Source organism: Gymnoscopelus microlampas, assembly GCF_963454915.1.
Source record: "Gymnoscopelus microlampas genome assembly, chromosome: 11".
NCBI lineage: Eukaryota > Metazoa > Chordata > Actinopteri > Myctophiformes > Myctophidae > Gymnoscopelus > Gymnoscopelus microlampas.
Genome location: NC_139948.1, coordinates 2,404,787 through 2,548,965, shown reverse-complemented (window position 1 = coordinate 2,548,965; position 144,179 = coordinate 2,404,787). Strand labels below are relative to the sequence as shown.

The 144,179-nt window shown below is 42.6% G+C and overlaps 10 protein-coding genes and 1 pseudogene across 11 annotated transcripts in view; 2 read left to right on the top strand and 9 right to left on the bottom strand.

Annotated features, from left to right (window-relative positions):
* The window catches only part of spns1 (SPNS lysolipid transporter 1, lysophospholipid), a 37,073-nt gene extending 19,867 nt beyond the window's left edge, over positions 1 to 17,206 (bottom strand). Inside the window, exons 1-5 of the mRNA XM_084072194.1 lie at positions 16,997 to 17,206; positions 11,070 to 11,273; positions 6,028 to 6,093; positions 5,411 to 5,547; positions 2,976 to 3,127 (exon numbers count right to left, since the gene is read on the bottom strand). Coding sequence (XP_083928320.1) covers positions 2,976 to 3,127; positions 5,411 to 5,547; positions 6,028 to 6,093; positions 11,070 to 11,262 — 548 coding nt within the window. The 5' untranslated portion in view covers positions 11,263 to 11,273; positions 16,997 to 17,206. The remainder of the gene's footprint in view (positions 1 to 2,975; positions 3,128 to 5,410; positions 5,548 to 6,027; positions 6,094 to 11,069; positions 11,274 to 16,996) is intronic.
* Positions 17,207 to 24,142: 6,936 nt separating this feature from the next.
* Positions 24,143 to 50,636, bottom strand: nfatc2ip (nuclear factor of activated T cells 2 interacting protein). Its single transcript, XM_084072204.1, has 10 exons — positions 50,596 to 50,636; positions 47,851 to 48,204; positions 46,891 to 47,019; positions 44,493 to 44,553; positions 43,572 to 43,689; positions 42,170 to 42,259; positions 28,464 to 28,665; positions 25,718 to 25,862; positions 25,410 to 25,525; positions 24,143 to 24,871 (listed from the first exon to the last, which is right to left on the bottom strand). Exons 2-10 carry the CDS (start codon positions 48,202 to 48,204, stop codon positions 24,704 to 24,706), a joined length of 1,383 nt encoding a protein of 460 aa, XP_083928330.1. The 5' UTR covers positions 50,596 to 50,636; the 3' UTR covers positions 24,143 to 24,703.
* LOC311055692 (type II inositol 1,4,5-trisphosphate 5-phosphatase-like) lies at positions 33,161 to 35,899 on the bottom strand (the record flags this gene model as incomplete). Its single annotated transcript, XM_084071958.1, has 2 exons — positions 33,161 to 35,237; positions 35,436 to 35,899. 2 exons carry the CDS (start codon positions 35,897 to 35,899, stop codon positions 33,161 to 33,163), a joined length of 2,541 nt encoding a protein of 846 aa, XP_083928084.1.
* Positions 50,637 to 59,359: 8,723 nt separating the features above from the next.
* On the bottom strand, positions 59,360 to 60,223 carry LOC311055794 (beta-1,4-galactosyltransferase 1-like; the record flags this gene model as incomplete). Its single annotated transcript, XM_084072063.1, has 1 exon — positions 59,360 to 60,223. One exon carries the CDS (start codon positions 60,221 to 60,223, stop codon positions 59,360 to 59,362), a length of 864 nt encoding a protein of 287 aa, XP_083928189.1.
* A 7,103-nt stretch (positions 60,224 to 67,326) lies between these two features.
* Positions 67,327 to 68,955, bottom strand: LOC311055793 (E3 ubiquitin-protein ligase arih1-like; the record flags this gene model as incomplete). Its single annotated transcript, XM_084072062.1, has 1 exon — positions 67,327 to 68,955. The coding sequence occupies one exon, from the start codon at positions 68,953 to 68,955 to the stop codon at positions 67,327 to 67,329; it is 1,629 nt and encodes a 542-aa protein (XP_083928188.1).
* Positions 68,956 to 77,850: 8,895 nt separating this feature from the next.
* Positions 77,851 to 79,467, bottom strand: LOC311055792 (E3 ubiquitin-protein ligase arih1-like; the record flags this gene model as incomplete). Its single annotated transcript, XM_084072061.1, has 1 exon — positions 77,851 to 79,467. The coding sequence occupies one exon, from the start codon at positions 79,465 to 79,467 to the stop codon at positions 77,851 to 77,853; it is 1,617 nt and encodes a 538-aa protein (XP_083928187.1).
* Positions 79,468 to 81,486: 2,019 nt separating this feature from the next.
* Positions 81,487 to 83,127, bottom strand: LOC311055791 (E3 ubiquitin-protein ligase arih1-like; the record flags this gene model as incomplete). The annotated part of the gene is made up of 1 exon (XM_084072060.1): positions 81,487 to 83,127. One exon carries the CDS (start codon positions 83,125 to 83,127, stop codon positions 81,487 to 81,489), a length of 1,641 nt encoding a protein of 546 aa, XP_083928186.1.
* Positions 83,128 to 85,248: 2,121 nt separating this feature from the next.
* LOC311055790 (E3 ubiquitin-protein ligase arih1-like) lies at positions 85,249 to 86,907 on the bottom strand (the record flags this gene model as incomplete). The annotated part of the gene is made up of 1 exon (XM_084072059.1): positions 85,249 to 86,907. The coding sequence occupies one exon, from the start codon at positions 86,905 to 86,907 to the stop codon at positions 85,249 to 85,251; it is 1,659 nt and encodes a 552-aa protein (XP_083928185.1).
* A 5,984-nt stretch (positions 86,908 to 92,891) lies between these two features.
* sgf29 (SAGA complex associated factor 29) lies at positions 92,892 to 116,941 on the bottom strand. Its single transcript, XM_084072209.1, has 10 exons — positions 116,927 to 116,941; positions 115,607 to 115,686; positions 112,061 to 112,136; positions 109,603 to 109,675; positions 108,690 to 108,754; positions 107,684 to 107,813; positions 99,517 to 99,663; positions 95,184 to 95,219; positions 94,601 to 94,763; positions 92,892 to 94,100 (listed from the first exon to the last, which is right to left on the bottom strand). Exons 2-10 carry the CDS (start codon positions 115,670 to 115,672, stop codon positions 93,984 to 93,986), a joined length of 873 nt encoding a protein of 290 aa, XP_083928335.1. The 5' UTR covers positions 115,673 to 115,686; positions 116,927 to 116,941; the 3' UTR covers positions 92,892 to 93,983.
* LOC311055691 (tripartite motif-containing protein 16-like) lies at positions 100,936 to 104,205 on the top strand (annotated as a pseudogene). The gene is made up of 3 exons: positions 100,936 to 100,950; positions 102,479 to 103,433; positions 103,545 to 104,205. The product of its transcript is annotated as a tripartite motif-containing protein 16-like (transcript).
* A 21,736-nt stretch (positions 116,942 to 138,677) lies between the features above and the next one.
* Positions 138,678 to 141,577, top strand: nupr1b (nuclear protein 1b). Its single transcript, XM_084072218.1, has 4 exons — positions 138,678 to 138,859; positions 139,755 to 139,900; positions 140,453 to 140,515; positions 141,111 to 141,577. Exons 1-3 carry the CDS (start codon positions 138,760 to 138,762, stop codon positions 140,507 to 140,509), a joined length of 303 nt encoding a protein of 100 aa, XP_083928344.1. The 5' UTR covers positions 138,678 to 138,759; the 3' UTR covers positions 140,510 to 140,515; positions 141,111 to 141,577.
* The last annotated feature ends 2,602 nt before the right edge of the window (positions 141,578 to 144,179 follow it).

Below are 144,179 nucleotides of genomic sequence, written 5' to 3'. Positions count from 1 at the left end.
TGGGGGTCCCCGGACCCCACTTTGAGAACCAATGATCTAGATGGTGACACACAGTACGACCTCCACCAGCAGAAAGTTGTTATCTTCATGTGTGCACACATTGTGTTGATGAAGAGCTTCTTTAGCAATGTAACTGATAACTGCAGTCTGGCTGATGCTAAAATACATTATACAAACATCTGTACACAATGGAGTATTGACATGAGTTTATGCTCACACACACACACACACACACACACACACACACACTTTAAATTTCGTCCAATGACCCCAAACCACTAAAGGGGTCTGCTGTAGAGTTCTCAGCGGGACTCAAAAGTAAGGCCCGGCCCTAACTGGGCCCTACTGGGCCGGCCCGAGGCTCGGCCCGACCCAAACAATTACCATACTTTAAGGCCCGAAAACCAGAAAAACACCGAAAAGGTGTCAGTATGTGCTTAATGTCCTCAAAGTCACGCATCCAACAAGCTTTGAACTGAGCAGATTGGACCTTCTGTTCCAGATATAATGGCCAAAACATCTTGAAAACGGCCACTTTCGTCGATTTTCGATCGCCGATTTTCGATTGGGTTTTGGCCATGGTCATGTTTTTCTTTAATAACACGGCGACAAACTAGATACCTGAGTAAAGTTCACTTTGAGCTGCATCCAACACATTTACAGCCATTTACGTCGGCCTTAACGTTAGGCCGCTAGGGGCAGTTGAAATGTCTTTTTTTGGGTGTAATAGATATATTTTTATTTTCTTTTTTTTTCTTCACGGAACCCGAGGGTCGGCCCCGGCCCGACTAATTAGCATAGATTTTGGGCCCCGGCCACAACGTGTCGCAGCGTGACTCTTTTGGGACAGCTTGTAGATCTGCTATTTTTCAGTGCACTGCGAGATGGGCATTCGAGGATAAATCGGGCACGATAGACAACATATTGTCACGGCAGACTAGAGTTCTCAAATTCTGCCCAAAACCGACCCTACCCTACCCGACGTTTTCGGGCAGAATTTGAGAAATCTAGTCTGCCGTGACAATATGTTGTGTCTATCGTTCCCAATAGGCTCTATGCACAGCAGCCATTTTGGAGAGAAATTGGGCCTCTTCTTACTTCCTTCACAGGTGTTACCAATGATACTAATGAAGGCTCTGTTCCATTCTGGTCAAACAGAGGCAGGGTGCTGATATTGTGCATGTTGGCTCACTGGAAACACTAGTGGGTCTCAAAGTGTGGTCCAGGGACCCTCATGGTTCCTTGAGGGGGTGTAACTCCAAACACCAAACACCAAATGGACCCTCCCGGGTCCATTTGTACACTCTCAGAGTTATGAGGGTCCTTGAAATGCAAAAGTTTGAGAACCACTGTGCTACACTAAGGCCTTGGCTACACGTACATGGATCTTTTACTAAACGGATATTTTAGTCCTCCGTTTTTAAAAAGAATCCCTGGCCACATGACAAAGATAAACAAAAATCCCTGTCCACACATAGACGCAGAAACGCATCGATCAGCTGCATGTTTCAATTTTATATCAGATTTTATATTTACATTTATTTTATAATTATATATATGAGGGGCCAAATACAAATACATTTGTAATCACATGTTAAGGCCCAATACTGCAATATCTGCATTATTTTAATAGCATACGTGAACAGCATACGTGAACATAAACGAAAACAACATTATTAGGGCGCAGCTGCAGCGCAAACAGTAGCCATGGTTCACATGACGCTGTCGAGTCTCTGGTTTATAGTGGTGTTCGTTTTTTTTTTACATTGCCAACACTCACATGTACATAAGCGTTCAGATTTCAAATATAAAGTGCTTACCCCTGAGCCACGGATGTTACAAGGCAATCCGGACCGTGATAAGTACCCGTATCTCCCGTATTGTTCAATAAAAAGTATTTTAATCCCATCGCCGGCCATTTTCTTTTTCTGTTATTTTATTTTGGTAATGTATCAGAGTGCAATACACCTTCCAACCATTGGTGTCGCATGGTTGAAAGCATCAGAGAAAATTTGGAGAAAATGGCCGACGATCGGATTAAAATGCTTTTTATTGAACAATACGGGAGATACGGGTACTTATCGCGGTCCGGATCGCCTTGTAACGTCCGTGGCTCAGGGGTAAGCACTTTATATTTGAAATCTGAACGTTTATGTACATGTGAGAGTTGGCAATGTAAAAACATCGAACACCACTATAAAGCAGGGACTCTCGGCACCGGGGCGATTGTGTTTTAGGACGACAGACCCCACATTCAATCTGTGTGCGCGCCGTGTGTTCTACTTGGCGCAGAGAAAGAGGGTTTTCGTCACACAGTGAATGAGCTACTTTTCCCACCACTGTCTTATTATTAAGTATGACATTATTTAGCCATAAATGAGCGTGCCTTGTTTCATAGACTGTAAGTGTTGCTCTCTCTCTCTCTCTTCATTTATTATAATGACCATGAGCGGTCCGGTGTTTATGTATTATTGTATTATTTATTATTATAATGACCATGTGCGAATGCGCGATGACGTCATCGTTTCTCAAAATCTCCGGATTACATGTCCACACAGATCCACTGAAACGCATGTTTTGGAAAACCTTCACTTATTTATCCGTTTACAAAAATATCCGTTTTAGCAGCCAAAAACACCGTTTGCGTGTGGCTGAAAGGCCCAAACGCACACAAAAATGTGCGTTTAGAAAAAGATCCATGTACGTGTAGCCAAGGCCTAAATGGAACAGAGCCCTCATTAGAATCATTGGTAACACCTGTGAAGGAAGTAAGGAAGGGGCCCAATTTTGTCCAATATGGCTGCTGTGCATAGAGCCTATTTATCCTTGAATGCCCATCTCGCAGTGCACTGAAAATAGCAGATCTACACGCTGTACCAAAAGAGTCACGCTGCGACACCTTGTGTGTAGCTTTGCAGATCAGGTATTTTGTAGCGCATTGGCAGTCAAACAGGGGTCAAACAGGTGAGTCTCACCTGCCGACTGGAATGGCGAAATAGAAGATGGACAGCATGCGCGTCCTCTTCTCCTTGACGTAGAGGTCAGCGATGATGGTGGGAGCGATGGTGGAGTAGCTGGCCTCGCCCACTCCCACCAGACCTCGTGTCACCAGCAGGACCCAGAAATGCTGAGAGAAAACACACACACACAAACATTTTAATGATGTATTTATGTCAACATAGGAGTAAGTACAGAGACACAACTATTACACGGTGCTGTGAAAAGGTAGTCAGCAAATCCCGGACAAATACACCAACACCGCTCAGGGGTGTAAGTATTAACGACATGTTCGACTACAACATCTTTGACTATTATTAATAGAAGAGACAGCACAGAATTTTGCAAGCCGTTTAGCTGCTTTTTTTGGCATCCCAAGTTGTTGGAAGCCTTCTGTAGACATGTCCTGAACCGCACACGCACGCACGCACACACACACACACACACACACACACACACACACACACACACACACACACACACACACACACACACACACACACACACACACACACACACACACACACACACACACACACACACACACACACACACACACACACACACACACACACGACTGTCTGAGCACTATGGCTGACCGATAGAACATTACAAATATTACAATATCGACAATTACACAGCAGCTAGGTTAGAGTGAGGTTATGGGTTAGGAGGCTTAGTTATAAGCCTAACCCGTGGTTATAACTCTGAGAGGGTACAAAATGAAACCAAATTGACCCGAAATAGGTCCATTTGGTGCCACTTGTACCCTCTCAGAGTTACTGACCTACCACAGTCTATAGGCTCTATTCACAGCAGCCATATTGTAAGACATTCACAGGTGTTACCAATGATACTAATGAAGCCTCTGTTCCATTCTGGTCAGACGGAGTCAGGGTGCTGATATTGTGCATGTTGGCTCACTGGAAACACTCCCAAATGGCCCTTTACGGGTGTGTAACTCTGTGTACAAATGGAACCAAATGGACCCTTACGGGTCCATTTGGTTCCATTTGTACACTCTCAGAGCTATGGGGGTCGTGGAAACCACTGTGCTACACTAAATGGAACAGAGCCTTCATTAGTATCACTGGTAACACCTGTGAAGGAAGTGATAATATGGCTGCTGTGCATAGAGCCTATTAGGGTAGGCTCTATGCACACGTTGATTAACAGTGGCCTATAGTAACGGTAAACAATGCAGAATGATTTTTGGATTGCGGAGGAGGGCTGAAAGCGATCTACTGTAATTGCACAGCCATGATTCCAATAACCAGGATAAAGCATGACCTCGAGTCTGTCTTATTGCTTAATTAGTGTTTAGGCTTTTAGCAGCTGCCCGTTTAGCAGACACTCTCCCGAACCACTTACTCAGAAGGAATATTAGAATTCTAAACAAAACGTTAAGAACAAATATGAAATTAAGATGTGTGAATAACACAGACTAAAAGTATGTTTTGGTTAAAATAAGTGTTAAATATCTCTATATTCAGATAATCATTGCGTGTTCAGTAACGGGGTAAAGTCTGCATTCCGACATCCCACTACTCCGACTAGTGGCTTCCGCGTGCGGTTAGGGTTAGGTATAGGGTTAGTTAACGTCGGAAAGGCGACATGTAACCTTCAGTAACAGTGTTTGTATGTGGCTGCGTTTGCAGAACCCACGGCGAACACACACGGCCGGACCTGCACGCGTCGCGGACACACACACACACACAGACACACACACACACACAGGATTAGAACATTGCACGTCTGAATCTGTGTGCTTGTGGCATGACGATGATCTCCAAAGTGTCCTCCCTCTCATGAAACGCAGTGTGTGTGTGTGTGTGTGTGTGTGTGTGTGTGTGTGTGGACACGGGCCGTAAATGAAAGTCCTTTATACGTTTGCAGCGTTCTCTGTCGCAGTTTCATCCCATAGCTCGGGGCGCTATAACCATGGCTCCCATAGTCCAAACTCCGAATAGTTAAACAGAGTTTCGGAAAAAAGGCTATTAAACAGCTTGAATTTGGGAAAGGGTGAAGAATATGTTGCACGTTGTCTGCACATGGTAGTGATCAATGCCCATGTGCAAGTTCAGATATTGTGGTGAACGCAGCGAGGAGGCAAACCCGGTCAGACAGACGGAGGTTTACTAAGTTATAGGAGGATGTTCTTATTAATATTAATAATATTCTGATCTGAGTAAACAAGTCTCTCCAGCTCATTGGTATCCTGAGCTGAAAATAAATGTTGAGGTCAGGATACCAACTTTGTCCAATCAGAGGTGAGAACCCCTGCTTCAGCTTCAATTTCAGTGTTTCATTTATTTTAATTTGGAGAGAAAAAAGGGACAATAAAAGAAGCACACGTATAGAAAAGGATGCCCGGCCTCAACAGCAGCTTTGAGAGGCGGCGCTCCCCTCTCACCTCTTGGGGTGTGTAGGAGCTGGCCAGGGTCACCAGCGACCACATGGTGATGCCCACGCTCATGATGACCTTCCTGTTGTACCGGTCACCCAGGTAGCCGAACAATGGAGCCAGGAACATGTAGCTGCAGATGAACACTGTGGGAACACATGTACTGTATGAGAATGACTAAAAAAACATGACAATTTGAACCCATTCAATCCGGGGATGCATCTCTTGCATTTTTAGATTTCTTTGGGCCATTAAAAAATAGCATATATATGAGCTTGCACATTTTTTTTTTAACGTGAAAATGTGTGCAAATCTTTGAATGTATGTTATTAAAGAGAACATTTGTTAACTCAAATCTTTGCTTCTAGGGGGTCGCTGGAACAACATATTTTAGAAATGTTCGCTTTAAAAAAATATATATTTAAAAATGTGCACAAATGTTCACGATTAAAAATCATAACATATCTACAAGCTCGTAGGCTATGAGCTTGTAGATCTGCTATTTTTGAATAGCCAAAATAAATCTAAAAATGACCCCGGTCTAAATGGGTTAAACAAAAATGATTAAATATTTTTCAGCAAAGCCGGTTGCCATGTCAGAAATGAATGGGATATGCATGTCACACCTGTTTGGAGCAAGCCGGACTTCTCGTCGTTAATCTGAAAATACTGCTCAATGTCTGGGAGAACGCCTGGTGGAGGGAGAAAGGGACATAGAGGAGACAGAGAATTGATTCAATTGCATTTATATGATGATTGCTCATATCTTGAATAGGCTCTATTCACAGCAGCCATATTATGAAGTAGGGGTGTGCCGATACACTAATTTCACGAAACGATACGATACGATATTTGGCTCACAACTTCGATACGATTTCGATACGATACGATACGCACTTTTTTTATTATGAAAATAAATGGGGGAGAAAAAAAGGAAATGCAAACAAATAATTCTGTTTTTGCATTATTCAGACATGCAAACTTGTAGCTTTTCAGCCGTTTTGAATCCAAATAGGGCAATAGTGTGACACCTGACCCGAAAAAAAACAACATGTTGTCACCCTTTTCACCTCGGGGCTGTTTACATGCCCGATTATTTTGATTGGTGTAAAAAAAAAATATATATATATATATATATATATATTTTTTTTTTCAAAACGATATTTTTTTCCCCAAAACGATACATATCGTCGCGAAAACGTATCGCGATATATCGCGGGACGATATATCGGCACACCCCTATTATGAAGACATTCACAGGTGTTACCAATGATACTAATGAAGGCTCTGTTCCATTTAGTGTAGCACAGTGGTTTCCAATGTATGTACACTCTCAGAGTTACCCACCCGTAAGGGGCCATTTGGAAGCCCATGAGGGTCCCTGGACCCCAACTGTAGACCCACTGGTGTAACAGAGTGTTTCCAGTGGGCCAACATGCACAATATCAGCACCCTGACTCTGTTTGACCAGAATGGAACAGAGCCTTCATTAGTATCATTGGTAACACCTGTGAATGTCTTCACAATATGGCTGCTGTGAATAGAGCCTATTATACATGTGCACTTCGGACCAGTAGTTCTCGACCTGTGGGTCGGGTCCCCCAGGGGTATTTTAGGGGGGTCCCCAGATAACAATGAAGTGACATTTTAAGACCCCTTTTCATACAACAAGTAAGACGCGCGAACGCGGGAAGCGAACGCAAAAAAATTAAAAATAAGAATGAAAAAAATGTTTTAAAAAAAAGTAACCAAAAAAAAAACTTTGAATGTTTTTGAACAATTCAACAAAGTGTTTGAAGTGCCTGTTTCACCCACTTCCGGGGGGCGGAGCCAAAATCCGAGCCCGAAGTATTTGTTCGTAGACCCCCACTTAGAAAAAGTTTCGGAGCGATTCGGGCACTTTTCATTTCAATGGGGAGTTTTTAGGAGCCTTCTCCGGGGCGTGGCTTCCGGGTGAAGGGGCGGGCTTAAGCGCAACCTTGACAGGTGTGTTCAGTTTTCAAAGAACTTTCATTTGATGTATGGTACGTCTATATTGGACATTTACTTGGCTGCACACCGGCAGTGCACACAATAGTGCACACAGACAGACACACAGATACACAAGCCGAGCACGGTGTCATAGTAAGCTCCACTTGCGCGAAGGCGCGCCTCCTTCCGCTGCGTTCGCAAAAATAAATGTAAAAGAAAGAAAAGAAAAAAAGACCATATATAGCATCAAAAGTGATCAACAAACATTTCCCAAATAATATTAGAACGAGGATTTTTTTTTTAAATAGCAGATCTACAAGCGTTGTGAGCTTGTAGATCTGCTATAAAAAATTAAAAAAAATCCTGCTATTTTCACAATATTATTTTCATTCATTCATTCAAGATGTATTTATTCTCGAAATTACACTGAGTAATTAAACTCATTTGCAGTGTCGTCGAGTAATACAATATGGTGCAAATTCAACAACGTCACAGTTTAAAAATGCATTACATCTGGGAATTGGAAAAGAAAAAGGCATACAGTACATTTAAAATGTTACGTCTCAACTCCTACAATTCCAAGTGCTTTTCAGGGTGAAGGTCCCCAGTTCAAATACGATTATTTTGGGGGGGGTCACGGCCTGAAAAGGTTGGAAGCCACCGACTTAGACAAAGGGCCGTTCCCCACCGAGAACAATAACTATAATGATAACGGTGAATATCATTTTAAATAAATCACTCTAACTCAAGCAGATGGTTGAGTCCACATCTCAACTATAACGACTAGAGTGGCGAGCAATATCGTGGGAATCACTTTCAGAGGGATTATAGATGAACGATAGATCACAGCGAGTGTCGCGCTACGAGCTTGTAGATCTGCTATTTTTTTGAAAAATCTTGAACATTTGTAACACAACTCAAATCTTTGCTTCTGGGGGGTCTCTGGAACAAAATATTTTAAGATGGGGGTCCGCGGCCAAATACATAACATTTTGGGTGGTCCTTGACATGAAAAAGTTTGAGAAACACTGATATAGAAACACAAGTTTTCAAAAATAGCAGATCTACAAGCTCATAGCGTGGCACCGAGTGCCGCGCTATGAGCTTGTAGATCTGCTATTTTTGAATGGCCAAATAAATCTTAAAATGACACAGATGTGTCCCCGGTCTCAATGGATTAACTAACTGGAAAGTGACTTTGTTTAAACTTTAATTCTAATGTTCTACATACAGTACAGCCAACCAGTTGAAGAAATCGCGGATTGAGGCTTTAACCTGCTTCTGAACATTCTAGAGACTGAGAACTTGAAGCCATGTCGTTATCTTTAAAAGCGATCATTCATGGTGTACTGTGTGTGGACGGCCCTTAATTGATTACATCCCCCCCCGATGTAATCAGGGGGGATGATTATCAGGGGGCGCTCCTGTTTGTCGTCTAGTCTAGTATGTGCAGCAATTGAGGAGACATTCTGGTACAAATATACCTTATGTTATTATTATTATGTATTAATTATTACTATTAGTATTACTACTACTATGTGTGTTCAGACTATGTGAACGTCATAGAGTCAAGATGTCATGGCACAGGCCTGTTATCTATTGTTTTGGGTACAGCGTGGTCTCGTGACACGAGCAACTTCCTCTCTTATCTCTGTAAATAAACTAGGCTCTCTCCCTTATAGTATGAAGTGTCTCAGACAACTCCACAACAGATGCAAAATGACATTAGCTTTCAGTAGGGCTGACCCAAATAACTCGAATATTCGAAGCTTCGTTCGATGGGACAAGATTCAAACTTTTTTTTTTAAATCGAGTAATCAGCCGTTTTTTAAATTTGATTATTTTTTGTACAAAAATGTACAAATGCAAAATATAAGGTGCTTACCCGCTTGCCCCAAATGTTAACTAGGTGTCCGGAGTATTTGTGCAATGTATTATATTTATATGTATATTTTTCAATAAAGAAGTGTTTTAATCCCGTCTGTGGACGAACGCCATTTCCCCCCCTCGTTTAATACCTGTGTACATTGAGTGTAATTCCGGCTTTCACCGGATGTGCCCCGTCACTACCGCCAACAGAATCGGTCACAGACGGGATTTAAACACTTCTTAATTGAAAAATATGGACTAATATATTGCACAAATACTCCGGACACCTAGTTAACATTTGAGGCAAGCGGGTAAGCACCTTATATTTTGCATTTGTACATGTTTGGAGAAATACGGGCTTTACTGGTGACATTCCAAGGCGAACTCGGGGGGTGGTCGCTAAGACTCTCATAGATACGAAAATAAAAGTCACGACTCGATAAAATACATTTACTACGACTTTTGTGACTGACAAATAAATCCTCTCGAATCTCCAATTGACAAACATAGAAAGTGTTCCGCTGCTCATTTTAATGCAAAAGAACCTGAGCATACGATTAATGTCAATTACTGCTGGTCCTTCCATGTCAACAAATAATTAGAGCCTACCCATTACGTGGCGTAATTCCCTTTCGATTTAAAACTCCAGTGTCTTCCATTATTCCTGGGATTTCATCTTTTGGAAACCTTCCTTCCATAACTTCACAGTGGTAAATCTGTGCTACTTTAAGTCATAAATGAATGAGAGGGGGAACGGAACACAACATAATTGCAAACTGGTGTTGCATGCCGTAAATAGCAGATCTACAAGCTCACAACGCGTCCTATTTGTGACGCAATGTGAGCTTGTAGATCTGCTATTTACTGCGCACGACACCAACACACAACTAGTATAGCTGACTTGGGTGTCGGGTAACATCCGCTATCGGGTCGTGGAGCAGCATTCTACTACAGCTGATCTTTATGACAGATCGCTATGGATGGATGCTTTGTAGTTTGGAGATCATTTTGACTAGCAAGAAGAATATGTGGCTAATATTGAGCCACTTGTTTGGCTTTTATCCAACTAAGACAAGTAGCATATCCAATCCAACCTAGCAATGCATGTAAAATTTATCAATTTAGCTGGCTGCAGACTGCAGAGATAGGGCAACAGCGCAGGCCGGCGCAGCCTCGCGCTTATGGAAGATTAGCGACCCGACTCAACCCCCCCCCCGCCCGGCCGTCGATTATCCTAAGTTTGATCGTTTTTTGGCCTAAAACTTCGATTTTTAAAATCATAATCGAAGGTCAGCCCTAGCTTTCAGATCAGCTCTTATAGGCAAGTAATACATTTGTCTAAAATGTTCTGCGCTTAATGTGAAACACTTTTTGAACACGTTAGGGCTTGTGGTTAAATATAATAAAGTTGACTTTGTGTATTTCATATTTACTTGTAAGTTAAATGTTCCGAAATAGAAACTTTATCAAATGAAGGTTTTTCGAATTGACAAAATATATGGGTCAAGACCGTCGGTATTCGGTGGTCTAGCCTAGGACAGTGGTTTTCAAACTCTTTCATGTCAAGGACCCCCAAACTGATATGTATTTGGCCGCGGACCCCCATCTCAAAATATTTAGTTCCAGGGACCCCCCAGAAGTAAAGATTGGAGTTACAAGTGTTCGCTTAAAAAAATAAATAAAGTTGAAGTGGTTATAATGATGGTGACACTATATCAACTCATTTTGCTGGGGTGACCCCCTGGTACCCCTCCAAGGACCCCCTGGGGGTCCCCCGGACCGAACTTTGAGAACCAATGGTCTAGGACGGGCTGTAATCACGGTGTACCTGCCACGGTGAAGCGGTCCATGTAGTTGAGCAGGTTGATGTAACAGAGGATGCTGACGGTGAGCGCCGCTCTCACGTTGGTCACGCCGCTGGCTGGCTCCTCCTCCTCCCGCTCCTCGTGCTCCGCCCCCTCCGCGTCGCTCTCGTCCGACAGGAAGGGCGCCGAGTCCGACGCTGGGTCCCCCACGGACATGATGGCCGGCGCTGAGAGGGGGGAACAAGTGCAAAGAAGGTTATTTAGGACGTTTTTGCGGCACGAGCATAAAAAAAATTACTGGATGCCACAGTCGTCAAGTTAACCCGTTAAAAAACGGGAACGCATCCGTGTAACCACTCTTTAACCACTATTTTATACTTTGGGCTGTTGAAAAATAGCAGATAGACAAGCTCGTAGCGCGGCACTCGGTGCCGCGCTACGAGCTTGTAGATCTGCTATTTTTAGAAAAATCGTGAAAATGTGTGCAAATCTTTGAATTTATTTATTTTTTTAAAGCGAACATTTGTAACTCAAATCTTTGCTTCTGGGGGGTCCCTGGAACAACATATTTTGAGATGGGGTCCGCGGCCCAAACACACATGGTTTTTGGGGGTTCTTGACATGAAAAAGTTTGAGAACCACTGATATATATAGCAACATAAGTAATAATAAAAAAAAAGACGGTTAGGATTTAGAAGACATTTGTAGAATCCCCAGAAGCAAAGATTTGAGTTAAAAAATCACAAAACAGAATGATAAATGATCCAAGGGCTTGAGGACAGAAGGAGCAGCATTCCCATTAATGACATCTCCATAGTCCAACACAGAAAGAAAGACTGCTCCTTTTCCCACATTTTCTATTGAGACATTTAGATCGTGTCAAAAAGGTCATGTCCCATCTAGACACAGGATCTGACACGAATTCTGACCTGATGGTCAACATTTAGTTTATCCCCTGAACAAGGCCAGCTCCATAAGCTCGAAAAACAAATATGTCAGGACTTGCGCAGGAAACCGGGTTCAAATCCGGGGTAGAAGAGGAAAGTTGTCCATTTTTGTTTTAGTTAATGTCGTATCTAACCATTCATTACACATATCCTGTCTGTAGCCGATTGCCCAGGAAGGAACAATGATTACTTTGATTAGTTTAGTTCAATTGAATACAAAAGACTTGCCCTGAGTGATCAAGACAAGACAGAGGGTGTCGATGCCTCTGAACCGAGGAACAAATTGGTTTATCAGAACGACTGTTGTGACTCTCACCTGGACTCTCTATAATGGCCAGGAACTCTGAACTGATTGCATTTCAGCTGAGCCCACACAGACAATCATGGAAATACCATGTTCTCATGTTATGATACACTTTTAACAATTCCTGGGTTATAATGTATTAATATCATAGTCATTTCATATTCCATAAGCACAGGACCCGATAGACGACATTAACTATAATATAACCCTTACCTTCTCTGAAAAAGGTCCCCTCTACTTATCAAAAAAGTCCTATTAGTAGCAGTAGGCATGGATTAAAGCAAAACTAAAATCTCAAGACTGAAAAAAAAAGATCACGAACACACACACACACACACACACACACACACACACACACACACACACACACACACACACACACACACACACACACACACACACACACACACACACACACACACACACACACACACACACACACACACACACACACACACACACAGTTCCCTAAACAATTAACACATTCCAGTATGTGATTGTTCCTGCTGTTCTACATACTGCCAACCAGGTGAAGAAATCACAGATGGAGGCTTTTAACCTTGGCTTTTATATGAAATATTCCAGACTGTTAAGATTTTGATGGAAGATGGTTTGAACACATTGCTAGTTTGACCACTTCAAATGCTCCAATCTTAAAATAATAACATAATAAATACCGTAGTTACAAGCTCTCAATGCGTTGCAGCTTGTAGATCGGCTATTTTCGCAGCGCAACATGCTTCCATAGAAGTGATGCATGGCTGCCATGGAATCCAAATGACCTTTAATGAACTTTAATCCATGAGTAGGTTAGCCTGGTTCCAAACCATAGACCCCGCCCACTCTCTTGAGTGGACCCGCCCCTCTTGGTGTTGAAAAATGTGAGCCTAGGACTTTATTCGATACGAAAAGTACCGTCCAATGAGAGTCGGAGGTGGGGGTGGGTCTTAACGACAAGCCAGTCGGCGAATACCTGCTAAAACAAGCTGTGCGATGACGACGTCAGATGTAGGCGGATCCGTGGAGCTCTTGCGATTGGTTTAGTGAAATTCGAATCCCCTCCCCCTTGTGATCGCCGACACTGCAGCCCATTTCAGACTGAAACTCCACGCCTTCAGGCTGATAATAGGCTCTATGCACAGCAGCCATATTGGAAAGAAATTGGGCCGCTTCTTACTTCCTTCACAGGTGTTACCAATGATACTAATGAAGGCTCTGTTCCATTCTGGTCAGGGTGCTGACAATGTGCATGTTGGCTCACTAGAAACACTCCATTTTGGTTCCCAAATGGACCCTTATGGTGGGTGTGTAACTCTGAGAGTGTATAAATGGAACCAAACGCACCCGTAAGGGTCCATTTGGTTCCATTTGTACACTCTCAGAGTTATGGGGGTACTTGGAAATAAGACAACCACTATGCCACACTAAATGGAACTGAGCCTTAATTAGTATTATATATTGGTAACACCTGTGAAGGAAGTAAGGAAGGGGCCCAATTCATTCCCAATATGGCTGCTGTGCATAGAGCCTATCAGGCTAGTATGTCAGGTCATGTCAGTGTGCTGACAGGGCAAATTCACTAGAGTTTTTAGGGAACAGGAGATAATGGAGGTGGAACTAAGACGGCAGTCAGGAAGGGGAAGTAATGACAGCCTCTCTGAAATGTGTTGACTTAGTGAAACTATCTATAGGTCATGTGGCCACTGGACTGTGGACTTATGGAGAAATCTAATAATTACACCTATGCTGATGTCTCTGTATGTTTTTACTTTTGGACAGGGGGAAAAAAAATATTTATAATTGTCTCTAAGCCATATTTTAGACTTTGTCACGCAATGGTGTCACGCAAAAATACCGACATTAACCGATCTACAAGCTCACAACACGTCACTCACGATGCAACGGTTTGTGGGCTTGTAGTAATTATCGACAGAGGCACATCTACATTAAGCTCACAGCGCGTCAACGTGTTATGATGAACTTGTAGATCAGCCGTTTTCAATTATATTTTATGAATGACTAGATGGACTAACTGTTGCAGTTAACTGCACGCACACACACACACACACACACACACACACACACACACACACACACACACACACACACACAATCTTATCCATCTTTCTGTTTCTATCATGAGAATACTTCCTGGTTTAGTGAACAACACTAAGTCAGAATGATGTGGAATACAGTGCACGTTCCAAGTAAAAAATTCAAACACTGCCGAATAACCTTGATCCTTCTCCCAGCATAGTTTAATGCACCAATATACATTATGTTTTGTATAGAGAAACAAAAAGAACACAAAGTTCTGCTTGTGGTGATAGGCTGACCGTATATAAGCTGACCGTAGGGGACTGAGGCACTCTGTCTTCAGGTGAAACAAAATACATTTATTGAGCAAGGCAACAGCTGAAAACTGAAGATGGAGTGTCTCAGTGCCTTATTCTTTAAGCCCATTAAGACCTGGAACGCATCTGTGTCACTTTAGATTTCTTTGGCTATTCAAAAATAGCAGATATGCAAGCTCATAGCGCTATGAGCTTGTAGATCTGCCATTTTAGAAAAATCATGATTTTTTTTTTTCCCACAACTGTTTTTTTTAAGAATTGCCTCAGATCAAGGTTAAGGTCTGCCTCTCCACAAGCAGAACGTTGGGTTCTGTTGCTTCTATGCAGTGGTGTAAACTAACAAAGTACTTAAAGGACGACTTCACCACTTTTCAACATATCTTCATATAATAGGTCCTCACTAATGCTCATGATAAAATGGTACAATTTTTTTCTAATCAGTCTGTGTCTCAGAGGAGGGCTGTAGACAGTTCAGAAACCCGTCTACCAGTGACATCATCGATGGGGAATCCAAGCTAATAGAAACTGCAGGCTTTGTATTCCTGGAAAGTTGCAATGCAATAATAGATCCCATTGTTCTCGCCTTAATAAAAATCGGAATATTTTTTTTTAAATCTTTTGGGAAAAAAAAAATCCTGCCTAACGATGATGTCACTGGTAGACGGGTTTCTGGACTGTCCACAGCCCTCCTATGAGACACAGACCAAGTAGAAAAAAATGGTATCATTTTATCATGAGCATTAGTGAGGACCTATTACATGAAGTGGTGAAGTCGTTGAAAAGTGGTGAAGTCGTCCTTTAACCCATTTAGACCCGAGACCGATTCTAAAAACGCCTTCTAAATCCTGACCTGAGCTATAGGGGTCAACCGAGTCTATAGCAGCCTGTACTTCCATTTGTACACTCTCAGAGTTAGACCTAATAAGGGGTCCATTTGCACACTCTCAGAGTTACAGACCTGTAAGGGTCCATTTGGTTCCATTTGTACACTCTCAGAGTTACAGACCTATAAAGGGTCTATTTGGAAAACCGCCAAGGACCCCTGAGGGTCCCTGGACCTCACTTTGAGAACCTCTGCTCTACAGACTATGATGACAATGAATGGTTCCAGGTGGTCCCCAGCTAAATGATGGAGAGTTGGTAACCAAATGGACCCCTTATAGATCTTTAACTCTTGAGAGCGTAAAATGAAACCACTACTACGGGTCCATTTGATTTCATTTTATGCTCTCAAGAGTTAAATTATTGTTAAACATCTGCAATACTAAATTAAAGAATTGTTATTTTGATCAACGTTTGCCTGTTATCTCTCCTATGGTACCAACATCAATACAGCATGGAATTGTGGACAAAATCGTATCCAACAATAACAAAATATTCTAAGTCTTGGGACTGAGAGGTTAAATTTCATCAAATGGTGGTCCGTGGCTCAAATTCCGCATAAATAATGGACCTTGATATGAAAAGGGTTGAAAACCACTGTTCTATTTGACTCTATATTCATTGACATGTGAAGCTGATTGAACTGGTTGAATGAAAAGGTGTTTTATAGCTACTAATAAACTTGAATTATGATCATGGGTTGTCTCTGTGTTTTTTTTGTTTGGTGCATCTGGCTTGCATTTACAGCTGGTGTTAGTGTAATATTACGAACCTTATATTACTATTATTATTACAGTAACGTTAGAAAGCAAAGGAGTGCAGCCCCGACTTTTACTACCTAGTACATATTTTTTACCATAGAAAAAAATATAATATTAATATATTATTAATAATATTATGTTATCTTTTTACAACCTAATACATATAATTGACCATAACAAAAACCTAATAATTATTATTATTGTAAAAATAATAATGATATGTATATGTTGCTTTTGAAGGAAAACCTAATAGGAATTGTTAAAAAATATACTCAAAAGCTAAAATTATGATATTATTAATATTATAACGTTACCATTTTACCACGTAATACATATAATTGACCATAGAAAAACATAATGTAACAAAAATAACAATAATAATACTACAGTATTATTTATTATTAATATTAGAATGTTATCTTTTTACTAATACACATAATTGACCATAGAAAAACATAATAATAATAATAATAATAATAATAATAATAATAATAATAATATAGTATTATTATTAATGATGTTATCTTTTTACTGCCTAATAATGACAATAATAATAATAATAATTATATTAATAATAATAATAATATTAATAATAATAGTAATGTGTATATTTTGTATGTTGCTTTTGACGGAAACCCGAACAGGAATTGTTGATAAATATCCTGTAAAGAATAGAATAAGATATGTATGCATGTTGTTTACCTTCAGAGAGGATGAGTCAGGTACTGATGTGTTGTTCCTGTCACAAGTCGCTCTTGCTCTGTTAAAAAGCTCTATTAAAACCTCAGGTCGTCCATTACATTAAAACCTTCGTGATAAAAAATAATAAGAGTAATAATGACGACGTGTTGCCGTTTTTTTTTTTATCACAACAACAACAACAGCAACGCACTTTGTGTGTTCATTCTTCTCGCCGCCATGATGGATCTAAAAAAAAACTTCCGCGTCGTCGCATCTCACGTGACTTTTGGGACGAAGGGCTGCCCTCTGCGGGTGTTACGCCGAGATCGGTGACCTGACGAATTCGGTGCCTCCGGCGGAGGTCGCCGTTATATGCCTGATGATGATTCCCTTTACAGGAAAATCAGTTATTGTTTTTTTTTTTTCAGTGGAAATGAAACCAGTGGTGGACAAAGTACTCAAATGTTTTACTTAAGTAAAAGTATCAACACTGCAATGTAGAAGTAAAAGTCCTGAATCAAAAATTGACTTGAGTAAAGGTACAAAAGTATTGGCATCAAAATGTATTTAAAGTACCAAAAGTAAAAGTAGTAATTATGCAGAATGTCCCATTTCACAAGTTAAAAAAAAAAATCTTTTGAAAAAATGTTATGGCCACGCAAGTAATAGGCTCTATGCACAGCAGCAATATTATCACTTCCTTCACAAGTGTTACCAATGATACTAATGAAGGCTCTGTTCCATTTAGTGTAGCACAGTGGTTTCCACGACCCCCATAACTCTGAGAGTGTACAAATGGAACCAAATGGACCCATTTGTACACTCTCAGAGTTACACACCCGTAAGGGGCCATTTGGAAGCCCATGAGGGTCCCTGGACTGGACCCCAACTGTAGACCCACTGGTGTAACAGAGTGTTTCCAGTGAGCCAACATGCACAATATCAGTAGCCTGGTAAACCCTCCCTCCGGAAATCTCATTTCCATTTGATCTGAATCAAATGGAAATTAGATTTCCGGAGGGAGGGTTTACCAGGCTACAATATCAGCACCCTGACTCTGTTTGACCAGAATGGAACAGAGCCTTCATTAGTATCATTGCACCTGTGAATGTCTTCATAATATGGCTGCTGTGAATAGAGCCTATAACAAAAAAATTACACAGCATCGGCCGGGCCCAGTCAGGCCCAGTTTTGCAGTAAGACTGGGTCTACAAGTATGCATTGTAGTGATTTCTACTGTTTCTAATGTTATTAATCACCCTGTAACTCACCCACTTGGAGCTGCTTTTAAGCCTTATAGATGCATGTTCAATGCAAAGCATGGATTATTACCAAGTGCAAGGATTGTTATAAATAAATGCTGATTAGGCTTATCAGATATCGTCGCCTAGCTAAACTAATGGCCTTAGTCATTTTTTTAAAAGTTTTTCAGGAAAAATAAAAAACTGATCCAAAACAAAACTATATGATATTTCTTAATCATTTCACCCAAAATGTTTATAACAAATTATGACTATTTAAATAGAAATCTGTCAGCTATATAGGATTAAATCTGATTTAGGCCAAAAAAAAATACAAAATTGCCTAAATCAGTAAATAATTTGGCTTAAGTCACAAAACCATGTGACTTGGGCCAGAAAAAAGGCCTATTTTGGCCTAAGTCACACTAGGGAGTTAGGCCATTATATTAAAAGGGGAGTGAAAAGCATGACCCTTTTCAATTAGGAGATGGGCGATTTTACCAGAGGAGGCCAGTGTCATGAGGAGCTGACTTAGGCAAAAATATAATTTTCCTCAAAAAATGACTTAGGCCATTAGTTTAGCAAGGTGACGATATAATAGCAGCTGTTATCTTCTTTTTTGGCGGTGGTCGTGGTCCCATCCAGTGGAGTAAAGTAACTAAGTACATTTACTCAAGTACTGTACTTAAGTAGATTCTGAGGTACTTTTACTTTACTGGAGTATTTCCAATTGTCTATACTTTTACTTTTACTCCACTACATCTCAGAGGCACATATTGTACTTTTACTCCACTACAATTATTTGAAAACTTTAGTTACTTGTTACTTTTGCAGATATACATTACATTATAAAACATACCATTAACCACTTTAGCCCTATTTTATACCTAGGCTATTTGAAAATAGCAGATCTACAAGCTCACAACGCGTCACATCTCGATGCGATGTGTTGTGAGCTTGTAGATCGGCTATTTTCAAACATTTTAGTACTTTTACTTTTGTTACATTAAATACATTTTGATACCAATACTTTTGCACTTTTACTCAAGTACATTTTGAATTCCAGCCTTTTACTTGTAACAGAGTACTGCTACATTGCAGTATTGATACTTCAAGTTAAGTAAAACATTTGAGTACTTTCTCCACCACTGGTCCCATCTTCAATGACATGAGTCAGGAGTAGACTGAATCTAGACCAACATTTCCTTGAGTTTTATGCTGTGCTATATGACGTGCAGTTTGAATACTAATGAAGTAGGCCTACTCACTTCAGTGAGCTGCCATTCAAATGTGTGAATACCTTTGCCAGCAGGCTCTATGCACAGAAGCCATATTATCACTTCCTTCCCAGGTGTTACCAATGATACTAATGAAGGCTCTGTTCCATTTAGTCTAGCACAGTGGTTTCCACGACCCCCATAACTCTGAAAGAGTACAAATGGAACCAAATGGTCCCGTAAGGTCCATTTGGTTCCATGTGTACACTCTCAGTTACACACCTGTAAGGGGCCATCTGGAAGCCCATAAGGGTCCCTGGACCCCAACTGTAGACCCACTGGTGTAACAGAGTGTTTCCAGTGAGCCAACATGCACAATATCAGTACCCTGACTCTGCTTGACCAGAATGGAACAGAGCCTTCATTAGTATTATTGGTAACACCTGTAAATGTCTTCATAATATGGCTGCTGTGAATAGACGGGTTTCCGAGCGACGTCATCACAGAGCAGAATGCGCAATCTGCGCATGCCTGGGGGTGGAAGGCGCGTTCGAAAATACAGCCCTGAGCGGCAGTGAGCGCACTGGCCAATACAAACTAATAGGCGAGTGTGCTCCGGTGCGTAATTTCCAAACGCATAGGCTTCCCCCCGCAGCTGCGCGGTCATATTCCTCTCAATGTTTACTAACAGGAAACCTGTCTATAGAGGCTATGGCCAGACATGATAAGCCTTCACCTCAGAGTCAGACTAGGCCTGTGGTTCTCAAACCTTTCCATGTCAAGGACCCCCAAAATGATATGGCCGCAGACCTCCATCTCAAAATATGTTGTTCCAGGGACCCCCCAGAAGCACAGATATGAGTTAAAAATGTTCACTTAAAAAAAAATATATGTATTCAAAGATTTGCACACATTTTCAAGATTTTTCAAAAAATAGCAGATCTACAAGCTCATAGTGGGGGGGGGGGGTGATATACCGTATGTCACTGTATGCATTCCTACGGGTTGAGGGCGGCCACCTGTCAGCAGGGAGGAGTTGGACGAAGGCTCTTCTACGTCCACCTGGTGGGGGCTCCCCAGTGGCAGGCGAGTCAATAGGATACAACAGCAGTGTCAACACACAAAATGTGTGTGTGGGGAGAATTAATTGGCCTAACGACTAAATTGGGGAGGAATAAGGGGTAAAAAAAAGCTACATTATAATAAAAAACTGAGTGTAGACACCCGTAAGGGGCCATTTGGAACCCCCTTAAGGACCCAAATTTTAGTCCCACTGGTGTAGCAGTGTTTCCAGTGAGTCGACATTCATAATATCAGCACCCTGACTCTGTTTGACCAGAATGGAACAGAGCCTTCATTAGTATCATTGGTAACACCTGTGAATGTCTTCACAATATGGCTGCTGTGCATAGAGCCTATTAACCACTTTCACTTTCCAAAAATATGGAGATACATGGTTTCTGCCTGACAGAGATGATGCGTTGGTAGGAGTTCATGTAGTAGAGGACCTAGCCAAGATATGTATGCACTTAATTTAGGAGAGAATATCTCAACTGTTCTTGGCTAATATGACCCCGGGGAACAATTTAGGAACGTTGACTGATAAAGAAAAACATCACATGGATGCAACTGGGACGTATCATCAGTGTTGTAGCCTGGGGTCATAGGGTGTTTCGGGTCTCGCAACATACAACATACACCCTCGCCCAAGTGACCCAGCCAGGGTTGATCAAGCCCCGACTTACGTCCCCGTAGCACCCACGGTCAGTCCTATAGGGCAAGACAGGGCAGTCCGCTTCTCCGGAAGTACTCTGCCGGGACTCGGGGGAGGCTCTGGCACGTGGAGGGACTAGGCTCTGTGGGTGGCCTCCTGGCCGGGCTCCTCCTTCGTCTCACCAGGTCCAGGACCTGAGCGCTGTACCAGATCCTCTGCACCATGACTAATTCTCTATCCGGGACGAAATACCTGAAAATGACCACGCCCTTTTTAAAATGACCATAACCGGTGCATTACTTCCAACATGGCTCCATCTGCTAAACCGTTAACGCTACAGATTTACTGAGGTGCTCAAAATGTTCAGAATACTTATGTTTAGGGACATACAACAACAGACAAGTGTAATATTTCTAATTTGATATTTTATGACAGAATAGCTAAAAAAAACACCCAAAAAACACCCAACATATTACAGTCCAGGGCTATAGGAATATTCTGTGTGAATCAGTCTAAAAGCACCTAAATGTAACCCAGGGCATGCTCTAATGATTTAGCAAGGGTACCTGAGCCAGCAATGGCTCATCATTGTGGACAAATCCAATATGGCCACCACCAGAAAAAGGTTTTGGCTAAAACCTTTGAACCTGATGAGCTATAAACGCAAACTTGGTGTCTAAATCATGTTTTTTGACAATTAGAAACATGTTGGAATGCTTATCTTTATGGCTGGGTGTGGCTGGACCTCTATTTTGCATATTCCAAAGAAATATTGGTCTTGAAAATGTGTTTTACTTACTTTAATATTTGTCATTTTTTGGCAAACTTGGTGTCTACTTTATGCTTTGAGAAACACATTATATGATTGAATCCATCTAGAGCCCCACTGAACATTTTTTGGTCTATTAGACGTCTAAAATACGTCTAAGGGGTAGGCTAAAACAGGGTTATAATTGGTCTACTGGTGAAAGTTTTTTAGCGGTCTAGGCTTAGCCTAGACGTTGATTAGCTGTTTTTTAAACGTCTATTTATAGACCGTCTATATTATAGACGTTGAAATGACGTCTATAATATAGACGGTCTATAAATAGACGTTTAAAAAACATCTAATCAACGTCTAGGCTAAGCCTAGACCGCTAAAAAACTTTCACCAGTAGACCAATTATAACCCTGTTTTAGACGGACGTCTAATAGACGACTATTGCTCAGTGGGGCACTCTGACTTGCACATCAATGCTCAGCATAAATGCAATACTATCGTAATAGTCAAAGGTGTATGGAATTTGAACAATACATTTAAATTAGAATCAGAAAAGTTAATTCCTAAACAAAAAATGGTTGCTAGGAATTTGTCTCGGTGTTACTACAGCAACAGAACAGCACTGCAATAACGGTACTGCACCACACACACACACACACACACACACACACACACAAGCTTTACTGGCATCTGCAAGATGGATCCAGTAAGGTTCCCAGGTTCTGATATGCTAAATCAGTGCAGCTTGGGTGGGAGGAAGGTTCTCAAGAGACCTGGTACCATTTGACCAACATCACCCTTTCCTGACTATGGGAAAAGGAGTGCAGGTATCTCAAAGAAACCCTGGGCACCCTCCCCTTGGAGCCTGAAAAGATCAACTCCAATGGCCATGTCCAAAGATTGGAGTGTATGGTCATCATCATATACAGCAAGAGCCGTGGTGGCCACAGCAGAGTAGATGAATCTTGACAGTGGCTTTTCTCAGTCCCTCAAGAACATTCCTCCCACCCAAGCTGCACTGATTCAGCATGTAAACACTGCTGAAGACCATCTTCTATTGGAATCAGACAACCTCCGTCCAACAAAATATCACAGATTCAAATTGGTTGGGCTGGTACTGGGACTCCATGACTAAGACTTGTGAACCTTACTGGACCTATCTTGCAGGTGCCAGTAAAGCTGTTGCTGTTGTAACACCATAATGTGATATAAACATATTGTAAACAATTCTATACACCTTTGACTAGTACGATATCCTACTAGTCAATGGTGTATAGAATAGTAATACTATATAGTATTACATTTTATGCTGAGCATTGTTGAACATACTGTATTAGCTGTAGCTGTATCATTAGGAATGAGTTCTACTGTTAAATCATTCTATTGTTTCAACAAAATTACATTGTAAGATGCATTGGTTGTTTCATAACATAATGGCCATATTTGTGATAATCAAATTAGTGTCCTCTAGATCGATTAAATCATAAGGATAAGCATTCAAACATGTTTCTAATTGTCAAAAAACGTGTGGTTCAAACGTTATAGTCAAAAACGTTGTCAGATGGCGGCCATATTGGATTTGGCCACTATGATGACCCTGAAGCCCCTGGCTCGGGCACCCTTGCTAAATCATTAGAGCATGCCCTGGGTTATGTCTGGGACAAATGTGGTGCTTTTAGATTGATTCGTGCAAAAATATCGCATATGGCCCTGGACTGTATGTTTTTTGTGGTTTCTTTTAGCTGTTCTGTCATAAAATATCAATTTAGAAATGTTACACTTTACTATGTTTCCCTAAACAAGTATTCTGAACACTTTTAGCATCTCAGTAAATCTGCAGCTCCAACAGTTTAGCAGATAGACACATGTTGGAAGCAGTGCACCGGTTATGGTCATTTCAAAAAGGGTGTGGTCATTTTCAGGTATTTCGTCCCGGATAGAGAATTAGTCAACGTTCCTAAATTGTTCCCTGGGGTCATATTAGCCTAGAACAGTTGAGATATTCTCTCCTAAATTAAGTGCATACATATCTTAGCCAGGTCCTAGACTAATGCTAAATTATGTTTCCCCGTGAGAGCCGTCTCCCTCCTGTTGCGCCACCACAGCAAGCTTTACACTCTTTAACAAGTCACTATTTTCATTGCAACCACAACATTATCAACAAGCCACGTGACATTTAAACATTACGATATCGCATTACAGCGCTTAATTACAAAAGAACAACAAGCCACAGACTGCCAAGAACTGTTTATTAAAATAATAACAAAACGCAAAAGAAAAGAAAAGAAAAGAAAAGAAAAAAAAACGTTTATAATAATTAATTCATTCAGTGCCAAGTAAATAAATAAAGATTCGCCTATAGTATTTGGGAAATGTTCTGTATCTCGGCTCCTGTGTTGCTGTGATGATGTAACTTTGGCGAGACATTCTATTTTCAACAACGTATAACAAGCAAACGGGAGGTCGTTTTTTTTTTTTTTTTTTTGCGGAAGCACAGTGAAACCCTCCGTGATTAGCAACCATCAGGGGATCAATCATACTGGAGATACATATTCTGTGACTTGACTACTTGAAAAGGTAAGAAAATAGTTAAAAATGCAAAGCCCCTGGAAGTTAATGTGTTAAAGGCCGTTGAAAACGGCATGTCTCGTCAAAAATGCAGGGGGGGGGAAAAAGGAACGCGTGTACACGTCTTTGGCACTCTGGGCCTTGGGGAATAAATGGACGTAGTACACGTCAATGGCACTGAATGAGTTAAAAAGTAAGTGCAACAGTTACAACGGTACAGTTAAATGTTCACGCCCACACGTCGATGACGTCACCGTCCTCCATGTCCAGCTGGGAGGGGGTCTGGCTGTGTCGGATGGTGGTGCCGTCGAAGCAGAAGACCACCTTGGGCTGTCGCTTGGCGCCGGCGTACGTGCTGGACAGGTACTGGCGGAGCACCGAGCCCAGGGCTGCGTCCTGACCAAACACACGGGAACGGAGGTAAAGTTATGTCCCACAAACCTAAAGCGGTGCTTCTCAAAAATGTTTCCTTGTGAAGGACCCGTAAAACCCATTAAAGGGATATTTCACTTTAATTTTTTTATTGAGTCATTTTATAGTCTACTCGGGCTTTTGGGAGCACCCCAGACAGTTTTTAGGTTGCTTGATTCAGTATTTAGATATTTGATATTCATTTTATCAGACACTTCCTATACAAACGTGTAACTTCAAACTCCATTTTAACCATGTTAAGATTCATCGGAAATGGATGGGAAGGGAACTGGTTGGAATAACGTGTTCCTTCGACACGCTACGTCCTACCGGGGAAACTCCCCCCTGTCAAGTGACAAGAAGGTCAGTTGGCTCTCATGCATTGAAGGAGGCATGAGCATGGCCCTGGGCTCCCTAGGCTGGTGGGGGGAGTGTAGCGCCCAGGATCACTTAGAAAATTGGCACCGGGTGAAAAAGGGTTACCTAATTGTGGGATAAAACATTTTAGTATTAAAAAACATACTCTGTGTATGGAGTAGGTCTGCGCTGCACTCCTCTCCTTGTTCTGGATTCTGATGCTTATGGTCCCGTCGTCGTTCTCGTCCGCCTCTTCCTTCTCCTCTTCGATGATCACACAGTCTGGGACACGGGGGGTGAAAACAAGGCAAGATGAGGATGAGCTGTGAAGCCTCAATTAGTCTACTACAGTATACTGTCTGTTAATGGGGTTAAATAGTCAATGCCTAATCCCTGTCACTTGCATCATCCCATAAAGACGTGAGGCCCGGGAGTCCGTCCGTTGACTCACGGCGTGCGTTGTATGCGACCCACCTATGATGTCAGCGATGCCGAGGCCGAGCTCATTGGCTGTGGAGTCAGTGGGCAGTTCGCTCTCCTTCATGAGCAAAAGGATCCGGGAGGGCGGGAGTTTGATCTTGACGGACAGCTCTTCCACTGCCTTGCTTAGCGGCGCAGACTGAAAACGTAAAAAGAGAGTGTCAATGAGCTACAGTACAAAGCCTGTCGTATATATATTAGGGCTGTCAGAACAAATTTCTCTATTCGAAAATAATTCGAATGAGAAAATAAATGTATTCGAATGTATTATTATTATTTTTTATTTTAATATATTTTTTGTTTTTTTATTTCCTGAACTACCAATGCGAAAACAAATGCTTTCATCATGTCACGCATGATCAACATCATAACATTTGAGTGCATGCACTCATTGCACTGCACACAGAGAGTTAAGAACGTAGTCTCTGCCATACCACTAGATGTGTCTATGTTGTGCATGCTCGGCGAGCACCTGAGTGTGTGCGTGTGTGTGTCTGTGTGCGTGTGCGTGTGTGTGTCTGACTGGTCACGCTGAGACACACCACGTTGGTCCAGAAGCCCTTAAAGTTTCCCCCCATAAACTTCACTTGAAAGTTACATTTAAGAAACTTTCATAATTATGACAACAGCGAAGGTTTTTATGTAACATTGTTGTTTGTAATGTAGAGGACTCCTCTACATTACAAACGAGTCAACGACAATCATTGTTACTTAAAAAAATGTCGCTTTAAGAGGAGTTCAGCTCTGCTTTTCTCTGTCCGTGTGCGACATGCAGTTATTGACGGAGCAGAGCTGTAGCTCCGCCCCAGCCGATCTGCAAGACCACAACAAACCTAAATTAAAGCCATAACCTCTAACTAATATAGTTGGTTTCACCATTTTGTTTAGACTGTTATGTTGTATGTGTGCACGTGGGTGTTTATTATTGTACAACTATACATGATTTTATATAATTATATATTATATAAAATATTCAAATATATTCAAATATTAAAAACAATAAAGCATTGAAATTCAAATGGGATTCATTATAGAGAACTGACAGCCCTAATATATCTGCTGTAAGTTAGTGAGGAAAACGCACACAATTTCCTCTATAACGTTGCTGTCGGGCAGAAACCTACCATCTCCACACTCTTAATTCTTTGTGTTTTTGTGTAAATTAACGCCCTACTTGATCATACTACAGCGTCACACAAAAGTGTCAAAAGTAGCAGATCTACAAGCTCGAAACGCGTCGCGAGGCACACGTGCTACTTTTGCCATTTTTTTAATTTGAATCTAATCTAATACGCTCTATGCACAGCAGCCATATTGTAAAGAAATTGGGCCTCTTCTTACTTCCTTCACAGGTGTTACCAATGATACTAATGAAGGCTCTGTTCCATTCTGGTCAGGGTGCTGAGATCGTGCATGTTGGCTAGAAACACTCCATTTTGGTTCCCAAATGGCCCCTTATGGTGGGTGTGTAACTCTGAGAGTTATGGGGGTCCTTGAAAATAAGACAACCACTATGCCACACTGTAAATGGAACAGAGCCTTAATTAGTATCATTGGTAACACCTGTGAAGGAAGTAAGAAGGGGGCCAATTCATTCCCAATATGGCTGCTGTGCCTAGAGCCTATTTGAAAGTAACAGTTTTGGACATATGAGGTTTCCACCCGACAGAGACGAGACGATATGATGAAGTTGGATGGATAGACAGACAGACAAATCATGATTTCAAAAAAGGTAATTCCAGTGGTGGAAAAAGTACTCAAATGTTTAAAAAATATCAATACTGCAATGTAAAGTAAAAGTCCGGAATTCAAAATTTACTTGAGTAAAAGTACAAAAGTATTGGTATCAAAATATACTTAAAAGTACAAAGGTAAAAGTACTCATTATGCAGAATGTCCCAGTTCACACGTTTTTAGATGTATAAACATCTTTTGCAAATAGCAGATCTACAAGCTTGTAGATCGGCTATTTTCAAATGGCCAAAATATATATGAAGTGGTTAGTGTATGTTTTGTAATAATAATCTAAGTAACTAGTAACTAAAGTTTTCAAATAATTGTAGTGGAGTAAAAGTATAATATTTGTCTCTGAGATGTAGTGCGTACAGTACTTACTTAAGTAGATGTACTTAGTTACTTAACACCACTGGTTAGGGCTAGGGTCAGGGTTAGGGATAGTTTTTGTGAAAGTTAAATGTTAGGGTTTAGGTGCAACCTGGGCGACACACCAATGAAAGAGGGAGTGCCCAGTGACAACGCACAGAAATGTGTGTTGGCATTACAACTGCATTGGGGAGAAAACAATGAAACAATAGCCTCTATGCACAGCAGCCATATTGGGAATGAATTGGGCCCCTTCTTACTTCCTTCACGGGTGTTACCAATGATACTAATTAAGAATCTCTGTTCCATTTAGTGTGGCATAGTGGTTGTCTTATTTTCAAGGACCCCCATAACTCTCAGAGTTACACACCCACTATAAGGGGCCATTTGGGAACCAAAATGGAGTGTTTCTAGTGAGCCAACATGCACGATATCAGCACCCTGACCAGAATGGAACAGAGCCTTCATTAGTATCATTGGTAACACCTGTGAAGGAAGTAAGAAGAGGCCCAATTTCTTTCCAATATGGCTGCTGTGCATAAGAGCGTATTCACACTCTGCGGAAGTTCAAGCTCAACTTCATGTACAAACTGTGTAAGGCAAAGAAAGCTGACGTGTCATGGCGTCAGTAACGTACAGACGGCACCGTGACTTTGTGCAGGACCGAGCGGCAGCGGAACTTCAGAGTGACCTCCCGGTCGTCGTCGTCGCCTTCGTCCTCGTTGAGGGCGCATCCCGCGGTCGGCGTGGAGGGGGTGCTGTCGCCGCGTCGCCTGTTTTTTTTCAGCGGCGACGTTAGGAGGCCGGACTTCAACAGGTTCAGCTTTCTGTTCATCTCACTGACATAGAGAGACGGGAGAGAGAGAGGGGGAGAGAGAGCGACATGTGGAATTTGTTACTTAACACATTGAGTGCCATAAACGGTCCGGACCGTTCTTGAGAAGCTATGCGTTATGTGCCATAAACGATACGGACCGTTTTTGGCCCATTTTTTAAAAATATATTTTTCCCACGTGGGGCGCTCTAACGAAACTTTGGGATCATCCAAGGAGTCTCTAAGAAGGAGAGGCCGGATGTGGATCCATGTCAAAAATGCTTCCGGTCGGCCGCTATTTCCAAATGGTCGAAATGTATATAGGGCTGAAGTGGCTAATGTATGTTTTTTGTAATAACATCTACAAAGTAACTAGTAACTAAAGTTTTTATTTTTTTCCCCCAAAAGTACAGTACTTGAGTAAATGTACTTAGTTACTTTCCACCACTGGATAGGGGTTAGCCCAGCGGTTCCCAAACAGGTCCCCAAATTGTGTTAAGGGGTCTCCAGATGATTAGCTTAATGTGCAACATTGTTTTCTCACTCAACAGTAAACAAACAAACCAACATACAGTGTATACAGTGTATACAGGGTATCTGCACATTTATAAAGTTACAATTTAAGGACTTTTAATACCTTTTTAATACCAAATTGGCCAAATATTATGTAAGAAAGAGGCAAACATTGTGAAAATAGCCAATCTGCAAGCTCACAACGTGTAGATCTGCAAACTATATGTAATGCGTACAATTCCGAGTGCTTGTCAGGGTGGGGGGGTTCCCAGTTCAAATATGATAATTTCGGGGGGTGGGTTGCGGCCACAAAGCTCTACAAAGCTCAAAACGCATGCGCTTTGCAATGTTGTGAGCCTTTAGATCAGCTTTTCAGGGAAAAAAATGGTGAAACATTTGAAATAATCTTGAAAGATTTTAACAACACAAATCTTATAGTGGTCCCTGGTACAAAATATTTTTCAAATGGGGGTCTGTGGCCAGAAACATATCAATTTGGGGGTCCTTGACATGAAAATATGTTAAAAGAATCACTGCTAAAATAACCCTGTCTTTCCATTTAAAAAATATTTGGCTTGGCATTTGGTGGCTCTGACTTTGCTCCTTGCTACTGTTAACTTGTATCTATACAGGTTGTACTGTATAGACCACCCCCTACCATTGCAAGTCAATTTTATTTTATATAGCACCAAATCACAGCAGAATGTATGTAAAAAGGCACTTCATACAGTGCAGGTCTTGAATGTTGACCTAATTTATGGTGTGAACTATCCCTTAGTAAATAGACTTCAAAATCGGATCCAAGTTGGCTCTATATTTGGTCAGTTTTTTCCTGTCTGCACCAAATCTCTCTTAGCCAAGGATAGCCGATCTAAGTAAGCAGCTCACAATGCGCTTAATGGTTGTACAGTTAAATCTGTCATCAGGCTTCTGGTTCATATATGTTTGTATAACATGAACTGCTAAACATTACAGCAGTCAAATGTAAAACAAATATTAAGACAAAGAAATAAAGTAGCAAGTTATAGATTTGAGTCTATGGGCCCTATCTTGCGCGCCACCTTACCCCTTATCCCTAAACTTGTTTTTACCATTTTGAAAAACATTTTTAAATAATTCAAATAGCCGATCTACAAGCTCACAGCGTGTCGATGTAGATTGGCTAGTTGAACTATTTTTAAATGTTTTTCAAAATAGTAAAACATGGCACGCAAGATAGGGCCCTAAGGGTCCATTACTTCTACAGCATTTCCTTAGCAATACTGTATCATAAGAAAGGTCTGTTGTAATAAAATAATCTTCCAGGTAACTAGTTTGGCATAACACATAACAGCATGGGTTCCATGTGTATTTGGGACATGTGTGCAGTCCGTGACGATGGTAATCTATGACATTAAGCCCGGTCCTCCATTAAAGCAGCACTAACTTTCCTCTTCGACCCCAGATTTGAACCCGGTTTCCAGCGCAAGTGCTGACATTTTTACCATTGAGCTAATAGAGCGTGCCTGCTTGCTCAGGGGATAAATTGAATCTTGACCATCAGGTCAGAATTCGAGTCACATCCTGTGTCTACGTGAGACATGACCTTTGACACGATCTAAATGTCTCAATAGAAGAGCAGGGAGACAAAATACAACCACCCCAATTATACAAGTTATTATATTGTATTAACATACTCTACCATGCAGATTGGACAAAATGACAGTGTATTCATTTAAAAAAAGTTACATATTAGTGAGGCTTTAACTTCCATTATTTAAAATGAATACTTGAAAAAACTGTGACGAGATACCTTGTGACCTTGGCCTATCGCTGACCAGCAGCAGTTTGTGAGATTAGCCACGGGCGACACAGAGAGACAGACGCACAGAGACAGACAGACCAGACCCATATCTAGACAGCTCGCCTCCTACCGCGTGTAAAAAAACAAAGATGGTGTCTAGTGACGGCGAGGCTTCCCTGTGGATCAGTGACGTCTGCCTGAGATTAACCCTCGACAGACAACCACACAGACAAAAAGACAAGGGCCCCTCTTCTAGACCCCATTCAATCCGGAAACGCATCTGTCATTTTTGAGCGGTGCAACCGCTCCTATAAGAGGGTTTAGGACCCATCCGTGGTGAAAGTTTTTCTTTCCGTCGTGAAAATGTGTCTTTCGCTGTGACGCCAATCATGCTGTGGAAAACACGCCCATAGGCTAAGCTTTGTAGGACGTGCTGTGATTGGCTAGCGAGACACATGATGAAATTAACTTCAAACTTCGCAGACGCGCTGTGATTGGCTAGCGAGACGCATGATGAAATTAATAATACTGTAAAAAATGTAAGCACCGCTCAATTTACACTAGGTGTGAATTGATCCATGCCGTGACGCCACGACATGGTGTCACTTCGCAGGATGTGCTGTGAATGGCTAACTTCCCTGTGGACCTTGACCAACCTGATTTGACCAACCTGTGATTTGACCACTCGTCGCCAAATATGGAGGGACAGCCAGTGGCGGAAAAAGTACTACAATTTTGCACATAACCATTTAAGACCTGAGCCGATTCTTAAAAATGTTTTCTAAATCCGAACAGTTTTTTGAAAAAAATCCCCAAAAAAGAGAGTTCCAAGATTTTTGAATAGCCAAAGAAATCTAAAGTGACACAGATGCGTTCCAGGTCTAAATGGGTTAAGTAAAAAGTATCAATACTGCAATGTAGAATTACTCCATTATACAAGTTAAAGTCCGGAATTCAAAATTTACTTGAGTAAAAGTACAAAAGTATTGGCATAAAAAATCTAAGTACCAAAAGTAAAAGGACTCATTATGCAGAATGTCCCATTTCACAAGTTTAAAAAAAAACTTTTGAAAATGGCAGATTTACTCAAGCTCAAAAGTGAGCTTGTAGATTGGCTATTTTCAAATGGCCAAAATATACATAGGGCTGAAGTGGCTAATGTATGTTTTGTAATAATAATCAAAAATCAAAAGTGTGGGTTGGCGAGGTTAGCTGTGGACACAGAGAGACCCTCTTCTAGCTGCAGTAAGAACCAGCATTGGCAAACAACCAAGCCAAACACAAGTTAAACGATGTCGATTCCACCGCATCCTTCACACGGTTACCTCATTCTATGTTGTGCAGCAGAGCAAGTGCATGGTTGGTGGTTTACAATTAGCCTGGGATCCAGCCTGATTCACTACGTTCGGCGGATTTGTTTTTTTCTCACACCGTTTCTCAGTCTGGAAAGGCTTCCATCTCCAAGGGAGGCGGGACATGCCATACGGCTGAAAACGAACCATGGCTTCTGATTGGTCTGTGGTGCGGGGCGGGACAAAAACACCAGTGATTCGTTGGAACAACATCCAATCAGCGACGACGTTGCCTACGTAACATATGTAGTTCCAGTGTAGTTCTGCAAAACGAGTCAAATAGGAGCCTTTCCAGACTGAGAAGCGAAGTGAGAAAAAAAAATCTGTCGAACGTAGTGAAGCAGGCTGGATCCCAGGCTAGTTTATTTACGATGACATTTGGTCCCCGTCTGACCACGGACAAGGAGGGCAGGGAAATCACCCACTGGTCAAAACTGGATTGTAGATTTCAATGTCGGATACCCACTCTATTATTTTACATGCAAATTGTATTTTCCCCCCTTCTATTTCAAGTGACCTTGAATGGAAAAATTAAACAAAAGATTGAAAAAGAATAAGCTAAACAATATAATTATTTACAGGTATGACAGAGCGGAGAATCCCTCCATCCATTCAGCACATTTGACCTCAATGAGCATGCTCAACCGTACCGTAAGGACTGGAGATACACCAGTCTGCGTTGGAATGGCCTGTGCGTGATACTTAATGCTTACTCAGCTGCCCGAATGAGAGGATGGGTCTACTACCCGTTAACTTGACCATGCCATACAGAGACCCATCTAGGAACATAGAAGAAACCATTACAATGGATTTTGAATACTGAGCCGATTCTGATTCTTTACATATTATATTTACGCGTTCGTCAATATTCTTCACGGTGGTGAAGTGGGATCCTCAATCAAAAAGTGCTGAAAGAACTCCTGCGTCTTCCTCTTTTCCGCCAGGTCCTGCTTCGTACGGGACCTCAGAAGCAAAGGAGCAAATATGGCGGCCAGGATGTTGACGTCGAGTCGATTGAACGCAGAGTTTTTCAACAGCTTTCGAAGAAAGGCAGCCAAATAGCCGAACACATTCCTATGGGACCGGGGCAACATGGAGATAACCTTCTTACACTCACTGACATTAGAGCAGCACTCTAGGCACTGCCGGTAGGAGGAGTAAGGCACCACGGGCTCCGGGAGGGCGTCTAGGAAGAGAAGCAAAGCCTCGGCCACCGAGTGGTTACTGCCGGGGAGAGAATCCGGCACGCCCGTGTCAAGGCTATCCCTTATTTCCCGAAATTCCCGGCGGAGCCCGGGCTGCTGAAAGAGGTCCTCCTGATTGATGGCGCGGCGAAGCAAGTGGTCCACCATCGTCCTGATTTCTTTAGGAACATCCGGAGGCTTGTCGGCGATCGTCGTGCTCTCGTCCGCCGACGATTCACTCAGTCCGCGGACGGTCTCCCGAGGCGTGCGCTGGATGGGCTCCCTCAGCTGGCACAGTGTGTGGATGGAGCTGCCGTAGCAGCTGGGAAGGTAGTTGCCCGACACGGAGACGAAGTAGTCCTGTCCCCGTTCCAAGTGGAGCACCAGGACGTCCTCGATCTCCTGCCGGCCCGAGTTCAGCTCGGTGGCCGTCGACCGGTTGACGAACACCTCCAGGTCGACGTCCATGTGACCGCCCTGAGCGATGAAGCCCTTGTGCGGAGTGGCGGTGAGCCACGGCTTGCAGTAGGCGGGCTCGTCTAACTTCTGGATGAACGCAAACTGACACGGGACGCGCCCGTTGTTGTACAATCTAAGCGTGTCCGCCTGGTGCTGCATGTATTTCACGTCCTTGAAGTGGAACTCTTGCTTGGACAAGGTTATGGACGGAGTGCACTCCGCCTCCATCTTGTCTATGGAGCGTACAATCTCTTCAAAGGTCTTCTTGTGGGCCTCTTCGTCCACCACCTTGATCCCGATCTCGAGCAGGGAGCTGACTGGCTTGTGATCGCTGGCTTTCAGGGTCATGTGGCTCTGGTACTGCAGTTGTCTGATGTTCTTCCCTCGCCACAGGATCCGATCGCACCAGGCAGGCACCCGACATTTCTCACTCGTGTCCCACTGGTCAGAGCCCGTGTTGTATTTGTAGGTGGGCTGGAAGTCAATTGCACCCTCGGCGAAACCGATGAACGCAGCCTGCTCATCAATCTGCCTCTTCAGCTGGTCAAAGTTGTGCAGCGTTTCAAAGTCCTTCTTAGTGATTAGATTCTTCACATGTTTGACATCGAGGTCACTAATTCTGTAGTTCAGGTCCCCAACCCACAGGACCACATTGTGCTTCATGATGGGGAGGGGGGCCCGCATGGGGTCCAGGGGGTGAAATTGGAGACGGCTGCAGATGTCCTTGTAGTCTTGGTTGCGTCTCTCGCACTCGATGTGGGCCGATAAGTGTGAGTTGACCACACAGATATTGGAGTTGTGAAAGCGAAAACGTATCGCCACCGCTCCCTTGTTCCCCATTCGTCCCATGATGCCGGTGCCCACGGACTCAGCCTCCACTTCAGAGATGACCTTGGCGTGTTCCTTCTTCACGTAGAACAGCAGCATCATGCCGACCAGACGCACCAGCTTCACTAAAACATACTTGGCTTCCGGGTGCAGAGCCTCGAATACCGCCGTCATCCACTCGGGCTCTCTGGGTGTGTCGTTGAAAAAGAAAGCCGCTTTGCTCAGGTCCAGCTCCTGGAAACCTACGGCGTACATGTCGGGGGGGACGGGGCTGCAGCCGAGCCAAGGACGGAGGCTTTCCCTCGGCGATTGACCGTTCACATTGTACGTACCGAGGAAGAAACTGAAGTTCTCCAGGTACGTGTAGCTGTCTTCTTTTTTCTGCAGCTCACATCTGATGAGGTAGTTGCGAAAGCCGCTAAACCGTGGCATGCCCAGCATTTGGGCTTTAGACGGCGCGTGACTGGCCGGTGTGTGGCTGGACGGCGCGTCGCCGGACGAGCGCACCGGCATGCCCAGCATTTGGGCTTTAGACGGCGCGTGGCTGGCCAGTGTGTGGCTGGACGTTGTGTCGCCGGACGAGGGCACCGCCATACCCAGTATTTGGGCTTTAGACGGCGCGTGGCTGGCCGGTGTGTGGCTGGCCGGTGTGTGGCTGGACGTCGTGTCGCCGGACGGGCGAACCATGTCTTCCCTGCCTTCAGGACTCCCTTTGTCTGGACTCTCTGGCCCCGACTGCTTTAATCCACTGTCGGCACCGACGTGCTCCTCTAGCGATCCCTTTTTGTCCGTCCTCAATGGTTTTCCCGTTTTCCGGTGTTTGTTGATTTTGGTCAGAGTCGCCCCGAGGGGAGCGAGGGCCTGTTTAATGACTCTTTTGCGATACTTGCAGAGCCACTCTAACATCGGTGCCTGCGAGGGGGACTTGCAGACATCACTCCAGGCCCGGTCGACTTCGCTGAGAAAAAGGCGTGAATGGGAACCAAAGGGGAGTTTGAGCTCTAGCTCCTGCTCCCGGAAGCTGACTCTTACCCTGGTGTCAGCACCCACGACCTCTAGTTCATCCGGTGGCGACACTTCCACAACAGCGAATTCACAGGATACTGGAATGATGTCCTCGAGTGACGCGTCAGTGGCCATCCTCCTGTGGTTGCACGCAAAAAGCCTGTGGGGACGTGGGGAAATAGACGGTCCTTTCTGTCATCGTCGGACAAACATTGTCTGTAATACCACACCTGGTGTGAATGAGCGTCTTCCAGGGGACACAGCGACTTCTCTCCGTTCCTCACACCCGCAGACCTGCCGTGACTCTTTTTATTCCTTGGGCGTTACATCACTCGGTTAAGCCCACGCCGTCTCAATATCACCTGACAGCCATGTACAATAGCCAATAGGAGAGTTTGGACTGGGTCGTGTTATGGCGACATTGATGACGTCAGTTTTGCCCAAATATGGAGGCACGGCAGGGCGATGGGTGATGAATTCACAAAATGTAAGTTTTCACAAAACCCATGAAATATGCAAATAGAAACAAGTCCATAAGTTAATTAAAAATGTGCCATGAGGCGAGTTAGCTGGCTGTGTGCAAACTTAGGGTTCAAAATGAACAATATAGAATGAATGGGAACAGATGAATGAAAACTCCTCAAGTAGAATGCTCAATTGCATTCAATGGCACAGGGGTAAAGTTCTAGCCTACCACCACAGAGACTATGGTGGGCCTCCGGCCTGGCTGGGCGTCCATACGAACACAATTAATTGACCGTTTGTGGGAGGGAAGCCAGACGGGGAGGGTGATCTGCCTTGCTGCACTATAGTAACTCCTACAGATTGTCCAGAGCGCCTGTATGACAGGGGTGTGGAACTACTGGAGGAGCAGGGTCCCCACGGTCATGAAATTCCTGGAAATATTTTTAAATGAGAAAACTTTTTCCAGTCCTGGAAAAGGTTTGGAAAGTATCAAGGGTTCTGGAATTTATCAAGGCTCCTGGCAAAATATTTGACTATGCATGTGTGCTTTTGGCTATTGATTTTCCAAAACACATATAACATTACACAAAATATGTAACATAAGTAGTTTTTTGCAGCCTAATGCATACCGGGACGTGACAAAAATAACAGATACAAGCTCACAACGTGATGCAGCGAGATGCGTAGTTAGTTAGTAAATTTGGCACGAAATTTGGAATGGAATTATATTCTATGCTTTATTTTCTGCAACACTGCCTGTCTTTGGGCATTGCACATAGGAGTAAAAGAGACTCATAATAGGCTCTATTCACAGCAGCCATATAATCACTTCCTTCACAGGTGTTACCAATGATACTAATGAAGGCTCTGTTCCATTTAGTCTAGCACAGTGGTTTCCACGACTCCCATAACTCTGAGAGTGTACAAATGGAACCAAATGGACCCTTACGGGTCCATTTGGTTCCATTTGTACACTCTCAGAGTTACACACCTGTAAGGGGCCATTTGGAAGCCCATGACCCCAACTGTAGACCCACTGGTGTAGCATAGTGTTTCCAGTGAGCCAACATGCACAATATCAGCACCCTGACTCTGTTTGACCAGAATGGAACAGAGCCTTCATTAGTATCATTGGTAACACCTGTGAATGTCTTCATAATATGGCTGCTGTGAATAAAGCCTATAGACCATATTCACACGGCGGCCATATTGGAATTTAACATTGAAAGTGCCGCCACCCGGGGTGGCTACTTTCATTGACTTCATAGAAACATGGCCGCCGTGTGAATATGGTCTATTGCGCTGAATGATTGTATATAGGCCTGGAAATTGGGTTAAATATTCTGGAAAAGTTTTGGAAATTGGTAAAAATGTGTGGGAACCCTGGAGGAGGAATAGCATGTTCATCTACATCAGGAGTCTTCAACAGGGGCTCCAGGAACCCCAGGGGGTCCTCAGAGTTACTAACAGGGGGTCCCGCCAAAGCTTTGTGTGATAGCCTCGCATCCCTATTCTGAGGCGTTGTGAGCTTGTAGATCTGCTATTTTCGGCAAAGAGGTTTTTTGGTGTAGCGGGCGGAAAAGAGCAGACCACGTACAGAGCCAACGGTCAAGTTTACCAAGTATTGAGGTTTTAACTAAGGGGTTTAAGTCTGAAAATACACATTAACATGAATCCAACATATTAATAGAAAAGATCATGTGCACCTGCAAACAAATGTACACAACACTGACATAGTGCGGTCAAAAAGGTCAATGACGCTATCTATTAAAAAGTTTGATCTGCAACGCAGTTTTATACAATATGTAGTGGGGGTCCCTGCTACTTGGTCTGTAACATGTTGAAGACCCCTGCTCTACATACGTCCTCGTCCTCGAGGTCAAACTCCTCACTGTCAGGTGAAAAGAAGTGGCCTCGACTCCACACGTATTGCAGGAGACGTGGTTGGTTGTCGGTACTCTCCCTAGCAATAATGGTCGGAGTGGCAGTGACGAAGAACTAGAATACACAGGGAATCAGGAATGTGTGCAACAATTCAACAGGGAAAAAGAAAAACGGAGAGAGAGAAAATTGCAGCTAGCTAGCAAAAACGGAATGCAATTGAATTGAAAAACTAGAAGAAAGCTAATAAGTTATAAACTGTGCACTTTTTTAAGCTACTACTGCTGGTTAACTGAAGTACTCCACACACACACACACACACACACACACACACACACACACACACACACACACACACACACACACACACACACACACACACACACACACACACACACACACACACACACACACACACACACACACACACACAACTTTCCTGAAAGAATGTAGTCAGTGCAGCAGTGTAGGCTGATATGAACATGCAAAATATGAACATGCAAGCGAGGAACAAATGTGTGTACATTTCCTCTGGCCATTCTGGTGCGTAAAACAAATAAGTTCCTTCCTCACTAAATGCTTTTGTTATTTCCATACAATAAATGTCTGTTAGTGATTCTGCCTACAGTGATACTTTTGTTTAAAGTGGTGCGGCTGCTTATGTGACAAGAGAGTGAAGACAATGCCATGTGTGTCTGTGTGTGCACACGACTGCTTATGCTTACAGGACCAGTCAGGCGGGTAAAGTCAAGTGAAGCGATCAAGGTGTCGAGTGCACCAGACAGTCGGCAAGTGTATGAAATCATGTCAAATAAGCAGCATTTTCAGTGGAAATAAGTGAGAGTGAGAGTTGTGGTACCTGCGTAAGCTTAGAGGCAGTCACGTGCCAGAAAACATCAGATCTATAAGCTAACAATGCTTTGCCACGCAACGAGTTGTTAGCTTGTAGATCTCTTTTTCTTTTTTTACACGACCGTTGTGCTACAAAGAGATCAGAGGGGGGGTCTGCAGATTTCACACAAATGTCATTTGAATTGACTATAAACGTTTTATCTTTGTCTCCCAGTCACTACATGCATTTGGCTTTGCGGAATACAAACGCTGCTTGGCCAGGAGTCAGTGCGTTGCTTCCCGGGCCTGCCTACGACCGTCAGACCTCCGCCGTGGAGGCACAAGGGGGCTATTGCCTCCTCCCCATTGCCCACCAGGGGAAGGTCCGGCCCGGGTAGTGGAGCCGGGCGGCCCCTGGTCTATGCCCGGGGCGTAGGCGGGAACCACTTTGCGCATGTCAAAAGTTAAAATTCGGAATGAATGCTTTGTCATGTAAACGAGGAATACTTTCATTCAGGTTCCATGTAAATAGCTGGGTATAAATCTCTGTTAGGAATGAGTTCATTCTGAATGAATAAATATTGTCCATGTAACCCCGGCCAGTGTAGTGTCACTTTGGGGGAATAGGCTCTATTCACAGCAGCCATATTACCAGTAAGACTCTCTAATCGGGAGATAAGCGACCGTAGGTCACATGTATACAGAAGAGGGCTGTAACGGCGATTGTGAGCTGCAGTGGCAGGGGGTCCTCCACTGGGGGCGCCACCACTTTTGCATCCGTTCTGGAGCACCAGGAGTGGGTGGTCCCCGGGAATGCCCCGTGAGCAGCCCCGTTGGGGTGGTCAGTTGGTAATTTGTCCACATGTGCTCATTTTTTACACTTGGGGGTCCCCGAGGCAGCTGGGGGTCCTTGGAGCTCCGGGGGTCCTTGGAGGGTGTAGTTTGGCAGGTAAGGAGTGTGTGTGCAAAATGTGGCATGGATCGGGGCAATGGGTGCGGAGATATGAGCAGGGCAAAAGTGTAACGTGTGTGACGGAGTGACGGAGTGACGGACGGACACCTGGAGCAGCTTTCTGTAGTAAGTGCGACCTACGGTCGCAATGAAGATATTCACAGGAGTTATCAATGATACTAATGAAGGTTCTGTTCATTCTGGTCAAACAGAGTCAGGTCAGGATGCTGATATTGTGCATGTTGGCTCACTGGAAACACTTCTTACGGGTGTGTAACTCTGAGAGTTATGGGGGTCGTGGAAACCACTGTGCTACACTAAATGGAACAGAGCCTTCATTAGTATCATTGGTAACACCTGTGAAGGAAGTGATAATATGGCTGCTGTGCATAGAGCCTACCTGCAGCACTCTGCTGTAAAGTCGTAGATTCAGTGATCATGAGGTTCCACCTGCTGGCCATCTGCTGTGACTTCCTGACTTGTATTATCCCTCGCTGGTTTGTAGGAGGCGACGCCGACTGCACCGGAGCGTGCGGCCTCCATCCGTGAGGATGTTGTAGGGAACTTTGGTGGGTGTGTCTCCTACATTCTGGCATTTCTCTTGTTAAAGTGTTTTTGTCATTATTTTTGGGACAGTTCTCTCCTTCCATGGACTGCACTGCAACAGGCAAGTTCTGGTTGCAGCAGCTTTTCAGTGTGTGTGTGTGTGTGTGTGTGTGTGTGTGTGTGTGTGTGTGTGTGTGTGTGTGTGTGTGTGTGTGTGTGTGTGTGTGTGTGTGTGCGGGCATGCGTGCACGCGCACATGTGTTTCTGTGTGGGTGGTCCATTGAAGGCACTGGGTCTGTTTGTACAGGTTTCTCAGCCAACCCATTGTTAGGTTGGCTGAGTACCTGCTATCAAACCACCTGCTATAAGACTAAAGAGTCAAGTGCAACTATATAGTCAGTGTTGTTACACTTGAAAAGGTTTGTAGCTATCACCTTTCAAGACTGGTTCAGGAATGTGGGTTTGATAGCGTTGGCTGTTTGGGGGCAGAGTTGCGTCGTTCAAGGCAGAGTCCTGCACGGGGTCCAATTTTGAGAACCCGCGCCCGCCCCGCCCGTCAATAATCAGATCGTCAAAATAAACGACCCGTTGTCCGCCCGTTTACGCGTGATTACATTACAGTAAAATGCAAATCCTATTGAAAAGTGTGTTGAAAAAGATAGCAGCCTTAACAGCGCTACATTCAGTGGTCAGGTTCGTACAGAAATCAAGTGAAGACGGAGGAGCGAGCTTAAGCCGTAAACGTGCATCTACGCAGCACACATGTGTCGTTGTTTACGTCGTCGGATGGTTTTAATTTGAAGGTTTAACAGGACGTTCAATGTGTTTTCGTGAGTTAAGATAACTGACCAGCGTGCTCCATGCAGTTGTGCTGTGTTAAGTTACATATGTGACGTTGTTTGGGCGGAGACAGTGCTCTCTGATTTTCACAATAAAATGATACCCGCCCGCGATTAGTTCAGTACCGCCCGTCCCCGTGATCTTATCAAAGTAAAAATTTCACCCGTTTTCACCTGTCAAACGCGGGTACCCGTCGGGTATCCGCGGATACCCGGCCCGTTGCAGGACTCTGGTTCAAGGCAAGTGCTACATTATCCAACTAGAGCAGGGGTCTTCAACGTTTTTTAAGGCCAAGGACCCATTAGCAGAGAGAGCTGAAGCAGCCATGACCCCCACGAAATAATTGTATTGTGTTGCCGATTAAACCTTTATAGATACAGTAGATTCGTAGACTTGTTTCACAGCACTATCGTCAGTGTTGTGTAAAATGTATGTTTTCTATTTGTTTGTTTACACCAAACCTCTTCACCGAAAATAGCCGCTGTACAAGCTTACGACGTGACAACGTTGTAAACTTGCAGGTCGGCTATTTTCGGTGGAATGCTCCCACCAGAAGGGGTTCAAGTGGTTAATGTAAAAAAAGAAAGTTCCTATCACAAAGATCAAAAACATTTGAAAATAGCCGATCTACAAGCTCACAACGCCTCGCAAATTGCCTCTCATATTTGACAATTTGGCCAATGTTTCACCAGCTTTTATTGTATAGTTTGTCGATTACTTTTGAAGCAGCAAATGGTCTTTTTCTTTTCGAGGTAATAAAAAGGTCTTAAAAGTCCTTAAATTGTCATTTTACTGGTCCCAACCCACAGGTTGAGAACCACTGCACTGCCCTAGATCACTAGAAATGTCCAAAAGAATGAACGACAGCAGAATGACGGCCTCCAACTCACCTAACCTTCCGCCGATTGGCCCGCGTGGATCTTGTATCGGGACTCCCCTGGGGTGGTGGTGGAGAGGGCGAGCGGAAGATAGTGGTTACCCTGCAAAACACGAGAGAGAGAGAGAGAGAGAGAGAGAAATTAGTGAAGTATTAGAACCCCTAGCTTCAATCTCTTCCTGCCTTCAAACCAATCAGTTAGACTAAACATTGTGTGTGGTTGATATATACTTAATTATAAAAACAAAAAAAAATTACATTTTTCAAATTGATTTCAAGATTTTGTTGTTTCTGTCGGGTGGAAACCTTGTATGACCAAAACCGTTACTTTGTTATTATTATTTTAAAACAAACATTTCGTCACCTTGCTAAACTAATGGCCTAAGTCATTTTTGGAGGAAAATTATATTTTTGCCTAAGTCAGCTCCTCATGACACTGGCCACCTCTGGTAAAATCGCCTTATCTCATAATTGAAACGGATCATGCTGTTTACTCCCATTTTAGTATAATAGCCTAACTCCCCAGTGTGACTTAGGCCAAAGTAGGCATTTTTTACTGATTTAGGCCATTTTTTAATTATTTTTTTGGCCTACAGCGTAAGTCAGATTTAATCCTATTTAAACATATTTAAAGGGGCTACACCATGAATTAAAAAAATATATATTACATATAAATATTGCCCCCCAATACGCTTTAAACAGGTTGTAAGCCTAAAAAACAGCCAGATATTTTTTCTCACAATCTGACTGTCTGTCATTCCAAGCTTTTTCAGCTGTAATACCAAAACGTCCTATCGGGCAGGGGGGAGCTACTGAGCAATTCTGTCTGGCCATCGTCAATGCAAAATCAGTGCAAGTGACATCACTTGCACAGCCATTCTGAAATGGCCTGTTCAGACACGCCCATTCAGGAAATCCATGAAATGAGCATGAATGACTGAATGTTAAAAAAAAATATTTTTTTGGGTACAAGAGACACTGGGGAGCCCAAAAAATACTAAAAACCTAAAAAAAAATGAAATTCATGGTGTAGCCCCTTTAAATCTCTTATGTTACATCACTTCTCAAATATCATATAGTTTTGGATCAGTTTTTTATTTTTCCTGAAAAACAAAAAAAAATGGCATAGGCCATTAGTTTAGCAAGGCGACGATTTTAAAGTAGTGAAAATAGCCTATAGCCGATCTGCAAGCTCACAACGCGCCGCATCACAGCGCGTTGTGAGCTTGTAGAACGGCTATTTTCACGACCTTGGTGCGGCATTCTTGTCTGTTAGAAGTAGGGCATTAATTTACGAATACATAAAAAGTTGAAAATAGAGAGATAAAAAAGTTTTGTTGGCCGATTGCAACGACCCATACATCCGTCATGGGACAGGGAGGCTCTGCTGTATTGAGAAGATGAACTATACTCACGGTTGGACGGCGACCGTCCGCGGCTCCTCGTCCTCCGAGTCAGTGAAGACGACGGAGCTGTCTGTCTGGGCCGTGGTCTCCGGCAGCGCCACGTCATCCGTACGCTTAGCTACGGCAGCTGGCAACAGGATTCAATCAATTCAATATTATAGATCATTGGTTCCCAAAGTGGGGTCCGGGGACCCCCAGGGGTACTTGAGGGGGTTCCAGGGGATCCCCAGCTAAATGATGGACATGAACCAAATGGACCCTTGTGGGTCTGTAACTCAGAGTTAAATTAACATTGATTTTAGAATATAAATTGGGGTCCCAGCGGTATAAATGCCATTAGATGGGGGTCCGTAGCCTAATGCATGTCAAACTGGGGGTCCTTGAAATTAAAATGGTTGAGAATCACTGCTAGAGAGCCGTAAAAACCTTCTCTTATTGGGGACCCTGGGCTTATCTTTTCAAATGGGGGTCCGCGGGGTAATCAGTGTAAATTTGGGGGTCCTTGACATGAAAAAGTTTGAGAACCACTGTTATAGATAGTTCACATAAAAGAAAAACGTGTTTTCTATTGATTAGTCACCCCATGGAGACTTGAATTCATGGATGCGTTTAGTTTTTGTCGCATTCCTAAGCCAATAATTTGATGACCAGTCGGCAGCGGTTCCGGTAGGAGACTTTGTGTCTCCTACCGGAACCGCTGCTGGTCATCAAATTATTATTAAACGATATTCATGAATTCAAGTCTCCATGACTAATCGATAGGGGAAAAAAAGTCATTTTGGGGGTGAGCTATCCCTTTAAGCAAACAGCATCAACATTTCATTGTCATCATGGCACAGTACATGTCATCTAGTATCTGTCAATATCACTCTCTCTCACACACACACACACACACACACACACTTTTGTTTGTGTTCATAAAATCCTTACCTGTAGTGTCATTCTTATCCAGCTCAACAGGCTTCTGATTGAGATCCAAGCAGCTGAACACCTGGAGATGAGAACAGTCTACTGTAAGACTTTGACACGCATAAAAACATGCAATCAATTATTCGTACAAAGAGTGAGGTATTGTTGTCATAGTATGCGTTTCAACAATAGGGACTCAATAGGCTCTATGCACAGCAGCCATATTGGAAAAACAATTGGGCCCCTTCCTTACTTCCTGAACAGGTGTTACCAATGATACTAATGAAGGCTCCGTTCCATTTAGTGTAGCACAGTGGTTCTCAAACGTTTTGATTTCAAGGACCCTCATAACTCTGAGAGTGTACAAATGGATCCTTGGTTCCATTTGTACACTCTCAGAGTTACAGACCCTCCAGTGAGCCAACATGCACAATAGCAGCACCCTGACTCTGTTTGACCAGAATGGAACAGAGCCTTCATTAGTATCATTGGTAACACCTGTGAAGGAATTAAGGAAGAGGCCCAATTTCTTTCCAATATGGCGGCTGTGCATAGAGCCTATCAGTCAGTCAGTCAGTCTGACAGGGGGGGGTTTCCCCGGTAGGACGTAGCGCGTGGAAGGAACACGTTATTCCAACCAGTTCCTTTCCCCTCCATCAGCCGCCCCCCGGCTTACCAGGATTACTGCATGTTTTTTGTGAGGGTACCTACCCTAGGGGACACGGGGAAAACATGCATACTCCACAAAGAGAGGCCCTTTCGCCAACCCCACCTAGGGTATGGGCACTGATGACGCGGAGGAGAGGACCCCCTTTTTTCCTCACAATTTAGGCCTAGGCTACACGTATATGGATATTTTACTAAACGGATATTTTAGTCCTCCGTTTTTGAAAAGAATCCCTGGCCACATGACAAAGATAAATAAAAATCCCTGTCCACACGTAGACGCAGAAACGCATTGATCAGCTGCAAGTTTAAATTTTATATCAGATTTTATATTTACATTTATTTTATAAATAAATACATATACATTTTTAATCACATGTTAAGGCCCAATACTGCAATAGCTGCATTATTTTAATAGCATACGTGAACAAACAACGAAAACAACATTATTAGGGCGCAGCTGCAGCGCAAACAGTAGCCATGGTTCACATGACCGGTGCCGAGTCCCTGGTTTATAGTGGTGTTCGATTTGTTTTACATTGCCAACTCTCACATCTACATAAACGTTCAGATTTCAAATATAAAGTGCTTACCCCCAAGCCATGGATGTTACAAGGCGATCCGGACTACGGTACCCGTATCTCCCGTATTGTTCAATAAAAAGTATTTTAATCTCATCGCCGGCCATTTGTTTTTTTTGTTTTGTTTTGTTTTGTTTTAATAATGTATATGTAATAATGTATATTATGGTTGGGAGGTGCAATACACCTCCCAACCATTAGTGTCGCATGGTTGAAAGCATCGGAGAAAATTTGGAGAAAATGGCCGGTGATGGGATTAAAATCCTTTTTATTGAACAATACGGGAGATACGGGTACTTATCGCGGTCCGGATCGCCTTTTAACGTCCGTGGCTCGGGGGAAAGCACTTTATGTTTGAAATCTGAACGTTTATGTACATGTGAGAGTTGGCAATGTAAAAAAATCGAACACCACTATAAACCAGGGACTCGGCACCGGTCATGTGAACCATGGCTACTGTTTGCGCTGCAGCTGCGCCCTAATAATGTTGTTTTCATTGTTTGTTCACGTATGCTATTAAAATAATGCAGCTATCACATGTGCGAATGCGCGATGACGTCATCGTTTCTCAAAATCTCCGGATTACATGTCCACACTGATCCACTGAAATGCATGTTTTGGAAAACCTTCACTTATTTATCCGTTTACAAAAATATCCGTTTTAGCTGCCGAACACGGTCTGAACCGTGTTTTCAGTCTTTTTTGTTTTTTTGTTTTTTTTCCCCACACGGGAGGGGCTGGAGCAGCTCTGGAATCACCCACGGTGATTCTGAGAAGGAAACGACAGATGGATCACCATGTCAAAAAACATGGCTCGCATCCGCTTCCGTTCTATTTCCTTCTCTAAAACCCCTATAACTCTGAAACTTTTTACACTGGGGAAAACGACTCATTTTGTAAGCACGATCGCGCGTGAGAGATGTTATTGTTCCAGGCGTTAGCCAGGACCATCGTGCAAAATGAACGCATGCTTTGTTTCACATGGATTTCTCGTCTTGGAGCTACAAGCTTAAACAGCGCCGCGCAGCTCAACGGTGAGATTTCTGGCACCGAACATAATCTGTTATTATAAAATTATGGCACCCAATGTGTTAATGGGGTTACGTTTTGAGCCTTGCCATTCCACAAAGCTTCCTTAGCCACTAATCAAACGGAGTCTTCTCTTTTTTTACCTTGTTGGAATATATGGGCACCGGGGCGATGGCCGAAGCGTCGATCATGCGCCGGCGTTTGGGCGGGACAAGCACTGCAGCGGTCTCCGCGTCGCTGTCACTGTTGTCCTCCACGTCACTGTCGGGCATCTGAGGGAGATGATACGTTAGAACTATAGGGTTATGCCAATATCCAACTTTTTAAATTACAGAAACCAGTTTTGCATTTATTTATTTTTTTATAAAAATGTGAACTTCCTGTTGATTTTGCCTTTTTGAATTAGGGCGAAAGACCCAGACTGGATCAGCGGATCTGCATATTCCAGTGGTGTAAAGTAACTAAGTGCATTTACTCAAGTACAAGTTTGAGGTATTTGTTTATTTACTCCAATTTCCAATACTTTTATTTCTACTCCACTACATCTCAGAGGCAAATATTGTACTTTTACTTCACTACAATCATTTCAATAATTTAGTTACTTTTTAGATTTAGATTTTTATTACTAAACATACATTAACCGCTTAAGCTCTCTATATATTTCGGCTATTTGAAAATAGCAGATCTACAAGCTCACAATGCAACGCGATGCGACACATTGTGAGCTTGTAGATCTGCTATTTTCAAAAGATTTGAAAACTTGAAATGGGACATTCTGCATAATAAGCACTTTTACTTTTGGCACTGCGCTGCGAGGCGTTGTGAGCTTGTAGATCGGCTATTTCCAGGCTAAAGTTGTCCTTAGAATAGGGATACTATAATAGGGTTCAAGTGGTTCATGTAAAAAGAAAAATCCTATCACACAAAGATTTGCCGGACCCCCTGTAGTAACTCTGAGGACCCCCTAGGGGTCCCGGACCCCCTAGGGATCCCGGACCCCCTGTTGAAGACCCCTTACCTGGTCTAATTGATATATGGCCCAACCCTAGCCCAGCCCAACCCATTCCACAAAGCTGTCTTAGCTGTCAAACAAGAGCCTTTACCTTGTCTGAAATGGGCCCTGGGGCGCTTCTAACTTTGGGTGAGCGTCGCGCGGGGGTCAACTCCACTTCGCTGGCTGAAGGTCTACCGCGCTGACGGGGTTTTCTAACTTTGGGTGAGGGTCTCGCGGGGGTCAACTCCGCATCGCTGGCTGAAGGTCTACCGCGCTGACGGCGTTTGACTTTGGGGTAGTGTATCACCCCAGTGTCGAAATCCACATAGCTGGGCGAGTCGCACTCCACATAGCTGGGTGACGGGTCGATACCGCGCCGGGGCCGTTTTTTCACTTTGGGCGAGCGCATCACTGGGACGAACTTCGCCGGGACGAACTCCACATCGCTGTCACTGTCAGACATCTGAGAGAGAGAGAAAGAGAGAGAGAGAGAGAGACCTTGGATTCATACGTCCGTCACACGATGGTGCCGCACGTCGAAAATAGCAGACCCACAAGCTCACAACGAGCCGGAGCCGCAACAAGTTGTGAGCTTGTAGATCTACTATTTTCAGCAGGGCGACACCGGTCTCAAATGATTTAGCTACACAGAGCCAAGCTTCGTTAGTACTGGGCAGAGCACGTGAGCGGAGCGGAGCGGGTGGAAATGCCGCTCGGCGCTCCAGGGGGCTGGTTTCACGCTCGCTATTCGGCATGGGTTACCTGTTACTTTGTAGATTTGGATTATTATTACAAAACATACACTAGTCACTTCAGCCCTATATACATTTGGCCATTTGAAAATAGCAGATCTAGAAGCTCACAATGCGTGGCATCAGATCTGCAGCTATTTTCAAAAGATGTTGTGCTGCGCTATGAGCTGGTAGATCTGCTATTTTTGAAAAATTGTGAAAATGAGTGCAAATCTTTGAATATATATATTTTAAAAGCATACATTTTAACTCAAATCTTTGCTTCATTCTACAAATGTCTTCTAAATCCTAACAGTTTTTTGAAAAAAAAAGTATGTTGCTATAATCAGTGGTCCTCAAACTTTTTCATGTCAAGGACCACCCAAAATGATATGTATTTGCCCGCCGACCCCCATCTCAAAATATTTTGTTCCAGGGACCCCCAAAAACAAAGATTTGAGTTCAAACTGTTTGCTTAAAGAAAAAAAAAATATATATATATATATTCAAAGATTCAAAGATTTGCACACATTTCGCAATATTTCTCAAAAATAGCAGATCCACAAGCTCGTAGCGCGGCACTCGGTGCGCGCTATGAGCTTGTAGATCTGATCATTTTGAATAGCCAAAGTGTAAAAGAATGCTTTTTAGGTCAAATCCAAAAAAATGACACAGATGCTTCTCCCGGTCTTAAAGGGTTAATAAGCGTCTCTGCCTCAGCCTTCCTCAGACTAGCCCCCATTACGAACCTCTCAACTCCGCTACACAGCTCCGAGATGGAGGTTCCACTGCGATCTCTACCGGAATCCGTTGAACGGCCGCAAAGGGTCCACCGTTTACCCCTTTTCGCCACACCGTATCCAAAAACCAATGGTAGTCTCCGAATTCTACAAACGTTTGAGGATGTTCCGGAACCCTAACTTTTTGGACCGGCCCGAAACAACCGTTTAAATCACTTATTTAGTCAGCCTGTGGCCATGTTTCCCATTCAACCCCCCCCCCCTAGCTGTAGAATACAACTCTCGTAGACGTATTTATGATTCTGACGTTTTCAATATACGACAGTTGTAGGGTTCACCCCCCCCCCATGGACACAGGGACTTTCAGCACTATACCCCGTAGACACTCTAAACATGTACAAATTGAAAATAAAGGTGCTTACCCCCACGCCCCAAATGTTAACTCTCGCTACGGGGTAATAGTTTAATGTAATAATCCATATATTTCAATAAATAGGTGTTTTAATGCCGTCTGCGGCCGAACGCCATTTATTCACCCTCGTTTACTTCCTGTTTACATTGAGTGTAATTCCGGGTTTCACCAGATGGGCGTCACTACCGCCCATTGGGAACTTCCGACAGAATCGGCCACAGACGGCATTAAAACACTTCTTTATTGAAAGATATGGATTATTACATTAAACTACTTCCCCGTAGCGAGAGTTAACATTTGGGGCGTGGCGGTAAGCCTTTATTTTCAATTGTGTACATGTTTGGAGTGTCTACGGGGTATAGTGCTGAAAGTCCCTGTGTCCACGGGGGGGCGGGGGGGGGGCGGTGAACCCTACAACTCTCGTAGATTGAAAACGTCAGAATCATAAATACGTCTACGAGAGTTGTATTCTACAGCTATGCCGGTCCAAAAGGTTAGGGTTCCGGAACATCCTCAAACATCTGTACAGTTTGGAAACTACCATTAGTTTTTGAATACAATGTGGCGAAAAGGGTAATCCACGGACCCTTAGCGAGCGGTCCACCAATTCCGGTGGAGCTCGCAGTGGAACCTCGTCTCGGAGCTGTATGTAACGGAGTGAGAGGCTATCCTTGGCGCAGATTTAAAACTTTTTTCGTAAATCAACTGCTTGGTCATAGTACAGCGTCACACAAAAGTATCAAACGTAGCAGATCTACAAGCGACGCGTTTCGAGCTTGTAGATCTGCTACTTTTGAATTTGAATAACAGTCTGAGTAACAGATTGAACAACAACAAAAAACTACAATAAAGCAAAAACTAATGGTCAATTATTCATATCAAACTATAAAATAACAGACTATATCCTCTGTTATTGTACAAATATCAGTAAAACATAACAATATAACAAAAACAAACGAATAAAGACTCACAGCCAGACGTCGGGTTATAGTTGTGTCCCGACAAAGCTTTATTATTTACTATTCAACACTTTCACTTCCGGGTTACCTTAAGACTCGGCGATCCATTCGCGTTGGGTGTTTTCATATCCGGTCTTAAGCGGATACGGAAACGGTCCGCCTACGTCGATGCGTACGTGAGTTGAAATGATACGGTAGGGCGGGCTTTAGACCGGATCCGAGCACTGAGAAGTGAACAGAAATAGGCTTTCCGCCGCGCGGGTCAAAGTAGGTGACGCGTAGTGACGCGCATATATCTATGGTGACGCGAGGCGAGCCTCCTAGCCCAATTCGTGCCATGTGTCACGCGCGTTTTAATCTACGTTTTGTTGATTACAAATATTATTTACCTTCGGGGCATAAATTAAGCATAATGTATGAAGGATGTGACAGTACCCCAATAGGAGAACTGCTTTTCAAGTTTCAATGATGGATAGATATAAGTTACAACATAGCCTTTGGTTTATTTATTAGGCCCTCTGCTGGCGGTTTAATAGGCCGCCACAACTTTTTAGTTTATACTGCTTTGAATGAAACCAGCAGTGTTGGGCAGTAACGAGTTTAATACTTTTAATATATTACTGTAATATTATTATTTTACCTAAGCCCTGCTCATTTTGCTAGGGTTGCGTGGCTCAGGGTTGAGGACAGAGACTCAGAGTAGCCTACAGCAACTTGGGGTGCATTTCGCCTTTCCGACATGTTGCCTTTCCGACGTTGACGAACCCTATACCTAACCCTAACCCTAACCCTAACCGCACGCGGAAGCCACTAGTCGGAGTGGCGAGATGTCGGAATGGAAGGAGAACCCCAGCAACTTGCAATGGGCCTGGTCTACAAGATACACCACAACACTGGGATACCCGTGTAGCTGTCTAAATACTTCAGAAACGTAAATGAAGTCCATAACACCAGAGGCAGCTCCACTGATCATGTTCAACCCATGGGCTGCAATTCCAAACTGCCCCCCCCCCCCGTCAAAGAAGTAGTGTATTATACACTAAAAAAGGCATGAGTTTCCGAGGCTACTACTTCTTTGACGGGGGGCAATTTGGAATTGCAGATATAATATCTGTCTGTTTTCTTAAATGTCATCATGATTTGAGTGCGTGCATGGGGATCTCATTTTAAATAAGCCTTTGTGTTTTTATGAGCGATCCATTTTAGAGGACCTAGTATTTTTTTTTTTTTTTAAACGTTTTGTTTATTACGGGGCCAGAGCTCTGCTCTGGAACCGTATTGTTATTGGCAGTATTCTGTCACTTCTTCTTCTTCTTCTGCCACTTTTCGCAGTTCTGGCTGAACCGTGCAGTCGCTTTTTACGAAACTCGGCCATATGGTAGATGGTCATGAAAAACGATCAAAAAATAATTCTCACAATCTTTCGTCAAAAGGTGGCGCTATAGCACTCAATTGAAAATGCCAACTTTGAACAGGTACAACTCATGCCCTGTTTGACCTAGAGCCATGAAACTTGGATACACATATGCGTCTCCTCATGCTGAACAACTTTCACCCTCTGACTTTTGACCTCTGACCTTTAGATCTCCCACCATTTTGAATTATATGAAAAACAGTCATTGGCTCCAAACTTCTGCATTTTTTCACTTATGGAAAATCCGTTGGAAATGTTTGTAGGCAGAGGTCCAAAGTTCAAGTGTGAAACGTTTCGTGCAGATTGCTCAAAAATCCCAGGAGGAGATAGATTTTAACTATTACAGTTTTATGAACATTATTCATCTGTGCCTAAAACATACATGCAGACTCACATTTCTTTGAAACTTTGCAGAAATGTACAGGGTCATTCCAAATATCACTGAAACCAATCTTACTCCAATTGGCCAAAAGGGGGCGCTATAGCAATTTTTTGAAATGGCAGACTTTAAACAGGCATAAGTCATGCCTCGTTTGGCCGAAAGTCGTGAAACTTGCTTACACATGTGCCTTGACTCATGAGGAACACACGTATCGATTTGACCATTAAGCTCCGCCCTTAGATTTTCCGCAATTTTGAGCAGTTTGAAAAATACTTTTTTTTGCCAGTTCTGGCTTAACCGTGCATGCGCTTTTTACGAAACTCGGCCATATGGTAGATGCTCATGAAAAACTACCAAGAAATAATTCTCACACTCATTCGTCAAAGGGTGGCGCTATAGCACTCAATTGAAAGTGCCAACTTTGAACAGGTACAACTCATGTCCTGTTTGACCTACAACCATGAAACTTCGATACACACATGCGTCTCTTCATGCCCGACAACTTTCGTGGTCTGACTTTTGACCTCTGACCTTTAGATCTCCCACCATTTTGAATTATATGAAAAACAGCCATTGGCTCATAACTTCTGCATTTTTTCACTTATGGAAAATCCGTTGGAAATTTTTGTAGGCAGAGGTCCAAAGTTGAAGTGTTAAACGTTTCGTGCAGATTGCTCAAAAATCCCAGGAGGAGATAGATTTTAACTATTACAGTTTTATGAAAATTATTCATCTGTGCCTAAAACATACATGCAGACTCACATTTCTTTGAAACTTTGCAGAAATGTACAGGGTCATTCCAAATATCACTGAAACCAATCTTACTCCAATTGGCCAAAAGGGGGCGCTATAGCAATTTTTTTGAAAAGGCAGACTTTAAACAGGCATAAGTCATGCCTCGTTTGGCCGAAAGTCGTGAAACTTGCTTACACATGTGCCTTGACTCATGAGGAACACATCTATCACTTTGACCAGTAAGCTCCGCCCGTAGATTGTCCGCAATTTTGAGCAGTTTGAAAAACACTTAAACCCAGGATTTTTCAGCTATTTGCGTGAAACTGTATCATCTGTGTAATCTCCTTTTTCATAGTTCCTTGTCTGTTGGTCCAATGGCGTCTCCCTTAAATGAGTGCCTCACAATCTCAAGGTCGCCAGTTCAAGCCTCACTTGATGCAGACTTAATTTAAGTTGAATTGCAAACAACATGACTGTATCAATGAATACATGTGCAAATGGTAAAGATAACCTGAAATGCTTATTTGAGAGATTTCTCAATGTATGACATACTTCATTCTGAAAATAGCCGATCTACAATCTCAAAACTTTTCAGATAGCAACGTGTTTCTGAGCTTGTAGATCGGCTGCTTTCACTGTTTTCGGTAGCGAGGAGACATACAATTTCTCTATTGGTAAATGGTTTGTGAACGAGTGATCTTAGTGTTGGCTTGGTTCATGACAGAAGGCAAGAGTTTATGATCTTCAACAGACAACATCAGCCTGGACAAAGCTATAGCACTATAGGTAGTGTTGCAGCCTATTAGCCTATCATGGGGCGGCCATAGCTGGGTGGTTAGCGAGCACGCCTAGGGAACCAGAGGCCCTGGTTGCCCCAGGTTCGATTCCAGGCCATCCCAGCATATGCGTCGATGAAATGAAATTTGTCCCTGAGCAAGACTCTTAACCCCTAATTGCTCACAGGTTCTCATTGGAAACAAGACCACAAGGACTTTCATGAACGACCTGTTAAAAGGAATTATCCTTATCCTAGTCCGAAGGTTGAGAGTTCGATTCCTGTTAATGGCAATAGGTTGAGATGTCCAATCTATCCATTCTGTTTCCATCTCTCTCTCTCTCATCAATCTATTCCGTTTCCATGTCTCTCTTCAATCTATTCCGTTTCCATGGCTCGCTCTCTCTCTCTCTCTCTCTCTCTCTCTCTCTCTCTCTCTCTCTCTCTCTCTCTCTCTCTCCAGTTTCCATCTCTCTCTCTCTCTCTCTCTCTCTCTCTCTCTCTCTCTCTCTCTCTCTCCAGTTTCCATGTCTGTCTGTCTCTCTCTCACTGGCCCCGTATTATCGCTGCTTGCAGCTATATTTCGTTTTTGTTATTTTACATACTCATAGGTAGTACAGACACTTACTGAAGCAACTAAGCAAATAAACAGAGTATCTCCAAACAGTGAGAGTAAGATATAAACAACATCCAAACAAAACAAAACAAAAAACAGACAACACTCACAAAGAAAATAATAACAGACAACAAAACAAATACACAACGTAAAATCTCCAAAAACATGTATGTATATAGAAAACAGTCCATGATCTATAAACGCTACATCGAGTTAGGCACAGGTCATTGAAAGCAATTGTACATGTCAGTGAGGTGATAAGCAGGCACACACCAAGGGTTCATCATATATCAGATTGGATGGGCGTCTGTAAAACATCAGAAATAGTATCAAATATAGATGACCAATAAGAGTGTAAGGAAGGACAGGTCCAAAACATATGAAAAAGATTGGCTGGAGCCTGGTGGCATCTATCGCACGTTGGGTCAACATCAGCATAAATCCTGGCTAACCTGACCTTGGTCCAGTACACTCGGTGAAAGAATTTACATTGCAATACCCCGTGTTTCGCACATATTGATGAAGTATGAACACGATCCATAATGGCATTCCAGATTGCGTCAGGAATATCCTCCCCCAAATCGTCGGCCCAAAGGGTTTTATATGCAGTGGTTGATGGTAAATGAAGATCAAATAATGTGGTATAAAGCGAGGATATCTTCCCCTTAAGGGTAACAGGAGCAGATGCTATAAGTATGTCTACGGGTGAATTAGGTGGAATAGTCGGGAAACTGGTAAATTTCCTACGAACAAAATCACGGGCTTGCACATACCGGAAAAAGTGGGTTCTAGGCAGATTATACTTTCTAGAAATCTGTTGAAAAGAAGCAAAGGTGCCACCATCAAACAAATCTCTAACTGACTTAATGCCATGATCATTAGAGGACCTAGTATTGTGAATTGTACTTCCATGTACTGTTTCCATGTTTTTTTCTAAATAAAGTATTCAATCAATCAATCAATCAATCAATCAATCAATTTTACCCACAAGTGAGTAGTGTAAGGTACTACTGCCAAAACAGTAATATACCATATTACTATGTATTCAGTTCTAAAAAGAGCTGGCTAAACAGATTGTGTTGTTGTATATCTCAACAACACTATAACATATATAGAACATGTAATATAATATATTACTCTTGATTCCAAGTAATACAATATTACTACTTTTTTTAACTAGTAATATGTAATAAGTAACATATTACTCTCCTGAGTAATAATGCCCAACATTGGAAACCAGTGAAACAGACATTTACGCAATTAAGTGTGAAAGTTAATGATAATTATGATAGTTGTTGTTGGATAAACATGGCCTAATTTCCGGTCAGAGAAATGCAGCTAATTCCGTTGATTCCAATTAACAGTGTTTATTGACAGCTCAGTAACAGAGTATTGGAATAAAGTGTATGATAGACATACAGAGATACATTCTTAAAGACAGTGCACAGCAGGGAATTTTACACAGCCGCCCCCACATTCATCTTAATGTGTAATAAGCTAAAATCCTGCTGTGCTAAGTGGGGCTATAGTATCATCCTTGGGCATCTTCGGCAGCTGGATGAGTTTGGTCAGGGGAGTATATACTGTCCCTTCAATGGAAGGGAAGCTGATCGGCTTCTACCGTCAGCACCAGCTGTCATGGTGATTTCTTTACTGGCAGGACGGTATTTTAATGACGTCACGCGCATGGCACGCGCACACCACGCGCATTTTATTTTATACCTTACATTAGGAAACCTGTTTGTATAGGAAATGTTTTTTAGCTTAGTTTTAGTCTTTTTAAACTATTAAAAATTCAAGGAATGCCAAGAATTATAGAGCTGAAACTAAAAGTTTGCTTTGAATGAGTATCTTTCTTTTCTTCGATGGTGGCTGAGGCATTGTTGCGTGCAGATGCACTGGCAGCAGCAGCTACTGAAGCCAACAATGCTGTGTACCGGCTCTGCGTGTAGCCTATAGATGCGAGGTGTGAGGAATCTGAGGATTCACACTCACTTGTAAACCTGTTACGCAAAGTAGCCATTTGGGTACTTGACTCGTGAATCTACGACGGGGGCACGTTCTAGCGTGCCGTACCGTGTGCGTGAAAACATTACTGGCCACACGCCGTCCTACTCCGTGTGGCCTCCGTGACACCACTGGTCAGCACCCTGATGAACAAAGGATACAATGCCGATTTCGCCAGAGTCCTCTGGGCAGCTGGTGGTCAATGACCATGACGGCTGGACCCACAGCAAGGTCTGGAGTGACTGGGCCGTACACAGCCTGGGGTCGAGATGAATCCAGCTGCCCCATCAGCAGGTTTGGAGATATGGGGTCTGGATCAACTAGATCAGAGTCCTTAACCAGAAGCTGTGTGGTCGGATGATCAGGAGCGATTACGATGGGGTTTGAAGGCTGTCGTCGGGCAGACCAGCAGCCGACACGGATGAGACCCACTGTTCTGTTGGGTCTAGTCCAGGGGAGAGTGTACTGAGTTGACTGTTTGGGTTAACCGGCCGAGTCGTCCGACCCAGTTGTAGTGCCTTTACCTCTGCTGGGAAGCTCTTATCTTGGGCCTTCTGGATGAGAGAGAGCTGAGCTCTGTGTCAATGCAGGCCGAAGCAGACATAGGGAGTGCAGCTGCCCCATGCAGGACTGTCTCTGGCTGGTCAGTTATGCTTAGGTAGGCACCAAAGGTCTGGTTCCGGGGCTTGTTCTGGCACTGATTCATGCACTGTGGGGCTAGTAGGCCTCTGAGCCGAGGGAATATACTGGACCGAGGGAGAAGTGACTACTGAGGAGTACATACGGGAGTCATTGAGGAAGTTGGTGGGTCCTTGCACTGTCCGTCCCAACTGTGTGCGTACACAGCTATTGGGCCATCTTCTGGACCCATGCATACTGGTTGGATAGGAGTGATTAAGGAGCATGTTTCAGATGAGCTAAATGGGCTGGCTAAATGTGCGGGGACATACAGTACATACACTATTGCTCTTGCTCTTGAACGTCCATGCAAATACTGATTCATTCATTCGTTTATTTATTTAATAAATGTTCTACCTCCTCCCAGGAAAGTAAAGCTGTGAAAACATTTCTACACTAATGCAAAAAAAAAAACACAGGAGGGGAGAAAGGAGGATGTATTCAGATTACGAAGTATGTTCTACTTTGTCAGACCTCATTTTTGTATAATCTTTTATCAGTGTATCTTATCATGTGTATATGTGCGCGCATGTGAGTGTGTGTGTGAGTGTAACTGCCTTCGTACACAGAGAACTTAACCGACCGGCGGTTCTTAAACCCGGTGTGCGTATCGCAGAGGAGAAGGTGTGGGGCCTAACGTGAAGTCGGTCAGATCGGTGGTTAATGTCCAGAACTGCCAATCTGACTGATATGTCCATATATAGGCATATATGGAGTCCAGAACAGCTGATCCGACCAATATGCCCAAACATGGGCATTCGTCCATGGGCCCAGGCCAGAATTTCACTCAAGATGGCAAATTCTAGTTGTTGTTTTTTTAAAAGGTCTATCGCTAGACAATATTTCAACATGATAGCCCTTCCCAAGTGGTAGCTTAGTCCCAGTTATCAGCCTTCATTGACACCAACCATAGATCCACAGAATGAACAAAATCTTTTTTTGAACAGAACATGTCATACAGAGAAAAAAAAATATTATTCAATCTCTTTCATTCACTTATTTAACCACATGAACCCTAGCTTGCCTCTGGGGCAAACATTCAGCAAGTGGCATATACAAGCTCACAACACCTCACGTTGTGACACGATGTGAACATGTGGAGCAGCTATTTTCAATGAAGAGATTTGGTGTAGAGTGAAAATATTATACAGTACTATTATACTTTCAGTATATTATACTATCAGTTTCCCTTCAACTTCTACATCCTCCTCCTCCTCCTCCCTCTGATTGCTGCAGGTTTCCCGAAACCAACTACATGCACAACGGTTTACAGTGGGATTATGCATTTCTTGTTTCCCACTCCAGATTGCATGGCTGATGTTATAGTTTCATTGAAAGAACAAACACATCAGTGTCAGTGGACTGGGTTGCAAAATCGTGGGATAAAAATGTAAGTAAAAAAAAAAAGAAGTGGGCACAGCAAATGTGGGGGCAGCAAAAACCTGACCCTTAGGTCAATTCATTGTCTAGACCACTGTTTCCCAAACAGTGGGTCGGGAGCCATCTTTGGGTCATGGACCAATGTTTATGGGTCGCAAGTAAATATCTCCTATTTTTCCATTTCCTACATATAAAAAATATATAAGATTTTTAGAAAAAAGTTTAAACCAAGAAATCACAACTATTTATCAAATAAAAACAGTTCCAACATTTTTCAAAAGTATTTCATTAATGGAATGAAAACATAGCAAAAATAGCAGATCTACAAACTCACAACGCGCCGCGAAGCATCGCGTTGTTGTATGTCTGCTGTTTTCACTAGTTTGGGTTTGGTCTTGAGCTAAAAAGTTTGGGAACCACTGGTCTAGAATTATGAATTGGCCTTTCATTTCAAGTACAGACAGAGTACAATTGGATCACGGGTCCATTGGGTTCCATACACTCTCAGAGTTACCAATTATTTAGCTGGGGAACCCCTGGAACTCCCTTAAGGACCCATTAGGGTCCCCCGGACCCCACTTTGAGAACCACTGGTCCAGAGACATAGCATACATGGACCCGACTCCACTGGGGTCCTGTGACGGCCACACTAAATCACTGCACATAAACGTGTCAGTGATATATTCTCATAATTCCCTTAACCTCAGCTCTCTTCTCCTTTGTTGACACTCAAATCAGCTGCTCTTCCACTCATCCATTTGATTCTGTTCCATTTCTTTCCTTTCGGTGTCACCACGGCCTGCCGATGTCCACGGTGACGTTGGTGTACAGCGGCTCTCTTTCTGTCTTCACCACCTCGTAGGACAGAGAGCTGATCCCGTCTCTTGTCATGGTCTGGAATGTGTTAGGGAGAAGGTGCCATCTCTCAGGGTTTTCTTCGTTATTTTTGTCTCTCGCATGAGGGATGTTTTTGGTTTCCCCCACCTCTCTGTCGGGACGTGACACGGACATGCCTCTAAACCCAATCCTCTTGTAAATGTTGTCGTCCTCTCCTCCCCATCCCCAGTACCTGTTTGGGAAACCGTTGATTTTCAAAAACTGCTCTTTGCTCATCGAAAATACACCTCCAAAGAAATTATAATATGGTAAATTGAAGTCAAATTGTTCAATTGCTACAGACAGGTGTCTGGGTTGGCTGAAGCAGCGGTATGTGTTCCGGTCATCCATTGGAATCAGGTCTGCGTCGCTGAACACAAAGCAGTCGTAGTCATAATCTTTCAGCGCCTCTGTGTAACCGATGTTCAACAGCTTAGCTCTGTTAAATGTCCCGTCTCCATGCTGGTTGATGACGTACACCCCATAGTGCAGTTTCTGCCGCTGGAGGAAGGGGTGGAGGTGGTGGAGCAATCGTTTGAGGTGCTCGTCTCTGTTTCTGAAGGGGATGATCACAGCTACCTTGTGGGAGGAGTCGCAGTCTTCAGGTTGATGCTGACCGCCAGGCCAAACGTTGGGGTTCTCCTTAAGAGTTTGCTCATGGCTCACACTGGAACTCAACTCCACCCCCTGAGGACCAAGCAGCAGTGGAGAGGTCTCCGGACATGGTGCAGGGAGTGAGACCTGCATGCAAACCAGCAACACCATCAGTTTAAACATCATCTGGAGAAGACTGAAGTTCACAGCCACGGACCTAGGCACGTTGACTCTCAAACCTGTAATCTTTACTTGGCTCCCCCCCTTCCTTTCCCCTCTACAAAACCAAGTATTTTCCGCAGAATGTGGTGATGAGCTGCAAAGAACAAGGGCACTAAAGTACTGAGATTAAACTACTGTAGTTGATGTTAAATATGGCCTTGGGCTGACGTCATGGACCGAAGGGGATGATCACAGCTGACGTCATGGACCTCCATATTTGGGCACAACTGATCGGGCACATCCATATTTGGGGCTCGACTGATGTGAAGATTTCCCATCTACCTTACAATTGGAACCTGCGCCAGAACGGTTGTCAGTATGTCGGTTGTCAGTATGTACGTTGCATCACTCTTGCCAGATTGCATGTCAGTATGTCATCACAACAAACCAACCTGTTACCAAGACGACGATGACGATGAGACGGTCGTCCCGAATATGGACACAACGCCAGTGTGACGCAATCTCACGACAGCATGACATCACATCCTACCTAAACTTTACACTACATCATCACAACAAACCAACCTGTTACCAAGACGACGATGACGATGAGACGGTCGTCCCGAATATGGACACAACGCCAGTGTGTCCACGACAGCATGACATCACATCCTACCTATAAATTCTAGGATGCCGTCAGATCGCACCAGTTCGACGGCTTCCATAGTGATAAATTGCAATAATCTATAACCATAGAAAGAGTCATAAATGCTCATAATCATACTTATAAACTAGGCCCATTCATCATAACTACTTAGGTGATTCCTGCCTTCTCCTTTTCTCCCATTCTGCAGGCTCTGCCATGACAACCTGTGGACCTGACGACGTCGCCACTGTCTTTCACACCATTTCATTCTTATCCACCCTTTACACAAATAAACTGCTAACTTCATCTCCTGCGATTTCAACGATCTTTTCACATTGTACACCACTGCACACTCCCCACAGGTCTGCCATACCAGGTCTGAGTAATCACAAAGTGGGTTTTGGTCATTGGAGAGGTGATGCACGTCACCTCTTTCTGAAGTGGGTACTTTCAAAGCCTGCCGTGGATTTAGGAGAGCACAAAACTCTCTCTCACACTGTGAGGTGCCTGTAAGGTGGCACTGCAAAGTGAACGACGCGTGCACTAATACATTAACATATATGTTTCAGATATATGCACATATATGTGTGCATATATGTGCATATATGGATATATAGTATATGTACATATTATGTTGAAAGACATATATGTAGGGGTTCAATTTTGTTTGTGTGGCATATATGTTAAACATATATGTGTAATACATATATATAAGAGATATAGGTTCATATATTCTCTTTCCGTGTGGGGCCGAAAATAGCCGATCTACAAGGTATCGTGGTATCGTTCAGCGATTGTTCCAAATGCTTCACCTCTCAGGAACGACCAATGGCGTATGGCATACATGGCATCAATAACTACTGCTGTTTTTCTGTCTTCTGTAGGCAGGTCAGGGATGCATGCAACTTTGGTCTCCTCTTTCAGGGCCTTCACAAGGCTTGCCTTGGTACCTGTCCTCATCCTGCCATCTTCCTGGAAGAGGGAAGGGGGGAAGTCACTGCACTCGTGGTTGCCTATAAAGTCAACAAGGTTGAGTTCTCCACCACTGGCTATGATTTGGGTCATGCGCAGGAGGGCAGTAATTTCATTGCTCTTGCCAGGTGCTGAGGTTTTCCCCTTCGATTTTTTTGATTTTGTGTTTTGAGTGTGGAAAGTGTTAAGCTTCTTTATGCTTGTCTTCTTCTGATCACTGGACAGTGATTCACACAGTGCATTCAGACCCAGTTCTTTCACACTCATCAAGTCGTCCTTGACTGTGGAATCAGCGCACTGTCCTAGATATGTTGATCATGGATGATGTGCTCACTGTAAATGGGTTAGTCTCCACTGCTGCCATGACCTTGACTACCATCTCTGCATCCCAGGTTACACGACTCTGACCAGACTCATGGTGTGGGTTGGAGGAGTGGAGGTGGAGCATAGACTTGAGCTCTGCAGAGACAGCTGCAGTGAGTGGTTTTGTGTAGACCCATTTTGTCCGGGCAGCAGGGCTGAGTGTAATGCCATCCAGACCGCTTGCTTCCTTGGCATCAGCATTATAGGTCTGCTCCAGTAGCATGTCAAGAGCAACACTGTTGTGGCTGCCATCTGCTCGTCTGCCAACAAATACACCTGCCATCAGTGCTTCATGTACCTCTGAAGCTGTTTCTGGTAGTTTCTTCATCTCAGCCAAATACAGAGGTAAAGATTGCTGCCCGTACTTGTAGTGGCCTGCTGCAGTGAGGTAGGGTATCATTCTTGCTGATTCACAGAGATGTCCTGTCCAGTCACCTTCCCGATCGTAGTAGATAAACCTTTGGAGAATATCTGACATCTCCAGGAAGGTTGCCCAGAGGACTGCAGTTGGTTGGAAATTCCATGCTACTTAGGATGCCGTTGCCAGGGACTGGAGACACGATGCAGCAGGATCAGTGCAACACGTGACAACAGTGACAGTGAATAGCATTGTACCATAGTATCGTTGGCTTTAGAAGCAGGCAAGACAGCACCATAGAGGTCAAAATGAACCTTTTGTAGGCAACCTCAACTCCGCTTTTACTCTGTTTGTCACTAAGTAGTATATATTTTGTTATGTTACTTGAATGCATACCACTATGTTAATTTGTATAGCCCTAAAGTTGAAGTTTTTGGCAAGTCTTGGAGTGTGCATGTGTCTGTTTATATTGTAGTTAGTTTATTAAAATGATACATAAGATAAATTGTGGGCTTTTTCTCAGATTTTTCTCTGCAATCATCCCCACAACTATAGATAGAATCTGAGCAAACATGTAATACCATACATTATTTATGACTGCAGCCATATTGACAACATAGAAATGGAAGCTCAAACTGACCAAATGTGTTCATATTGCTTAAAAAGCAGACTTTTTGCCATAACAGTTAGCTGTCACTGTAAAAGTCATAGTAAAACTCATTTTTGGGTGGCGTCCATCTTGGAAATATGCAAAGTAAAGGTCCAGACACACCTAATCATAAAGATAAGTATTCCATTGAGTTTCTCATGCTCTGAAACCATGAAATAGACACCAAGTTTGCATTTCTAGCCCATCTGGTTCAAAAGTTATCGCCAAAGCTATTTTCTGATAGGGGCCAATATTGAGGCGGCCATATTGGATTTCCGGGTTGTCCATATAGATTGTGATCCTAGAGAGCAAATGCAGCACCCTAAAAAAAGGTGGTTTTGGCCCCTGGGTACGAGCTAGAGTTTTGCACCACTTCCAACAGAATCCAGGCTGAGCAGGAATATCCACGTCAGTCTCTTCTTCTGAGCTGTTGAGATACAATTTGAGTGGATATCCTGCCTTGCCGTTACCATGAAAACCTGGGGTTTCCCCTAAAAGTGTTGGAGGGTTTGCATGGCAAGATAAACATTCAGCTCATCTTTGGTGCTGGTCCTTGACAGGAACTTGTTTTCCCTTGACACTTCCCTATTTGTGTCCTGTCTTGTCATGATGAGTAGTTGGGGGCTTGACACCCTGGCATCTCTTCCATGTGGCCTCCCTCATGGAAGATGGGAGATCATGGCGGTCAAACACTACATGGATTCCGCTATAACCTTTGGTCTTTGTTGGTAGGGGAAAACATTCAGTGGTAGCATTCTGGTTGCTGTACAACATAACCGAAGTCATCGCCAGTCCTCTTCTGGTTGGAGAGCTTTTTGATTATGGTCATGACCTTGCTCTCTCCACTGAATAAAGTCCACAAGGCCTCCAGTGACCTTCGTGATGTGATTGTGATCAAGTGCATTTTTCCACCCAATTGCACAGAATGGCATCTGATTCTTATTAAAAGTGAAATGTCCATTGACGAATTATTGGTATATCTCTGTATACCTGTGGTCTGCAATTCCTCCCTGGGATTGACCACATGACACTCAGTGAACAGCTTGTCCAGGTTTCCATCAAAGTACCTTTCCATCAGCTTCTCTTTATCCCAGTTGAAGTGACTGAGGAAAATGTGTGTGATTGTCACAGGGTTCTGGATGACCTCGTTGACCTCCTGGATACACTCCACCATATGCTGGACGAGCTGCTCGGTGGTCAACACCTCATAACAGTAGTCCTCCTCATGTCCCGGTCTGTGGCCACTTCCGAAGGAATCGCCACTCTCGTCCTCCCATTCCCTTCCGTCCACCATGCTGCCACTGAGATCCGACTCTTCCAGTTCCGTCATGTCTTCATCGTCCATCTCTGCCTCTTCGTCCTGAATCAGTTGACCCGATTATGGTCATGACCTTGCTCTCTCCTCTGAATAAAGTCCACAAGGCCTCCAGTGACCTTCGTGATGTGATTGATGAAGTGCATTTTTCCACCCAATTGCACAGAATGGCATCTGATTCTTATTAAAAGTGAAATGTCCATTGACGAATTATTGGTATATCTCTGTATACCTGTGGTCTGCAGGGCCTTCATTTCTGCAATTTAGAGGGGAATCAGCCTGGTGTATACTTCTGCTTGTCATGAGCAAAGAAGCACTTGCATAGCGCATTGAGAGAAGAAATGTGAAGTTCTCCAAGGCATGTAAAGGAAACTTACTGTCTTTTTTCTTCCTCCAGGACATTGTTGTACTCTAACTAGCATGGCCTTCTGCTCCTTTACCACCTCTTGATGGTGGCTGACACCAATTTGTCCACATAGAGGTCAAACAGGGCCTGGACTATTTTCATGTGTGCTTCTGGAGCCCTCTTCTTGTGCTTTGCTTCTATGTCTTGTTGTGGTGGGGCCATATACTGTATATGTGCCATTATCATGCAGTTGATCTGTTGTGTCTGCTTCAAGACTGTTAACAGTGTTTGCCATTCATGAGCTAGAGCTGCAATCAAAGACAAAGCACGAAGATCCTCTGTCAAGGGCATCTCAGATGCCAGGATTGAGTTATATGCTGACCAGGTAGGTTATATTGTGATAACCTTTAGCTGCTGGGTGTGGTGGAGGTAGGACTGATGCCTCATATCTTTCAGAGGATCATTTCCAGAAGTAGTGACTGCTAAGCCCTCACGGACATCTTGCTAGGAACCCCGAGAGGGTGACAGGTCATCTGTTGACATGGTGCCCACAACCGGGACATCCTCAGCTTCAGTTGTGCGGATGACGAAACTTGAAAGTAGGGCCAGAGCACTTCTCGTCCATGGTAGGGTTTGATTCCTTCAAGGCTTGTCCCAGGGTTTAAAGTCAGCAAGGTTACATGACTTAGGCTAATTGTGACATTTTATGGACATCTAAACAGACTTTTAAACTGAAAGATCCTTCTCAATAAACTAAAAGCAAAACATTTATATTTAGTCGGGCTGGCACCGGGTGGGCCAGATGTATAGGTGCCAGTCCATTGGCGCCGGCGGTGTGGGACGACACTGCCGGCTCCGGGGCTGGATCGGGCTCGCGCGCTGCCGGCCCAGGCGGCTGGTGCCGGCCCGCTGGGCCTCTGCCTCCCCCTTCCTGCGTCTTGGCCGATGGTGGTACTTATTATTATCCTATTTCGTTTTTATTTGTATTATTATTTTTGTCCTTGAGTTTTGCATCTGTACCCGTATTTGTATTTGTATTTTCTCGATTTCATGTGTCTGTTTATGTGATTCTGTTGTGTGGTTGATGTCCCTGGATGGGTGGGGGAAAGGGGGATAAAAAAAAATCTAATTGTTTTATTGTAATGACTGACACTGTCTAAAACTGGAAAATAATAAAACAAAGAGGAAATTGTAAACAAAAATATATTTATAGCTATTTCTGGGTTTCAGCCTAATTATTTCATAATATTTATGCAAATGTGCTTGATGACAAAAGGTTGCATAATTTCATTATGGCAAGATATGTATAGACTCAGAGTCTTAGATAATCTTTCTAAGTTGACATTAAACATGTATAAATGTCCTTAGTTTGGCCTCAAACATGGACTTACTCTTATATAACCTTTCGTTAAGTAGAAGCAAAGTTACAGCCATGTCCTGTTTTGGGGGAATAATTAGCTAATTATGTATGTATTATTATTATAGGCCTACATGTGTATAGGCCTTTTTTATAACATAGTGTGTGTGTGTGTGTGTGTGTGTGTGCGTGTGCGTGTGCGTGTGCGTGTGCGCGCGTGCGTGCGTGCGTGCGTGTGTGTGTGTGTGCGCGCGCGTGCGCGTGCGTGCGTGCGTGTGTGTATGTGCATATAATGGGGGATAATGGAAAAACAGTGATTGTCCCAAAAAAGTATTAAAGCTACTCAATTGAAAAGGCTATCATGTTTCAAAGTACTTATATGGACCCTACAAACAAACTGGTACCAAAGAGATTCTGGTCTGGCCCATGGACTATATATGGGCATATAAGGGACACGGATAGACGGATACAGAGATCTCAATGTGTTGGCATAACAGGTACGATGGGTACAAGGGGTATTGCATAACCGAGAGGGGTTTGCATTCCCAACTTGAATCGTTCAAGAAAGCAGAGCCATACCGATCTACTTCAAATTCGGGGAATGCATATATCGAATATTTATGGCTTACGGTTGTCCAGAGCTGCGTGCCGACTGATATACCCACATATGGGCATATATTGACAACATCAGGGACCTATGGGCTTAAAAACAGATACAGATTTATCTGTATATGGGCATTATAGGGACACAGATATTGCATAACCAGGTGGATTTTGCATGCATTCCCAACCTGTGTTGTCTGTGTGTGTCTGTGTGTGTCTGTGTGTGTGTGTGTGTGTGTGTGTGTGTGTGTGTGTGTGTGTGTGTGTGTGTGTGTGTGTGTGTGTGTGTGTGTGTGTGTGTGTGTGTGTGTGTGTGTGTGTTTTTATGCATGCCCACACCCCAAGTGGATCTGGGCTGAAACATTCCTTAGTGGTGATGATCTGGGGGAAGGGGTCAAGGGCAATGTTTTGAAATGTGTTATAATACGTTAATAGCAATTTTTAGCACCTTGTAATTTGCATTATCTCTAAATTCTATAGAGAAACTCGAGTCTGTTTGCATGGGGGACATGTACTCAGCCCACAATGTACTCCCACAGGTTCTTCTCATAGCCTTCGTGCACATGCTGTATCAGCGCCCTTCGCCTGCTTTCACAGTATCTGCCCTTATCTTGTACTTTCTGCTTCATGTCCTGCAGGGAATCCTGGCAGAGTTTCCGCTCTAGGTAGCCAGACAGCACATCGGTGGCGTTTTCCAGATCCGCCTGGTTGTTCTCGAATATAATGGACTGGTTGTTCTTCCTGAGGTAGAAGGCAAAGGCGTAGGTGTACATGAGTGTGGAGCGGCACTGTCCCAACACATCCACGGCCGTCTTCAGGAAACTCATGTCGATCCAGGACATGTTCTTCTCTCTCTCCTCCATCATCCGCTTGATTTTAGCGTAGAGATTGTGCTCAAAGCGCAGGCCCTGCGTGTGGTTCATGTAGCGGTTGAAATAGAACAGGTACCTTTCCAAGGCTGCCTTGGATTGATCTACTCTGGCTGCCTTGCTGCCATCCTTATAATTATTGCACTTATGGATACCTACTGCATCGTGTGACATTGAACGCAGGCAGACCCAACAGAACTCAAATTTGCAGCTCTGCTTCCCACACTGTATCCAATTGCAGCCACCATTTTTCTCGAAGGGCGTCTGGCATTTTGGACAGTCCTTGGTATTTGCTTCGATCCAGTTTGAAGTTTCACTGTCATCGTTACACTTCCTGATCCATTTCTTCAGCCGCTTGCACCTGATGGGGTCGTGGCTGTTCTCTCCACAGCTGAAGCAGAACCCACGGCCACACTTGCACCACACAGGCCTGTCATCTGGATAGTGGACTTTGATGACGTGATGGCAGCCGGGTGCAGGACACCACTTTAACAGTCGGTTACACTCTACAAAGCTATTTGTGATTAAATGCTGGTACTTCAACTTCACTTTTGAATCTGTTATGAGACGCATGACCGTATCGTCGTCGACCAATATGTCACATCGATGAGAAGGACAAGAAATGGTCTGTCCCTTTCCTTCTTCCATGATTTTGGCGGTCAAGTAATATCCCCAGCACTCGGTGCAGAAGTTGTGTCCACACTCCAGGCCTGTGAAGTAAGTGTTGGGGTAGTCCAAATAGCAGATCTGACATGGGACATCCTGTGCAGTTGATGTCGTGTTGATCGGAGGACGGGTCTGCAATTCCTCACTGGGATTGACCACATGACACTCAGTGAACAGCTTGTCCAGGTTTCCATCAAAGTACCTTTCCATCAGCTTCTCTTTATCCCAGTTGAAGTGACTGAGGAAAATGCGTGTGATTGTCACAGGGTTCTGGATGACCTCGTTGACCTCCTGGATACACTCCACCATATGCTGGACGAGCTGCTCGGTGGTCAACACCTCATAACAGTAGTCCTCCTCATGTCCCGGTCTGTGGCCACTTCCGAAGGAATCGCCACTCTCGTCCTCCCATTCCCTTCCGTCCACCATGCTGCCACTGAGATCCGACTCTTCCAGTTCCGTCATGTCTTCATCGTCCATCTCTGCCTCTTCGTCCTGAATCAGTTGACCCGTCTCCTCCCATTTGTTCCTCATCTCCCGCCTGTCTCCGTTGAGGGCTGCGATCATCTGGTAGTTAGTTTTGTCCTTCACTTCCTCCAAACTTTCCATTGTCAGGATTGCTGTCCCTGGCTAGTGGACCTGGCTCCAAATCCTTTTAACCGTCTCTTCTGGAGAGACAAGACTTTATGATTCACCAAGTGTTGACACGTTTATTTATATCTCTGAACTCTCTGAAGTTGGTGCATCACAGCTACAGTGAGTGGAAAGAGTATGTTGATGACATCATGATTGCCATGGTAGCAAAAATCTAAACAAGTCAGACCTCTGATGTCACACTCATGTCACCATGACACACTCTGACACTCAAAAACAGCCATTTGCAGTTTTCACACCTCGCTAACAAAAGCTGCCGAGTATCAAGTCTTTTACCCGCGTGAATTAACAAGAAATAACCGACCTGGCTGGATGCATATCAATGGTCCATTGTGATAGCCTGGGACCAGACGAATCTGCTAGTTAAAAAAAGAAATTGCCCTCTGCGATTTGGCTCTGGCACCGTTGTGAATCCATTTCCTGCTCCCGAAGTCTGGGGTGACCAATCAGGGCCCGGTATTCAAATATGGGAGACTGTAATTGGTAAATAGTTGTAGGTCTAACCATTTGCGTCCAGAGCCATTGTTTTGATCCCACCCCTTGGAAAAAAAACGTCCTCATAGAAGCTCCAGACTCATATCCACGCAGTGATATAGTCTGGCTACGCGAGGCTACCATTGTGAATTATGTGAGACCTGCTAAGTGGCCTACTGTAGGTTGAGATGTTCTGTCTGAAGCAGTCAAAAGAGTTGAAAAACAGTGGCTGATGGATTCATGAACTAATTAAATTGACGTCTGCAAGGTAAATGCATCTATATATACAATTTGAATCCTGCGCTATGTCGGTTGTCCGTATGCGACGCCAGTGTGACGGTGTGACGTAATCTGACATCACGATGACAACGCCAGTGTGACGTAATCTCACGACAGCATGACATCACATGACATCACATCCTACCTATAAATTCTAGGATGCCGTCAGATCGCACCAGTTCGACGGCTTCCATAGTGGGTTTTGGTCATTGGAGAGGTGATGCACGTCACCTCTTTCTGAAGTGGGTACTTTCAAAGCCTGCCGTGGATTTAGGAGAGCACAAAACTCTCTCTCACACTGTGAGGTGCCTGTAAGGTGGCACTGCAAAGTGAACGACGCGTCACGCTAGACGTTCGGGCCGCGTAGCGGCCCGAACTTCTAGTATATATATACAATTTGAATCCTGCGCCATGTCGGTTGTCTGTAACGTTGTATGTAGCCAGTGTGACGTAATCTGACATCACGCCAGTGTGACGTAATCTGACATCACGATGAGACGGTCGTCCCGAATATGGACACAACGCCAGTGTGACGTAATCTCACGACAGCATGACATCACGCATGACATCACATCCTACCTATAAATTCTAGGATGCCGTCAGATCGCACCAGTTCGACGGCTTCCATAGTGGGTTTTGGTCATTGGAGAGGTGATGCACGTCACCTCTTTCTGAAGTGGGTACTTTCAAAGCCTGCCGTGGATTTAGGAGAGCACAAAACTCTCTCTCACACTGTGAGGTGCCTGTAAGGTGGCACTGCAAAGTGAACGACGTGTCACGCTAGACGTTCGGGCCGCGTAGCGGCCCGAACTTCTAGTATATTATTACAACACTAAAGTGTCTAAAAATATGTACAGTATTTAGGTTAATAAATAGGCCTATATATTAAAGAGGCTGTTTCAACCGGGGATCGTGTGCGAGCGACGTAGCGCTCCCTTTTATGTCCATGTATGGACGAAAGGGGGACGAAATTCAGAGGTCCCTTTTATGCCCATGTATGGACGAAAGGGGGACGAAAAAAAGACAGACTTTTATGCCCATGTATGGACGAAAGGGGGACAAAGCCTCATGTAGGCCGACCCTCTGGGTCTGGCAAAAAATCCACAGCACACCCCTGGCTGTAACCATATAGAGTTCCCAATGCATATATGGGCATATACTGATGACATCAGGGATCTCCATACATGGGCATAAAAGGGACAAGGACTGACAGATACAGAGGTCCCCATATATGGGCATTGTTGGAGAGGGTTTGGAAAGGACTGTAGCCTATATATGGGGTTATGCATCATTTGGCCCCAGGGGTCGCATACAGGCATGGGTTTGCAGAATGGATGGATGGTACAAGCACTGAGTGCGAATATGAATGAGTGTGGTTCTGCAATAAACACAGACAGAAACAATAAGTACAAAATCCCATACATACAATATATCACATTAATATAGTCTGCAATAGGCATTTACAGTACACTGTCATCCCTAATGTCATAGTACTGACATCAGACGTCAGTCAGTCCAAGGCAAGCACTATAATAATGGGAGCTGCACTAAAGGACTCGGGAATGCGTTTTGAGCGGGCTTCGCACAAGTTCAACTTTAATTTCATAATGGAAGTCAATCAGGGGCGTCACGCCCATTCACTGTGCGTACGACGTGACACCCTCACTCTCACAGATCCGTGATTTCATACCTCCCACTTTTTGTCTGGCTGTTTTTCTTTTTTTCCCCGTTCCATAACATAAAGCTGCTGATTTCATCCCAATAGCGTGAAGTAGGCTACCTGGCTACTTCTATTTCCAGTAGTATTTCAAAATAAAATGTATGTTGAATTATAACATTATTATTACAAGTATAGATTAAAATAAGTCTTATTTTGAAATGTGCATTTTTTTTTGAATGGAAACAGCTTTCTGGGGGCTCCTTGACTAACGTGCGTCTGCGTCAAGCCTTTACGTTGACGTTCTCAAAAAGTAAACAACACCGGACAGACGTGGGACATCACATTATGGAATATAAAGACTTTGGGGCAAAAGTTAATATTTACCACCATGCTCTCTGAAACCAAGACAATGTGGGACTATGGAACAAAAGCGTGTTCTCTTTCGTCATCTTTGTAGAAGGTGAGTAACTTAAGTAACTAGAAAGTACTGTTCCTGAAGAAACAGTGTGGGATCGCTAAGAATGTTGAGCTGGTATTGAGTATTGATAGTGTTAGTAGTGTTATAGTAGGGTCATAATACAATGACATCAGTAATATGACGTCACAATTAATCTAATGATGACGGTGGTGGAAAGTAACTAAGTACATGATATTTTAATTTTAAGGTATTTTTTACTTGACTGGAGTATTCCAATTTGCAATACTTTTACTTCTATTCCAATACATCTCAGAGGCAAATATTATACTTTTACAGACTGTGTTTTATGTTTACCAGTAGATATACTATAGCAGATCATACAAGCTTCCTCAGCATTCAGGTCTGTACGGCTCTGACCACATCAGAATCAGAATCAGAATCAGAATCAGAAGACTTTATTGCCATGACATGTAGACATGTTAGGAATTTGGTTTGATGCAGTGGAGCGCAGTTTACAACAGGACTGGTGCAAGACAGGACAAGACAGAGCAAACCACATCATAGTGCAAACAACAAGTAATAAATAAAAATCACACCCAGTGTGAAGTGAGTGGTGATATTTATGAGTTATTAATTTCATTATGCATCTCGGTAGCCAATCACAGCACGTCCTGCGAAGTGACGTGCCTACATTTTTTACATTATTATCAATTTCATCATGCGTCTCGCTAGCCAATCACAGCGCGCCTGCGAAGTTTGAAGTTAATTTCATCATGTGTCTGGCTAGCCAATCACAGCACGTCCTGCAAAGCTTAGCCTATGGGCGTGTTTTCCACGGCATGGCGTCACAGCGAAAGACACATTTTCACGACGGAAAGAAAAACTTTCGCCACGGATGGGTCCTAAACCCTCTTATAGGACCGCTCAAAATAAATATGAGAAGTGCCAAAAAGTGCCAAAAAGGGGGGGGGGCAGCAGCATTCAGTAGCCGGATGGCCGTGGGGACTGTGTCGTGCCTTCACAGTCTGTAGTGACCGCAACCTCCTGCCTGAGGGGAGTGGGGCAAAGAGACCATGGCCTGGGTGTGCAGGGTCAGCCATGATCTTCCTGGCCCTCCCCAAAGCCCTACTTTTAAACAGGGCCTCGAGGGGGGGCAAAGGGCAGCCAATCACCCTCTCCGCCGAGCGTATCACCTGCTGCAGCTTGGCCTTGTCCTTGGCCGCTGCAGCGGGGAACCAGATGATGATGGCGAAGGTGACGATGGACTCGATGATGGCAGTATAGAAGTTCACCAGCATGGACCTTGGGAAGTGGAGTTTCCTGAACTGCCTCAGGAAAAACAGTCTTTTCTGGGTGGCGTCGATGTTGGGCCCCCACTTCAGGTCCCAAGAGACTGTCACCCCAAGGAAGCGGCATGACTCCACTGTGGCGACTGGAGTGCCTCCCAGTATGATTGGAGACGGAGGGGTCGGGTTCCTCCTGAAGTCCAGGATCAGCTCCACCGTCTTAAGAGCGTTTAGCTCCTAGTTATTCCGGCTGCACCAGGAGACCACCAAGTCGATCTCACTCCTGTAAGCAGATTCATCCCCCCTGGAGATGAGTCCTACCAGGGTGGTATCGTCCGCGAACTTAAGGAGCTTGACCGACTGGTGGCTGGAGGTGCAGCAGTTGGTGTAGAGGGAAAACAGAAGGGGAGACGGGACACAGCCCTGCGGGGAACCGGTGCTAATGGTCCTCAGCTCGGAGATAGACTTCCCGAGCTTCACCCGCTGAGTCCTGTTGGACAGGAAGTCCGTGATCCACCTGCAGGTGTAGTCAGGCACTTGCAGCGCATAGAGCCCACATTCCAGTATGGGTGGCAAGATGGTGTTGAACGCCGAACTGAAGTCCACGAACAGGATTCTGGCGTAGGTCCCATCAGTGTCCAGATGTTTCAGGACGTAGTTTAGAGCCATGTTGACCGCGTCTTCCACGGACCTGTTGGCTCTATACGCAAAGTGCAGGGGGTCTAGGAGAGGGTCTGTGATGGACTTCAGGTGGGCAAGGACGAGGCTTTCAAAGACCTTCATAACTACAGAGGTCAGGGCAACGGGTCTGTAGTCATTTAGGCCTGTGATCCTCGCCTTTTTGGGTACAGGGATGATGGTGGAGGTCTTGAAGCAGGCTGGTACCTGACAGCGCTCCAGGGAGGAGTTGTATGTTACTGAACACAGGGGGACAGCTGGTCAGCACACAGATCCATGCTCACAAACTAGGGGCCAAAAAAGACTCCTTCTCATTCAAACCAGTAAATGTTGATGATGTGCTGAAAAAACTATTCGCCCTCCAGCCAAACAAGGCCACCGGCCTTGACAATATCCCCACCAGATTCCTCAGAGACGCAGCTACTGCTATTGCCCCCATAGTAGCCCAACCACAAACCTATCCATCAGCCAGTGTCACGTCCCACAAGATTTCTAGTTGGCAAGAGTAATCCCTCTGCATAAAAAAGGAAGCAAATTAGAACCTGGCAACTATAGGCCTGTTTCCATCCTTTGTTCCATCTCAAAGGTTGTAGAGCGATTAATTCAAGAACAAATCAACAGCTACCTCAGCGAGCATAAACTGTTGTTTGAATTCCAATCGGGCTTCAGAACCTCCCATTCCACTGACACATGCCTACTGTATTTGACCGACTACATCAAACGTGAGGTAGACGCGGGCAAATACTGCGGCATGGTCATGTTGGACCTCCAAGAAGCGTTCGACACTGTAAACCATTAAATTGTACTTGATAAGCTGAGGGCGATTGGTTTTGATAGCGCATCACTAAACTGGATGAGATCTTACCTGGAGGGTAGAGAACAAGGGGTTGACATCAACGGAACCATGTCCTCATCCCTCCCGGTGAGCTGTGGGGTTCCTCAGGGCAGCATTTTAGGGCCGTTACTGTTCCTTCTATACATTAACGACATGAATGCTGCCTGTAACTGCAAATTGTTTCTGCTCACTGATGACTCGGCACTCCTGATCTCGGGAGAGGACAAGTTGCAAGTTGAGGAAGCGCTCAGCTCCGAACTCACCAAAATCCGTACTTGGCTTACCGATAACAAACTGTCACTACACCTTGGGAAAACTGAATCCATTCTCTTTGGGACCAAACATTCCCTCAGACAGATGGATGTAAATGATTTCAAGGTCAAAGTCGACAATTATCTCTAGCAAAGAAGAGATTACCTATTTGGGTTGTATTCTTGACAAATAGCTGACAGGTGAAAGCATGGCGACAAAGGTGGTCAAAAGAGTAAACCAGAGAACCAAATTTATGGCCAGAGTTTCCTCTTTTGTCAACCCTCAGGCCCTCAGGACCCTCTCAGGGGCCCTGATTCAGCCACTTTTTGACTATGCTTGCACCTCTTGGTACTCCAACACCTCAGTGTCACTGAAGACTAAGCTTCAAACCTCCCAAAACAAACTGATTCGGCTACTCCTCGGACTGGGGCCCATGACCCACCTTTCTCCCACCCATTTTGCCAGCTTAGGCTGGCTCAGGGTGGAAGACATTTTTAGTTAAACAACTAAAAATGGGACTGGTCTTCAAAATTGTAAATGCAAATTTGCCCGATATGCCCCCTATTCCCGCATATCTGAGTAAATACCTCCAAAAAGTTAGCGACACCCACAGTCACAATTCTAGAGGGAGCGTTAACAACAATTTGGTACCACCCACCCATAAAACAAACATGGGCAAATTCTCCTTCTACAAGGATCCCCAATCCTGGGTGACTATTCCAAGCCACCCAGGATTGGAATAGTCTAACCCCATCCCTCAAAAAATGCAGTTCGCTGGGCTCATTTAAAAGAGCCTTAAAAACTCACCTTTCAGGAGGCCAAAAGAGGAGGTAGTACCATTTTCTCGTTAGACAGCCGCCCCCCCCCCCCCCCCGCCCCCTTTTCTGCCAGACCCAGAGGGTCGGCCTACATGAGGCTTTGTCTGTCCCTCTTTCGTCCCTCTTTTCTCCATATATGGCATAAATGGGAAGACAGATACACAGACAGACAGAGGGATCCCTCTTTTCCTCTTTTGTCCCTCTTTTCTCCATATATGGCATAAATGGGAAGACAGATACACAGACAGATACACACGTCATGCGAAGTCCGGCCATTCAGATTTCAACCACTAGGGGTCTGGCAGTACCAGGTCTCCTGGTTCTAGTTGTCTCCGCCGGGCCGAAGGTATGTTTTCGTTGGATTTTCGATGTGTGTCCCCCCTAGCCAAGCTAACATTGGTCAAGCTTCACGTGACACGTGACAATATGTTGAAAAGGGGTGCAGTACGTTAGTCCGACAGCGCATTCCTCCGACAGCGCTCCGACGTTTCAATACTAAACCCGAACCAAACCCGCACCCTAACCCTAACCGCACGCGGATGCCACATAGTCGGAGAAATGGGATGTCGGATTATCGTATGCCTCCCGTTGAAAAGATGTGCTTTGATTGGCTAGCAAGACGCATGACGAAATACATACCTATAAATAGGTGAATCACTTCGGAGCGCTGCGGTGCGCGTTCCGAAGTGACATCAGTGCCATCAGCCAAGCTAACATTTAGTGGTTACATGTCGTCTTTCCGACATGTCGCCTTTCTGACGTTAACGAGCCCTATACCTAACCCTAACCCTAACCCCTACCGCACGCGGAAGCCACTAGTCAGAGTGGCGAGATGTCGGAATGGAAGGCGGTTACCCATTTAGTCAGGAGATATTAGCAGAAAAAGTTCCAATCTTGGAATAAATTCCTTACCAAAAATCCTGCTGCTGGCGGGCTTCCTGGTGCTCAGGAACAGTCAGGAACAGCACTTTTCAGTACAAACTGAGATTACAGCTGAGATCACACAATGCAACTAACTCTCATTACGCAAACTGAAGAAGCAGGAAATTATCGTCTGAAACCTCATGAAGAAGAAAAGGCGCAATGCCGACAGCAGAAGGCCAAAGCTAAGAGACAAAGACCACTTGAATCCCCAAATGACAAAAAAACAAAGACGAGCCACAAATGCTGACAACATGACACAGCAAAGATTGCTACATTCTCTGGAAGAAAGAGTACAAGAGTCTGTAAAGAACATAGAAAGGAAAAGAAGTCACTGCTCACAGTATTCAATAAATGACAGACAACATCAACGAGCAGATTACACCAGTAAGAAGAAATGCTACAGATCACTTAAAGAAGTAGAAGACGTTCAAGTTGATGAAGCTGGTGCCGCATTCTTAAAGAAGATGTCAGAAAGTGGACCCAATTATGTCTGTTTCTCCTGTGAACGAATGCTCTACAGAGAAACGGTGGTAAAGTTAAAACCTGCAAAGTACACAGCAACAATAGATACTGTAAGTCTCCTGGACAAAGACCCAAATGCAATCAAGCAAAACAACACTTGGATCTGTCACACATGTCACCGCTCCATTAAAATGGGGAAACTCCCTGCACAGGCTTGGGCTAACAACTTATTACTGGATGCCATTCCCAACACAAGTCTGCTGGCGGAGACTTGTGCTCCGAGGAGCACATTTTCTAGTTTTTAAAATGTTTTTATTTTTTGCTGTACATAGTGTTATCTTTTTCTGTATTATTTGTATTGATATTTGAACTGTGGTGCCACTATATGTCTATGAATTGAATACCAAGGCCCCCATTGGAAACAAGTCCGCAAGGACTTTCATGAATTTTGCCTAATAAAATATTCAATCAATCAATTCAATCAAAAAACTCGTAGTGCAGCACTGAGTGCCGAGCTACGAGCTTGTAGATCTGCCATTTTTTTTTTATCTTGAAAATGTGTGCAAATATTTGAATATATATATTTTAAAGCAAACATTTTTAAGCTTCTGGAGGATTCTACAAGTGTCCTCTAAATCCTACAGTTTTCAATCAATCAATCAATCAATCAATCAATCAATCAATCAAATGAAATACAATTACATCAGCTCTATATTTTGTCAAAATAATCAAGAGTCTGTATGCAGATCCACAATACTCAGTACTCAGTACTCCCACAGGTCATTCTCATAGCCTTCGTGCACATGCTTCAGCAGCGCCCTTCGCCTGCTCTCACAGTATTTGACTTTGTCTTGTACTTTCTGCTTCATGTCCCGCAGGGAATCCTGGGAGATTTCCCTCTCCAGGTAGCCAGACAGCACATCGGTGGCGTTTTCCAGATCCGCCTGGTTGCTCTCGAATATAACGGCCTGGTTGTTCTTCCTGAGGTAGAAGGCAAAGGCGTAAGTGTACATGAGTGTGGAGCGGCACTGTGCCAGCACATCCACGGTCGTCTTCAGGAACCGTTCGTCGATCCAGGACGTGTGCAGCATCACCTCTTTCATCTTCTGCTTGATGTTGGCGTAGAGACTGTGCTCGAGGCGCAGGCCCTGCGTGTGGTTCATGTAGCGTTTGAAATAGAACAGGTACCTGTTCCTCAGCATGGCTCGCCTGGAGCGCTCTTTGGCTGCCCCAGGATCATTTTCATAATTATTGCACTTATTGTAATCATGGTGTAACAGTGATTGCAGGCAGACCCAACAGAAGTCAAAGTTGCAGCTCTGCTTGCTACAACGCATGTGATTGCAACCACCATTCTTCTCGATTGGGGTGGAGCATTTTGGACAGTCCTTGGTATTCGCTTCAATCCACTTTGCGCTTTCGCCTTCTTCGTTGCACAGCTTGATCCATTTCTTCAGTCGCTTGCACCTGATGGGGTCGTGGCTGTTCTCTCCACAGCTGAAGCAGAACTCGCGGCCACACTTGCACCACACAGGCCTGTCATCTGGATAGTGGACTTTGATGATGTGATGGCAGCCGGGTGCAGGACACCACTTTAACAGTCGGTTACACTCTACAAAACTATTGGTGATTAAATGCTGGTACTTCAACTTCACCTTTGAATCCGTTATGAGACGCATGACCGTGTTGTCGTCGACCAATATGTCACATCGATGAGAAGGACAAGAAATGGTCTGTCCCTTTCCTTCTTCCATGATTTTGTCGGTCAAGTAATATCCCCAGCACTCCGTGCAGAAGTTGTGTCCACACTCCAGGCCTGTGAAGTAAGTGTTGGGGTAGTCCAGATAGCAGATCTGACATGAGACATCCTGTGCAGTTGATCTCATGTTGATCGGAGGACGGGTCTGCGAGTTCTCACTGGGATTGACCACATGACACTCAGAGAACAGCTTGTCCAGGTTTCCATCAAAGTACCTTTCCATCAGCTTCTCTTTATCCCAGTTGAAGTGACTGAGGAAAATGCGCGTGATTGTCACAGGGTTCTGGATGACCTCGTTGACCTCCTGGATACATTCCACCATATGCTGGACGAGCTGCTCGGTGGTCAACACTTCATAACAGTAGTCCTCCTCATGTCCCGGTCCGTGGCCACTTCCGCAGGAATCGCCACTCTCGTCCTCCCATTCCCTTCCGTCCACCATGCTGCCACTGAGATCCGACTCTTCCAGTTCTGTCATGTCTTCATCGTCCATCTCTGCCTCCTTGTTCTGAATCATTTGACCCGTCTCCTCCCATTTGTTCCTCATCTCCCTCATGTCTCCGTTGAGGGCTGCGATCATCTGGTAGTTAGTTTTGTCCTTCATTTCCTCCAAACTTTCCATTGTCAGGATTGCTGTCCCTGGCTACAAATCCTTTTAAGCGTCTCTCTTGGAGAGACAAGACTTTATGATTCACTAAGCGTTGACACATTTATTAATATCTCTGAACTCTCTGAAGTTGGTGCATCACAGCTACAGTACAAGCTGAGTGGAAAGAGTATGTTGATGACATCATGATTGCCATGTGTGCTGTCATAGGAATTTAGTTTATTATAGATAGGTTTTTTTGTTTGTTTAAATTTGCTCAGTCAAGAAAACAACTTAGTTTGAGAATTGTTTTGTGTTATATGTGGGATGCTTAATAACTTTAATGATTGATTGCTTGTCTTGTGTGGGGTAGAGTGTTACATATGGGAAAACTACTAAATGCTTTTAGTATGTGCTTATGTTATGTTATTGAGCTGATTGTGTATTTTGTGTTTCTGTTCTACAGTTTCACTCACAGTTCCCGGTCAAATCGGAGTCAACTACCTGTAGTTCTCCGGCGGGCACTTTCTCTCTCTCTCTCTCTCTCTCTCTCTCTGTGCCTGTGTGTGTGGGGGAGGGGGGAGGGGGAGTTAAGCAGCAGGCACACTGCCTTGAGACAGAGAGAGACTTCTCCATGTACGACAGTGTTTTACTGAGATTCTTCTTGTTTTCAGCACAGCAGTTATTTGTGTTTATTTCCCATGGGATCCCTCAGCTGCAACTTACCGGTTTTAATTTAACTCTGAGAGGGTACAAATAAGACCCTTGCAAGCAGGCGTGTGTAGTAAGGTTATGATCCCATAGCAAGGGAGGACGACCGCCGTTCAGAGTATGGGGAAGTCTCCCCATTGGCTTAATACGCGGAAGTGTCGGGGAGGTCTCCCCATTGGCTTAAAGGAGACATCCGGACATTTTAAGTGTTATCTTTGATGTGTTGCTAATCACTCACCAACATTGAAAGGGACGTTGAGTTATTCCCAGAGAGTCCCCTTCGTCCAGTCTAACGACCCCCTCCGTTGGCATAATGGGAGCCCGTGGAAGGCTGAAATTCGCCTAATATAACAGATGCAAAGTTAGTTTTTTCTCTACTCCTGCTCATTGTTGAGTGTCATGATACTCAAACATGCAGTGAATGTCGCGAACGAGCCACCGTACGCTCAGAACGAGATGACGCAGGTTACTTGTTTCGACACATCAAAGATAACACTTAAAATGTCCGGATGTCTCCTTTAAAGGACAGCCAATGGTCGAAAACATGTCGAGAATGAGAATGATTAGTGCTCAGCCTCTTCTTAGACCCGGTTACTCTTTGAGCAACCTGGTAAAAACACAATGGTGAACGATATAGTTAGCCTTTAGTTATCTTTATAGTTATAGTGCTCAGTGTGAATGGCACCCTGTTAATGGCTCAAGACGGAAGAGTTTCCCAGCTATAATGGGTCTGGTTTTAAAGATGCAAGGTACAGTTCCCAAGTACTTCTAGAGTTGAGGATGCTCATAAGTACTCGTGCCCCCCCCCTCCAAAGTTCAAGTCGCTTACAGGTAAAAAGGTATTCTACTACGCAGCCACAACACAGTGGAATGCCCTACCAATGCTCTATTTTTTTTTACCTCCCCATTAAGGTTTAAGACCTAAAAGCATGGCTCCACAAACTTAAAGAGTGGGCTCAAATTCGTTCCCCGGCTAACCTCCCCCGGGTTTGAAAAACGTCTCAATGTGCCATTTACCGGGGCCCCCACACACTTTTATGTCAGTGTCATGAATTGAATCTGTATATATATATTTTTTTATATTGTTGTCCACTTGTTTCTGCTTCACTGTTGTTCTTTCCAGTTGAGCGTTGAATGTTTAATGGACCACAATGGAAACAATGGAAGCTAGCCTCTGGCTTTTTGTGTAATTCATTTTGGTCTGTTTTTTACTCATTGGGGTTAATTTATTCATTGCTTTATTCCAATCAATCAATCAATCAATCAATCAATCAATCAATCAATCAATCAATCAATCAATAAAATGAAATAAATTTACATCAGCTCTATATTTTGTCAAAATACTCAGTCTGTATGCAGATCCACAATGTACTCCCACAGGTCATTCTCATAGCCTTCGTGCACATGCTTCAGCAGCGCTCTTCGCCTGCTCTCACAGTATTTGACGTTGTCTTGTACTTTCTGCTTGATGTCCTGCAGGGAATCCTGGGAGATTTCCCTCTCCAGGTAGCCAGACAGCACATCGGTGGCGTTTTCCAGATCCGCCTGGTTGCTCTCGAATATAACGGCCTGGTTGTTCTTCCTGAGGTAGAAGGCAAAGGCGTAGGTGTACATGAGTGTGGAGCGGCACTGTGCCAGCACATCCACGCCCGTCTTCAGGAACCGCTCGTCGATCCAGGACGTGTGCAGCATCACCTCTTTCATCTTCTGCTTGATGTTGGCGTAGAGACTGTGCTCGAGGCGCAGGCCCTGCGTGTGGTTCATGTAGCGTTTGAAATAGAACAGGTACCTGTTCCTCAGCATGGCTCGCCTGGAGCGCTCTTTGGCTGCCCCAGGATCATCCTCATAATTATTGCATGTATGGATACCTACTGCATTGTGTGACATTGAACGCAGGCAGACCCAACAGAACTCAAATCTGCAGCTCTGCTTCCCACACTGTATCCAATTGCAGCCACCGTTCTTCTCGATTGGGGTGGAGCATTTTGGACAGTCCTTGGTATTCGCTTCAATCCAGTTTACGCTTTCGCCGTCTTCGTTGCACATCTTGATCCATTTCTTCAGTCGCTTGCACCTGATGGGGTCGTGGCTGTTCTCTCCACAGCTGAAGCAAAACTCGCGGCCACACTTGCACCACACAGGCCTGTCATCTGGATAGTGGACTTTGATGACGTGATGGCAGCCGGGTGCAGGACACCACTTTAACAGTCGGTTACACTCTACAAAACTATTAGTGATTAAATGCTGGTACTTCAACTTCACCTTTGACTCTGTTATGAGACGCATGACCGTGTTGTCGTCGACCAATATGTCACATCGATGAGAAGGACACGAAATGGTCTGTCCCTTTCCTTCTGCCATGATTTTGTCGGTCAAGTAATATCCCCAGCACTCCGTGCAGAAGTTGTGTCCACACTCCAGGCCTGTGAAGTAAGTGTTGGGGTAGTCCAGATAGCAGATCTGACATGAGACATCCTGTGCAGTTGATGTCATGTTGATCGGAGAACGGGTCTGCAAGTTCTCACTGGGATTGACCACATGACACTCAGTGAACAGCTTGTCCAGGTCTCCATCAAAGTACCTTTCCATCAGCTTCTCTTTATCCCAGTTGAAGTGACTGAGGAAAATGCGTGTGATTGTCACAGGGTTCTGGATGACCTCGTTGACCTCCTGGATACACTCCACCATATGCTGGATGAGCTGCTCGGTGGTCAACACCTCATAACAGTAGTCCTCCTCATGTCCCGGTCCGTGGCCACTTCGTGAATCGCCACTCTCGTCCTCCCATTCCCTTCCGTCCACCATGCTGCCACTGAGATCCGACTCTTTGAGTTCCATCATGTCTTCATCGTCCATCTCTGCCTCCTTGTTCTGAATCAGGTGGCCCGTCTCCACCCATTTGTTCCTCATGTCCCTCCTGTCTCCGTCGAGGGCTGAGATAATCTGGTAGTTACTTTTGTCCTTCACTTCCTCCAAACTTTCCATTGTCAGGATTGCTGTCCCTGGCTAGTGGACCTGGCTCCGAATCTCCGAGTCTCTTCTGGAGAGACAAGTCTTTTAAGATTCACTGAGTGTTGACACGTTGATTTATATATCTGAACTCTCTGAAGTTGGTGCATCACAGCTACAGTACAAGCCGAGTGGAAAGAGTTATGTTGATGACATCATGATTGCCATGGTAGCAAAAATCTAAACAAGTCAGACCTCTGATGTCACACTCATGTCACCATGACACACTCTGACACTCAAAAACAGCCATTCGCAGTTTTCACACCTCGCTAACAAAAGCTGCCGAGTGTCAAGTCTGTCACCAGTGTGAATTAACAAGAAAATAACCGACCTGGCTGGATGCATATCAATGGTCCATCGTGAATTTGTGAAACCTGCTAAGTAGCCTACTGTAGGTTCAGGTGTTCTGTCTGAAGAACGAAGGGGGAATGCGTTTTGGGGCTTCACACAAGTTCAACTTTAATTTCATAACGTTAGTCAATGTGAGTTGGATGAGGCTTAACCTTGCTTACGTATAGAGAACACTGAACAGTATAAACACAATTCCTAAAAACAAAAGCACAGCTTGTGGGCAAACCGCTTCGGCAGCAGCAGTACAGGCCACACCCTGGACGTGTAAAACAGACTGTGTTTTCTGTTTACCAGGTATCCTAGTTTCTTTGCCCTCTACTTAACCCTATAAGACCCGGAAAGCATCATCCATGTCATTTTAGATTTCTTTGGGCTATTCAAAAATAGCAGATCTACAAGCACATAGCGCGGCACCGAGTGCCGCGCTATGAGCTTGCAGATCTGCTATTATTTTTTAAATCATGAAAATGTGTGCAAATCTAAAAGCAGATCTGCTCTGTGTTTTGGGGACAGGGGTGAGTCTCTTCTCTGGGTTCCTCAGCTGTTGGAGATTGGGGTGGGTAATGGGTGGGTATAAACATAAGAGTTCACAACAACTACAAAAACAAGAAATGACAAGTCATATTATACCAGGTTGCTTTTTTTTGCCCGGATCAAACGCGACAGTGCCTGGTCAAATCGGAGTCAACTACCTGTAGTTCTCTCTATCTCTCTCTGTGCCTGTGTGTGTGGGGGAGGGGGGAGGGGGAGTTAAGCAGCAGGCACACTGCCTTGAGACAGAGAGAGACTTCTCCATGTACGACAGTGTTTTGCAGAGATTCTTCTTGTTTTCAGCACAGCAGTTCTTTGCGTTTATTTCCCATGGGATCCCTCAGCGGCAACTTACCGGTGTTACTTTAACTCTGAGAGTGTGCAAATAAGACCCTTGCAAGCAGGCATGTGCAGTCTCCCCATTGGCTTAGAGGACAGCCAATGATCGAAAACATGTCGGTCGAGAATATGTCGAGAATGAGAATGACTAGTTCTCAGCTTCTTAGACCTGGTTACTTTTCGAGCAACCTGGCAAAGAACACAATGGTGAACGATATAGTTATAGTCATCTTTATAGTTATAGTCATCTTTATAGTTATAGTGCTCAGTGTTAATGGCTCAAGGCGGAAGAGTTTCCCAGCTATAATGGGTCTGGTTTTAAAGATACAAGGTACAGTTCCCAAGTACTTCTAGAGTAGAGGATGCTCATAAGTACTCGTGCCCCCCCTCCAAAGTTCAAGTCGCTTACAGGTAAAAAGGTATTCTACTACGCAGCCACAACACAGTGGAATGCCCTACCAATGCTCTAGTTTTTTTTTACCTCCCGATTAAGGTTTAAGAACTAAAAGCATGGCTCCACAAACTTAAAGAGTGGGCTCAAATTCGTTCCCCCGGCTGACCTCCCCCGGGTTTGAAAAACGTCTCGATGTGCCATTTACCGGGGCCCCCACACACTTTTATGTCACTGTCATGAATTTAATCTGTATATTTAGATTTTCGATATTGTTGTCTACTTGTTTCTGCTTCACTGTTGTTTTTTTCCACTTGAGTGTTGAATGTTTAATGGACCACAATGGAAACAATGGATGCTAGCCTCTGGCTCTGGATGTACCGTCAATAAAGTATTAATTTATTCATTGCTTTATTCAAATCAATCAATCAATCAATCAATCAAATTAGATAAAATTACATCAGCTCTATATTTTGTCAAAATACTCAGTCTGTATGCAGATCCACAATGTACTCCCACAGATCATTCTCATAGCCTTCGTGCACATGCTTCAGCAGCGCTCTTCGCCTGCTCTCACAGTATTTGACGTTGTCTTGTACTTTTTGCTTGATGTCCTGCAGGGAATCCTGGGAGATTTTCCGCTCCAGGTAGCCAGACAGCACATCGGTGGCGTTTTCCAGATCCGCCTGGTTGCTCTCGAATATAACGGCCTGGTTGTTCTTCCTGAGGTAGAAGGCAAAGGCGTAGGTGTACATGAGTGTGGAGCGGCACTGTGCCAGCACATCCACGACCGTCTTCAGGAACCGCTCGTCGATCCAGTACGTGTGCAGCATCACCTCTTTCATCTTCTGCTTGATGTTAGCGTAGAGACTGTGCTCGAGGCGCAGGCCCTGCGTGTGGTTCATGTAGCGTTTGAAATAGAACGTGTACCTGTTCCTCAGCATGGCTCGCTTGGAGCGCTCTTTGGCTGCCCCAGGATCATCTTCATAATTATTGCACGTATGAGCACCATAGTGTGACATTGAACGCAGGCAGACCCAACAGAACTCAAATCTGCAGCTCTGCTTCCCACACTGTATCCAATTGCAGCCACCGTTCTTCTCGATTGGCATGGAGCATTTTGGACAGTCCTTGGTATTCGCTTCAATCCAGTTTACGCTTTCGCCGTCTTCGTTGCACATCTTGATCCATTTCTTCAGTCGCTTGCACCTGATGGGGTCGTGGCTGTTCTCTCCACAGCTGAAGCAAAACTCGCGGCCACACTTGCACCACACAGGCCTGTCATCTGGATAGTGGACTTTGATGACGTGATGGCAGCCGGGTGCAGGACACCACTTTAACAGTCGGTTACACTCTACAAAACTATTAGTGATTAAATGCTGGTACTTCAACTTCACCTTTGACTCTGTTATGAGACGCATGACTGTGTTGTCGTCGACCAATATGTCACATCGATGAGAAGGACACGAAATGGTCTGTCCCTTTCCTTCTGCCATGATTTTGTCGGTCAAGTAATATCCCCAGCACTCCGTGCAGAAGTTGTGTCCACACTCCAGGCCTGTGAAGTAAGTGTTGGGGTAGTCCAGATAGCAGATCTGACATGAGACATCCTGTGCAGATGATCTCATGTTGATCGGAGGACGGGTCTGCGAGTTCTCACTGGGATTGACCACATGACACTCAGAGAACAGCTTGTCCAGGTTCCCATCAAAGTACCTTTCCATCAGCTTCTCTTTATCCCAGTTGAAGTGACTGAGAAAAATGCGCGTGATTGTCACAGGGTTCTGGATGACCTCGTTGACCTCCTGGATACACTCCACCATATGCTGGACGAGCTGCTCGGTGGTCAACACCTCATAACAGTAGTCCTCCTCATGTCCCGGTCCGTGGCCACTTCCGGGGTAAGCGGCGCTCTCGTCCTCCCATTCCCTTGCGTCCACCACGGTGTCAATGAGATCCGACTCTCCTGGATAAACAGTGACATCGTCGCCATCCTGCTCTGCCAAATCGTCCTTCTCCAGAACCAGTTGGATTGTATCCTCCTCCCATTCTTCATTCCTCTCAACCTCCCTCTCGTCCTTCAGGGCTGCCATCAGCTGGTAGTTATTTGTCTCCTCCACTTGCACTTCCTCCAACGTTTCCATTTCCAGGGTAATGACGTTCTCTATTCGTACTCACATCCTTAAATTACATAAGCCCGAGGTCCTGGGAGGGGAGACGGTCCTTTATGATTTAGGACGTGTCCCATGTGTACTTATACTCTCCGAAGCTGGGGCGTCACAGCTAGACACTGATTGGATGAAGCATTTTGATTTCATCATGGGTTCTAACAGTTAACAGAGATCAAAACAGACGTTTGTCTTGTTCAAAGACATTTTCCCAGTGGTGCTTACATTGGGGTCTGTGGTATCGTTTCAAACATGAGAACATGGTATTTCCATGATATCCATTTTAATTGGTAAAACACTTGAAGGTTTGTATTTAGAACTGAGTTTGACATTTGGTTGAATACTGTAAGCTAGGGAGAGATGTCACCCAACTGTTTGTGTGGGCTCAGCTGTAATGCAATCAGTTAACACTTCTTAGAGTTCCTGGCCATCGTAATACACTGGAGAGTCCAGGTAAGAGGTGAGAGTCACAACAGTCATTCTGATAAACCTCTTGTTCCTTGGTTCAGAGGCGTCGACACCCTCTGTCTTTTCTTGATCATCAGGGCAAGTCTTTTGTATTCATTTGAACTAATCAGAGTAATCATTGTTCCTTCCTGGGCATCAGCCACAGACAGTAAATGTGTAGTGAATGCTTAGAAGCCAGGTCAAGATGATTGAGTAAACAGCTAAAATATATACCCTTTCACTATTCTTCTTTCTTAGGTCTGCAGCGTGTAGTTAAAATGATGAAAGTCTGGATAACTATGACTTGTGTGGTTAACAAAGAGAAACATCAGTTAAGGGAAGTATTCAGTCTTGAAGTAACTGCTGTTTTTGTTAATTCATTGTATTTTTAACTGTTGTTTACAATCAGGAATGTATAATGTGTGTGGACTTATTCTAAAGCTTGAGAGATGTTGAACAAGAATTGTCAAATTACTAGAGGTTCACGCCACTACACCTCACACCTACGTCGCACCACCTATCCGACCCATATGCCCATATATGGAGATCCTTGATGTCATATGTGTATTCCCATATATGGTCATGCCCATATATGGGTATAACAGTGGGATCTGTGGCTCTGGACAACCTGATTTCCATATCTCTATATTTGGGCGTATCGGTCAGATCGGCGGTTCTGAACAACGCCTATCTGTCTGACCGACTCACAGTAGTAACCATAATGACCTGATCTCGACGTTAGTTGTGCCCACATTTATATGGATCCTTATATGGTTTGTTTGAGTCTGATGGCATGATGACACGGTTTGTTTGGGACAGTCAGCACGACACACGCCATATTTGGGTACAGTAGCTGCAGTGGGAACTCTATTTATGGTTATGTCTTAGTCATAGTGAACTCTATGTATGGCTATGTCTGAGTCATAGAGACGTATGCCGGCCGGCCTAGCGGCCCGCCCATTAGCCAATTTTATTAGGATATGATAGCACCAAAATCTGTTTGACCTTCGACTAGTCAAAAATAGCAGATCTACAAGCTCATATTCGGTCATATTTGGGCATGGCTGATCTGGACCTCCGTATTCGGGCCACGGATGACTCATCGTGACCTTGTATGATGACAAGCGCAAATACGGCGAATGATATTAAAGCAGTGTATTCTCATCAACATACTTGTATCCATTTCACTGACCCATGATCAAGAATCTCCAAGACGCCTCTATCTGGATATAAATGACATATCTCCATAATATATTGCTTCTTAGCAGTGTTGATTTTGACAGCAAATCTTGATTTAGTTTTAGTCATAGTCTTTTGAATATTTTGAATCATATTTCGTTGTAGTTTTTGTCTAGTATTAGTCGACTAAATATCATCAGATTTTAGTCGACTAAATCTACAGTTGATTTAGTCGACTAAAATGTATTTTGGCGGTGCCTTGATGGCGGCGTAATGGCTGATTTTACACTTGGTTACATGTTGAAAATAGCCGATCTACAAGCTCACTTGTGAGCTTGTAGATCTGCTATTGTCAGAGCGCAACACCCGAGCGCAACCAAACATAAAATGTCGTAGTTCTACTGGATCTCTTCTCCACTAGTCCCTCACTAACAGTTTAGTCGAGTTTGTATTTGTTGACGAAATTGTCAATATATTTAGTCATAGTTTTAGTCATCATAGCTTATTTTTCATTTAGTTTTCGTCAGTGAAAAAAGGTATATTTTTCGTCATATTTTTTGTCGACGAAATCAACACTGCTTCTTAGTCACCCACCCGAGAAACCATCCTTTGAACCACCAAAATGTTCATTTATGTAAGGCATTTCCCGTCTTATTTATGAAAAACAAAACAAAACAAAACAAAACTTTGTTACAAAGTCATTTTGGTTTATTATTTTCGCTATGTTAAAAATACACGATTTGGCTCATTACATGCAATACTCAACATCAACCGCTGTAAAAAACAAAACAAAACAACAACAACTAAAACAACAAAAGAACATGAGCGGGTACAATGCACAGCTGTACTGTCTAACATGAGATATCATCACCGACAGGTGGGAACCTTGCATGTCCAAAACTGTTACTTTTCAGCAGTAACTACCGGTAAGTACATTTACTGTACAATTGCATTGTTAACCACACTTAACCACTTTCTCTTTCAAAGTGAAACGTTTAAAACATAGCAGATCTACGAGCTTACAATGCGTCTTATGTGAGCTTGTAGATCGGCTATTTTTGCTACGTGTATGGGACGCTATTAGTATGCTGAAGTAGGGCTTTCATTTACAAAACTAAAAATAAAACTAAAAATCATACAAAGTTGAAATATGGACATACGAGGTGTCCGCCCGACAGTGACGATGTGTTTCATCTATATCCACACATCTGAGTCTCTCAACAACGGACGACTAGAGCATTGGATCTCAAAGTGGGGTCCAGGGACCCCCAGGGATCCTTGTGGGGGGGGGGGGGATAGCATCTCGATCATGTTGATTCGATTTTGTTTTTTTGTTCATTTTAACCCTTTAAGACCGGGAAAGCATCATTTGTGTCATTTTAAGATTTATTTGGCTTTTTTTTTTTATCGTATCGTATATTTTTTTAAGCAGACATTTGTAGAAGCCAGAAGCAAAGATTTGACTTACAAATGTCCGCTTAAAAAGAAAAAAAAAATCAAATATTTGCACAAATGTTCATGACTTTTCAAAAATAGCAGATCTACAAGTTCATAGCGCGGCACCTATGAATTCTATGAATTGAATACCAAGGCCCTCATTGGAAACAAGTCCGCAAGGACTTTTATGAACGGACCTGTTAGACAAAGTATTTTAAATGTAAATGTGTTGTTTTACATTCTTTTGCCTAATAAAATATTCAATAAAAAAAAACCTATATATCTACTATTTTTGAATAGCCGAAGAAATCTAAAATGACAGAGATACGTTCCCAGATTGAATGGGTTAACCATTATGTTATACTTTGGTTGTTCAAAAATAGCAGATATACAACAAGCTCACATCTGCTATTTCAGATTCAGATTCTCTTCTGGGGGTCCCTGGCACAAAACCTGTTCAAATGGGGGTCCGCGGGCTAATTATGTGGCAATTTGGGGGTCCTTGACATGAAAAAGTTTGATTACCGTTGGACTAGAATCCAACAGACATTAGTTTTCTTTTGGCGACATTGTTAACCGCAATTATGCATCCGATGTTTAACCACCTGGTGTCTCTATTTTGTAACGTATGTGAAAATATAAAAAATAATTCCATTTATTTTCCAAAATAGCAGATCTACAAACTTATCAGTTTTCTTTTTTAAACAGGGCTTAAGTAGTTAACTAAAACAATGATCTGTTTATTTATTTGTTGGCTAATTAAGTTAAGTTCTCAAATAGAAACTTTTATCGAGTCTAAGGTTTTCATGTTGAATAGAAAACATTGGTCAAAACATTGGTAATCGGTGGTCTAGGGCAGTGGTTCCCAAGGTGGGGCTCGGGGACCCCCAGGGGTCCTTGACGGGGGCAACAGCAAAATATCTTAATATAATCGCATCAAAATCAGTTTAATTTCTTTAACTCTATATACACCGGCTGTCTGCAAACAGCAGATCTGCAAGCACACAACGCATTGCATCCTTGTGTGCTTTTAGGATCTGCAATTTTCAAAAAGTCTTGGGAGGAAAAAAAAAAGTGAAATTTATTTTCGGAAACATTTCAACAACACAAATCTTGTATGGGGGTCCCTTGCACTGAACATTTTCAGACGGGGGTCCGCAGGCAAATGCATATTCATTTGGGGGTCCTTGACATGAAGTTTGAGAACCAATGGTCTATAGGAACTCTCCAAAGTTGGAATGTGTGGCATGAGTCTAATGGCCAGAGAATAACTCCAGAACAGATGAATTAGCTGGCCAGTGTCTCTACATCTATATATTATTACAAAAACAGCAGATCTACAAGCTCATAGCTATGAGCTTGTAGATCTGCTGTTTTTTGAAAATCGTGAACATTTTTGCAAATCTTTGAATATATATATATTTTTTTTAAAGCGAAAATTTGTAAAATAAATATACTCAAATCTTTGCTTCTGGGGGGTCCCTGGAACAGATGAGATGGGGGGGGGGGGGGGGGGGGTCAAATACATATCATTTTGGCCTTGACATGAAAAAGTTTGAGAACCACGCAGCAACATTTCACAGCAAAAAAACATTTTTCAAAGATATGCACAAATCTTCATGATTTATCAATAAATAGCAGATCTACAAGCTCATAGTGCGGCACATGAGCTTGTAGATCTGCTATTTTTGAATAGCCAAAGTATAAGATAATGGTTAAAGTGGCTAAAATCTAAATCAGAGAAGCTTTCTAATTCGGTAGTTCTCATACTTGAAAAATGTTTCAAAAAAAGTTGTACATCTGCTATTTTTTAATAGCCAACACTAACATGGAAAATGACACTGATGCTTTCCCAGTGTTAATGGGTTTAAGGGGGTGTGAGTGGTCATTTCTGTTAACCCTTTAAGACCTGAGGCGATTCTTTAAAAAAATCTAAATCAACAGTTTTTGGAAAAAAAAAAAAAAAAAAGGTTTTCAAGACTTTTTCAAAAGTAGCAGATCTACAAAGACATCTAAAGTGACACAGAAGCGTTCCAGGTATCAATGGGTTAAAAGAATTGTTATATAGCTCTATATTGTGATAGTAATCATTGCTATATAGTGTTTTTTCCCTGTCTCCCCAGCTCTTTAATAAACAGAAAATGCATTTTCCAATTTCGTCCAATCAGGAGAGAGAACTCATGCAGGATACAGAATGAACAAGTGACATTGAAATCGATGAAACAAAAGAAAACTAAATCGGAACTAGAACACAAGCTAGCTGATGAATGCTCTTTGTGGCGTTCTCACTCCTGATTGGATTAAATTGTTATCCCAGCCTGAAAATGTAAGATTGTGTGTTCAGAGCTGGAGAGACAGGGAGACCCTCCGTTACTGAACAAACACTCTATAGCACAGCGATTCCTAACCTGTGGGAGCCCAAATCATTGGCGAAATGATCGTTAACGATAATATATTGTTGCCGAAATGTGGCGCGAATCCACGCGTTTCGAGCTTGTAGATCTGCTACTTTTGAATTTGAATGCTGAAAAGTGACAGTTTTAGGACATATTATGTGGTTTCCACCCGACAGAGACGATATGAAAAAGTAATATCTATAAAAAAAAAGTGCCACGGCATCTTTTTGTTTTTATCATTGTGATACCGATAAATATGAACATTAAAAGTGTAATACTGTGTGTCTATCCAAAAGCTGATTTGATTTGAAAACGCGCTGATTGGCTGCCATGTTGAGTGGTCAGATGGGTGGGCCGGTTGACAACCACGGTTCTCTAGCAATGAGTACTATCAGAATTAGGGGTGTCAGAAAAAAACGATTCGAATACGAATCGCGATTATACTGTTGGACGATTCAGAATCGATCGATTCTCATTTTCAAAAAAAATATTGGAAAACAAACTTTTTTTTTGGGGGGGGGGATCTTGGATTTACCTTTGTGTGTTTAGTTGATAAAACCTTTACAGTTATAAAAGCTACGTAAATATACTCTGCTCCCATGCCAGCAGACTGGAGTAGATCCTGAAATCCTATGTTTTGAATGGGGAATCGTTTTGAATCGGAAAAAAACTTTTTTGAATCGAGAATCGTTTGTTTTGAAAAAATCGGAAAAAAATCGGAATCGTGACCCCAAGAATCGGAATCGCATCGAATCGTGAGATAGCAGAAGATTCACAGCCCTAATCAGAATATTAGAGCTTTGGCTTTTTTTAACAAATAACTTTATTCAATCAAAATATATCACGTACACCCCCTTTAATTTATACTCGGCCATACGGCGGAAAATAGCCGCGCTGTGAGCTTATGGATCGGCTATGTTCGGCACACGACGCCACCAAATGATGACATAAATCAAAAGTTCGGAGATCTTGCTCCATGGAATGCAAACCTCTTGCAACAGGCTCTACGCGCAGCAGCCCTGTTGGAAAGAAAGTGGGCCTCTTACTTACTTCCCGTCACAGGTGTTACCAATGATAATAATTGAAGGCTCTGCTCCATTCTGGTCAAACAGAGTCAGGGTGCTGATATTGTGCATATCGGCTCACTGGAAACACTACCAGTGGGTCTCAAAGTGTGGTCCAGGGACCCTCATGGTTCCTTGAGGGGCTTCCAAATGGACCCTTACGGGTGTGTAACTCTGAGAGTGTACAAATGGAACCAAATGGATCCGGGTCCATTTGGTTCCATTTGTACACTCTCACACTTATAGGGGTCCTTGGAATCGAAAAGTTTGAGAACCACTGTGCTACACTAAATGGAACAGAGCCTTCATTAGAATCATTGGTAACACCTGTGAAGGAAGTCTAAGGAAGAGGCCCCGATTCCTTTCCAACATGGCTGCTGCGCATAAGAGCCTATATTCCCGAAAACTCTGTTCACACATAAATGGAGGTTAGTGTTATTCTGTTCAGTCTCGCCACAGCCCCCCCCCCCCCCCCCGGCTCTCGTCCGGGTCTTCACGTCGTCGTCGTCGTGTCCTCCTCGTGGTGGTTTCATTTCTTCTTGTTCTCCTTGCAGGCCACCACGTAGCGCTGGGCCACGTTGAGCGGAGGCGAGTAGCCGTCTGCGTACGACGTGTCTTCAAACAGCACCGAGTAGTCGTCCTGGGGCTGCAAAAAAACAGAGCGCTGGTCAGATGTGTGGTATTCCGGTGTGTGTGGGTGTGTGCACTCACCCGGTGTGGAGGTGTGCGTGTGTGTGTGTGTATTGTGTGTGTGTGCGTGCGTGCAGCGTGCGGGTGTGCGTGCGTGCGTACTCACCCTGTGTGCATGTGCATGTGCATGTGTGTGCGTGCACTGTGCACTCACCCGGTGTGGAGGTGTGTGTGTGTGCGTGCGCGTGCGCACTCACCCGGTGTGGAGGTGTGTGTGTGTGTGTGTGTGTGTGTGTGTGTGCGCGTGCGTGCGCACTCACCCGGTGTGGAGGTGTGTGTGTGTGTGTGTGTGTGTGTGTGTGTGTGCGTGCGTGCGTGTGCGTGCGTGTGCGTGCGTGCGTGCGTGCGTGCGCACTCACCCGGTGTGGAGGTGTGTGTGTGTGTGTGTGTGTGTGTGTGTGTTTGTGTGTGCGTGCGTGGGTGCGTGGGTGCGTGTGCGTGCGTGTGTGCACTCACCCGGTGTGGAGGTGTGTGTATGAGGGCCCGGTAGAAGCAGGTGGTCTGGGGGTAGAGGGCCAGCACCAGCTGGTCTTTACTGAAGAGAGCCTCGGGGTCCGTCTCCGGGTTGGCTTTCCACTGGGGCAGCGGGATGATGCGCCTCCGACTCAGCATGTGCCTCCTGCTCAAAGCAGACGGATATACGGGTCCATTTGGTTTTCCATTTGTACACTCGCTTCTCAAACTTTCATTTCAAGGACCCCCCAGTTTGATATGAATGAGGCCAACGACCCCCCAATTAATAGAAATGTTCCATCTCTGGGACCCTAATAATCTACACTATAAAATCCTAACTCTGAGAGTGTACAAATGGAACCAAATGGACCCGAGTTACAGACCTGTAACTGCTCAAGGACCCCCTGTTTGTAGAACCACTGAATGAAACAATCTAGATTCTACGGTGTCGATCGGGGTCCCAGAAATAAAAAAAGATCGAGGCACAACACAATGAAAGATGGATTTTATAGAAGACAAAAGAGAACAAAAGCAAATGGAGATTTCAAAAAGAAAGGCGGGTAGAGAATATGAGACAGAAACTCACTCTTTGCCCTCTTCATCAATATCATCCACTTCATACCTGGGGGGGACAGAGAAAAGGTCATTTGCACGTATGAGCCACATTTTGTACTCAAATGTGTTCTCCTGCGCGAGAGACCACATTTCTACCACTAATACAAGAGGCAATCCCTGCTTAGCCAGAGGAGATGTATGCCTGTCACAATTATTATTAATCCACTAAGACCGAGAACGCATCGGTGTCATTTTTATATTTCTTTGGCTATTCAAAAATAGCAGATCTACAAGCTCATAGCACTGTGAGCTTGTAGATCTGCTATTCATTTATTTTTAATCGTTAAAATGTGTGCAAATCTTTGAATATATATATATATATATATATATATATATATATATATATATATATATATATATATATATATATATATATATATATATATATATATATATATATATATATATTTTAAGCGAAAATGTTTTACTCAAATTTAACCACTGATATAGACACATAAGTTTAAAAAAATAAAATAAAATAATTGTTAGGATTTAGAAGACATTTGTAGAATCCCCAGAAGCAAAGATTTGAGTTACAAATATTCGCTTTAATAAATATACATATTCAAAGATTTGCACACATTTTCACGATTTTTCAAAAATTGGTGCCACGCTATGAGCTTGTAGATCTGCTATTTTTTTTATTATAGCCAAAGTATAAAATAAAACCTAAAATCGAAAATGACAGATGCTTTTCGCGGTCTTAATGGGTTAAATAAACGCCTAATCGCAATTATTTGAGATAATCGTCATAATCGTTTCCAATTTTCATATATTTTCTAACACTTTCAAAAATAGTGGAAATAGCAGAAAGTCAAATGTCAGAATCAGTGACAGCCCTCCTATACTGTAGATATTAGAACTTATGAGGTTCAGAGCAGTACCACTTGACAACCAGTAGGTGTCGTACCAACACTAGGGTCTAAGTGGCAGCGGGCAGTGACTGAGTAGTGCAGCAGTTAGGGGGGGGTAGTGGTGGAAAGTAACTAAGTACATGTACTCAAGGTATTTGTACTTTACTTGAGTGTTTCCAATTTGCAGTGCTTTTACTTCTACTCCACTATACCTCAGAGGCAAATATTGTACTTTTACTCCACTACAATTATTTGAAAACTTTAGTTACTAGTTACTTTGCAGATATAAATGATTATATTATAAAACATAAATTAACCACTTTATTGTTATTTTATACCTAGGCTATTTGAGAATAGCCGATCTACAAGCTCACTGTAGACACCACTGTCCTAAACTGAGATTACATTAATCATATTGTGATAATATTGTTATTATTATTATTAGACCCAAGGTGAAATGGTGCATTTATATACACAAAGCAACTTTATCCAAAGTGCTTTACAGTTAGGGGTTCAGCGTCTTGCTCAAGGACACTTTGACACTAACTCAGGGCAACAAATAAAAACTAGACTAGAGGGTTAGGGAGGGATTAGTGGAGAAGAGATCCAATAGAACTAAGACAAGTCATGTTATGCTTGGTTGTGTGGGGGAGTCTGTAGCCAATGGGCTATTTTCAGCATGCAGCGATGTATAAATCATGCATTACAACACCATCACAGCCTGCCTAAATATTTTTTTGCTGACTAAATCAACTGCAGTAATTATCATTTATTTCATCAACTAATCCTAGACTAAAACAAAAACATTTCAGATGGCTAAAATATGACAAAATTGAACTTTATACAGAAGACTATGACTAAAGCTGAATCAAAATTTGCTGTAAAATTAACACTGGTGTGTGTTTATATCCATTATTAACCACTTTAAACCTCACACCCCTATTTTGAGCCTTTTATTATAGGTCAAGAACGTTCAACAATTAAAAAAATAATCCGATATACAAGCTCTCAACGTTGTGAGCATAAAGATAGGCTATTTATTTGTTTATGTCGACGGGACAGAGCATCTTAATGAACAGTGCATAATAATGTAGGGCATGGGTCTTCAACGTTTTCAGGCCAAGGACCCCTTAGTTGAGAGAGAGAGAGATGAAGCAGGGACCCCCTCTATATTGAATGAAATTGTGTTTCAGATTGAACTTTTTTTGTTTACTTGGTCTGCTCTTTTTTCCCCCTACACTTATATAGTGTAGGGGGAAAACAAATAGCAGATCTACAAGCTCACAACGCCTCGCACTGCGAGGCGTTGTGAGCTTGTAGATCGGCTATTTTTGGCTATAGTTCTCCTCAGAAAAAGGGATGCTAGGGTTCAAGTGGTTAAGGAAAACAAATCATATCACGGACCCCCTGTAGTAACTCTGAGGACCCCCTGTAGTAACTCTGAGGACCCCCTAGGGGTCCCGGACCCCCTGTTGAAAACCCCATGTAGGGTATAAATACACCAGATTTAGCAGTGATGACAATTTTCATCCAGTCCCCACAAACAAAAAAAAACAGAACAGTGAACAACAAAATACTGTACATTACAAAACATAAAATAAACCATAAAATGCAAAACCTAGCTAAAGTGCAGTATTGTTTTAGCCTGATTATCAGCCTGAAGCTGCGTGGAGCTTCAGTCTGAAATTGGCTGCAATGGCTGCGATTACCAGGGGGAAGGGATTCAAATTTCCCCCAAACCAATCACAAGAGATCCACGGATCCGTCTACATCTGACGTCATCGCACAGCTTGTTTTAGCAGATATTCGCTGATTGGCTTGTCGTTAGACCCACCCCCACCTCCGACTCTGATTTGACAGGTTTTTCTTCGACCGTGAAAAGCCATAGGCTCACATTATGACACCAGACCAAGAGGAGGAGCTCACTCAGAGAGTGGGCGGGGTCTATGGTCTGGAACCAGGCTAGTTGTGTTTATTAATGGTCGCAAAGCCTGGTCATCGAGCAACCGTTTCTTTACATCAGGGGTCTTCAACGTTTTTTCAGGCCAAGGACCCCCTGGCTGAGAGAGAGATGAAGCAGGGACCCCCTACTATATTGTATAAAATTGTGTTTCAGATTAAACTCTTCTTTTTTTAACTTGGTCTGCGAGGCGTTGTGAGCTTGCAGATCGGCTATTTTTGGTTAAAGTTCTCCTCAGAAAGGGGATGCTAGGGTTCAAGTGGTTAATGTAAAAAATGAATCCCATCACACAAAGATTTGGCGGACCCCCCTGTAGTAACTCCGAGGACCCCTGTTGAAGACCCCTGCTTTAGATTGCACTTGAGAGACGAGAAAGTAGGACAATCTTTTATGGCCAATGGGAGATTATTCCACGTCAAGCAAAACCCAGTACTGATAGGACACTCTGTCCGGATGCGATTGCCAAATGCATTTGTTGGTGCTGTTTGTTAATTAGTAGGGATGTGTAAAAGGGACCAAAATGAACATCGATTACTATAATTCTATTCATACCGATTATCCGAATATTCGGCCACGCCCCCTTTTCTAATAATAATACAAAAATGCTCTGGGGATTTGTTTAGTGTTTTCATCAAATGACTATCATAGGTTACAATAACAGCATTGCATTGGTCTATAAACTGATTTTCAGAGATAAACAAGGACAGAAGCATGTACATCTTTTACATTATTGTAACAAAACCATTAAAGACATGGTGAAATAATGGGTTTGGATGACAATCCAAACCCATTGCAACAGAACTAAATATATATATATATATATATATATATATATATATATATATATATATATATATATATATATATATATATATATATATATATATATATATATATATATATATATATATATATATATATATATATACACATTTTTATCCTATACGCGATTATTCGAATATTGGATTATTCGGACCCCTCCCTAGTAACACATCGGGTGCCGAACACGGTCTGAACCGTGTTTTCTCAGAGTGGCGCTCTGGTGCCGAACACGGTCTGAACCGTGTTTGGTGTCCTTTTGTTTTTTTCTTTTTTTTCCATACGGGAGGGGCTGGAGTAGCTCTGGAATCACCCGTGGTGATTCTGAGAAGGATAGGCCAGATGCATCATCGTGTCAAAAAACATGGCGCCCATCCGCTTCCGTTCTATCTCCTTCTCTAAAACCCCGAAACTTTTTACGCTGGGGAAAACGACTCAATTTGTATGCACGATCGCTCCGCCATTGTTAATCGTGTGAGAGATGTTATCGTTCCAGGCGTTAACCAGGACCATCGGGTAAAATGGAGGCATGCTTTTTTTCCACATGAAATGCACGTTGTGGAGTCTACAGCTTAAACAGCGCTGCGCAGCTCAACGGTGAGATTTCGGCACCGAACGTAATCTGTTATTATAAAATGCTGGCACCCAATGTGTTAATTAGACGTTCATACTTGTTGGTGGAGTGACTGTAGCTGACCACCTCGGCCAGGATCCACTGCTCGTCTCCGTCCACGCCCTTCACCCGGGCCGCCACCTTGTCCCCCTGCTTGGCCACGTAGTCACTGCTGGCCGGGGTGGCACCGCACAGCGGGGGAGGACTGCAGGGGCACAGAGGTAAAGACACAAAGGTCACATTACTAATGTTGTATTATCTACTGAACCAGTGGTTCTCCCTCACACACCCTGATAAGCACTTGGAATAGGAGTTGAGGCATTCAATTTAGTTTGGCCCGGTTCCACAGATAAATATTGTGAAAATAGCTGATCTACAAGCTCACAACGCCTTGCAAGATCGGCTATTTTCAATATTATTATTGACAACTTATATTATTTGTTACAAATCATGTAACTGATCTACTAAACCGGTGATTCTCTGCATTTTCTTTTTTATCAAGGCCATCCAGTTTGATATGCATTAACTCATTCACTGCCTGAATTATTGCTGGCCGCGTTTGCTCACTGCCAGAGATTTTTCATTGAACAAAAAAAAAAGTAGGCCTACTCAGGAGCCAAGATACAGAATTTTTAAGTTTGAAGTTAACAAGGAAGTGGATGGGAGTCTAGATCTTCGAAAAATCATATCTCCTTGGTCTTTGGGTCAAATTTGAAATTATTAATTTTTTTTTTTAAATTACGTTTTTTACGTCAGTGGCAGCATTGGTAAACAGGAATAATTACGTTTATTACGTCAGTGGCAGTGAATGAGTTAATACTGTATATACAGTATACTCTTTGCTTCGAGGGGGGCCATGGAACAAAATATTTTGAGATGGGGGTCCGCGGCCAAATACATATGATTTTGGAGGTCCTCGATATGAAAAGGTTTGAGCACCACTGATATAGCAACATATGTTTTTCAGAAAACTGATTTAGAAGACATTTGTAGACTCGGCCTCAGGTCTTAATGGGTTATAGTACCTGAGGGCCGACAGTATCTCCTGTCATACTGTCCCTTTGGACCATAACAAAGTCACATACAAATGCAGCGCACTACATTTGATTTAACTACAGTGCAATTTCAAAAGACTTTTGTTGCATTTTTTATGCAGTAATGGTCTTTTGTCTTTTCTTTAGGTATTAAAACAGTCTTAAAAGTCCTTAAATTGTCACTTCACTCTCATCTGGGGACCCCACAAATCATGTGGGGACCCCCCTAGGGGACCCCAACCCACAGGTTGAGAACCACTGATCTACTAAACCATGGTGATTATCTGCATTTTCTTTTTTATCAAGGACCTCCAGTTGGATATGCATTAAGACTGCAAACCCCAATTGATACAATGTTTATATCTGACACCCCCATCTATCTACACTGTGAGACGTGTTCATTTAACTCTGAGAGTGTAAAGAATTGAACCAAATGGACCCAAATGGAGAAGTACATGGTTAGAGTTAAGTAAAATGTAGTTTTTTTTATCACAATCTAGAAATACTCTGCCATTACAAGTAAAAGTCCTGTAGAGCCTATCAGTGATACATTCATGTGTTCATCACTTTGGCAGCTGGTAAAGGTGGGGCTGACTTTAACCCATGAAGACCTGAGACCGATTCTACGAATGCCTTCTAAAGCAGTAGTTCTCACACTTTCAAAAATGTTCAAAAATAGCAGATGTACAAGCTCAAAGCGGGGTACGAAGTGACCAGCTTTGAGCTTGTATATCAGTATAAATAGTGTGCTATTATTTAAACTGTGACAGTTCCAGAAACTGTTTTATCCACTGTCCTGGCTCTTAAATTACTAAACAAAAATAAGTTATTATTCTGGGGTTATCGACATCAGATGTAAACATTAGAGTCAAGAGTAGTAGATGTCTGAATAAAGTTGAATTCAAGTCTTCCTCTGAAACTGTTATTCACCTTGTTGGCAATTTATCAAGTTATGACAGACGACGTATTGCGTTAAATGGTCAGTTTATTGTAGAGAAGTGCCATGCAAAGCAGACAGATCCGGATCCTGGCATGATTACCATCCGTAGCTGGTGACTCTGGGTGAGTGGGTGAGGGGTCAGCTTCACTGCCCCTGTCTCCACTCATTCTGTTCAGCTTCTAGTACTTATTGATACATATTGATACCTATAGATCATGTAGATCATGTAAATGGTTTCCGGCAGAAACCAGCTAACTCCAAAATGTTCATTTTTCAGAAAATGTAGTTAGGAGGTTTTGTTCATCATTGATAAGAACAGCTGAATGGACCTCCAAGCTCACAATGAAGCTGGAGGTCAAAAGGGGGTGGAGCCTGGAGTCAGAGGAGTTAGCTGGTTTAGCAGAAAGTTTGAGAATCCAAACTTTCTGCTGGGGGGGGGGGGGGGTCAGACAGAGAGAAAAACACATTCCACAATATCTGGTATTAAATCACTGACTCATACTTCAACAGGGTGAATATTCCTCCCTCTTCCACGTGGCGCGCCCCCACACACACACACACACACACACACACACACACACACACACACACACACACACACACACACACACACACACACACACACACACACACACACACACACACACACACACACACACACACACACACACACACACACACACACACACACGTTTTATTTCAATTATTTCTGGGCTCTCTCTCTCTCTCTCTCTCTCTCTGAGACGTTCAGTCAATATTTGCTGAAATGTGAGGCTACTGTCCGCATATAAACTCCTCTGTGTCCTCGTTTAAGCCTGTGACCCCCCCCCCCCCCCCCCCCCCACACACACACACACACAGGAAGAATCTCCCATGTCATATGATCTCTGAGGATTGAGGGAAATAAGCCAAGCTGCACTCTTCCTGTATTCCAGACAGTACGCAGTAAAATGGCACAACAGCAGCAGCAGCAGCAGCAGCAGCACTAAGCGGTTCTACTGGACCAGGCAAAGTTTGGCTGCTCTATCTGTCTGGATCTACTGAAGGATCCAGTGAGTGTTCCCTGTCCACAGTGCAGCCAGACGTTCGTCCCGAGACCCGTTCTGAAGAAAAACACCTGTTGGCTGACATGATGGATGTACAGAAGACAACTGCAGCTGCTTCTCCTGATCTCTGCTACGATGGACCTGGAGATGTGGCCTGTGATTTCTGCACCCGGAGAAAACAGAAAGCTGTGAAGACATGTCTTCAGTGTCGGGTCTCTTACTGCGACGCCCACCTCCTGCTTCACTATCGATCCCCCGCCTTACAGGCACACAGGCTGGTCAAAGCCTCCGGCGAGCTTTGGGAGAACATCTGCTCTCGTCACGATGAGGTGAGGAAGCTTTTCTGTCGTACTGATCAGCAGTGTATCTGTTATCTGTGCTCCATGGAGGAACACAAAGGGCATGATATAATCTCAGCTGCAGCAGAACGGGCTGAGAGACAGAAAAAGTTTGATATGAGCCAGCAGAACCTCCAGCAGAGAATCCAGGAGAGAGAGAAAGAGGCAAAGGTGCTTCACAAGGAGATAAAGAACATCAATCACTCGGCTGATAGAGCAGTGGAGTACGCTGACACTGTCTTTAATAAGCTCACCACTTCCACTAAGAGAAGACGATCTGAGGTGAGGGAGCTGATCAGAGACCAGCAGAAACGTGAAGCGAGTCGTGCTGAAGAGCAGAGGAAGTGTGTGGAGCAGGAGGTCACTGAACTGGAGGGGAGACATGCTGAGCTGGAGCAGATCTCACACATAGAGGATCACATCCATTTTCTACACCGCTACACCTCCCTCTCACGGATCAGCGAAGCTACACACCCAGTGAGCAGCAATGTCCGTCCTCAGAGATCCTTTGAAGACGTGACTGCGGCAGTGTCAAAGATCAGGGACGAACTAGAGGACAGTCTTAGAGAGGCAGGGACAAACGTCTCAGAGGGGGTGAAAAGAGTGGATGTTTTACTGTCAACGCCGCCAGAAAAAAAACAATTAGAGGACGTTATTAAAATAAAACAAATGAAGAGGGCATTTGTAGTGATCCTTTTCTTTGTAATTACTTTGACACATTCTCTTAGGAGCAGTGTTCAGCCCCAGTCGACACACGGGGAGCGGTTCTTAGGACACCACAACACAACTCCTGGTTGGCCTGAACCCAAGACGAGAGCTGAGTTCTTACAATATGCAGTTCCAATCACACTGGATCCAAACACAGCAAACCACGATCTGGCTCTGTCTAAAAGGAACAGAAAAGTAACATTGATGACTGAAAAACAATCATATCCTCATCATCCAGAGAGATTCACCACGATGCAGGTTCTGAGTAGAGAGGGTCTGACTGGACGCTGTTACTGGGAGGTAGAGTGGAGTGGAAACGTTGTTGACATAGCAGTCTCACACAAGGATATCAACAGAACAGGATCCGGATATGAAGTTATCAACGGTGACAAATATGATCTAAGTTTGTTTAGATACAGTGATTATGCCGTGTCTTTACGGTGTGGGCCAGGTGGTTATGTTTACAACCACAAAAACTCTTTTAATGAAATCCCAGGTCCTGTGTCGTCCAGAGTAGGAGTGTACCTGGATCACAGTGCAGGTACTCTGTCCTTCTACAGAGTCTCTGACACCATGACTCTCCTCCACAGACTCCAGACCAGGTTCACCGGGCCCCTCTATGCTGGATTTGGGTTTTGGTTTGATGAAGGAAGCAGTGCTGAGTTGTGTGACCTCGAGTAGATCAAACCCTGGGGGTCGTCTCTCATGGTCGTCTCTCATGACTCCAGAATCATATTCATAATTGTACAGGGTTTTTTGTTTTGTTTGTCGTTTCAATCTGAAGGTCAACATTCTCAGCATTCAAAAAGTAAACTGTAATGTTGATGCAAATACTATAACCCAGTGGTTCTCAAAGTGGAGTCCAGGGACCCTCAGGGTTCCTTGAGGAGGATTCATTTGGACGCCCTACAGTATATGTCTGTAACTCTTGAGTTAAGTGGCTCCTTGAATTTAAAGTTTGAGAGGCATCAGAAGCCAGTAGTGTTGTTCCTAAGCTTTGTCATTGTCACTCGATTCATATGTTTATCTTGTCTATTGAGAAGATTGCGATTAATTGTCACTTAAATAATTGCGATTAACAATTTAGTTGTGTTTCTGTCGTTGAACATTGGAACAGTATATAGGAAAATGTCATTTCTTTCAGGCTTTTAGGCTTTGTAAACCAAAGGTGCACAGGACAGATATGACAAATAACTTACATAATAGAATAACTTTATACTTTATATGAATAGTGGAAATAGTCAATCTACAAGCCCAAACGTGTCATATCGTGACACGTTTTGAGCTTGTAGATCAGCTATTTCCACTATTTTTGAAAATATATGAACATTTTTCAACATGGAAATGATTATGACGATTATGATGATTATGCCAATTATCTCAAATAATTGCGATTAGTGTTTACTATTATGTTCTCCTCTTCATACAATTAATTTCATGGGACAAATGAAGATTATTAATGAGTTTCTTGGTATTATTCTGTCTTGTTATGAAGTAATGATTATTATGTGGGTTTGATATTCCATGTTAAATAACATTCACTGATGTTGATTCTTTTTGTCATGTTCAAACATGACAACATCACACATCTGAATAAAATACAAATTCATTCAGAGACTCTTTGGCATTAAATGATTACTGGTATATTCAAATACAATTACATGAATAGTAAACAACAATAGTAAATATGTGTAAATACTATTATTTGAGTAAATGTTGGTGTATGACCGCATGTATAGGCTTAATGTCCTGGCAGAGACAATAACATGAACAATAGTACTAGGCCACAATGCAATGGAACTGAAGTTGTACACAGAATATTTAGACAGGGGGTCAGATAGGGTGTCCTAGCTTTATTCAAAGGGGGCGATATTTGAAAATATCAACCCATTAAAACCGGGAAGATTTTAGCTATATATTGTAGTATGTATGTGTGTGAGAGAAACAAAAATAGCAGATCTACAAGCTCATAGCTCGGCACAAAGTGACGTGCTATGAGCTTGTAGATCTGCTATTTTAGAAAAATCGTGACATTTTGTGCAAATCTTTTAATACCGTATATTCTTTGCGTCGGGGGGGGGGGGGGCTGGAACAAAATATTTTGAGATGGGGGTCCGCGGCCAAATACATATGATTTTGGGGGTCCATGACATGAAAAGGTTTGAGCACCACTGATATAGCAACATAGGTTTTTTTCAGAAAACTGATTTAGAAGACATTTGTAGACTCTGCCTCAGGTCTTAATGGGTTAAAATACCTGGGGGCCGACTGTATTGTAGCGCTGCCACACATGTGTAAAAGAGGATTTAGTTTTATAATGGCATTTAAAAGTTTATGCCTATGAATTAAAATAGTCCTTAAATTAACGCCATCCTTTAAGGGTAAGGTCCTATCGTTTGTGATGGTTATGGTTTCATTTTGTTATTGTTTTGGGGGGTTTATATGTTTATGCTTTCATTTTGATGTATTGTGATGGATTGATTGACATTGATTGATGGGTCTGTGAATGACGGACGCACCATATAGTGTGCGGAAGTTGCCGGCCCTCGGGGGGGAAAAGAAATGACAGAGACAAACCGTCAGGGAGTCCACGGGAGACCTGGTTAGTTTGATTAAGTATTTGTCGGTTCCTCTAAGCTATCAGTGGAATATAGCAAAGGCCACATTATCTGTCAATACTCACCGTTAAAGGGAAGAGACGCTGAGGACATTCTTCTATTGGTGAGACCGTTTATTTTGTGTTTGTATCCAGCGTGGATTTACGTTTCTTTTCTCCGTGGAGATCTGCCCTTTCTTTGGATTATTCCGCTTCTGGAGAGGATTACTTTTGCTTTTGGATTTCTTTTGGAATCAACCTTTTTTCGTGCTGTTGGAGGGGAGCGTTTGGGAGACGCCACAAGGAACTATACTGGAACAATAGGCGCGTGCGCGCGAGCGTGCGGGAGACGCGGACTTTACCGTCGGGCTTCATGATCTGCTACTTTTGCAATGCATGTATTATTTTCCTGTCATTTGATTTAGATAAAAGGGTTAACCCTGACCACAAACTTTCGTGCTTTATTTCTGGCTGTGTTTATTTGTTGTTTATTTGTTGAAGTGCACTGCTCTCAACATAATCAATTGTATCTGTAAAGAGATCATTCAATACCCGTGATTTAAAAAATAGTAACAGTCAAATATATAGTATCTGACCGTTACAGTATCTCCTGTCATACTGTACCTTTGGACCATAACAAAGTCACATACAAATGCAGCGCACTACATTTGATTTAACTACAGTGCAATTTCAATAGATGTCTGTTGGTAGAGTAGCAAAATGTAAGCCACTTACAGTATCTCTGCTGGGAACAAGAGAACAACTATCTAGCCTTTTCTCAGGCTTTTTCCCTCCACATGCATGAATGCACTGCATTCCAAAAAGCTGTCTTTTGATTAAATGGTGCTGTAGCCAAATGTAACCAGATGTGAAAAGGTCTTTACAAACATTTTGAATATGATTTTTAAAAAGCCTTTCTTTCACACATTGAGAATGAAACAACACAAGGAACAAGCAGTTCCTCAGAGACAGCCCATATACCCAGTTTAGTTTCAAAACTTCAATGCATATAATTTGGTATAGAACAGTATTGGATTGGCTGTTCTTTAACCCTTTAAGACCGGGAACGCATCGGTGTAATTTTAAATTTCTTTGGCTATTCAAAAATAGCAGATCTGCAAGTTTATAAACTTCACAACCTTTTCAAAAATAGCAGATCTTTGAACATTTGTGCAAATCTTTGAATATATATATGTTTTTTTTAAGCGATTTTTTATACTATGTTACAACTTCTAGGGGTCCCTGGAACAAAATATTTTGAGATGGGGGTCCACGGCCAAACACGTTTTTGAGAACCAGTGCTATTATAGCAACATAAGTTTTTTTCAAAAAACTGTTTTTAGAAGACATTTTTTGAATCCCCAGAAGCAAAGATGTGAGTTACAAATGTTCGCTTTAATAATATATATATTCAAAGATTTGCATACATTTTCCACGCTATGAGCTTGTATATCTGCCATTTTCGAATAGCCCAAAGAAATCTAAACATGACAGAGATGCGTTCGCGTTTTGAATGGGTGAACCTGAACGTATTGCCGTGTAAATGAGGTTTGGACGAGCTACCTGTCCCCTGGCTTGCCGATCCACAAAGGCAGCGTCATGGCCGACTGCTGGAGGAGAGTCATCAACACGCCTCGCCTCATGGTCTTCCTGGGCGGGTCGCTGTCACTGTACACGCCTGCTATCTTAGCAGCTGGGGACAGAAAACAATAACGAGACCTCACTCATTAACAGAGCCGAGGTACTTCACTGTATGATGTTGTCATCACAACATTTAAACCACATGAACTGTAGCGTCCCTATATTCTGGGGCCGAACTAGCAGCTATTCAAGCTCACTTGTAGATCGTCTATTTCCAGCAAAAACATGTGGGGTAAAAACAAAATAAGAATATAGGGGTTTTAAACTATTTTAACAATGTGTTTTGCTTTACTACTGAAATCAAGACAACTGAATAACAAACGGGGAAGCAGCAGAGTGTCAGAGATTAAACAATGTTTTCAATATCTTTCATTAGGGGCCGTTTCCAGAAAGCATTTTATGAGTGGTGGTGTACTTTGGACATCATGATGAATTGAATACATAGGACCACAATGGAAACAAGCCCTCATGGGGCTTTTTTCTGTTATCCTTTTAGCAATACTGTCATAGAAATGCATGGCAGAAAGGTGCTAAAAAATGCTTAATGGCCTCTTAAAACATATCTTATCATGTTGGAGAATTTGACATATTAATATTATTATGCATATATTCACTTAGAAGTAGACTAGACACATTGCATTAACCTCTTTCAACCTACCATCCCTCATGGCATGTCATTATAGGCAAATATTTTTAACATTTAAAAAATAATGTCTAAATTTGAATGTCTAAAATACAAGCTCACAAAGGGTCACGGTGCGACACGTTGTGAGCTTGCAGGTTGGCTATTTTCTCTGTTCTTCATATGTGGTTTTGGAGATCTTAAAAAGCAGTACGATATATCATCACACACACACACACACACGCACAAGCACGCTTGTGTGCGCACACACACACACACACACACACACACACACACACACCTTACCTATTCTCCTCTCCTCCAGTAAAGATTTGATCTCTGCAATTTTGTCGAGAGCTCGGCGAAGAATGCTGTGGAATAAACAAGAACAAATAAACAACCAAGAGTCCAGAAGGCAACAGGGATGATGGTGGTTCTAAGCAGTCAGTGTGCTCCATGCCAGTGGTTCCCAAACACTGGGTTCGAGACCCATTTGCGGGTCACGGACACAGCTAAAACGTTTGGGAACCACTGCTCCATGCCATCTGTGTGTTGGTGTTCAGCAACTTGACACAGCACGCCACAAGGTGGCAGCAGTGAATCTGTTTTTACACGGGGATAACAACAGGGAAGGGGCTTTCTATGGAGTATGAACAACAAAATAAGTTGTTAACGTTTGTGTGTCCTAACTGTACCTAGAATAAAATCTCAATCTGGAGGTGTTGCATTTAAAGGTAGGGTAAAAGTGATATCAAAACCTTTTTTGTTAGTCATTATGGTTACTGGAACAATGTGCAATGTAGGCATTTAGCAGATGCTGTTATTCAGATGGACAGCCATATCTGAGCGTTTACATTGTCAGAATCTGCTTTATTTGTGTTCATTTATGTGCTAAAAGAGTGGCTTTGAGACCTCTTTCACTGGGCAATGGAAGTATGTGAGGAGAATCTTTTGGAATATCAATTTATGATCAACTATCGAAGATAGCTCAAAATGCGTCGCACTGCGACGCGTTTTGAGCTTGTAGATCGGCTATTTTTGCTACTTTTGTGTGATATAGAATGGCGAAAAAAGTTCAAATACGGAGAGACAGATAGTGGCCCTCTCCATCATCATTATTTGGGGGCCCACTAGCAAAATCCTCACGGCCCCGGCCCACATATTGAGAATGGCTGATCGAACAGTAAAGGTGAGATCGACCGGGTCGTCGTTCACTCACCCGCATTCCGCCTCGGCGTCTGCTTTGGCCGTCGTATACAAGCCTCTCAGCTTGGTCCTGTAGTACGGAGACGCTGGAACAGACAAGAGAACACAACTATACAACTAAATCTCTATGAGTGGGTGTGAAGCCCGATTTATACTTTTGTTGTATGTTTCACACGGCGAAAAAAAAAATGCCGATCTACAAGCTCACAACGGATTGTGAGCTTGTAGAATGGCTATTTTTTTGTCAACAAACTATGGTCCTGTTCACGTAATAAATCTCAGTGGCTGCGGTTACATGGACAATATGTCCTGTTTACATGGAACCTGAATAAAAAGTATTCTTCGTTTACATGACCCAAAGCATTCATTCAGAATTGAACTTTTGCGCAAAGTGGTTCCCGCCTACGCCCGGGCATGGACCAGGCGACGCCCGACTCCACTACCCGGGGCGACGCTTCCCCTGGCGGGCATGGGGACGAGGCAATAGCCCCCTTGTGCCTCCGTGGCGGAGGTTTGTCGGCCGTAGGCAGGCCGGGAAGCAATGCGCTGCGAACCTGCGTTCCTTTGTTATCGCCGTTTTAATGCGAAAGTAGCAGATCTACAAGTTCAGACCAGTTCTTTTTTTTGTATTGGTACCAGACACGGTAAAACTTAGGCTAGCCTACAACATGTCACATTTCTCATGTAGGCTATCTTAATTTTATTTAAACAAAAAAACGTTTCATCTGACTGAATAGATTCTTTAATAAGTTCCTGTTTCATGTCAAGGACAGGTACAGATTGTTCCTCCATCACAGGCTCAGATCCTCGGAGCGTCCGTTCTACGGGACAAGTCTGGGCTTAACCATTACAGTATATAAGTAGGGGTGTGCCGATATATCGTCCCGCTATATATCGCGATACGTTTTCGCGACGATATGTATCGTTTTGGAAAAAAAAAATATCGTTTTTGAAAAAAAAAAAAAAAATCTTTTTTTTTTTTTTTTTTTTACACAATCATAATAATCAGGCATGCAAACGGCCCCGAAGTGAAAAGAGTGACAACATGTTTTTTTTTCGGGTCAGGTGTCATACTATTTGGATTCAAAACGGCTATTGTAGCTGAAAAGCTACAAGTTTGCATGTCTGAATAATGCAAAAACAGAATTATTTGTTTGCATTTTCTTTTTTTCTCCTCCATATATTTTCATAATAAAAAAAGTGCGTATCGTATCGTATCGAAATCGTATCGAAGTTGTGAGCCAAATATCGTATCGTATCGTTTCGTGAAATTAGTGTATCGGCACACCCCTATATATAAGCTTATTAAATGACGCTATAGAATATGAATCATTCCTTTTATCCCGGCAGGAGCGAGCGCTTCTCAGCATCAACCGTGGCCGACGCATAGAGACATAAATAGACTTATGCAGTCTTTGAATTAAAGTTTTACTGCATACAATATTTTATATTAAAAAAAACAATAAAACAATACAAATGTGAGATTTGTTAATTTTTGGCCAATTCTGACAGCACTACTACATTTTTGTATTATTATGTGCAAAAGAATGAGCAGTCATTCTGAATATATGTGGAATATACCTGTCCATGTAACCGCAGCCAATGCCAGCTTGATATCGGTTTTCTCGGAATTTGGCTACAATATAGTGAATATACTGTAAATGACAAAGTAGTCAATCCCAAATTACAGTTTTAGACAGTTTTCACACCCTTTGATATCTGTGATTGAATCTAGAACCATCCAAGCATCTCAACCTGTGACATGTTAGTGTACAGATGGAGTACAGTTGAAATATTTTTGTTGTGCAATAGTTGCTCAAGAGCAGTGGTTCTCAACATTTCCATGTAAGAGAACCCTCAAATTGACACGTATTCATAACCTATTCGTAACCTATTTGAAAATAAGTCATATCAGGGTGGACCCCCATAAAAGAAGATATTTGTTGTTAAGATTAGATTTAATACAGAATTCAACAATTGAATACTGTAGGACCGAGTGCCGCGCTACGAGCTTGTAGATCTGCTATTTTTTGAAAAATCGTGTGCAAATCTTTGAATAACATAATACATATTTAAAGTGAACATTTGTAACTCAAATCTTTGCTTCTGGGGATTCTACACATGTCTTCTGAATCCAAACAGTTTTCTGAAAAACTTATGTTGCTATAATCAGTGGTGCTCAAACCTTTTTCATGTCAAGGACCCCCCAAAACGATATGTATTTGGCCGCGGACCCCTCATCTCAAAATATTTTGTTCCAGGGACCGCCCAAAAGCAAAGATTTCAGTCATAGCTATTTTTGAATAGCTCAAAGTGTAAAATATTGGTTTAAGTGGTTACACAGCTGCGTTCCCAGTCTTAACGGGGTACGGGTGTGAAGTGTGGAAGAGAGAGAGAGAGAGAGAGACAGGCAGACACAAATAAGTCAAACATGTTTTTCTCCATCACATAACGGAGGGAGGACTACGTACTTTTGTTCTCCGTTTGCATTCTTTCATGCGTCTTCTGGATGTTGAGCAGGTTGTGTTCGCTGCGCGAGCGCTCCTCCTGAAACAAAGAAATCATCTGGTTTTAATAATCTCATTACTGCAGCATCATAATCATGGCTTCAAGCAAAATAACTCCAAACTGAGCGTCAACACAGCTTGTGTGGAACCCTTTTTTTTTGTTACACGAGGTATGCGAGCATGACTCCAACTCGTTCAAACCCGGGAAAGCATCTGTGTAACCGCTTTATTCATATTTTATACTTAGGCCAGGGGTCTTCAACAGGGGGTCCGGGACCCCTCGGGGGTCCTCAGAGTTACTACAGGGGGGCCGCCAAATCTTTATGTGATATGATTTTTTTTTTTACCGTAACCCCATCCCTTTTCTGAGGTGAACTTTACCCCAAAATAGCAGATCTACAAGCTCACAACGCCTCGCAGCTCTGGAACAAAATATTTTGAGATAGGGGTCCGCGGCCAAATACATTTCATTTTGGGTGGTCCTTGACATGATTGCTTTAAAAATATTCACAGATTTGCACACATTTTCCACGAGCTTGTATATCTGCTATTTTTGAATAGCCCAAATAAATCTAAAAATGACACAGATTCTTTCCCGGTCTAAATGGGTTAAATATATTACAGAGTTTACAGAGGTACTTTACAATAACAGAGATAAGCAGCACTCACGGAACGGTCCTTTAAAGCACTTTTATTTATAAGTTGGAACGGTAAACAGCAGACCAAACAACGTGCGCGTTTTGGTGTCAAGTCAAATGTTTGGGGGACTTTTTGACAGGGACTTTTTTTTTACCTTGAGATTTTTTACCACTTGACCCCCTAGCATCACTATTCCGGGGGACTATTCGTCAAAAAATAGCAGATCTACAAGCTCAGAACGTGCCGCACTGTAGATATGCGATTTTGGGCCAAGAGATTTGGTGTAGAAGGGGAAAAGAGCGGCCAAAGTATAGAGCCAAAAGTCAAGTTTACAAAGTATTGAGAGTTTAAGAGGTTAAATGTCTGAAATTACACAGTAACATAAATCCAATATATTAACCCATTAAGACTGGGAAAGCATCTGCGTAACCACTTTGATCATTATTTTATACTTTGGATAAATCGTTGAAGACCCCCATGGTCTAGCCCTTATCCAGTCCTTCTGTTATATATGAGATACAATAATAATACTTCAACCACACACAGTGGCTACGGTTACATGGACAGGAATATTCCACTTATATTCGGAATGACTGCTCATTCAGAATAAAAATGCTCATGTAAACAAACACCTCAATTGGAATAGAATATTCCATTCCAATGAATTTTCATTTGGGTTTGGAGGGGTGGTATGGTATATACCGTTTGAATCGGTATATACCAATCGGAATTTACATGAATGAATTCTATAGCGTCATTTAAAAGCTTATATACTGTAATGGTTAAGCCCAGACTTGTCCAGGAGACCGGACGCTCCGAGGATCTGAGCCTATGATGGAGGAACAATCTTTACCTGTCCTTGACATGAAACGGGAACTTATAATCAAAAGAATCTATTCAGTGTTCAGTCAGATGAAACGTTTTTTGTTTAATCCATTGAGACCTGAAGCCGATTCTACATGTCTCCTAAATCTCACCAGTATTCTGAAAAACCTATGATTCTGTATCAGTGGTTCTCAATCTTTTTCATGTCAAGGACCCCCAAAATTCTATGTATTTGGCCGCGGACCCCCATCATAATATTGTGTTCCAGGGACCCCCAGAAGCAAAGATTTGAGTTAAAAATGTTCGCTTTAAAAATATATTATGTTCAAAGATTTGCACACATTTTCATGATTTTTCAAAAATAGCAGATCTTCAAGCTCATAGCGCGGCACCGAGTGCCGCGCTATGAGCTTGTATATCTGCTATTTTTGAATAGCCCAAAGTGTAAAATAATGCGTTTTAGCTCAAATCTAAAAATGACACAGTTCCAGGTCTTAATGGGTTAAATAAAATGAAGGTAGCCTACATGAGAAATGTGACAAGTAGTAGGTTACCCTACGTTTTACCGTGTCTGGTACCAATACAATAAAAGAAACTGGTCTGAACTTGCAGATCTGCTACTTTCGCATTAAAACGGCGATAACAAAAAGGCATCACAAACGCAGGCTCGCACCGCATACAACGCTGCCTGGCCAGGAGTCGGTGCGTTGCTTCCCGGCCTGCCTACGGCCGACAAACCTCCACCGCGGAGGCACAAGGGGGCTATTGCCTCCTCCCCATGCCCACCAGGGGAAGCTCCGCCTCGGGTAGTGGAGCCGGGCGGTCCCTGGTCCATGCCCAGGCGGGAACCACTTTGCACAAAAGTTAAAAATTCCGAATGAATGCTTTTCATTCTGAATCATAGATGGGCAACTGGCGGCCCCCACCTTGAATGGTCTAACCCCATCCCTCAAAAAATGCAGTTCGCTGGGCTCATTTAAAAGAGCCTTAAAAAAATCACTTTTCAGGAGGCCAAAAGAGGAGGTAGTACCATTTTCCCGTTAGACAGCCGACCCCCCCCCCCCCCTGTTCTTGTACATGTCTTTCCCCCCTTTTTTTATTCCATTGGTTGTACATAGTGTTATATGTGTATATATATATATATGTATATATATATATATATATATATATATATATATATATATATATATATATATATATATATATGTATGTATGTGTATATATATATATATATATATATATATATATATATATATATATATATATATATATAATTTTTTTTGCTGTTTTATTTTTATTTCTTTGTGTAATGATATTCGAACTGTGGTGCCACTATATATGTCTATGAATTGAATACCAAGGCCCTCATTGGAAACAAGTCCGCAAGGACTTTTATGAACGGACCTGTTAGACAAAGTATTTTAAATGTAAATGTGTTGTTTTACATTCTTTTGCCTAATAAAATATTCAATCAATCAAAACCTTCACTTAATGTGGCCTGCAGGTTAATATCAGAATACTGATATATTATTGATTTCAGCTGTTACAATTCCAAACATGCAAACATGACCCGCTTTAATTACTTCAGTCTATATTAGTATCTTAATGACTAGTATTAAAATTCTATTGCCTTTTTTATGTCCAAAGTATTTGTATTTAAGTTCATAAAGTTAACATAAGTATAACTAAATTAATACAAATAAACATAAAATATTTACTTTTCAGGATTCCAATTGAAAAATAGCTAAAATAGCAGATCTACAAGCTCAAACGCGTCGCGTTTTGAGCTTGCAGATCTGCTATTTTTGCTACTTTTGTGTGAAATAGAATGGAGAAGTACGCCATTCATTTACGAAAAAAGTTAAAACACGGAGATAAGAAGAGGTTTCTGCGCAACAGTATATGCAATGTGGCCCTCTGGAGTGAGTGTGGAAATATAGTAGTGGCCCTCTCCATCGTCAAAGTTGCCCACCCCTGTTCTGAATGAATAAATATTGTCCGTGTAACCGCGGTCTAGTGTAGACCCCATTATACTGACACACCCACCTGGGTCTGTTTGATGAGCTGATGCAGTTCTGTCAGAAGCTCCGCGATCTTCGTGTCGGCTGACATGTCTGCACCGGAAGCTGCTTGGAGATAAGAAAGCAAATATAACCCTTTAAGACGGGGACAGCATCTCTGTCATTTTAGATGTCTTTGACTATTCAAAAATAGCAGATATACAAGCTCATAATATGAGCTTGTAAATCTGCTATTTTTTGAAAAATCGTGAAAATTGGTGCAAATCTTTGAATATATACACATAAATACATACACATATTTAAAGCAAACATTTTTAAACTACTGGTTTAGAGGGCATTTGTAGAATCGGCCTCAGGTCTTAACCCTTTAAGACTGGGAACGCATCTGTGTCATTTATAGATGTATCTGTTATTCAAAAATAGCAGATCTACAAGCTCATAGTGCGGCACCAAGTGCCAGCTTGTAGATCTGCTGGGGGGTTTTTTAAATCGAAAATGTGTGCAAATCTTTGAATATATATATATTTTTAAGCGAACATTTTTAACCCTGTTAAAACTTCTGGGGGGTCCCTGGAACAAAATATTTTGAGATAGGGGTCCATGGCCAAATACTTTTTTTTAAAAACTGTTAGGATTTAGCAGACATTTGCAGAAACCCCCAGAAGCAAAGATTTGAGTTTCAAATTATTACAATAAAAATAATAATAATAATATTATTTATATATATATATATATATATATATATATATATATATATATATATATATATATATAGATATAGATATATATTCAGATTTCCACACATTTTCAAAAATAGCAGATCTACAAGCTCATAACGCAGCACTCGGTGCCGCGCTATGAGCTTGTAGATCTGCTATTCAATCAATCAAAGAAGCATCTCCAGGCTTCCTGCCTGATCTCCATTGCATTTGTAACCAGTCTAAAGCCCGCCTACTCACAAAACCATATCCGGTCATAGTCTGAAGCACACAAAAATGTTTCCAAAAAGAACCGTTTCCGTATCCGCCCTAGAAAAGGATGCGCAATGACCCCGGTCTAGTATAACGCCGAATGTATGGCTCGTCGTACTAAGGGTGTCACGCGCTGAAAGAACAGCCGATCTGCAAGCCCACAACGGGACGCCAGTGGAACGCGACGTGGGCTTGTAGATCCGCGGCTATTTTCGGTGCGACGAAGTAGCCGTTAGCTAGGTTGCTAAGCTAAGTGGACCAGTCTGATGTTATTAAGCGTTATAAAATGCAACATGTATGTTTGTATTACACGTAAATGTAAATACATTTAATGAACATTAGAACCCTAAAAGTCTGTGAGTAATAATTCTTACCTGGTTTTTAAATGTGATTTAATTGTACCGAAACGCGCTAGCTTAGCTTCCGCACGAATGAAATGTAAACACACTGCTGTCAGTGTTGCCAGATTGTGTGAGAGAAAAAAGCGACCAGGTCTAGGGAAATAAGCCCAAAAGAAGCAACTAGGCCACACGAGCACTTTAGTTTAAACCTATTGCGTTGGCTATTGTCAAAAAATCTTGAAATAAAATGTGGTATATTTAATATAATTTGAAACATTCTAACAAGTTACAACACAAATGCTCCCTGGCACAAAACATTTATGAAAATATTTGAGAACCACTGGTTTAAATATTATTATTTATTTATTTGAAACAAGCCTAAATAAGTAACCTCACTTTAGAAACAAGCCCAAAAAACCGCAACCCGCAACTACCAATATAAACAAGCCCATATTCGCTTATAATAAGCCGACATGGCAACACTGGCTGCTGGCTGCAAACCAGCACGTCACTTCCGCCCAGGCAAGAGGGCGTGGCGCCGGCGCGGCTGAAATAGCAGATCTACAAGCTCACAACGCGTCGCGGAAGCGACGCGTTGTGAGCTTGTAGATCTGCTATTTCATCCACGCGACACCGTCGGGCGACCGAGCCTAAATCAGGCGGGTAGCCAATGAAAACTACTGGGGCGTGGTTTGGCAAGTATGGATCGACAGGAGGGACAGACAGTGCTCAGTGCTTACTGGACTTGCAAAATGTAACACCATAGGCTCTATTCACAGCAGCCATATTATGAAGACATTCACAGGTGTTACCAATCATACTAATGAAGGCTCTGTTCCATTCTGGTCAAACAGAGTCAGGGTGCTGATATTGTGCATTAGTGGAGGTGTTAAGGTCCTTACACACCGGGCAAAACCGGCGAATATAGACCCCTTAACAGACGACGTCATACTGGCTGCGTGCAGCCAGTATGCGCGCAACGAAACCCATTATATCAGGTCTCGTTAGGACGCGTCTCACTAGCCAACACACACAAGAGGGGGTTGGGGTGTGCTGAAACCAGTGCACCCCGAAACAGGTTGGGAATTGATTGCGTGAAACAATCACCTGTGCGTCCAGGCTCAATGTTAGTAAACAAATAATTGGTCTATAGCGAATATACGCAAAATTCGGACTCGTTCCGAATAATTAAAAGACGCTTTTTCTGTTCGCTTTTTCGCTTTTTCGCTCCATGTACGGAGCCATTGACTTTATAAGGTTTTTTAAAAAAACGCATTATTCGCACGAAAAAATCACCCCGGTGTGTAACAACCTTTAGGACCCAAAAATAGGCTGTTGACTTCAAGTCACGATACAAAGGTCCCCTTTGGTACCTGAGGGCCATAGGAAAACATTTATCCAAAGAGACGAGTTAGATCACCCTTCATTTCTGAAATATACATGTTTTAAAAAATGGCCGCCACCATTTACAGCAATACAGCAAAAACAATATCTTTGCTTCTGTTAAAGCCATAACAATAATATTGGTGTCAAAGTGTACATTTTTGGGGTCAAGTAATCCAATTCAATAGGTTTCAAGGCAAAACATTTTTATCATTTTCTCAATGCCATGAAAACAGGGCTAAAATATGCTAATTTAATTGGAAAATGTTGTTTTAACAGGGTAACTTTCCATTTTTCCCCACTCTAAAACCTTAATTTAGTTTCCCCTTTGGCATGGAAGTACCTTAGGGCCATAGGAAAACATTTATCCAAAGAGACGAGTTAGATCACCCTTCATTTCTGAAATATACACGTTTTAAAAAATGGCCACCACCATTTACAGCAATACAGCAGAACCAATATCTTTGCTTCTGTTAAAGCTATAATAATATTATTGGTGTCAAAGTGTACATTTTTGGGGTCAAATAATCCAATTCAATAGGTTTCCAGGCAAAAAACCCAATCATTTTCTTATTGCCATTGAAAACAGGGGTAAAATATGCACATTTTATTAGAAAAATACGTAAATAACGGGTAACTTCCCATTTATTTCCCCTCTAAAACTTTAATTTAGTTTTCCCTTTGGCATGGAAGTACCTTAGGGGAATAGGAAATACATTATCCAAAGACACAAACTAGATAAGACGTCATTTCTAAAGTATTTGTGTTTTAAAAAATGGCCGCCACCATTTACAGCAATACAGCATAGCCCATATCTTTGCTTCTGTTAGGGCTATGATGATAATATTGGTGTCAAAGTGTACATTTCTGGAGCCAAGGAATACAATTACATAGGTTCCAAGACTAAAAAACCCAATAGTTTTCTCATTACCCTCACAATGGGGGTAAAATATGCACATTTCATCAACAAAATAAGTGACATTAAAATGTTCCCCCTATAAAAAAAACTTTAAGAAGTACAACCTCTTATGCACATGCCATATGCTCTATGTGTGTCTGTCCAATCTAGGAACCCAGTCAAAAAAAGGAAAAAACAGCACCCTCTGCTATTTTTACGGGGCCAGGCTTCCAGCATGGACCCGTATTGTTATTCGCATTATTCCATTTCTTCTTCTTCTTCTTCTTCTGCCGTTTTTGCCAGTTCTGGCTGAACCGTGCATACGCTTTTTATGAAACTCGGCCATATGATAGATGGTCATGAAAAACGATCAAAAAATAAATCTCACAATCTTTCGTCAAAAGGTGGCGCTATAGCACTCAGTTGAAAATGCCAACTTTGAACAGGTACAACTCATGCCCTGTTTTACCTACAGCCATAAAACTTCAATACACACATGCGTCTCCTCATGATGAACAACTTTCACGCTCTGACTTTTGACCTCTGACCCTTAGATCTCCCACCATTTCGAATTATATGAAAAACAGTTAAAACCTATCTCCTCCTGGGATTTTTGAGTAATCTGCACGAAACTTTTTACACATGAACTTTGGACCTATACCAAAAAACGTTTGCAAAATATCTTCCATAAGTGAAAAAATGAAGCTTTAATGAGCCAATGAATATTGCAGTTTTATGACAATTATTCATCTGCCCCTAACACATACATGCAGACTTACCATTCTTTGAAACTTTGCAGAAATGTAAAGGGCCATTCCAAATATCACTGAAACCAATCTTACTCCAATTGGTCAAACGGGGGCGCTATAGCAATTTTTTGAAAATTGAAACTTTAAACAGGCAAAAGTCATGCCTCGTTTGGCCGACAGCCATTAGACCTGCTTACACATGTGCCTTGACTAATGAGGAACACATCTATCACGTTGACCAGTAAGCACCGCCCTTAGATTGTCCGCAATCTTGAGCAGTTTGAAAAACACTTAAACCCAGGATTTTTCAGCTATTTACGTGAAACTGTATCATCTGTGTGATCTCCTTTCACAGGCTCTTGTCTGTTGGTGGCTTCTCGCTTAAATGTGTGCCCCACAACCTGAAGGTCACCAGTTCAAGCCTCACTTGGTGCAGACTTCATCTAAGTTGCATTTCACACAACATGACTATCAATGAATACATCTGCAATTGTTAAAGGTAACATGAAATACTTAATTGAGTGTTTTTTACATACAGCTGATCTACAATCTCACAACTTTTCAGATAGCAATGAGAGTATGTTTTTTCAATGTATAACATACTTCATTGTGAAAATAGCCGATGTACAATCTGACAACTTTTAATGGTTTGTGAGCTTGTAGATCGGCTACTTTCACTAGTTTTGCTTCTGAGGAGATGTACAATTTCTTCATTGGTAAATGGTTTGTGAACGAGTGATCTTAGTGTTAGTGAAACAGGGGCTTGGGTCATGACAGAAGGCAAGCGTTTGTCATCCTCAACAGACAACATAAGCCTGGACAAAGCTATAGCACTATAGGTAGCGTTGCAGCTACCTAAGAGTGCCTCACGACCGCAAGGTTGCTGGTTCAAGCCTCACTTGATGCACACTCATTTAAGTTGAATTGCAAAAAACATGACTCAATCTATTCCGTTTCCATGGCTCTCTCTCTCTCTCTTCAATCTATTCCGTTTCCATGTCTTTCTCTTCAATCTATTCCGTTTCCATGTCTCTCTCTCTGTCTCTTCAATCTATTCCGTTTCTATCTTCAATCTATTCCGTTTCCATCTCTCTCTCTCTCTCTCTCTCTCTCTCTCTCTCTCTCTCTCTCTCTCTCTCTCTCTCTCTCTCTCTCTCTCTCTCTCTCTCTCTCTCTCTCTCTCTCTCTCTCTCTCTCTCTCTCTCTCTCTCTCTCTCTCTCTCTCTCTCTCTCTCTTTCAGTGGCGGTCATAGCTGAGTGGTTAGTGAGCCCGCCTAGGGAGCCAGAGGCTCTGGTTGCCCCAGGTACGATTCCAGGCCAGGTCAGCAAATGTGTTGATGAAATTTGTCATCGACACAAGCAAGACTCTTAACCCCTAATTGCTCACAGGCCCTCATTGGAAACAAGACCACAAGGACTTTCATGAACTGACCTGTTAAAGGAATTATCATTTCTCTTTCTCTCTCCTGGCCCCGTATTATCGCTGCTTGCAGCTATATTTTTCCTTAAGATTTGACATTTGAGAATGTGGATAACAGGATGGTGGCCATTAGGTCCGCCCTCAGCCCTCCACTTCCGGTCTACGTGTCTTTGTTTACATTCCTAACATTCCTAACTATACACGTTGTATCAGGAGCTCCCGACAGATTCAGCTGCAGAGCTCTGAATCTGTCTTGAGAGATTAGTGTCTGTCTGACTGTAAGTGTATATGTCTGACTGCTATCACCTGAGAGTTACACCTGTTGCTGCCACAAAACATAAATTCTGCACAAGGGACTGCGACAATTTGATTAAATCAGAGGTGACAGAAAATCTGAGACACTTTGAGGTTCAATTTGAGGTTTGTATTACTTTCTCATTGAATACAGAATGTTTTTTATGTTAACTGTGCCATTATTGATCAAAAAGTGGACAGAGCAAGAAGAAGACATGAAGAGTCTGTGAGCCCAGTAAAAACACAGTGCATGAATGGTGGTGGCAAGTTCACTGCACAGGCTATACTCTCATGCTCATCATCATCCTCATGTGAATAAACCACACCGTGTTTCTTCTGTGGTGAAGTTGGCAACAGAAAGGAACTAAGGACGGCTTCCACCCTGGGATTGGATCGAAAAGTGAAATGATGTGCTCAAGTGTCTGTTAGCTAAACAAGCTGCTGGTGACATGGTAGCTATGGAGGCAGTGCATCATCGTGCATGCCTGACTAGGCTCTATAGAAAAGCAGAAACCGCCGTTGTGACACGACAGAAAATAAGGCAACACATGTCATCAGAGCACATGTCCTCAATGAATTGTTTGAGTCAATCAATTATTATTAAATGTAACACCACGCGCCTTCGAGAGGATATTGACATCAGATCTGTGCGACTAGATCGTGGCTGGTCCCTGTTATGTTGTTTGATGATGACCTGAAAGCTGTTGTTGGCATGAAAAGCAACACATTTACTGATGTCTCCATCATCTTCAGAGCAGCTAAAATCCTCCGGGAAGAATATCTTCCGATGAAACAATAATTTACAGGTTCCTTCACAGCCTCCTGATTCAATCCCTCCCCTGCTGCAATTGTTCCTAAAGATGCTTCTGGATGGATAAGGTATTGACCAGCCAGCCCCTGAACCTGAGAAGTGCCAGGTTGCTACATCAATTGGGCAGCAAATCATTTACAACTCTGTGAAATGCAGATCCAAGAAATGTCCGTAGTGTTAGTTGTCACATAAGAGAAAGGGAACCACAGCTTCACTGTATCTGGCAATGAATCTGCACCTGCATACTGGCAGTAAACACCAGGTGGATACCATGCATAAGCGAGGTATGGTGTATCATGTGATCGCTTGAAAACATTGAGTACAGTGATCAATCAGTGGGAGCAGATTGGTGTGGTGGTCCCACCTCAGGCAGTTAAGGGTGTCTTCACTAATGGTGGTTTTGACAACATTGACCTCAACCCATCGTCAACAACAGCAAAATCAGCCTTCCACGGGACATGCATAAGCATTCAGCAGCACTTCCCGTCAGATGACCAACAAACAGCCAATCTCACTAACATCCTATTCCAGCTAAGATGGGGAAGAAGCATGTACAATCCTTTCCAGCTTTCTACACAACAATGGATCTGGATGTTTCACTCCAAACTGATGTTCCTGCCCTTAATACAAACAGTCATCCTCAGCCCGCCTCTTGTCCTCTCAGCAACATACTTGAAGAAGGCTCCCAGTGGTTGGAGAGAGTCACCAACACCTTGCGGGGAAAGACAACCTTGAGGATGAAGAATGGATCTCATGGGGTGCATATTATGCAAGCATTGCAGAGCCTTGTTCAGCCCCCCCATCCAGATCATATATACTGCCACTGTTCACAGAGTCTCCTACCAGTCCCACTATGGCTTGGCTTGGCATGCAATGAATGTCCTCCTTCAAGCAATCAACTACCTAAATCCAGGTCAGACACCAGTCATGTTAGATGATCAACCCCTATTCACACTTGCTAAAAAAGATGCTCTGGAGTGTGTCTGGAGACTGGCTGGATGAATGGCAGTGGATGGACTACAGCTCTCACCAATAGTGGTAATTCAACTAGTGGCAAAGCTCAGTCTTTCATTGGTGTTGATCACATCTGCAGAACCTGGTACATGCATCAGGTGTCTGTAGCTGCTCTGTACTTGTGATGAAGGCTTATGAGCGATATTTGGAAAAGGCTGTAAATGATGAGTCGAGCCCCCTCTTCCTTTTGCCCTTTGATGAATGGCTTCAATTTCAATTATTTCAAGGGACTTGCAGAACTGGTTATTTGCAAGTGCAAGACTCAAATTACCACAACAACCCCATTGTCATGGTAGTAAGAAAATTATTGGGGATTTGTTTTGCCTTGAAACCTAATTAATTGGATTCCTTGACCCTAAAAATGTTTACCATTATAGCTTTAACAGAAGTAAATATGGGTTCTGCTGTATCACTTCAAATGGTGGCGGCCATTTTTAAAAACGCATATATTTCAGAAATGAAGAGTAATCTTATTTGTCTCTTTGGATCATTTCTTTCTTAGTGCTCTAAGGTACTTCTATACCAAAGGGAAAAGTAAATCAAAGTTTTAGAGGAGGGGGGGGTAAGTTACCCTGTTAAAACCTATTCTTCAAATGAAATTTACATATTTTACCCCCCGCTGTCATGGCAATTAGTAAAGCATTGGGTATTTTACATTGAAACCTATTTAATTGAATTCCTCAACCCCAAAATTGTACAATTTGACACCAATATTATTACTATAGCTCTAACAGAAGCAAAGATATGGGGTCTGGTATAGTGGTTAATTGTCGTCAGCCTTTTTTTTAAAACGCCTATATAAAGAAAATGAAGGGTGATCAAACTTGTCTCTTTGGATATTTTTTTTCCTATGGCCCTAAGGTACTTCCATGACAAAGGGAAAAGTAAATACAAGTTTTAGAGGGGGAGGGGTTAAGTCACCCTGTTAAAACGTATTTTTTTAATGAAATTTGCATATTTTACCCCCCGCTGTCATGGCAATTAATGAAGTATTCGTTTTTTTGCATTGAAACCTATTTAATTGAATTCCTTGACCCCAAAAATGTACACTTTGACACCAATATTATTATTATAGCTCTAACAAAAGCAAAGATATGGGGTCTGGTGTAATAGTGGTTAATTGTCGGCGGCCATTTTTAAAAACGCCTATTAAAAAAAAAAGAAGGGTGATCTAACTCGTCTCTTTGGATAATTCTTTTCCTATGGCCCTAAGGTACTTCCATACCAAAGGGGACCTTTGTATCATGACTTGAAGTCAAATGTTGCTTAGCACCTCCACTACATGTTGGCTCAACTGGAAACACTCTGTTACACCAGTGGGTCTAAAGTTGGGGTCCAGGGACCCTCATGGGCTTCCAGATGGGCCCTTACGGGTGTGTAACTCTGAGAGTGTACAAATGGAACCAAATGGACCCGTAAGGTCCATTTGGGTCCATTTGGTTCCATTTGTACACTCTCAGAGTTATGGGGGCCGTGGAAACCACTGTGCTACACTAAATGGAACAGAGCCTTCATTAGTATCATTGGCAACACCTGTGAATGTCTTCATAATATGGCTGCTGTGAATAGAGCCTATTGACCTTGTACTTGATATTTTTTGAATGATTGAATACTTTATTTAGAAGATTGCAGAAAAAGCACTGTACTTTCATGTGTTTTTTTCCCTGCAAACTTCTAAATAAAGTATTCAATCAATCAAAAAAGTTGTAATGGAACATATCTCTATTTACACATTACTTTTTTTTTTACACTGCTTTGGGCATTGTAAAAATGTATGCTTCAGCTTCTCATGCCAATATATAAAGCTAATTTGAATAGAATAGAATTGCATTGAATTGTTTTACACATATCATTTCAATTGCCAGGTTTTGGCAAATTAAAAATAATTTATTTTATTTGAACTGAGAGTTGAGCCTATAGGACTAGATAGTACAATCCCTTAGATAATGAGCACTTGGTATTGAGTGGGGTACATAGGGGTAAACACTTCACTGGGGTCTTCAGGTGGGCACCCTCCTGTATTGGTGTTTCGTTGGATAGGCCTTGAATGTTCTTCTCCAAAGCAGGTTGCAAGTGACTTGGTTCCAAGTTCTCTGCTGTTGTGCTTCAATTACTTTGAGCCACGGGGGCAGGGGCGGACTTAAGGATCTGGAGGCCCCAGGCGAAAGGCAGTATGAGGCCCCCTCCACAGATTTTTTTTTTACAGAATAGATGTAATTTCCAGTATTCTGGTGTATTTTGGGAGTTTGATACTTTTTTCAGGCTTTACTAACATGGGATCCATTAAAAAGCTAAAAGTAGGCCTACAGAAATGTATTTTATTTTGTTCATGAGGCCCCGTAACTCTTGAGGCCCCAGGCGGTCGCCTAACCTTGCCTACAGTTAAGTCCGCCACTGCACGGGGGTACTGATGCTCGTGGACTGTGGTTTAAATCCTGCCGCTGAGCTTCACTCGCCTGACTTGACCTTTCTCTCAGTAGATAATGATCAATGTGAGAGAAGATAATGATCAATGCGAGAGAAGATGATCAATGCGAGAGAGGATAATGATCAATGTGAGAGAAGATAATGATCAATGCGAGAGAAGATAATGATCAATGCGAGAGAAGATAATGATCATTACGAGAGTACAGTATGTGTACAAATGGAACCAAAAACACCCATAAGGGTCCATTTGGTCCTATTTGCTTTGCAACTCCAATGTTAATATCACTGGTTTACTAATCTCTCAAGAACAGATTCTGCTCAGTGTCAAACAGCAGAGGTCGCTGTTTTTCCTTGTCAGTTGGCGAGGGGTTCCCAGATTGCTGGTTTACAGGTGTAAAGAAGTGGGTGAAATTTGTCTTGGCGTAAGCTCAATTTGTTTGTTGTCTTTATTTAAAAACATTTTTTGAACTAATTTAAAGGGAGGGGGGGGGGGGTGATCACTAGCCTAGCACACTGACATAAGTGTGTGAGAGAGGATTTTTCTTACAGAATATTAATAAGAAAAACATGGTCAATTAAATGAAGTCCCCTCACATCTGTATGCAAATTACATCTTGCATTCTACATTCATTCAAACTCTGAACTCTGGCTGGAGAGGGAGTCTGGAGATGTTTGAAGTATTTGAAATACTCAGATGTGGTGTCATAATTCAACTTAATGTTGAAATGGCACGCTGACTATTAAGACAATAAAAACATGGCACCAATATTGCAGGTGTAAGAGAGTGGTTCACTACCCCAGCCTGATGGCCTGAAAGTCTAATATCTCCCCCAAGCGATAGGGGATATCCCTTTGGCTTAGCGGTAAAGATGTTGGCTTTCCACGTGGGAGACCCGGGTTCGAATCCCGGGCGTTACACAGACCCCTCATCTACTACACACGACCAGTAGCAGACCAGCAGATACAGTATAATGTACATGAGGTTAAGCATATGGTGCAAAAGTGGTAACACGTTGTACTAGGTCCACATAGCGGCAGATATGCACGTGATTAGACATGAAGTGCAAAACAAAAAGAAACACAGGGCAAACTTTACAGATAAAAAAGACATTCCACATGGCAGCCAGGTCCACCATGACAGTAAAGTCTGCACAGAGGAACATACAACCCTGTCGGGTGGAAACCTGACCAGAAATGTCCAAAACAGTTACTTTTACAGGATTCAAATAAAACAAATTGCAAAAGTACTTTTGATGCTTTTGTGTGACGCTGTAGTATTACAAGTAGGGTGTTCATTTATGAAAAAATACAAACATTTTGAATATAGGATAGAATATGCAGAGGTTTCTGCCCGACAACAACGATATCCACATGAAGGGATGGGAAATGTAAAGTGTGCCATGCTGACAGGCCAGCCTGGTGACAGGCGGGGATCAGGCCCTGTTCAGCAGTCAGTGATGGAAGAAGTAGCCTACTCACATGTTTTACTTAAAGGGCAAGACCACTTTGGTAGAGGTTTGGGTTGTGTAGTTACCTTGCCATGATGTAACTCCAAAGGTGGAAGAGAAATAAAAAAATAATTGCTCCATTGATTAGAAATTGATCATTCAAAATATGCTCCTCATTGACTTACATTGTATGGTAAAACAGCTCTCAAATTCACTCTTTTAGCACGTAAACGAACACAAACAAAATGTATTCAGACAATATAGAACATCACCAAACCCAGTACTGTTTGTTTTTTTAATACAAATTTGAACTTCCTGTTTATTTTACTATTTGAAGATCCAGATCCGCGGATCCAGTCCGGGTTTTCTTCTTAATAAAAATGGTAAAATCAACAAGAAGTTGACATTTTTATTAAAAAAAAAAACAGTACTGGGTTTGGTGATGTTCTATATCTATATTGTCTGAATCAACTTTGTTTGCATTCGTTTACGTGCTAAAAGAGTGACTTTGAGAGCTGTTTTACTGTACAATGTAAGTCAATGAGGAGCATATTTTGAAGTATCAATTTCTAATCAATAGAGCAATTATCTTTTATTTCTCTTCCACCTTTGGAGTTACATCATGGCAAGGTAACTACACAACCCAAACCTCTACCAAAGTGGTCTTGCCCTTTAAGTAAAAGTATCAATAATGCAATGTAGATATACTCTGTCACAAGTAGAAGTCCCGTATTCAAAATGGACTTGAGCGAAAGTACAAAAGTATCGGCATCAAAACATACTTAAAGTACCAAGAGTGAAAGTACAAGTACTCATGGTGCAGAATGTCCCATTTCACAAGTTCAAAATGTATTCAAAAAATCTTCTGAAAATAGCAGATCTACAAGCTCACATTGCGTCGATGCGACGCAATGTGAGCTTGTAGATCTGCTATTTTCAAATGGCCGAAATATATAGGGCTGAAGTGGTTAGTGTGTTTTTGTACTAATAATACAAATCAAATCTGCAAAGTAACTAACTAGCAACTTCTTTTTTCATGAGTTTTCATGTAATTGTAGCAAAAGTACAATATTTTCCTCTGAGATGTAGTTGGGTCGAAGTAAAAGCATTGAAAATTGTAAATGCTGAAGAAAGTAAAAATACCTCAAAATTGTACTTAAGTACGTACATGAGAAATTATGCAAAAGAAGATACAACACTTGCACGTGTGTGTGTGTGTGTGTGTGTGTGTGTGTGTGTGTGTGTGTGTGTGTGTGTGTGTGTGTGTGTGTGTGTGTGTGTGTGTGTGTGTGTGTGGTTGGGTTGTGTTTGGGTGTTTACAGCCCTGTGCGAAAGTTAATATGCAACAAAGGAGTGACTCGCTGATACGTTTATCTGTGTGTTCTAATCTAAACCAGGCCTGTCTGTGTGTGTGTGGGGTGTGTGTGTGTGCGGGGGGGGTTACAGGCCTAAACGAGGACACAGAGGAGTTTATATGCAGGCAGCAGCCTCACATTACAGCAAATATTGACTGAACGTCTCCACATGTGACTGTTGGGTAGAGAGGGAGGTAGAGAGAGAGAGAGAGAGAGAGAGAGAGAGAGAGAGAGAGAGAGAGAGAGAGAGAGAGAGAGAGAGAGAGAGAGAGAGAGAGAGAGAGAGGCAGACAGACAGACAACAACCCCAGAAAGAATTGAAATAAAATAAAACCAAGGTTACCGTATAGTCATAGGAAGAAACAACCAGAATGAAAAAAATAATAATAATCACCACTACAGTACATATACAACAGTCAACAGGTGTTATGGATCAGATCAGTGTTCTGGTCTTGTTTTGTTTCTAAACTGCACTGCGTAGCATCCTCAGTGTTCATTTTAAGTCTGAGAGAACGATTTGGTTCTGTTGTTTTGTATCACTCAGAGTTGTTTTGGTAGTACGGACTCTCTCTCTCTCTCTCTCTCTCTCTCTCTCTCTCTCTCTCTCTCTCTCTCTCTCTCTCTCTCTCTCGCTCTCTCCCCTCAACAGTACGCCTCCAGGAAAGCTTGGCAAGCAGGATTGTAATTCCACACTTCAACGGGAAGTCACTTTTGGAGGAATAGGCTCTATGCACAGCAGCCATATTGGAAAGAAATTGGGCTTCTTCTTACTTCCTTCACAGGTGTTACCAATGATACTAATGAAGGCTCTGTTCCATTCTGGTCAGGGTGCTGATATCGTGCATGTTGGCTCACTAGAAACACTCCATTTTGGTTCCCAAATGGCCCCTTATGGTGGGTGTGTAACTCCGAGAGTTACGGGTCCATTTGGTTCCATTTGTACACTCTCAGAGTTATGGGGTCCTTGAAAATAAGACGCCCATGCCACACTAAATGGAACAGAGCCTTAATTAGTATTATTGGTAACACCTGTGAAGGAAGTAGGGAAGGGGCCCAATTCATTCCCAATATGGCTGCTGTGCATAGAGCCTATTAGCTCCCACATTTAACCACTTAAACCCTCTATTCTTTAGAGAAACCGACTTGAGTTACTGGACTGGACTAAACCGTCTACACCAGTGGTTCTCAAACCTTTTCATGTCAAGGGCTATTCAAAAATAGCAGATCTACAAGCTCATAGCACGCCTCTCATGAGCTTCTAAATATTTTTTTTTAAATATAATCGTGAAAATGTGTGCAAATCTTTGAATATATCAATTGTTTACTCAAATCCTTGCATCTGGGGGTCCCTGGAACAAACCAAACCTGAGAACCACTGATATTATGGCAACGTATGTTTTTTTCCCCAAAAAACTGTTAGGATTTAGAAGACATTTGTAGAATCCCCCAGAAGCAATACGATTTGAGTTACAAATGTTTGCTTTAAAAAAAGATATATCCAAAGATTTTCAAGAATTAAAAAAATAGCAGATCGGCACTCGGTGCCGCGCTACGAGCTTGTAGATCTGCTATTTTTGAATAGCCAAAGAAACCTAAAAATTACACACAGATGCGTTCCGGGTCTTAATGAGTTAAACACTAAAGTACCACCACAGTCTGCCCATGCACCCGCCGCCTTTGAAGACCACCTAACATGACAAAGTGGTGGAAAGTAACAACATTAACTCAAGTGCTGAACTTGTCTGAAGTGCTTTTACTTTACTTGAGTATTTCAATGTTTTATTATGGAGTTTACTTCCACTACATCTCAGAGGCATATAGTAGTGTGCTTTTTACTCTGCAACACTTATTTGTAGTAGAGTTACTAGTTACTTTGTAGATTCAGAGTATTATTACAAAACATACATTAACCGCAATTTTATTTTTTGTACTTTTCCAATGGTATAATCTAAGCATATTTCCATGCCAATGCTTTTTGCTTTTACTCATGTAGGATTTTGAATACACGCCTTTTACTTGCAACAGTACTTCTTCACTGTATTGAATGGCTGGTGGTTTTAAATGTCATGCGCTCCGCTCATGTTCAGCCACTCACAAAGAGCTGAGAATGTTTTGCCGTTTCTTGTTGTTCAGCTAGTTGCTATGTTGTCAGAGTATCTATACTATAGATTCTACAGGGTGTGACCCATCACAACACTACCCTGGGGGTTTTCACTGAAACTGACTAAATCCTACTTACAGTAGTGGAAAGTAACTAAGTACATTTACTCAAGTATTGAGTAAACCCTATAATTAGTTGACCAGGGGCCGGGCAATACACCTTTCTCCTAATGTTTTGGCCTCAACACCAAATCTCTTCACTACAAGCTATGAATAGCCGAACTACTAGCTGGTAGATCTACTGTTTTGGCAGAACGTCGGCCCAGGGTAGGGATGCTAGTACTTTGTGCATATTTTCTTTACTTGAGTATTTCCATTTAGTTCCATACCTATACAATTATTGCACTTTTCACACAACTAGAATTATTTGGTAGCTTTGGTTACTACTAGTTACCTTTCAGAATAGGCTCTATGAACAGCAGCCATAAAGACCCCAATTAACACTGATAAGAACCAGTATGCGCGTGCAGACCGGCACCAAATGAAACCCATTCTGTCATGTCTCGCTAGGACGCGCCTCACTAGCCAACGCACAAGAGGAGGTTGAATGAACTGAAACCAGCGCACCCCGAAGCAATATGTTGGGAATTGATTGCATGAAACAATCACATGTGTGTCCAGTCTCAATGTTGGTAAATACATATTTGGTCTATAGGAAAGAAATTGGGCCTTTTCCTTACTTCCTTCACAGGTGTTACCAATAATACTAATTACGGCTCTGTTCCATTATGGTGCTGATATTGTGCATTCTTGGCTCCCTGGAAAAACTCTACACCAGTGGGTCTCAAAGTGTGGTCCAGGGGCCCTCATGGTTCCTTGAGGGGGTTCCAAATGGCCCCTTACGGCCGGGTCTGTGTACTGGTTCCATTTGTATACTCTCAGAGTTAACGGGGGTCATTGAAAAAAAAAGGTTTGAGAACCACTGTGCTACACTAAATGGAACAGAGCCTTTCATTAGAATCATTGGTAACACCTGTGAAGGAAGTACAAGGAAGAGGCCCAGTTGTCTTTCCAATATGGCTGCTGTGCATAGAGCCTATTACAGTATCATTACAAAACATACCCCCCCCCCCCCCAATAAAGGTTGCTCAGCAGTTCTTTAGGATAGTTGAGGTGTTATAGAGCACCACTGTTCAGCTCCTATATGGTTCTCTAGCGGTTCTCTACATATGGATTAGTTTTTGGCCGCAGACCTGAAAATATTTAGTGCCGCAGTGCCCCATAAGAGAGGATTTGAGTGTACATTTTCAAAACGATTTCAAATTCCAAGTTTCCGGTGCAACAGGAGGAGTCACAGCATATAAATGTTATGGTAACATCCTCATCCTTGAGGCTGGAGGGAAGGCCTGTAATTAAAGTGTGACGCTATGATGACTGGAGCAGTGACCACAGTAAAAAAAAAACAACCTTAGTGTTCATTTAACTCTGAGAGTGTAAACATGTAACCAAATGGACCCTCACGGGTCCATTTGGTTACATGTGTACACTCTCAGAGGTGCTTACAAATGAAGACTGAGGATTTCACTGTGTTGGGGTGTGTTTAAATGCAGAACTTGCCATGCGGTTGTCAGTGTTTTTATGTTTACTTAGTGTACGCTGTTACTGGTGCCTCTTACTGCACTTCTGTGTTAGGAAATCATATGACTCACAAAACGACAAGTGAAAAGCAATTTATTCCAACCAAAATACATTTATTTTGTGCTACAGCAATACAACAAAGTAAAGTAACTACGGTACATTACCAAAATATCCACAATGGTTGGTTTGATGGATAGATAACATAGATAGATACAGTAAGATAGATACAGTAAGATAGATATAGATAGATAGATAGATAGATAGATAGATAGATAGATAGATAGATAGATAGATAGATAGATAGATAGATAGATAGATAGATAGATAGATAGATACAGTAAGACAGATAGATAGATAGATAAATAGATAGATAGATAGATAGATAGATAGATAGATAGATAGATAGATAGATAGATAGATAGATAGATAGATAGATAGATAGATAGATAGATAGATAGATAGATAGATAGATATAAAAATAGATAGATAGATAGATAGATAGATAGATAGATAGATAGATAGATAGATAGATAGATAGATAGATAGATAGATAGATAGATAGATAGATAGATAGATGATAGAAAGATATAGACTGGCATGCAGACAGACAGACAGACAGACAGACAGACAGTTGCCATTGTGGTTTCTACGGTTGCGTAACTTATGAATATGTTTGGTCTGTCTGGCGTTATGACTACCATGTCATTTGTGTACTGACATTATATTCAAACTTTAATTAAACATTGTGTGTTTCCAAATGTCCTTTGCTAAAAACACACTGCACACACCACCACACACCACACTCAATGAAAACAAAACAACATCTATCTCACTGTCGTGTGGCAACCTTGTACGTTCAAAAACTGTTACTTTTCAGGTAAAAGAACCTGTGTTCCAAAGGATCCTGTAGTTCTTATTTACTCAAAGCTCTCGTTCATATTTTTCATCGGTTCACTATTTATAAAACCTACAGACAGACTTAACCACTTTCACTTTTAAAATGTGTCCAAAATAGCAGTGGTGGAAAGTAACTAAGTACATGCACTCAAGTACTGTACTTAAGTTTAGGTTTTTGTACTTTACTTGAGTATTTCCAATTTGCAATACTTTTAATTCTACTCCACTACATCTCAGAGACAAATATTATACTTTTACTCCATTACAATTATTTGACCACTTTAGTTACTAGTTACTTCGCACATTTAGCTTACAAAACATGCACACAACTTCAGCCCTTAAAACTTTGGTATCTACAATCTACAAACTCACAACGCGTCTCATCGCAACGCGATGAGACGCTCTCATCAAGTGTTGCTCTCGAAAACTTGTGAAATGGGACATTCTGCATAATGAGTACTTTTACTTTTTACTTGTAACAGAGTATTTCTATATTGCAGTATTGATACTTTTACTTAAGTCAAAAAATTAGTACTTTTTCCACCACTGCAAAATAGCAAAAATAGCTGATCTACAAGCTTGTAGATATATAGTACAGACCCCTGGGGAACTCGGGTCAACTAAGTATAGGGTTTAAGTGTAAATCCACCTCACAAGACATGGCTACACCCAAGGCTAAGCAAAATAGCATTATATGATGGCTATTTGACTATTTGATTAATAGGAAGGTCAATCCACATTCCTGGGACAGGACACCAGTTTTATAAACTGTCCAAAACACTGATATATATATATCATTCTGGTATACAGTACTTGCACCATTTCAGTCTCAATTCAGTTTGGAAAAACACTATAGATTGGAGTTTCTATAATGATTCTAAAATTAATTCTTGAATTCCCTTCTGAGTTCATTTTTTAGGGAACAGAGAAGGACACACACAATTCCTAAAGCGTGTACACATGTAGCGGAAAGGTCCCTTATATGGGGCGTTTTGGTTCCATTTGTACACTTGTTTGGAATCAAAGGTGTATTTCACTTGAACCAATAAAGACTTGAGGCCGATTCTACAAATGTCTTCTAAATCAGTAGTTCTCACACTTCCAAGATGTTTGCGTCGGCTATTCAAAAATAGCACAAGCTCGTACCACGGCACGAAGTGACACGCTGTGAGCTTGGATATGTGCTATTTTTGAATAAAACCTTTTTGGGATCATTTTATTCTTTATTCAATTACTTTTTTTTTCTTTTTATACTTTGTTTGAAAATGGACAAAACATTTATATTAAAAAAAAGAATACGAAAAAACGTATACGTAAATCCTCTAATAGTGACCTGGGCTTTTATTTGTTTCAACTGTAGTGTGTACCAGGTTTTTATTGAAAGGAGGCATATATAAGAGAGAGGCCTATATTTATATTTTTTATAAAATATGTATATATATAATATATGTATTAGAAGAGAGGCTTTTAATTGCTTGTTTCAACAACGGCCCCGGGCATTAATAGAGAGCCGTTTTTTAATTGAATAGAGGTCACTATTAGAGGATTTATGGTAATTGAAAAAACACAGCCCCTCACACATTAGAAGGACAATATCAGTCACCAGGGACGTGTGTTTTCAGTGAATTGCACGTGCACGTGTGGTTAAAATGGAGTTTGTAGATCAATGGGTTCATATAGCCTACAGCGTGTCTGATTAAATGAATATCAAGTATCTGAATATCTAATCAAGCAACTTAAAACCTGTCTGGGATCCACACAACAGCCAGAGTAGATGCTAAAAAGTGCTAAAAACACTGCGTATAGACAGAGGTTATTTAGGATAGGGGGATATCAAAGTAGGTCAAGTCCAAAGGGTCAGTGTGAACGTGAGAAAGGTAAGTAGAACACGGCAGGTGTTGATAAGCTCTGAAATCAGCGCTGGCTCGACCTTATCGGTTTGACAGACACGTGGATCAAAGACCTTGAACACGCGTGCTTCAACATGCTGGACTGCATACAGAGAACAGGAGGTCAGACCAATTAGAACTCTATGAGAGTGATACATATTAACATATTAATGCATATACATTATCCATATACATACAGTATATATATATATATATATATATATATATATATATATATATATATATATATATATATATATATATATATATATATATATATATATTGCAGAGGCATGTATTTTGATAAAATGGTAAAGGTTGAAACATATTACTTTGATTTTCTGTGCTGTTAAAACAAGTACGCTTTGTTTTATCTAAGAATGAAGGAGAATGTTACACCCAAGTGTATGATGTGGTAAACTAGTTATCCCTGGGATATATACGTCCAAATTCACTAGCAGAATAGCAGACTTCACATCTTTATAAGTGAAGGGGGGAACTCCCTTTCCAAATATGTAATTTAGAAAAGCAACGTTTTATTCATTTACATATTTTATTTTGATTTATATTGTTGTTGAATATGATGCAGAGTGATCAGACTGAGTTATAAAGTTTCATTTTGTTTTATAAAATATTACAAATCCAGGTGACACATCAGTGTGGCCTGTCAAATTGTTATTCATATTTCAAATCAAATATTTATAGAGGACATTTACATACAACCAGAGATTACCTGTATAAGTGCTGTACAGAAAGAGCAAAACATTGGACCATCAGATTTGGAATGGAGGAACATGAATACATCATAATGATGGCAGTGGCTTAAGGGGTAGAGTGTCCGGCCAGGATGTCAACCGCAAGGTTCCCAGTTCGATCCCGGGCTCTGCCAGAGTTTGTGTCGAAGTGTCCATGAGCAAGACAAGACGCTAAACCCCTAATTGCTCCCGATGAGCAGCAGAGCAGGTTGGTGCCATGGTTTCCTCTGCCATCGGTGTATGAATGTGTGGGTGAATGTAATGCATAATCTATAGCGATTTGGATAACAGCGCTGTATAAATGCACCATTTACCATGATAATTTGATGCATGCATGGTGCGGCAGTGGTGGAAAGCATACCTCAAGTACTTACGTCTTTACAGTACCAAACATACAAAGTATGCAGAATGGTCCATTTAAACACGTTCCACAAAGTCTTTAAAATGTGTCAAAATTTTTTAAAAACAGCAGCTCACGATGCATATCGTGATTTGTTGTGAGCTTGCAGATCTGCTATTTTCAAACAGCGGATTAGTAAAATAATTAATTGGTTCATGTATTTTTTGTAATAATGATCTAAATCTGTAACTGAATAAAGCTGTCAAATAATTGCAGTGGACTAAAAAGGAGCATATATTTCTGAAGCGGAGTAGTATAAAGTATCGAAAAACAGACATACTCAAGTAAAGTAAAAGTACCTCAAAACTGTAGTCTACAGAATGCTACAATACTTATATATGTACTTAGTTACTTTCCACCATTGTGAACGACAGGACACATTATACCTACCACCAGAAAACTGCTGAAACATGAGAGATAAACTTGCTACCATAAAAAACTGTTCAAACAGTACATCTACTCAAGTACAGTAGCCTACTTAAGTTGAGTAAATGTACTTTGGTTACTTTCCACCTCTTTATATGCCTGCTTTTGTCATTTAACCATGCACATGCACCGGAATCCCTCAGCACTCTACACTAGTGTATTATCTGTTATTGTATAGGGAAAGCTTTTGCTGAAAATAGCAGATCGACAAGCTCACAACGCGACGCAGCTTGTCGATCGGCTATTTTCAGCTACAGCTTTCCCCACAATAACAGAAAACAGAAAATATACTAGTATTGAGCCCTGTGGGACTCCGGTTACCCACATGGGGTTTAACAGATGGATACCTTGCGGGTCCATTTGGTTCCATTTTGTCAGAGTTATAAATGGATGCATTGCCAACATAGAGTCTTCATATTGTATTATTTTGTATTATTCTTTTTAATACTTTGTGAATACTCTAAAGCTGGGGTCCATGGACCCCTAGGGGACCTTGGGGGGACGGTTCCAGGGCGTCCACAGCCAAATGATTGATAGTTAATATTCACCAGCATTACAATCATGTGGCCTTACTACAAGTAACTACAACTAGAGATTGTGCACGGCAATGTTTATTTTGATTGACTTTGCTGAAAGCTAGATGACACACACACACACACACACACACACACACACACACACACACACACACACACACACACACACACACACACACACACACACACACACACACACACACACACAAACAAACACACACATTTAACATCTTTATTTGCGTTCACATTTAACCAGAAACACAAACAATAGTAGATGCACAAACTTGGTCAAACTCAACCACAAGTATTTCAGGATACAGATCACGGGTACAGGAAGCATCGCCATATATGGCGACTGCCAATTATCACAGACACTGAACAGAATTTAACCAATGCCTTATCATCTCTTGGCTTTGGACTTTCCTACAATCTGCAGGCCTCACAACTAATTTATGGGCATTACAGAGGCTTCCAAATATGAACGCAAGCCATTTACATTGTAACCAAGCTATATAATAGCATCCTTAAGACACACACACACACACACACACACACACACACACACACACACACACACACACACACACACACACACACACACACACACACACACACACACACACACACACACACACACACACACACAGCCTAAGCAAATAAGAGATAGAAAAAAGCATGACTCCATAGTCCAAACAAACAGGGCAGGCTAGGCTGACCTAAAAAAGCAACAACAGAACAGTGATAACATGAGACAGACAGACAGACAGACAGACAGACAGACAGACAGACAGACAGGCAGTGTGGGTTGGGTTTGCAATCTGATGCAACTGTGCTGCAAGCAAACATTGAGGAGGTAACGTTGCCATGTCTGCTTATTACAAGCGACTTGTTGGGCTTGTTTTCTGTAAAGTTGCTTGTATATATTAGTAGTTTGGGGGTTGCGTTTTTGTTGGGGCTTGTTTCTAAAGTGTAGTTGGTTATTTGGGGCTTGTTTCTAAACTAAAGTGTAGTTTATTTGGGGCTTGTTTCTAAACGTATTTCTTTTTTGTGCCACAGGGGAGCATTTGTGTTGTTAGAATGAATAAAAAATATTCCAAATATTCCACATTTTATTGCTTGTAGATCGGCTATTTTCAAATAGCCGACACATACAGGTTTAAAGTGCTCATGTGGCCTATAGTTGCTTCTTTTGGGCTTGTTTTCCTAGACCTGGTTGTTTATTTCCCCCGCACAGTCTGGCAACTCTGACAGGAGAAGGAGGAGGAGGAGGAGGAGTGTCCCCGGTGGGAGGAGTTGCTTTCCTATAAATAATAGCTCAAGTTCAAGTTCGACAAGAAGAAAAACACTCACTCTGGAACGTTGTAGTTTACAGACAGACAGACTCCTTCATCTCATCAGACCAGCAGGACAAAGCGCCACAGACAACATGTCGAGTCACGTGGACGTAGAGAAAATCGAGCCCACCACCTTCGAGGACCAGTACTACGATGAATATGAATATTATAACCTGACCGACAAATACACAGGTAAGATCATAGAGCCATGAAGTACTCAAATGTTTTACATATAGCTCTGTTACAAGTACAAGTTCGGTATTCAAAATCTGCTCGAGTAAAGTATAAAAGTATTGGCATCATACTTAAAAAAGTAGGCCACCAAAAGTAAAAGTACTCATAATGCAGTTTCACAAGTTTCACAAGTTTTCAAATGTATAAAAATCCTTTGAAAGAAGCTGATCTACAAGCTCACAACACGTCGCAAAACAACGGCGTCGCAAGCTTGTAGATCGGCTACTTTCAAATGTCCGAAATATAGGGCTGAAGTGGTTAATGTAGGCTATGTTTTGTAATGATAATCAAAATCTACAAAGTAACTACTAACTAGTAACTATAAAGTTGTCAAATAATTGCAGTGGAGTGAAAGTATAATATTTGCCTCTGAGATGTAGAGCAGAAGTAAAAGTACTGAAAATTGGAAATACTCCAGTAAAGTCAAAACTAAACATACCTCAAAAATGTACTTAAGTATAGTACTTGAGTAAATGTACTTAGTTTCTTTCCACCACTATATTTTGGCCATGCCATTATAGGCGTAAAAAAATGTTTTGGGGGGTGAACTATCCTTCTAAGAGCACAAATCTGGACCCTGGACAAATACATATTAATTTGGGGGGTCCTTGACATGAAAATGTTCGAGAATCACTGGTTTAAACAACATTTAGGAAACAAGCCCAAAGAAGCAACTACACTTTAGAAACAAGCCCAAAAAACCTGCAACCCGCAACTAACTACCAATATTCACAAGCAACTTTACAGAAAAACAAGCCCAACGTCGAATAATAAGCGGACATGGAAACACTGGTTTTCATGTTGTTTACATGTTTTCCTTCCACGTGTGTGTTGTTATTTGTATGTCCACCAGAGGGCAGTGCGCGCAAAGGCAGGAGCAAGAAGGAGGCCAGCGAGAACACCAACAGACACAACCCAGGAGGACATGAGAGGAAGATAGTGGAGAAGCTGCAGAACACAGAGAAGAAGGCCAAGGAGCAGTGTTGCAATGCTGATTTGGTATGTGGTTGCACTCTATTTTAATGACGTGCTTAACACCTACACTACTACTAGGTCACACAATGGACAATTGACATGCATCTAGGCTCATTCCTATGATAATCCTAATAAGCTCTATGCACAGTAGCCATATTGTAAAGAAATTGGGCCTCTTCTTACTTCCTTCACAGGTGTTACCAATGATACTAATGAAGGCTCTGTTCCATTCTGGTCAGGGTGCTGATATTGTGCATGTTGGCTCACTAGAAACACTCTATTTTGGTTCCCGAATGGCCCCTTATGGTGGGTGTATAACTCTGAGAGTTATGGGGGTCCTTGAAAATAAGACAACCACTATGCCACACTAAATGGAACAGAGCCTTAATTAGTATCATTGGTAACACCTGTGAAGGAAGTAAGAAGGGGCCCAATTCATTCCCAATATGGCTGCTGTGCATAGAGCCTATTCATGCTGGTGTAACAACCGGCGGTCGGCAGCCTTTGTTAACTTTGTTGAGTTTAAAGTTGTTTTTAAATCTATGTGTGTGCCTGCGCGTGCTCCTGTTCAAATAGGTTCCTGCGCGTCGTGCGACGCCATCCCACGAGCAATGCAACCCTGCCAAGGAGTGAACAGAGGTGGGAAAAGTACTCACATTTTTTTTTTACTTAAGTAAAAACATTAATACGGTAATGTAGCAATACTCTGTTACAAGCAGGGCAGGAATTTCAGGGAGGCCACGAAGGCCATGGCCATAGTTTGGCCATGTGCCCCTCAAAAAAATGGCACCACTTTCTCCTCAGTCTCTTTCATGTCACTATGTAGACACCAGTGTCTCTTACTTGTCATGTAGACAACAGTGTGTTTTGTTGAGATTCTGAATTCTTAACTCCCCTGAGTCCCCATCTTTAAACCAATCCTTTGATTGGTGCATGGCTGAGCATGGATCAGATTGTAAATACCATAATGTATTTATTTCACTGCATATTGTCTACATATTACATTTTAAATCATCCTAAAATCTTGTTTTATTTGATGGCCTTCCGGCCCTGGCATTTGGCCTTTGTGCCCACAAAAAATAGACGACACCAAAGGCCAAGTGGCCTTGCCCCTAAAATGTCAAAATTCCAGACCTGGTTACAAGTAAAAGCCTGGAATTAAAAATGTCCTTGAGTAAAAGTACATACATGTCATGTTTTCTTGACTAACATCTTCTATCCCATAATTCCGCAGGGCTAATCGGACGGCTAAACCTGGTAACCTGAACCATGGCCTGGTAACCGAGCTCAAACAGACGGACGTTTTTTTCCGTAAACGCGTCCGAAGGAAGGCGCGCACACTCGTGCGCGTTACGTGCACTGCAGCAGCATGGCCGGCTGAGTTGAGGGTCCCGCTCATCTTCGTCTTTTTCAGACCCGCCAGCGGTCTCCTGCAAGACGGGAGGACGTGGTTTTATCTGTCAGTGGTCTGACTCTGTGTGGTTCTCAAAAATGGGGTCCGGGGACCCCTCCCCCATGCAGCGGGTCCGCCTGAGGCTTTTCCAGGGGGTCCCGCCGAGCAAAATTAGTTAATGTGGCATCGAAATCTGTTTAAACACTTGAACGCTATTTTATGCAAAGGTTGTTCGGGAAATAGCCGATCTACTACAATTTGTTAACATTCTGGGGGTAAAAAAATAAAAAATACCAGATCTACAAGCTCACAACGCATTGCATCGCAGCGCGTTGTGAGCTTGTAGATCTGGTATTTTTTATTTTTTTTACCTCCAGAATGTTAACAAATTGTGATATTTTTGAATACTTTTGTATAAATCACAAAACAAATCTTTTCAGATGGGGGCCGTAGCCAAAAAATGCATAGCAATTTGGGCGTCCTTAACATAAACAACATTTGAGAACTATAGACCCATAACTGACCATGTAAAAGCAACTGGGACACTTTGACCAGTGGGATTTTTGGGGGATTAGTGTTTTGTAAAAGTCATTAAATGACAGCTTTTCAAAATGAAATTGTTTTTTTATTTGAATGCAAGGAGCATTTTAACCTGTTGGAAATAAATGTTTTGACGTTTGAAGTTTGTAATTCTTTAACTGTTTTTATAAACTCACAGATGTGTGTGAATTTACCAGTAGGTGACAGCACATGTGCAAAACATATTCATGAGAGTTACAATACACACACATACATGCATATTTAAGAACTTTACTGTGTAGTTAAGTGTTTTCTCTCCAGTTTATTGTTACTTAAACGATTAGGTAACTTCGCTCTTGTTATGACTTGCTAATACTAACTGTGAAAGGTGGGCACCAAAACATTCTAAGCACTTAAAGGTAAAGCTGAGCACATTGGAGAGTGAGCACTAGGCTCTATGCACAGCAGCCATATTGCGAAGAAACTCACAGGTGTTACCTAACCTCGCATCACCAGTCTTTCCACCTCGGAGGAAAGCCTGGTCTGCGTTCCAGAAGACAACATATGATCCGGTCTAGACCACGCCTACTGAAAAAAAAATGAAAAAAGAATCCTCTTTCCGGATTCTGCCCATCCGGTTTTGCGGTGCCGCTTTGTTTTGGTTCCCCAATCCCTATTTAAATGGAATAGAATTTCCCCGTGGGATAATACCGACGCTAAATAGTCTCCGGATAGTGCACGCACATTTACATTTAAAAAATAAGCTAAACAATGCCGCATCAAGGATTTTATTAGCACAGACCTATTTTGGGGTGAGACGTCTTTCCGGTTCTGCCCATCCGGCCACTTTTTCTTTTTTTTACTTCCGCTCCCGACCGGATCATATACCCGAAAATGGAATGCTGCCCAGGCTAGGTGTTACCAATGATACTAATGAAGGCTCTGTTCCATTCTGGTCAAACAGAGTCAGTGTGCTGATATTGTGCATGTTGGCTCACTGGAAACACTGCTACACCAGTGGGTCTCAAAGTGTGGTCCATGGTTCCTTGTGGAGGTTCCAAATGGCCTCTTATGGGTGTGTAACTCTTGAGAGTGTACAAATGGAACATTTGGTCGTGGAAATTAAAAAGAATCAGAGAACCACCACACTAAATGGAACAGAGCCTTCATTAGTATCATTGGTAACACCTGTGAAGGAAGTGATAACATGGCTGCTGTGCATAGGGAGAAGAGTAGGCACCTGGAAGAGTGGGTACTTTGGGGGGAGAAGAGAGTAGGCACTAGAGAAATGTGGGCACCTGGAAGAATGGGCACTAGGGAAATCTGGGCACCAGGAAGATGTGGTCACTTTGGTCACTTTTGAGTGAGCACTCCATTAATATCTTCTTGGATTATTTATTTTAATAAAAAAAAGTCTGTGGTGTCATGTGGTCACAGTCACACAGACATCTTGATAACTGACTGATATAGAGAAAACAGTGGAAATGCTGTCTTTATGCAGGCGTTGTGAGCTTGTAGATTTGAGCCACCATCATTGGTACGGATTGTTCCTCCCACACAAAGCATAAGCAATAGGCTCTATGCACAGCAGCCATATTGGAAAGAAATTGGGCCTCTTCTTACTTCCTTCACAGGTTTTGCCAATGATACTAATGAAGGCTTTGTTCCATTGCATGTAACACAGTGGTTCTCAAACTTTTAATTTCAAGGACCCCCATAACTCTGAGAGTGTACAAATGGAACCAAATTGACCCGTAAGGGTCCATTTGGTTCCATCCTCTCAGAGTTACACACCTTTTAAAATGCACAACAGTACCCTGACTCTGTTGTGGAACCCGAATGGAACAGAGCCTTCATTAGTATCATTGGTAACACCTGTGAAGGAAGTAAGAAGAGGCCCACTTTCTTTCCAAAATGGCTGCTGTGCATAGAGCCTATGGAAAGCCTTTAATGATGATAATGTGCTCATTCACCGGTGATTAGGGTTGCCAACATCCAGAACTGGAGAAACGGGACACATGCACGCGCGCGCTATTTTTTTCGGGTTTCCCGCGGGTAAAGTTACTTTTTTTTTAAACTTTATTTTGGTTTTAGAGTTAGGGTTAGGGTCACACACACACACACACACACACACACAAGCACTCGTGCGAGCACTGTGCCTGCCCTGTGCCTGCCCTGTCAACTGAGCGGTCCTAGCGCCCTTCGCGGGTGCAGTACGTTAGTCCGACAGCGCAGCGCTCCGACGTTTCAATACTAAACCCGAACCAAACCCGCACCCTAACCCTAACCGCACGCGGATGCCACATAGTCGGAGAAAAGGTCTGTCGGATTATCGCATGCCTCCCGCCCTTCGCATACAGCGCACAAACACGCAGCCAGACACACTGCAGT

Excerpts from the sequence above, each read along its gene's own strand:
- nfatc2ip (XM_084072204.1), bottom strand. The coding sequence starts at position 48,204 with ATGTCTGACAGTGACAGCGATGTGGAGTTCGTCCCGGCGAAGTTCGTC. Across the intron at positions 43,690-44,492 it reads GGATAAGAATGACACTACAG|CTGCCGTAGCTAAGCGTACG; the intron begins GTAAGGATTTTA and ends TCCTGTTGCCAG. Across the intron at positions 25,526-25,717 it reads CGGCATCGCTGACATCATAG|ACTGTGTGATCATCGAAGAG; the intron begins GTGGGTCGCATA and ends CCCGTGTCCCAG.
- sgf29 (XM_084072209.1), bottom strand. The coding sequence starts at position 115,672 with ATGTCAGCCGACACGAAGATCGCGGAGCTTCTGACAGAACTGCATCAG. Across the intron at positions 99,664-107,683 it reads ATCGGCAAGCCAGGGGACAG|TCCTCCCCCGCTGTGCGGTG; the intron begins GTAGCTCGTCCA and ends GTGCCCCTGCAG. Across the intron at positions 95,220-99,516 it reads TACAGTCACTCCACCAACAA|GTATGAAGTGGATGATATTG; the intron begins GTATGAACGTCT and ends TGTCCCCCCCAG.
- nupr1b (XM_084072218.1), top strand. The coding sequence starts at position 138,760 with ATGTCGAGTCACGTGGACGTAGAGAAAATCGAGCCCACCACCTTCGAG. Across the intron at positions 138,860-139,754 it reads CCTGACCGACAAATACACAG|AGGGCAGTGCGCGCAAAGGC; the intron begins GTAAGATCATAG and ends TATGTCCACCAG. Across the intron at positions 139,901-140,452 it reads AGTGTTGCAATGCTGATTTG|GTTCCTGCGCGTCGTGCGAC; the intron begins GTATGTGGTTGC and ends CTGTTCAAATAG.